Source organism: Panthera onca, chromosome B4 (genome assembly GCF_046562875.1).
Source record: "Panthera onca isolate mPanOnc1 chromosome B4, mPanOnc1 haplotype 2, whole genome shotgun sequence".
Classification (NCBI taxonomy): Eukaryota; Metazoa; Chordata; class Mammalia; order Carnivora; family Felidae; genus Panthera; species Panthera onca.
Window position 1 is genome coordinate 50,619,174 of NC_138345.1, and position 144,179 is coordinate 50,763,352.

Here is a 144,179-nt window from a genome sequence, read left to right on the forward strand (position 1 = left end):
ATTTTTCAGTTTGAAACACCCTTCAAACATGACTTGACTAATAGGAAAGTATGTTTTGTAGCACAGTATTAAGAGTATAGCAATATTTTTATTACAAATTGATTGGAAGCTAGAAATATATTTAAGAAGGATGTACCTAGAGTACCTTCCCATATTGAATTTAGTAGACCAGGAGTCACATAATGAATTGGGTACAAAAAATTATTTGTGTGATCTTTACATTTATATGTAAAGTTAACACTAAAATACTGCTATGTGTGAAATATTCTTTAAAAATAATGTGCTTCATTAAAAATCACATCTTTACTTACCCTGAATTCAAGTAAGTAGATTTATGATAGAATATCATTACCCAAAATATAAAATTATTTCATAAGAATTAAAGAGAAAAGTGCAATAGAAACTCAACTGAGTTAAAGCCTTTTACTTTGAGAAAACAAAATTTGTTTAGATTTATAGGACATGAATATGAAATGTATTACTTTTAACTATCAATAGTAGCAGCTATATTTTTTAAATTAATATTTAGAAATTTTTCATGAGACATCATAGGGTCTGCTGTTGAGAACATTTCATTGCATTAGCATCCTAAACACATTGAGAAGGAGGGGAGAAGATAAATATATTTCATTAAAATTTTTTGACAATGAAAATGTTTTTAATCAGAAAATCCAGTTAATCATAATGCTTGAATTCCTTGAATTCCTTGAATGCTTGAATTCTAATAACATGAGAAAATAATATACTGCAGAAAGTAGTTCTGTCTTTCATTACAGATATTTTTCTCTTTTTCTCAAACCACCCTCAATTTCCACAAAAGTTTCTGCCACGTGGTACATATTTAAGTAATGGTAGTTATGACTGTTTAACAATATAATAATATGATTTTAATATCCAGGGCTCAATAAGTATTTGTTGAGAATGAGTAAATTAAAACTAAGATTTTATATTGTTTATAAAATTATGTTCAATTTTGTTTTATACTTACCAAAATAAAAGCCCCCAAGTGTCCCAGATTTGATATTCTCTGCTTTATATCTCTAGTTTTAACGATTAACTTTCCAATAAGTTTATGATTGTAACTATTGCTAGTTCTACTGTAAGAAGACACATCCTCAAATAGTTACTCATACAAATTTTGAAATGCTCTCACCTTTATGTAGATTATAATCTTCATCATTCTTTTTAAACACCAAGTGTCTTTTGGTTATTCTTCTAAAACATAATTATTCTGGCAGAGAATGAAATAATATGTAATATTGGGCTTAGGATCCATTTTATATATATAAATTGGATTTCTAGGAGATATAACTATATATATATATATTATATATATATATATATATTATATATGTATATATAATAATGCTATTTTATATCACTGTGTCTTGAAAGGAAAGGCAATTTTTTTAATCTAAAAGATAAATTAATAAACAGCACATGCTATGTAAAGCAGTCAATTAACAGATTGAGCAAATGTGTGCATATTAGTAGAGCCATTTTATACTGTTATAAATACTGGTCATTGATATACAAGAAATCATGGTCTTTTAATGACTTAGCTGCAGGTAGAGTGCAAATTAGAAGCTTTTGAAAGATTCATTAACCATTTGACCTATTAAGTAACTTTTAGTTCACTAAAGAAATTACTAGAAGTTGAGAAGGTTTTTGATTATATAAAGAACACATTTTATGTGTTATATATATGTCATGCAAGAAACAGATCTACAGCACTTATGTCTTCATTATTTTAAGTAACTGGAATGGTATTTTTAAAAGATTCAACTTCAGCTGCATTAAGTCCACAGAAATCCTTGAATAGTTACTTAAATAGATTCATGCAGTCTCACAATAGAGTCAGAGCCTGAACCTGACTAAGAATGTCCAATATTCTGAGAATTCCCTTCTCCTCTTTTCTTATTCCTAAATCCCAAGCCCTTTGATCTCTTTTGAACTTATCCTCAATCATTCCAAGCAAAAAATCCAATTGACATAATAAAATCAGAAAGAGTTGGATTTGGGCCACCTGGGTGGCACAGTTGGTTAAGTGTCTAGCTCTTGGTTTCAGCTCAGGTCATGATCTCATGGTTTGTGAGTTCAAGCCCTGCATCAGGCTCTGCACTGCCTGCTTGGGATTCTCTCTTTTCCTCTCTCGCTCTGCCTCTCCCCTGCTATCTCTCTCTCTCTCTCTCACTCCCTCTCTCTCAAAATAAATAAACTTAAAAAAAAGAGAAAGAGTTGGATCCTATTTCTTATTCTCCAATAACTTGCCATGTGACTTTTTACAGTTATTAAACTTCTCTCATCTTAATTTCTTCATAAATAAAGACTAATGTTTATTCCTAGTATAGTTATGAATATTAAACTCTATAATGTATATGGCATATAACAGGCACTGAAAAATATTGTGGACCTTTCCATTGTGCCACATTTCATATCCACTTCCTTTGTGATATTTACTATACTGTACTGTAATTGTATTTTTTGTTTTAATGTTATTTTGCAACCTAATAGGTTCTCTTAAAAATCTTTGAATCCTCAATGTTTAGGAATAGCATAAATAGCTAGTATATCTTTCTTTCTACTTTCTGTCTTTCTTTATTTCTTTTCTCTGTCTCTTTCTCTCTCTCTGTCTCTTTCACTACACATGCACACACACACAGACCTTTGTTCTTGTTGAATAGATAAATGATAACAATTAATTGGCAACTATAGAAGTTAAAGTTTCTCTTGGAGCAATTAAACCATTAAATGAAATAGTATATTAGGAACATGCATGACATAGTAAGTACTCTAAAAAGTCTTAGCTATATTTTTATATAAAATATATAAAAATATATTTACATATATATAATATATATTATATATAATATATATGTAAATATATATTACATATGTATGTATGTAAATATATATTACATAAATATATATTACATATGTATGTATGTAAATATATATTACATAAATATATATTACATATGTACATATGTAAATATATATTACATAAATATATATGTAAATATATATTATATATATTATATATTATATATATTTATATAAAAATATAGCTAAGACTTTTTTACAGCTAAGACTTTTTGGACTTATTAAATAAGACAAAATATATTTTTTGCCTTAAGACAACATATTTTTATATAGCTAGGACTATATAAATAGTCTATATAGCTAGTCTATATAGTCTATATAGCTAAGACTATCCTTGGGGTACCTGGGTGGATCAGTTGGTTAAGCAACAGACTCTTGATTTTGGCTCAGGTTACACCATTTATGAATTTAAGCCCTGCATCAGGTTCCATGCTGACAGTGTGGAGCCTGCTTGGGATTCTGTCTCCCTCACTCTTTGTCACTCCCTGCACTTGTGCGCAAGCTCGCTCTCTCTCTCTCTCTTTCAAAATAAATGAATAAACTTAAAAAAGTAAACTAAAAAATTGATCTCTCCTCAACCTCAAAAAGGCCATATACAAAATACCCACAGCTAGGATTATCCTCCATGGGGAAGACCTGAGCTTTCCTCAACAGTGAAGAACAAGACAGGATGTCCACTCTCACCATTGCTATTTAACATAGTACTGGAAGTCTTAGCCTTAGCAACCAGACAAAAAAAAAAAAAAAAAGAGAGAGAGAGAGAGAGAGAGAGAGAGAGAGAGAGAAAGAAAGAAAGAAAGAAAGAAAGAAAGAAAGAAAGAAAATGCATCCAAATCAGCATGAAAGAATTCAATAGATGACATGATACTCTATGTAGAAAACCTAAAAGGCCACCAAAAGATTGCCAGAACTAACGTATGAATTTAGCAAAGCTGTAGGATATAAAATCAGTGTGCAGAAATCTGTTGCATTTCTTTACATCGATAATAAAGTAGCAGAAAAAAAATCAAGGAATTGGTCCCATTTAAATTGCACTAAAAACAATAAGCTACCTAGGAATAAAACTAACCAAAGAGGTAAAAGATCTCTATTCTGAAAACTCTAAAACATTTATGAAAGAAATTGAAGATGACACAAATAAATGGAAAAACATTCCATGCTCATGGATTGGAAGAACAAATATTGTTAAAATATCTATACTACCCAAAGCAATCTGCATATTTAATGCAAAGTTTATGAAAATACAACCAACATTTTTCACAGAGCTAGAACAAACAATCCTAAAATTTGTATGGAACCACAAAAGACCCCAAATAGCCAAAGTAATCCTGAAAAAGAAAAGCAAAGCTGAAGGCATCACAATTCTAGACTTCAGGCTGTATTACAAAGCTGTAGTCATCAAGATAGTATAGTCCTGGCACAAAAACTGACACATGGGTTATGGAACAGAATAGAAAACCCAGAAATGGATCCACCACTTTATGGTCAACTAATCTTCAATAAAGTAGAAAAGAATATCCAATGGAAAAAAGATAGTCTCTTTAGCAGATGGTGCTGGGAGAATTGGATGGCAACATGCAGAAGAATGAAACTGGGTCACTTTCTTACACCATACACAAAAATAATTTCAAAATGGTTGAAAAGACCTAAACATGAGACAGGAAACCATCAAAATCCTAGAGGAGCACCCAGGCTGCAACTTGTTTAAACTTGGCTGGAGCAACTTCTTACTAGACACACCTCCTGAAGCAAGGGAAACAAAAGCAACAAAACTAAAAGACAATCTATGGGAGAAGATATTTGCAAATGACATATCTGTTAAAGGGTTAGTTCCACAGTCTATAAAGAACCTATCAAACTCAACTCCCAAAACAGAAATAATTCAGTTAAAAAATGGGCAGATGACATGAATAGATTTTTTTTTCCAAAAAAGCCATCCAGATGGCTAACAGACACATGAAAAAAATGCTCAGCATCACTCGTCATCAGGAAAATATAAATCAAACCACATTGGGAAACCACCTCACACCTGTCAGTATGGCTAAAATTAATAACACAAGAAACAACAGGTGTTGGCGAGGATGTGAAGAAAGGGGAACCCTCTTGCACTGTTGGTGGGAACGCAAACTGGTGCAGCCACTCTGGAAATCAGTATGGGGGTTCCTTAAAAATTAAAAATAGAACCACCCTATGACCCAGAAATTGCAGTACTAGGTATTTACCCGAAAGATAAAAAATACAGATTTGAAGGGGTACATGTATCCCATAATTTATAGCAGCATTATCAACAGTAGCCAAACTATGGAGAGGGCCAAATGTCAACTGATGAATGGTTACAGAAGATATATGTGTGTGTGTGTGTGTGTGTGTGTGTATGTATACACATACACATACATATACACATATGTATATACACATACACATACACACATATACACATATATGACATATATAAACACACATGTTTACATATATGAATATATATGAATGTATATATGAATACAATGGAATGTGTGGAATATATTCCATCAAAAAGAATGAAATCTTGCCATTTGCAATGACGTGGATGGAACTAGAGCGTATTATGCTAAGCAAAATAAGTTAGAAAGATGCATGCCATATGATTTCACTCATAGGTGGAATTTAATAAAATAAATGAGCATAAGATAAAAACAGAGAGGAAGGCAAACCATAAGAGACTTAAATATAGAGAATAAACAGGTTTGCTGGACAGGAGGTGGGTGGAAGGATGGGCTAAATGAATGATGGGCATTAAGGAGGGCACTTGTCAGGATAAGTACTGGGTGTTATATGTAAGTCATGAATCACTAAATTCTACTCCTAAAACCAATACTGCACTATATGTTAGCTAACTTGAATTTAAATAAAATCTTGGAAGAAAATAAAAAAGAAATGAGAAATACTTGGTTCAAAAAAAAGAATGAAATCTTGCCATTTGCAAGGATGTGTAATTTTCATTTTCATTTTCTTATACAAGTCATTCATTAATTCTAGTAGCCTTTCAAAAATCATATCAAGTCACCATTCAAAACCAGTATCACTAATTTCCTTCAACATGCAAACAAATTCTCAAAACTGATAAGACAAATTGTTACTGTAGCAAAGCACAGATGTATATTCTGTGGGATGTGAAACAAAGCTGTCTTTATTATATCCTAAAACAGATTGGAAAGGATTTACCCTACCTCCAATTAATGAGAAATGGTAAAGGTTATTAAAATGTGTGGATAAGTTTTAAAAAAAGTGCTGCACTCATTGCTGTGAAATTGTGATACAAGAGAAAATCATCCACAGAGTAACTCTATCAAATGGTCTGTGATTTAATCCTCAGTCATAAAAAAAAAAAAATTTAAAAAGAAGTAATGACCACTAATACAACAACAAAACAAACAGCAAGTGAAACAGTTTCTGATCTATTCATCAGAAAATATTTTAGTGGAAAATTTTATTCGGAATTTAATAAGAACTCAGAAACACTGTTGCCTATCAACAATACCCTGATCCCAAGGGGAGATTTTTTCAAAGACCTCAAAAGTTCTAGGTTTGGGAAAGAAAGGCACTTTGTGAGACTCTGATATTCACTTGTAAATTTTATACTCAAAAATGATATCTCTGGTTCCTTTAAATTAAAAAAATCTATGATATTAAGGGAAAAAAGAAAAATGAAATGGCAGTTGGCCATGCCTTAATGATTTAACTTGGCATCTGGTCAAATGACCTGGGCAAATGTTCTTTTGAAAAATGTCATAGAATTTTTATTAATGATGAATATTTAAGGTCTCAAACCATACTCATCTTAAAGAAGACTACTTTAGCAATCTAGGTTCTGTCAAAACTGGATTTTGAATGACTTGACCCTCATAATAATTGAACTAGTTCTGCATGCAAATGTAGTCTAAATCACCTTTCTGTCAAGCATCCAAATTCTTTTGTTGAATATGAACAAAACATGCACCAAAAATTAAAGAAGTCTGTAAACATTGATTTCTTCAGGAAACTGGGAGTTGCCATTCAGTTTCATATTACAGTGCTGAATTTTGTGGACTTAAAATTTGTAAAACTAGTTTCATGACGATGTAACTTTTAAGAAGTTTTCATTTATAGCACCACCTGATTGTCCTAATACCAGGGAAATATAAACTAATATAAAATGTTGAGAGTGAGAAAACTGATTTTTTTTTGTCTTCAGGTAAATAACCAAACTTGAACAATGACCATAATGGTAACGTATTTTTAAATGTTTTTATTTGACTTATAGCAAGCATATACCATATGACAGGCATTTCTTTAGTGTCTTTTGTGAATTTTCTCATCTATAGTTGCCATGTGAAACTATGTAAGACAGTAGCACAAGATACTCGAGCTAGTAAATGTTGGAGCCAGAACTGAGTAGAGCAATTTTTGAACTGACATTTTCAAATTCATCATAGGAGTGTAAGTTCTGGAATGTGAAAGAACAGTGTTCAAATCCCAGTGCCACTACTTACCAGCAGCAAAACTTCCTGCATCTTATTTGACTCCATTGTCAATAGAATATGGATAATAACATCTATAAAATATGGACAATAACAATATCTGTCCCATAAAGTCTTGTAAGAATTAGATGAGAGGATGCATATGATGCTCTTAGAAGACTGTGGCACATATGAGTCAATGCTTTATTATTGTTATTATTTTATCATTTATTGCTTTATTTCCTTTTAGTACCTATTTATGTTTGCTTGCTTTTATTAATTTGTTTTTGGTTACTTTCAGTTTCTTATTCTGTTTATTTATTTCCTCTTCTTTAAAATTTTAATTCCAGTATCATTAACATACAGTATTGTATTATTGTTAGGTGCACAATATAGTGATTCAACAATTCTATACATTAGTGCTGATCCAGATAAGTATACTATTTAATCCCCATCACCTGTATCACCCAATATCCCACCCACCTCCCCTCTGGTAACCATCAGTTTGTTCTCTATAGTTAAGAGTCTTTTTTGGTTTCTCTCTCTTTTTTTTTCCTTTGTTCTTTTGTTTCTTCAATTCCACATATGAGTGAAATCATATGGTATTGTCTTTCTCTGATTGACTTATTTCACTTAGCATTACACTCTCTAGATCCATCCACGTTGTTGCAAATGGCAAGATTTTATTCTTTTTTTATGGCTAATAGTCAGCCATACATACATACAAACATATGCCACACTTTCTTTATCCATTCATCTATTGAGGGATATTTGGGCTGCTTTTGTAATTTGGCCGTTGCAGATAATGTTACAATAAATATAGGGGTGCATATATCTTTTCAAATTAATGTTTTTGGTGTTCTTTGGGTAAATACTCGGTAGTAGAATTATTAGATCATATGGTAATTCTATTTTTATTTCTGTTTAGGAACCTCCATACTGTCTTCCACAGTGGCTATACTGGTTTGCATGTGCACCAACAGTGCTTTAGGGTTCCTAGTAACTATTTTCAATTATAGCTGTTACATTTTATATATTATAGGGATATAATAAATAACTTGGGATTTATCATAGGTTAGTATAATTTCAAAAGGTAAAATTCTAGTATGCCAGAAATTAGGACATTCCTGCCTTAATAATGTGTAATTAGGAAATAAATAGAAATATATTTCTGACTATAATGCTACATGCTTAGTCTAAATAATAGTAATAATAATAATGAAATATACAAGATTAAAATGTAAAAATGAAGCAAGTATATGTATCCAAAATTTGGGCTGATTCTACATATATCATACAAAAGATGGGATAGAGGAGAAAAAGAGGAAAGAAAAATGCAAACAATTGAATGCCTACATGTGTCAGATTCTGTGTTACTCATACTTTGCCTGCCACTCCATTCTCATCTAAAGTAACTCTCACCTGTGTTCTTTCTCCTTCACTCATTTTCCCATACTATCTGTTGCTCCCCTTACACAGGTTTTGTACATAATTCTCTCCTTTTCAAATGTTCTCCTTGAACTTCTTTACTTGGTTAATGCTGACTCATCCTTTAGATCTCAACTGAATCATCAATCACTTGTCCTTGACAAAGCAAGATCCATACTGTAGACTCTGAAATCAAGTGCCTCTCCTTCAAAATGATCATAATAATTGCAGCTTTATTTTTATTTGTCCTTTTTGATTATTGTCTATCTCTCCTCTAGATTGACTCTATAATAGCTAATTTGTATTAAGTATTCCATAGGTAATATACATTGTTTCATGTACTTCATGTGCATTAACTAATTAAACTTCTTATAGCAACCTAAAGAGTAGGTTCTATTGTTAATACCACTATACAGACAATATCAAGCACATTTTCCAAGGTCACAAAATAGTCAGGATTCAAATACAGGCATTGCATTCAGAGTACATTCTCTTAATCATTTCATTTGTTGCCTCTTAGGAACTGCAAAAGGATTGATGTTACCACTATTGTATCCTTGAGAATGAGTACAGTGATTGAATGCAAATTGGTAGAACCTCATTAAAAGATATTTTGGCATTATCTATCAAAATGTAAAATGTACTTATATTTTGAACCAGCAATTCTATTTCTAGGGTTATCCTGCATGCCAATGTTCCATGTACTCAAAATACAGGTAGAAGGCCATACCTTGCTTTACTGTATGTAGTAGCAACATGCTGAGACAATGGCAAAGTCAGTCAGAAGACTGAATAAATACATCACAATATATCCATATGAGTGAATACTTTATGGCCATATGAAAGTTAGAGCTATGTTGCATTTATGAAATATACCCAATATATAAAGCTAAGCAAACAACAACAACAATAAAAAAGTGAGGAGCTCAACAGTAGGTAAAAGCTTATTGCCATTTTTTAAGATGCATATATGCATGTATATAGTCATAATATCTAGAAAGATACAAGAAATTGTTGATAGTGAATGCCTTCCTTAGGAAGGAGAATAGAGGCACTAGACATCAGTATTAAAATCATTATTCCTCAATACCCATTATATTGTATTGTTTTCTCCTTCTAATCACATAGAATGTTTTTTTTAATTAAAAAAAGTAGCTTATCAGTTGGGGAATGCAATAGCTCAGTGAGAACATTTCAAAGAAAATTTCTAAAGCAAGTATGCAGTCACTTTAAAATATGCATATCATTTCTCCTGAAAGATTATCTAACTAGAAGAAAAATACCTTAAAATTTTAAATTAAGGGTATCTGCATTTACAATGGGAAAGGGGAGAAACCAACTTTTTAGGGTACATATAAGAAAAATTGGGGGTGGCCATTTTCATATATTGGTGGATCATGAGTCATCTTCAGGCAGATGGTTGTTTCTTTAGCAAAGCACATTCAAGGGCCTTTGGGGGAAATGACAAGGAGCAACTCCCACACTTTTAGCCTCAAGGCAAAGTCACAAAAAAGAATGAAGTTAGAGCTCAATTTTATGCAGAATAAATTAAAGAAATCTTGGATTTTCTTGGATAGCTTTGTAGTAAGGGACCTTAAGGAAATGAAGAGTGTCCAGGGCAAAAGAGCCAGAATAACAAATCAGATTGTGCAATGATTATTACTAGGTACAGTGATAGTCAACATTTAATTTTTAGTTGTTTCCTTTTCTCCAAATCTTTAGGGGAAAATGGCCACACAAGCTAACCTATGCAAAAGGTACTTTGGAATATTAAAAATAAAAGGACCTGATGGTCATGATAGGATGGCAAATATCAATTATAGGACCAACAAGGATGGTTAAGAACGTCAAGCTTCAGGTTAAAAAAAGCAGGCTGCAGAGTAGACTAACAACAAAAATATAACCTCTTTTTTTTTCTCATACAACCAAAATTCCTTAAACATATTGAAAAGCTTCTAGAATTTCCATAGTGCAAGAAGAAGTCATTGAGGCATCTAAAAATATTTTAAAATATGAGATATCTTATAACGCTGAAGAATTGGGACTTAAAGAACTTAGGTTTATATACATTAAGGAAAAAGTGCTACTGAAGTTTTTACCTTACTGAACACTTACTGAAGTGTTTACCTTAAATTTTACCATAAGTTTTAAAATTAAATGTCAAATTTTATCTTCTAAAATCTGAATCTACCATAAATTTGCTAAACCATGTGCAAAGACTTTGGTCATGAGATATGCTTAAATTGAAATAAAATTTTATTATTTTTTCTTGATATTGTAAAATATAAATTATAGATACACTATGTTTATATTAAAACATTTTTTTCCAGCATCTTACTCACTTGACAGTCCTCACAATAATGCATCTGGTGATTTCAACACCATTCTTAAGTACAGGGCAAGGCTATACATCCATTCAACCTTCCAGTTTAATTAAAATAATTTTTGTATTATCTGATATTTTAGTTCAGCCTAAGTTTTTATTTGCTTAATCTTGGACTTTAATGATGAAGTGATATAAGATGGTAAATTTGATTATATTTAGGCAAAGACAAATTATTAAATATAAACACCTTTAGTTGTTTACAATGAGTACTTTTCAGCATAGGTAACTCTAGAATGCTATTTCCTAGACATTATATGTGAGAACATTAATATGGCAAGTCACCACATACACATAAGCATAATAGCAATAGCAACAAAACCACATTACTAAACCATATTAAATAATACTAATAGCTTTTTCTCATTTATTTGGTTTGTGACTTATCTGCTTCCCTGAGTTATTTCTCTTTTTATTCTTTAACATAGTATTTTTCTGTCTGTATATCCTAAAAGCTTTTTTTTCAACTTTCTCTTTTTCTACTCCTGTCAAGTCAGTTCTTTATTTGCTTATTTGTTAAGCTTCTATTATTTTTTTTTCAATTTTTTACATTTGATCAGGGGATGTGATTTCTTTGGAGAAAATTTTTATAATATTAATTTAAAAACTTTTATAATATTAAAGAATTTGTTTAAATTAGTTACTTAACACACAGTATAATATTAGTCAGGTGTACAATATGGTAATTCAATATTTCCATCCAACACCTCATCACAATTGCACTCCTTAATCCCCATCACCTTTTTAACCCATCCTCTCATCCATCTCCCCTCTTGTAACCATCAGTTTGTTCTTTATAGTTAAGTGTCTGTTTCTTGGTTTGCCTCTTTTTTCCCCTTTGTTTGTTTTGTTTCTTAAGTTCCACATATGAGTGAAATCATATGGCATTTGTCTTTCTCTGATTAACTGATTGATTCACTTAGCATTTGTATTCTCTGGATAAATACCTAGTAGTGGGATTGCTGGATCATAGAGTATTTCTATTTTTAAATTTCTGAGGAACCTCCATACTGTTCTCCAGAGTAGCTGCACCAGTTTGCATTCCTACCAACAATTCAAGAGGGTTCTCCTTCCTCCACATCCACACCAACACCTGTTGTTTCTTGTGGTGTTGTTTTAGCCATTTTAAATTTTTTTTTTTTTCAACGTTTTTTATTTATTTTTGGGACAGAGAGAGACAGAGCATGAACGGGGGAGGGGCAGAGAGAGAGGGAGACACAGAATCGGAAACAGGCTCCAGGCTCCGAGCCATCAGCCCAGAGCCTGACGCGGGGCTCGAACTCACAGACCGCGAGATCGTGACCTGGCTGAAGTCGGACGCTTAACCGACTGCGCCACCCAGGCGCCCCTGTTTTAGCCATTTTAACACGTGAGGTGACATCTCACTGTAGTTTTGACTTGTGTTTCCCTGATAATAAGTAATGTTGAACATCTTTTCATGTATCTGTTGTCCATCTGTATGTCTTCTTTGGAAAAATGTCTATTCATGTCTTCTTCCCATTTCTAATTGGATTGTTTGATTTTGGGGTGTTGAGTTTGACAAGTTCTTTATAGATTTTGGATATTAGCCCTTTATCAGATATGTCATTTGCAAATATCTTCTCCCATTTAGTAAGTTGCCTTTTGGTTTTGTTGATTATTTCCTTCACTGAGCAGAATCTTTATTTTGTTGTAATCCCAATAGTTTATTTTTTGTTTTGTTTCCCTTGCCTCAGGAGACATATCTAGAAAGAAGTTGATATGGATCATATGAAAGAAGTTACTGCCTGTGTTCTCTTTATAGGATTTTTATGGTTTTATATGTTTTATGCTTTTTATCTCACATTTATATCTTTCATCCATTTTGAATTTATTTTTGTGTATGGTGTAAGAAAGTGGTCCATTTTAATTCTTTTGCAATATTACTTTCCAGTTTTCCCAACACCATTTGTTGAAGAAACATTCTTTTTCCCATTGGATATTATTTCCTGCTTTGTCAAAGATTAATTGACCATAAAATTGTGGGTTCGTTTCTCTGTTTTGTATTCTGTCCTATTGATCTTTGTGTCTATTTTTGTGCCAGTACCATACTGTTTTGATTACTACAGCTTTGAAATATAACTTGAAGTCTGGAATTGTGATTCTTCCAGCTTTGTTTTTTCCTTTTCAAGGTTGCTTGGCTCTTCAGGATCTTTTGTAATTCTATAAAAAATTTAGGATTCTTTGTTCTAACTCTGTGAAAAATGCTGTTGGTATTTTGATAAGCATTGTAGTGTGTAGATTGCTTTGGGTCATAAAAACATTTTAACAGTATGTGTTCTTCCAATCCATGAGCATGGATTTCCATTTATTTGTGTCATCTTCAATTACTTTCATCAATGTTCTATAGTTTTCAGAGTATAGATCTTTCACCACTTTAGTAAGGTTTATACCTAAGTAACATTGTTTTTGATGCAAATGGAAATGAGATTGATTCCTTAATTTCTCTTTCTGCTGCTTTATTATTATTGTATAGACATGTGACAGATTTCTGTATGTTGATTTTGTACCTTGTGACCTTACTGAATTCATTTATCAGTTCTAGAAGTTTTTTGGTGGAGTCTTTTGGGTTTTTTATATAATCATGTAATTTGAAAACAGTGAAAGTTGTATTTCTACCTTGCTTATTTGGATACCTTTTCTTTCTTTATGTTGCCTGATTTCTGTGGCTAGGACTTTCAGTACTATGTTGAATATAAGTCAAGAGATTGGACATCCCTGTCTTGTCCCTGACTATAGAGGGAAAGAAAGTTTTCAGTTTTTCCCCATTTAGGATAATATTATCTGTAAATTTATCATAGATGGCCTTTATTATGTTGAAGTATATTCCCTCTAAACCAACTTTGTTGAGGATTTTTATGATGAATGGATATCATGCTTTGTCAGATTTTTTTCTGCATCTATTGAAATGATGAGAAGGTTCTTATACTATCTTTTATTAATGTGGTGTATCACAATGATTGTTTTGTGAACACTGAACCACCCGTGCAACCCAGGAATAAGTCCCACCTGATTGTAGTGAATGATTTTTTTTAAATGCATTGTTGGATTTGGTTTGCCAGTATTTTGTGAGAATTTTAAATCTAATTTCATCAGGGATATTGGCCTGTAATTCTCCCTTTTATTGATGTCTTTATCTGGTTTTGGTGTCAGGGTAATCTGGCCTCATAAAATTAATTTTGAAGTTTTCCTCCCTTTCCTATTTTTTGGAATAGAGAAAAATAGTCATTAACTCTTCTTTAAATATTTGATAGAATTTGCCTGTGAGGACATCTTATCCTACATTTTGTTTCTTGAGATTTTTTGGTTACTGATTCAGTTTCTTTGTTGGTTATTGTATGTTCAAGTTTTCTATTTCTTCCTGTGTCAGTTTTGGTAATTTACATATTTCTAGAAATATCCCTTTTTTCTAGGTTGTCCAGTTGGCTAGCCTATAGTTTTTCATAATCTCTTGTAATTGTATATCTGTGGCATTTGTTGTTATTCCTTCTCTCCCATTTGTGATTATATATACTTGGGTCTTTTCTATTCTCTTTGATAAGTCTGTCTAGGGGGTTATCTATTTTATTAATTATTTCAAAGAACCAGCTCCTACTTTCATTGATCTGTTGTAGTGTGTGTGTGTGTGTGTGTGTATGTGTGTGTGTCTGTATGTGTGTATGTGTGTGTGTGTTTGCTTGTTTCTAAATCATTTATTTCTGCTCTGATCTTTATTATTTCCTTCCTTCTGCTGGCTTTATGCTTTATTTATTGTTCTTCCTCTAGCTCCTTTAGGTGTAAGGGTAGGTTGTTTATTTGAGATTTTTCTTGCTTCTTGAAGTAGGCTTGTATTATGATAAATATCCCACTTAAGGCCACTTTTGCTGCATCCCAAAGATTTGGACAGTTATGTTTACATTTTCATTTGTTTCCATGTATTTTTAAATTTCTTCTTTGATTTCCTGGTTAACCCATCCATTGTTTAGTTGCATGTTGTTTAACTTCTGTGTATTTGTGGTCTTTCCAAGTTTTTTTCTTGTGGTTGACTTCTAGTTTCATAGCACTGTGGTCAGAAAAGATATATGGTATGACTTCCTTCTTTTCATATTTGTTGAGACCTGTTTTGTGACCTAATATGTGATCTATTCTGGAGAATGTTCTATGTGCACTTGAAAACAATGTATATTCTGCTGTTTTATGTGGAAATATTTTTAATATATCTGTTAAGTCCATCTGGCCCGGTGTATCATTCAAACCATTGTTTATTTATTTTCTCTCTTGATGCTCTGTCCATTGATGTGAGTCAGGTGTTAAAGTCCTCTATTATTATTGTACTATTATCAATTAGTTCCTATTAATCTACAGATGTCTTTAGATATAAAATGAGTCTCTTGTTGGCAATATATAGATGGGTCATGTATTTTTATTCATTCTGACACCCTAAGTCTTTTGATTGGAGTATTCAGTCCATATACATTCAAAGTAATTATTGATAGATATACACATATTGTCATTATATTACTTGTTTTGTCATTTCTGGAGATTTTCTCTGATTCTTTCTTGATTTTTTTCTCTTCTATGTTTCGCTGATTTTCTCTAGTGTTATTGGATTTCTTTTTCTTTATTCTTTGCATGTTTATTAGTGGTTTTTGATATATAGTTACCATTAGGTTTGTATATAAATTTTTCTGCAAATAGTCTATATTGTTGATGGTCATTCAAGTTTGTATCCATTCTTTTCTCCTCTTGCCTCCATGTTTGAGGTATACGTTATTATATTTTATATCCTGTTTTTTTAATTCCTTGATGTATTTTTTACAGAAATATTTATTTTTACTGCTTTGTGTTTCCTGCTTTTATACTCACTTTTAGTCTTTTTTTTCCACTGAAAGAAATTCCTTCAATATTTCTTGCAAGGCTGGTTTACTGGTCACAAACTCCTTTAGTTTTTGTTTTTCTGGAAAACTCTTTCTCTCTCCTTCTATTCGGAATGATAACCTTTTTGGATAGAGTATTCTTGGCTGCAGATTTTTCCCATTCAGCACATTGAATACATTATGACATTGCCTTCTGGCTTGTCAAGTTTCTGTTGAAACATCTCCTGATAACTTTATGGGGATTCCTTTGTAAGTTAATGACTTATTTTATCTTATGCTTTTAGGGGTATCTTTTTCACTATGTTTTGCAAATTTAATTACAATATGTCTTGGTTTGGTCTGCTTTTGTTGATCTTGATGGGAGCTGTGCCTCTTGGATCTGGATGTCTATTTCCTTCTCCAAATTAGGGAAGTTTTCAGCTTCAAATAAATTTTCTACTCCATTTCCTCTCTCTTTTTCTGGGATTCCTATAATAAAACTGTTATTACATTCCATGCAGTCAGTGAGTTCCCTAAGTCTGTTGTCATGTTGCATAATTCTTCCTTCTCTCTTTTGTTCAGCTTCATTGCTTTCCATTACTTTATCTTCTAGGTCATTACTTTGTTTCTCTGTTTCTTCCAGCCTGCTTCTCATTGCATCACGTATGTTTCCAATCTTGTTTATCACACTCTTCAACTCTGATTGGTTCTTTTTTAACTCTTTTATATCTGTTGTAAAGGTCTCTCTGATGTCTTCCATTCTTTTCTCAAGCTCAGTGAACGTACATATGATTGTTGCTTTAAATTCTCTATCAGTAATGTTACTTGTATCTGTTTCACTTAGATCTCTGCTGTGCCCTTATCTTTTTCTTTCATTTGGGGTAAATTCCTCTTATTTTTGTCTAACTTTCTGCCTTCTTCTGTGTGTTAGAAAAGCCTGTTATGTCTCCTGCTACTGAAGTCAATGACCTTATAAAGAAGAGGTCATGTAGTTCCCAGGACCTGGTGCTTCAGGGAGTGTCATGAATCTGTACTGCATGCACTCTGCTGGTATCTTCTGGCTACTCTATCCTTCAGTCCAGTCATCTGCAGAGGCTGTCCTTGTCTGCTTTGTGTAGTGTTTGACCCCTGGCCTAAATGTGGTTAGTTTTAAGTAGGTACTCTTGTCTGCTTGTGAAATGAGACTTTTACCACCTCCACCAGAACTGAGGCTCTGCACAACTCTCTGTTTGAGAGACATGATGTGGGCAGGGGTTTGTATTGATCTTCTGGTGTTAGAGCCCACTGCTCTGGGACTTAGGCAAGCATGACTGAGAAGGGTTGTTCTCACCAGAATGGGCCTGGTATAAGCAAGAAAGGCAGCCAGTGTTGGTACTGAGCTGCTTCTCACAGGTGGCTCTATGTTTACACTGGGGTGTTGGGGAGGGAAATGGTGCCAGCCAGCTTCTTAGTTCCTGGAGTGGTGTCTCCATCAATGCTTCCTCTCGGGGACACATTCTGAGAAGACCAAATAATCTCCCCATTGTGTGCCCCAGGAACTCTTCAGATAAGTTTCCACACTGTCTCTCCCCAAGTCTTTTGCCCTGTCTTATCTCCAGGAGAAGGGCAGTGCCTCTGGGCTGTATCCCAGCCAAGCCCTCTGACCCTTAAAACTTCAGAGTTTAAGCCCCTCTAGTTGCAAAAACTCACAGAATTCTGCCTCTCTAGCTTTCCAAACCAATGCTTTCAGGGAAACATTCTCCCTTTACATTCCCCTGAGTGCTCTTCTCTCTTGCCTCCTCCATGACCATAGCTGCCTATACATCACTTGGTGCAACTGTTATCCTTTGTCATGTATGGCTGCACCTAATATGTTTTTTCTTAAGTTCTTTTGACAGATGTCACCTGAGAAGCCACATATCCATAGTAAAATCCAAAGTGGGTAAAGAAAAGGCAAGACCTTGAGCCAGTCACCTAGGGAGCTACCAGACAAGTCAAAACACTCTACTCCAATTCTTTGAGAATTAGGTCTGTCTTGCTGCAAACTTCATGAGGAATGCGTCTATCCTCATAGCCCCTATTATGTTGGAGTATGATTAGATTCCATAAAAAGTTGACTCATGTTTTTTATCAACTTAATTATTGCTTATGGGAAAGATAGTTTTAGAGTTCTCTACTCTTCTATTTTCAGTGACATCACCTCCCAACACTTTTTTTTCTGATAACTTCTAGAAATTCTACTTTATTTTTACTTCATACTGTTCAATAAAAATAATTGAAATATTCAAAATATTTTGATTACTATGTTGAAAATAATTCTATAAATTATCCATAGACTCTTAAAAGAGAGCACAACAGTATATTTATCAATATTCATCAATATTCAAAATTTTAAAAATATTTGTAAGTATTGTTGTTGGCCTTGGTTGTTAATACTGAGCAAAAATGTAAAATGCTTTCATACATTTGTGTTTCTTGTAGTGCTATTATGTATTTTTTAAATAACTTTTCTTTATTTAGAAGTAATTTATCAGATATGTAAAAGTTAATTACTTTTATAAAATTATTATTTCATTTAAATTGAAGGTTTTCTGTTTATAAATAGTAAATTCCCTTTTCTGTTTTATGTAATGTGTTATTTCCTTTGATTTCTATTTTGTATGCTGTCAATGTTGTCTCATTGCTTTCTTTCTATTGTTTGCTTTTGCCTAATACATTTCAACCTATCCTCTATATTTTATAATTCAAGAATCACTATTTGAGGGGCCTCTGGGAGGCTCAGTCGATTAAGCATCTGACTTTAGTTCAGGTCATGATCTCACGGTTTGTGAGTTCGAGCCCCACATCAGGCTCTGTGCTGACAGCTCAGAGCCTGGACCCTGCTTCAGATTCTATGTCTCCTCCTCTCTCTGACCCTCCCATGCTCATACTCTGTCTCTCTGGGATTCTCAATAAGAAATAAATGTTAAAAAAAAAGAATCACTATTTAAGAGGTGTCACTAATAAACAAGATAATGTAATAATTTTGAATTACATTAACAATTTTTCCTTGATGTGTTTGAAGTTAATTTCACATTAATGTATGTTTTTTGCTCATAAAGTTTCTAGGTTCTTTCCATTTTTAAAATGGATTTGTAACATATTGATCTTATTTTGGCTGGCATTGTAGGATAGTGTTTCCCAAACTTATTTTTTTTTTTTTACATGAGGGATCATAGAACATAACATGTAATTATCACACTGTATTGAATGCACAAAACCATTCCCATCTAGGGTAACCTTGCCAGTCTTTACTGAACCCTCTAAGGATAGAGGAGATCTATATATTGGTCCATCTGTAACCTATTAAGAAGAAAGTAATGTATCACAGTGCATTCTTACAGTTTGAAAGTTTTGTTGAATTGACTATTTACTGACCAGAACCATTTCTTATGGTAAGAGCATATAAGTCTTATTTTGGAGAATATGATTTTTTCCTCATTCTCAGTACGTAATGTTTAGGTGGGATTAGCATAACTTTCCCTAGGTCATAGATATGTGACTTAGGCTGAACTAATTAGGATATTCTATTACTTCCAACACAGTGGCTGGATGAAACTAGTGATCATCGTAAGGCAATGAAACATCATGATTAATAACTTTTACAAAAACCAACAAAATATCTCTCTTCTCTAGATTTGATGTGACAAGATTCGGATTTAGGCCATGTACAGTGATCTTTAGGCATTTTGCTGCATGGCTTGCTTGCTGACATACAGAAGAATAAGAGTCAGTTGGTGGATCCTAAGGATGTTGTTTTAGTCCTGAATTAAGCTATTCCTCAGCCACTCGATTATATGAGCCAATTAATTCCTTAACTGATGAAGTAAGTGATTTATAGCATAGACAAACACTTTATTGTCTTAATAGTGGTTTTATTTTTTTCTTAACATTTTCAACATGTGTTTATTACCAATATCAAGAATTAAGTAATAACATATATCTTGTGTGAGACATATCATATGATTACATAAAAAATAAGGCATCTGAAATTCAAAATCAGTATGTTGATTGGTCATTTCTGGGTTGTAGGATTATAGCTGTTAAATTTTCATGTTACTTTGTAGTATCTGTTATTTCTCTATTAAAAATATGTTGCCAAAATTTTTTTAGAAAATAATGGTCCATATTCTTCTGAGAGTCAAATAGGAAAGTACACTTATAACAATCTATATCTGATCCCTCCCAGAACTCTTGCCTTTGTCATCTACATAATTTAGAACTTTCAATAATCACATAATATGCAACCTTAATATTTTCACCTTGTGTGTATCAGCCTTGTTCCTGCTTCTAAGGAAAAGTCTCTTCCAACCAAACTACCTGTCTTCTTTTTCCTCTCACAGTAACTTTTTCTTATCTCCCTGGTTGAAGTGCTTAAGGATCAGATTAAACATCCTACTCTTCGTTACCCAACCATAGTGCTCCAGTTAACTGTGCAATTCCAAAATATTCTGATTTAATCCATTTCTTTCCTTCTTCATTATGACAATTCTAATTTTTAAAAACAATGTCACATTTATCCTGGACTATTAAGGTAGCCATACAACTGGGATGCCTTGTCTGTCTATTACTCCATGTACCCCACATATGCAAAAGGAATTCTATAAAGTGTCTGCTTAAAATTCTCCAGTATCTTTCCGTAGCACTTAGAATAAGCTCCGGATTCTTGTTTTATGAAGCCCTATGTGATCTGGCCTTGTCCTACTCTTTGTGTCACTTTGGTTTATGCCCCCATCCCCACCCCCAACCCTGTCATTTGGCTCTACTCAAACTGGCCTCTTCCATTTCTTCCTTAAGCCTTTGGACAAGTTACATATTTTGCCCAGAAGAGTCTTTCCTTTATTATTGTCAGTCAGAACACAGCTTAAATGGTAATGTCCACGGAGAACCTTTCTCTAGCCATTCAATCGTGTGTATCTCTGAAACTGAAATTTGCTCTCCAAATTAGCATGGTTTAGCATTGGATGGTTTCTTATTTAATTGCTTATTTAGCTGTTTATTCCATTATTTCCAAGACTATAATGTAACTTTCATCGTTTATGTTTTGGCCTTCACTACCTAGAACAGTACCTAGCTTACAGTTTATTATATAAATTATTAAATGAATGACTAAATAAATAAACAGATGACTCTTCCATGAGAACATTTTCATAATCTCCATGCTACAATTAATTTTTCCTTCTTTATTGTCACATAGCCTCTAAATATTACTGTGTTATAATGAGATTTACATATCTTTCTCCTCCATTATATACCAAGTAATTTGATATAAATGAGTGGTTTTTTTTCCAATCTTTGTACTTTTCAAGTAAGTGCCTTGCACAGTGCCTTAGTATCTTAGACATAATGGCCATTCATAAATGCTTTTCTGATTGAATTATTTTGCCTTTACAAACTCTTAAGAGTCTCTCATGAGCATTCCTAAGGGACAGGTTTTCCTCTTAGAACCTCTCATGAGTCCTTAGACCAAAATTAATTGCTACTTCTTCTCTGTTTCCTTTGTGGTCAGCATAGACAAAGTGTTTTTAACAGTATGATGTATATTGTAGACATTTTATCAACATGTCTATGTCCAAAGCTAGAATGAAAGGGTGTTAGCATTGCATCTTAAATATTCAGGACTTTTAAAAAATATCATTGATAATGAATTGACGTACTATTGAGTTATTTGCCAATTCTCATAAAAAGGTGGGGAGTCACCAGAGCATAACATGACACCTCAAGATTTAGCAGTCTTTCCAGTTAGGTAATCATGTATAGTTCCCTAGAGTCCTTGGCTGACTACCACAGATCCATTACTCAGTCAATCTTAAGCAACTGGCTTTGGAAAATAAGGTGGAAGTTATTTAGATACATTTTATCTAGAAAAGTCATGAAATCCTATGACAATCAAAGATAGCCCATAGTTTACTTTTTGGGGTCAGGATATGATACAGCTTTTATTTCCTCTTCACTTTCCTATTTTGTAAAAGTAATCTATTTTAAAAAGATAATATCCACGGGGTGCCTGTGTAGCTCAGTCAGTGGAGTGTCCGACTTGCGCTCAAGTCATGATCTTGTGGTTTGTGAGTTTGGGCCCTGCACTGGGCTCTGTGCTCAGAGCCTGGAGCCTGGAGCCTGCTTCAGATTCTGTCTCCCTCTCTCTGCCCCTCCCTGCTTGCTGTCTCTCTCTCTGTCTGTCTCTCAAAAATAAACAAACATTATTTTTTTTTAAGTTTTAAAAAAATAAAAAAATAAAAAGATCATATCCATGTTTAGATGTGGGCATCAATAATAAATAACATAACAAACAATAATAACAATCTTTTCAGGGAAAGGGAGATACTCCAGATTTATAGGAATTATAAATTAATTAATTTATAATAGGATTTTGTCTTACTCTGACAAAATTTGAACATATATCATTAAAAAAATCCAACACAAAAGAATATTTATCAAAAATAAAGGAACTTCCTAAGCAGTTAGTATTCACATGTTGTATGATTTTTTGAAGAAACATGTTAGCTGAAACTACCTATAATATATTTGAGAGAACAGGAATTGTGCTTAAGATATGGAGTTGCACTTTGAGAAAAACAAATGCTCTTTGATGCCCCTGTGTAAACGTGCATGCAATTTGTTTTAAATAGACTCCTTTTGCCAGACACTGCAGTCTCTGAGATAGATAGTAGTAAACCAGACGAGATATGCCTTAGCTTTCAGAAATGTTTCATTATAGCAGAAAAATTTGGAATTTCAGCATGTGTGACATAAGGTAACCATTCTTCTTCAAGCACTTTGTGTTTTATTTTCTTTCCAAGCTGGAACAGCCAAAGTTGCAGAACAGTAAACTTATCATTGCAACAAGAATAGCAGAGGAGAGCAAAGGCCATCCTTCCCCTGCAGATCTTCAACCTGAGAATTTTGTAGCCATCTAGCCATGACCTCATTGCTCAGAGCAATCCAGAAAAGGAAGATCTAGAGTCTCCAAGAGACAGATGGATGAACAGTAGAATCTAGAAGATAGGAGGTCCTCCAGAATCCCAACAATACACCCTGATTTAGGGGGTTGGAGGTCATGGGGGGACCACATTCAAATTTTTCTACCATGATGCCATCTCTTGGGGATACTAGATTATTGAAAATATTGACTGACCTACAGTCAAAGCATCTGGAAAAATGTCCACAAATATTGGAACAAAACAGATACTTGTTGAGACTAAACCATTCCTGAGAGTTTTAAAATAGTATTCTATACATGTTTGATTCTGAAGTTTCTTTGGGCCATAATTATGATGATTTTTATCTTAAATCTTTCTCTTTCTATGGATGTGGTACCGCTTAGTGGTAGTGAGACCTTTTGCCAAGAAGCCGCACATAATCCCCTGTGTTATCCATTTTAGACATCATTAGTCAGTTCATGCAAAGTCTCCATTTTAGCAGACATTCAGAAATTCAATGATCTTTATTCTTCTTCATGTTATTTCATTTTCTGACATGAAGTGGAGTATTCAAACTCTTGTCAATTTAACAAGAAAAAAAGTGGAGGGGATAGAGATTTATCAACTAGGTCCTAGAAGAGTGCTTTGATCACTCCAACAAGTTGGAACAGTTCTCCGATCTTGGTATTATAGAATTTGCCTATAACAATTTACTGTTTTACTCATGACCCTCAGATCCATAGTTTGCTACAACCACTTATTTCCCCAGCAGTATATTAATGCCTGGGAAGGCTACACAGTTTTCTATAAGATACATCATATTGGGCTCGGGAGCAGGACGGTATTTTCTCTGACCAAAGTGCAGATATTGGTATTGGTAGGGCTTCGGGGATGCTGTTACTTTTAAGGTGTATCTCAGAGAGAAAGAGAGATTGTGTAGCTTTCTTTCCAGTACATACACGATCTGCCATTGCCAAAATTGGGGAAAATATCACAAGGGAGTTATAGTAGCAAAAAGTGGATTGGTTGTGGCAAGGTCACTTTCCTTTAGGGCATGGGAAGAGTCTATCAGGCAAATTACCTCCCTAGTCCCTACTAGGTGATTCCTGACTGACTGGTTTAGGATTTGATTTCTGGGAGAGGCCAAATCTGTAATTAAGCCTTGGTTTGGTAATATGAAGATTAGCAATAAGGAATTTATTTTGACCCTGTTGCCTTGTTTTTAACAAGTCTTTTAATGGAGCAAAAACCACTAATATTATGACCTTACAAATTTTTCTTCATCCATGAGGATCCTCTTCATCTCCTCTGTTCCTGGTATGCCTGGCCTACACAAATACATTATATTTCAACTCTCTCCCAGAAATAAACTTTAGACAGGAATGTGTTTATATGATGACTCAAGATTGAACTTCTACTGACATTGTGGTTACTGTCAAAAGACATCTATAATCATATTTATTTATGCCCCTTTTCTGTGGAGTTTCAGCTCTGTTTATTCTGAGTTTGTTTGTTTTTCATTCCTGCATTGCTGTGGGTAAGAATTCCTCATTTTAATCTATACTTTCAGCCAGGTGAGAAGAAATTCAAGAAGACTTAGGAAATTATCACTGAATAGTGTCTGTCCTGTGATAAGTATTACTGAGAAAAATAGCAGTATAGATGCCATCAAAATAATTCCAAATGAGGAAATGAGACAAACTCAGAACATACCTCATTTGAGAAGTCAGTGCTACTCTGCTAGGAAAGTAGGCTATGTACCGACTTCCTTAAGAAATACTTAAGATAACAGTCCTTAAAACTTTAATATGAATTAGTATTTCAGGCTATTTATAAACAGTGGGTCATCTTTTTCCTCCTATAGCAAGATTATACTAATGATTATTTTACTACATTGCTAGATGTGGGATGAGAGGCAGCCAAGGTAATAACTCTGGAAGTTTATATTCTTACTTAGATAAGAAAAATAGGCATTTGTCAAACTTTAGAAACTGCTATATAAGGTTGTTTTTCACTGAAGTGTATTATCTTACTGCATTATGTGCTGGAACTTCTTAAGCATCTAGGTAGGGATACTCTGCCAATTTAGGGGTAGCAGGCAATAATGATGCAAAAAATGATATGGGCATTATAGAATTATACCATCTGTAAGTAACCACTATGTTGAATTTTCTATAGAAAAGGAACATGATATCACTAGTGCCTTAACCTTAAACTTCTTGGTGTATTTATAAACTGGAAATCAGAGTGATCTGAATGCTTATGAAACACTAGAAAGCAGAGAATATGAAAACCTGCAGGTGGAAACTTTATATATTGCATATTTCATTGGATGGTTCTTTCTCCATGTTGCAAATATCAATTATTAAATACTACCAACATTACTTAAGTAGTCAGTTTTAATCATAATATTTTACATGTATACTTATACCACCATAATGAAAGCTCCCAATGTGTTTTACAGACTATACACAGCTTTATTAATGAAATGTAGCTCTCTCCACTAAAAGCACATTTTTATTCAAGATAATTGTAAAATGCAATAGTCATAGATTATGCTAATAGACAAGAAAAAGCATATGAATAAATAAAAGCCATAGATAATCCCCCAAACCTAATTTTAATGACTATTTTAAATTTTCCTCTTCTACCAAACCTTTATAAGGGCTGCTAACAAGTAATAAAATTGACTGATTGTCATTTCATTCTCCCATCCTTCTGTTACTCATCTACTGGTGGAAATGCTAACAAGCATGTGAATAGCCAATGAGCAGGTATAGAGGAAAAAGGAAGAGAAGGAGGAACAGAGGTAATCCACCACCTGTATAATCAGCTCATGAATAACAGAGTTGACTGAAAGACAACACTTCAGTAAGTAGTGTAATAAACTCGGTGATCAGTATTCTCTGTGGCTTACTGGCAGGAAAGAGAACTACCATCTTTACAACTGCAGGGGAAGTCCATGATTTTTATAGAATTTATACTACAAAAAGGATATCAAATCTTCAATGCAAAAAAAAAAAAAATCTGTGTTGTTTGTGCTGGAGGGTTCAGATCATCTCTAAAATGCCTTTTCTTATGTTACATAAAGGCTCCAAGTTTATAAGACAGCTTAAGGGGCACCCATATATCATCATGATGTTTTCGCTGCTTACAAAATCCACCAATCACAGAATTCAAGAGGCACAATATGTGACAATGCGGATTGTTCTGATCTTCTCCAAATTATGTTTTCCTTAACTGCCTGAAGTTACAGATTATTTCCTCAGAGACACAGGAAGCCTTGTAAGAAGATGGATAGTTGGGTTCAATGACGGCACTGTGGCCTGATAAAGCAGCACATCTATCTATAATAATTTTGCTTGGGTACATAGTTTATCACAGTTATTTTTAACATCACTCCTAATGGAGGATTGTGTCTTTAGTTGTTTTTCTTCCTCTGTTGCAAAATTCCATAAGGAGTTTTGGAAATAATCCAAGTGAGGAAGGAAGGAAGCAAGGAAGCAAGGAAGCAAGGAAGCAAGGAAATAAGGAAGGAAGGGAGGGAGGAATAGTTGATTGTTCATCCAAGTAAGGAAGTGTTGGTTGTTCAAGGGCAGGAAATAGAAGCAATGACTATGTCTTCCTCATAGGTCTCTTTCAATCTACTTGTTTTCTATAATTATTTTATGTATATCTGCCAGAAACCCTCCAATAACAACAATCAAGTAAAATTCTTCCTTGTTTCAAAATTTTGCCTTCCTAGGCCACTAAATATTTATTATATTTCTTCAATGTTTTCAAAGAGATTGTCTCCATGTTTTGTTTTTATCTTTGTTTTTTTCTTTGTAGGAGTCAATTATTCTCTCACAACCTTTAGGCAGTTCCACGTTCCAAGAACCCTTTGCACTTTGCAAAACAAGATTTTGACTTCTAGATCTAGAGTCTTACCAGAGCCACAGCATTAATTCTCCTGTTTCAGAATGTTGAGCATTGGCAAATAAGTTAGTGACCTCACCTCTAGATATGTACTCAATATCACATATTTGTATTGGGGATATTAAAACTCGTGCATTTGTCACTCCTAATTGGGTCCTAAGCAAGGAAAAAAAAAAAGAAAAGAAAAGTTCACAGCATGCCCTCGGTGAGCTGTCATAAACAGAAATATGAGGCAGTGCCAAGTTCTCCAAGGCTTGACAGCTGATGATTAGGATGTTTTAATTTGGTGGACATATAGAACTTCTCCTGACATCTAAATGGGTGAGTGCCATAAGTAATCTATTTTTTGCACACATTCAAATTTAGACTGAACTAAATGTAGCTTAAAGTCGCATTTTAAAGAAACAGAGTCAGCAGAGAAATTGGGTTTAGCATAGCACTGAATTTAGATGTATGTTGACAGTATAAAATAATTAAATCACAACTGAAATAAGTAAAATAGACTTTACAAATTTTCTTTCTCAAACATTCATAATATTAAAGGAATATATTCACAGGAGCGTGCTCTTTTAGAAAGATTTCTGGATTTGCTTCTTTTTTTTTTCTTTCTCATTCTTCTGTGATCTACCTTTTAGCTCAGGAACTTGCATCTCTACAGAATGAATCCAGCATACTAGGAAACATCAGAAGGGAAGAATACATGTAACCTCTTTTGACTTGGATGGAGGGAGTGTGTAATAGATTGTGGAAAAACCTACTGACACATGTTCCAGGTGTCACGGCTAAATAGTTATGATACTTTAGTTGTTATATTTTATTTTTACTTTTTTTGCTTTCCTTCCTACAAATGTTGAAGCTATTTGGAACTATTAGAAAAATGAGAATATGTAGATCCACTCTATGATTTCAGGTTTCTGTGAAAATTTTATTTACCCTGAGTTTCTTCAATCCACCCATTTGTTGCTTTCTGTGATCCAAGACAAAACTTTGATTTTTCAGCTTCAAATTTTCATTGTTCATAAAATGTTAATGATGAATGATGAAGAACAGTAATTCTCCAAATTACTTTGAGTATAAACTCAAAACATTTTGGTCCTACTCTCCAGAGCATGTTTTGATAGTGGGGAAAGGAAGAATCCTAATGTAAGGGTGAGGGGATTTAAGGTCGACTTACCTTTAAGCAGGAAATAAGAAAAACACCAGAACAGAAGACTTTAAAAACCATCTTGCTTGCTTAACATTTTTTTTCTGGGATAACCCTGGATACAGCACCCTGGAATATTCAGCTTTATTCCTCTGCCATGATTCTTAAGAATATATTGACTATTAGTGAATGATGAAATAATTCTCACCAGCATTTGAATTTATAAACTTGAATTTATAAATCACCATTTTCTTAGTAAAATTTATGTTAGGAAGAAACAAATGTTAAAGAATAAGAGGTCTCATGGTTCCATCACTGTTAGAGGACTGCATGATTGGATAATTGGGACAGAATCAGAAAACTGGCATCTTACTTTAATGTGCATTATTTCACTAGCACTATTTCATACGTATAATCTTTCCACTTTAAACTGCATTGGCTAGAATAAGGATAACAGCCCTTTTAATTATTTTTAGGAGGATGGGTTACTAATATAAGTTTTTATAACTATATTTGCAATAACATGGGTAGAGCAAAGTGGCACAGTTGACCTGACCATAGTGATTTGCATATGGAATACTGTGTATCATCTAATGACATTAGCACTGAATCTAATAAGCACTACTTCTTCCCAAAACTTTTCTGACTTTTCTGGTCTTTCCTTCTCCAACCACACAGATTTGTTTTGTTGCTGTTGTGTTTTTTCTGTTTTTTTTTTTTGTTTGTTTTATTTTGTTAAAAGTAGAGAGGAATAAGCTTGACTGAGAGGAAACAGAATAGTAGCAAAAAGATGAAGAGTACATGGCAATAGCAATGAATAGCTATCTTCTGTTGGACTGTAGTTAGTACTGAATTGTACCTACATAGTATTGAAGGATATGAGAAGTATAAGCTGCTGATTATACAAAACCTGGCATACCCTATTTATTTCTAGTCAAGATGATTTAAAGGATATAAAGAGGGGTTATCAGAATTTTTTAATGAAATGTTAGTCTTGTCATATATTAAAATAGTTATTTCTCAGCCTGCCTCTTGATTTCTTCAGAGTGACTTCTGCCAAATTATATGGGTATGTGTTATTTATTATTAAATGTCTTTACATTCACAAATGCCAAGATGTTTATAAAATAGCATATGTATAAAACTTCACTAGCAACAGTACATTTTCACCTTGATTATTTAACTCTTACAGTTATCCTATGTACCAGTGAGACTAGCTAGATTATGCTACAAGAACAATATCTAAAATTACAAGTCTTATTTCTTGCATAATAGCAAGACACGTAAGATACATGTCTATTGTGGATAAGTTAGAGGTTTTGCTCTGTATTATAGCACTCAGGAATATGGGTTGACTGAAGCTTCATCTCAATATGTTATTCTACAAACTCCACAGCCAAAAATAATAATTTAAAAATTAGTGCATTGGGGTGCCTGTGTGGCTCAGTCAGTTAAGCATCCAATTCTTGATTTCAGCTCAGGTCATGATCTCACGGTTCGTGGGTTTGAGCTCCACATTGGGCTTTGGGTTGACAGTGCAGAGTCTGCTTGGGATTCTCTCTCTCTCCTTCTCTCTGCCCTTCCCCACTTCCTTTCTCTCAAAATAAATAAATAAACTTAAAAAATAAAATCAAAAATAGTGCATTGTGCACTGACTTTGAAAGTTTCCATCCAGAAGTGACCATCATTTAACATTTCACATTTAATTGGCCAAAGCAAGTCACATGGTCACATCTAACCTCAAAGGGAGTGGGGAAATAAAACTCTGCCAATTGCCGAGGAAGGAGCATGTTAGAACTATGTCTTGAATGCACTGATGACTATTATACCCAAGGAGGTAATTATTTCTCTTCCTACTTCACAGATTATTTATTTATTCATGCATGTGTTCTACATATTGTATTGGGTACATTCACTTATAAGGTTCCTTTGTCTTGAAAGGCATCAAGAGATGTGCCAAGGCACACAGATGTGTATGTAACAGAGACTTTTTAAAATGAGTTAAATGGGAGCTAACAGCCTATAAATTAAATTCAGTACTTTTGTGTTCACTTGCCTTTCCATACCACACCTATTGATCTATTGAAGTGTCCTCAGTTTACTGTGACAGTTTACTGTGACTCAGTTTATTGTAAACAGTATTTAATGGCCATTATTATCATTTTCCAACATTCACCATTAGAAAATTGCCATTGAGTGCCACTACTGGGCTGGTGGTATGCTGTAAAATTAAAAGTTTCTTATGAAATGAGATTAACTATAACTGAATGAATATTTTAGAAAGAGGGTCTCTTTATTTATCCAGTCATAATAAGTAAGTAATAGTTGGGGCGCCTGGGTGGCTCAGTCGGTTGAGTGTCCAACTTCGGCTTAGGTCATGATCTCGCTGTTTGTGGGTTTGAGCCTTGTGTCAGGCTCTGTGCTGACAGCTCAGAGCCTGGAGCCTACTTTGGATTCTTTGTCTCCCTGCCTCTCTGCCCCTACCCTGCTCACACTCTGTCTCTCTCTCCTTCAAAAATAAATAAACATTCAAAAGTAAAAAAAAAAAAAATTAGAGTAAATAATAGCTTTGCTATTTTAATTAACTCTCAGCTAATTCTTAGATGCACTATCTGACCCTTATGAATATGTTAAATATATGGGAGCATATTAGCTGGAGCTGAAATGTTTGTTTCAACTATGTGCATTTAGATTTCAGTTTTCCTCTCTCTAAAGCTCTTAATACGTGACAGATGATATTTAAAAAACTATTATGTACATATGGACATGTCTATCAATTTCATTTGAGACATGCCTTCACTCTTCTCAATTCTTGTTTCACATGCCTAAGACCTTTTTCTTAATGCCCTCTTAAAGTTTGGTTTCAGAAAGTCATTCTCAAGTCTGATTCACTAACATATCTGCACAATTGAGCTCCAGGTAATTTTAAGGTTCTCGTTTTGCTTCATTTTTAACAACTTTTTAAAAGTATGATAAAGCAGAAACTCTTTTCAAACAAAATCAGTGGAGGATGTCTCCCTGGTATAGCTGTATGTTCTGAAATTCATATTGAATTATTTTTATATGTTCCTGACTTCTTCCTTTCCAATTTCCTGTGTAATGGTGATTTTAATTCCTAATGCCTTTACAGCATATCGTTGATGATGTGATCGTGAATAATCCCTGAATTGCACACAAATCTATCTGTGTTCATTACCAGACATGCCTTGTTAATGAAAAAAAAAATCAATAAAACAAAGTGTTTTATTCAGGATTCTTGATTATAACCAACAGGGGGAAACCATATTTTTAAACAGTAAGAGATTCCTCATAAGCAAATTTGGACTCAGAAAGTCAGTAGAAAGCTGACAAACTAAGGTTGGAAAATTGGCAGAAGTCAAAGGAGCTCAGGACAGTGAACAGCAGGAACCACATAAAGGGCATGCATCAGAAACCATATGGTTTGCATACTTTCTAGGCTGCTGCTGGAAATCTGACCTCCAAGCCTTCCCTCTGCCACTAGCACTAGGATCCAACTTTTAAGGGTTTCTGATTGACTGAGATTAAGTCACATGTCCAACTCCTGGCCCTATATCTGTAAGTGCAAAAGGTTAGACTATGCCTTGCTTACACCAACAAAATTAACACCTTATGGAAGTTTGCTGTGGGGGGTGGAGGTGAACCTCAGCAATTTCCATTCAAATAAGAATACACAAATTATGAAATTACTACAAAGGAAATATCCATATAGCAGGTAGAATAGGAAGGAATGGGGTAGGATTCAGAACCAGAAATTAAAGAAAAAATTTAAAAAGCAACGTGTACACTACTCAGAAGTACTCTTGAACATGTGATTTTAAAAATGTTATCTACTAGCATTTTTTCTAATTTTTAAAAACCTACTAAAGAAAATAGAATGGTTTCATTTTTCAGGTAAGTCTGTTTTTTGTTTTAAATTTATTTTGTATAAAACTATACATTTATTGGGGCACCTGGGTGGTTCAGTCGGTTGAGCATCCGACTTTGGGTCATGTCATGATCTCGCAGTCTGCGTTGAAGCCCCGCGTCGGATTCTGTAGTGACTCCTTGGAGCCTAGAACCTGCTTCGGATTCTGTGTCTCCCCCTCTCTCTGTCCCTTCCCTGCTTGTGCTCTGTCTCTCTCTGTCTCAAAAATAAATAAACGTTAAATTAAATTTTTTTTTAAAAAAACTAGATATTTCTTGTTATTTTTTATTCTTCAAGCACCCATGGACAGGTCTCAGTTGCCCCAATAGACTATCCAGGAGACTAGTAGAACTACCTAATTTGTACCACAATGACTTACAAGAAATTTGCCAAAAATAAAATAAAAGAATACTGATGACTAAATGTCATTACCCTGAGGGATTTACAAAAGACTAATAAAGAGTATTGTTTCAAACTGATGCATTTTCTGGGATCTTATGGTTTTATACATCCTTTCTCTAATTGTCTAGGAAATGTCTGCATCAAAATTACCTGGAGGATAACAGGCTTGTATAAATGCAGAGTTGAGGGCCCTTCTGGAAGCAGTGAGTCTGCATTTGGGATGGTGAGACTGATGAGGGAGCCAAAGGCAAGCTGAGGGCAAAGCACAAACTAACCACCTCCCCCACCCCCACCCCAGGTGGGATATGTGTGACATTCCTCAGGCATTCCTGGCTGCCCAAGAACAAAGGAAAGGGAGAAACCAATGGTTTACTGACAGAGATCAATCACAGTCATGCAGGACATGAGTCTCCATCAGTTTTTAAATGTCTTAGTAAATTACAAGAAAAAGGCACTTATCAATATCCTGATCTCCAGAAACCTATGGACTCAGGTTCTTGGAGCCCCAACATCACTCTTCCCTCCATAGTGATGTGGGGAACAAAGGCAAGAAGGAAATGGTAGGTAAAATTAAATTTCTCTTAACCTGCAGCCCATTGACAAATTCTTGAGATAGGCAGAGTAACACATTCCTCCAGGAACTCCCTACTGCCTTAATGACTTACTGCAGGAAAAAAAAAAACCACCTTTGCTTGAGGATAGCTAAGACTTCCGTATCTTTTGAGTCCTCTTTAGTATACGAAAGCCCTTTTAGAGGCCTTCCTTTACCCCCACAACTCTACAGTATATAGCCAGTCACTCTTCACAACCCCAGTGCAGCTCTTTCTGCCCATAGGTCCTGTCCCCGTGCTTTAATACGATCACATTTATATACCAAAAAGTCTCATGAATTCTTCTGGGTTGTCAGTTCCAGACCCCCCACCACTCCAAAAACCCATCAAGACTAGACATACACGTACTCAAGAAACACCCCAAATATATTTGAACATTTAGGAACAGGTGTATTAGAAATTGTTCTCAGTAGTGCAAACAGGTTAAGTTGCATCAAGTTTGATAAATAAGAAAAAATAAAAAACAAAACAGGAGACTCAAGATGAATTTGAAAAAGGAAAAACATCAGGTAATTACCCATGTTTTTGAAATCTTAATCTCTAATATGTGGTCATTGTTATATTCCAGAAGTCAAGATATTTGTGCTGCTGCACCAAAAGGTTTTAGGTGCTTACGAATGTGTTTACAATAAAAGTGGATTTTTCACTGTGGGCCAAAGTCATCTCCTGTTTCTCTCAATAAATAATACAGAATTTACTAGAGATTTATTTAAAAATCCCTAGTTTTTAAAATAAGTTTTTAAAATAAGATTTCCTTGCATGTGATTTTTTTTAAGCATTGCTAAAGGAAAAGTTATTTTGAATGAAAGAGATACTGCAAAGGAAAGAGAAGTTACCAGTATGCCTTTAGACAGCTTCTGGCTTTAGAGTGTTCTAGCAAACTGTATTGAAATGAATGGAAGCAATTATAAAAGGAAGCTGCTGACCTTTCTGAAAAGGCTGCCAATCCATAATACCTCCTGCAATGCTCATCCCCTTTATTCGTGCTTAACAAACCTTGTCACCCTTGTCGCAGTGCCTCAGAACCCCTTGTTAACTTTTCCCCTTTTGTTGTCTTTAGGGTATCTGCAGCACGTCTGTCTGCTGAAATACTTCTCAATTGCCAATTAAAGGAAGTTTAAGAATGAGTACCTAGGGATGAATTAACCTAGCAAGTTAACCTGGGGGAAGAATGTGTTAGGGATACAAACTCTCATCATCATAGTCTTACATATTTGCCTTCTCATCGGACATACTGGAGAAGGGTATTTATTATATATTTGCACAAAAATCAGGAAACATTGTGATTCCATTTTTCAGGGTGTAAACAATTTGAAAAATAAATACCAGTATCTTCAAAAGGCTTCTCTCCCCCCATTGTGTTCATTTTCCCTTAAGTGAAAAAATGCTAATATTTAAGCACTGCTTTGCAGAAACACTTAAACAGGTACCTGTAGGTAGTACAGAGCAATTCCTCAAGGAGGGTCTTATCCAGAATATCTTCTTGCTTTATAATGCCGACTTAACACATAAGCCCCTGGATCATCCCTGTTTGGATTAACAATCATTTGAATGATTATTAAGCAGAATTCTCTAGAATTGAGTAGTTCTGGCTCTCAGATAACTTAAAAAAATCCACACTTAAAATTAAATTTTTTTTCAAATGTTTATTTTTGAGAGAGAGAGCACATGAGTGGGGGAAGGGGCAGAGAGAGAGAGAGGGAGACACAGAAACCAAAGCAGGCTCCAGGCTCCAAGCAGTCAGCCCAGAGCCCTACGTGGGGCTCGAACTCACAAGCTCACGCACGACCCGAGCCATGAGATCATGACCTGAGCCGAAGTCAGTTGCTTAACCGACTGAGCCACCCAGGCACCCCCCCACTGCCCCCCAAATCCACATTTAAATTATCCAATTATTGAACATCTAATCAGGTTTCTATTTATTCACTTTTTAAAATATCTCTTGGCTTGTGTGTCTGATTTCCTGTACTCATACCAATTAGTTTTCTTGAAGGAACATTTTAGACAATGAGCCTTTAGTACCTATCATTGAATGATTAGTTAACCTGTTTGCAGTAGAAGAGTAGAGAGAAATAAGATGGGAAAATTGAAATTATGCAGTGAATTTGATCCTGAGGTACTCTTATTTTCCATAAATATCATGGATTGCTGCTAATATTGTTGACAACATATGTAACCTTATTTATGTTTATTAATAATGGGGCAAAGAAAAAAATAAAATAAAATGAGCCTTAACTATTTTGTACTAAGGCATTTCTATGTATGTAATTTAACATCTCAGTAACTCTGTGATACCATTATTAATTCTAATTTTTAGATGAGGAACTGAGATAGATACAGATGATTTGTCTAAAGCCATTTGGCTAGTGAGAGGCAGCAGAAAAATTCAAATTCAGAAAGAATTTTCTTATTCAAATAGAATTATCTCTGAATTCAGAGTCAAAGTTTGGTTCTCTCCCCATATTTTACCCTATTATCTATAAATAAATAGATAGATTATGAGATCAATAGGTACCAAATACCAAGTAAAGTAAACAGAAACACAAAATCAGAGATCACTCATTGTATTACCCTAACTAAAATATTCAAAGGAATGTTCGAGTCTATAAAAAGTTGTTGGATTCTATAAAATGTTAATTAGTAAAAATATGTCTTTCCACATATTTTATCAACATCATCTGAAGAGTTTTGTTTCTTTGGGTTCACCCAATTTCACAATTAGATTGGAAAGATTGTATCATCCAGGTAAAGAAAAGTAGAGATGTAAGAAATGAATAGAGTGTCTATAGCTATCACATAATTCAGATTCCCAATTCTGTTTTTTTTAAGTTTATTTATTTATATTGAGAGCCAGCAAGCAAGTGGGGGAGGAGCGGAGAGAGAGAATCCTAAACAGGCTGAGAGTGAGCCTTATGTGGAGCTTGAACTCACGACGTGTGAGATCATGACCTGCACCCAAATCAAGAGTCAGATGCTTAACTGACTGAGGCACCCAGGTGCCCCTTGAATTCCGTATTCTAAAGATGATGCCACTGAAACATAATGCAACTTGCCCAAGTAATATAGGAATTATGGCAAACATACTACAGTGCATACCTCTACACTTTTATATGGATGGATATGTTAACTCAAATTATTTTTGTTTCTTCATATTAACACTTATTAGTGCATTTATATAAGAATTAGAGGGGCGTCTGGGTGGCTCAGTTGGTTAAGCGGCCGACTTCGGCTCAGGCCACAATCTGGCAGTCCGTGAGTTCGAGCCCCGCGTCGGGCTCTGTGCTGACAGCTCAGAGCCTGGAGCCTGTTTCAGATTCTGTGTCTCCCTCTCTCTGACCCCTCCCCCCCCCCCCCCCCCGTTCATGCTCTGTCTCTCTCTGTCTCAAAAATAAATAAAAACGTTAAAAAAAAAACTTAAAAAAAAAAGAATTAGAATTTCCCTTTTTTCCATGTTTTCTGTGAAAATTTAAAAACAGAGCTATGTTAGTACTTACAATAAACTTTAAAAGTATAGTGTCACTTCCCCCTCTCCATATCTCCAAATCCTGTTTCCTTCATATTGGACCTATTGTAAGATGACTGAATTACTAGGGATTTCACAGTAATACAGCACACTTTCCTCACAGGTAAGCACTTTTCACAGGTAAGCACTCCAAGTGCTAGGACTTATAGATACATCAGAAGTTATTGATTGCTAGTTTGGTTGTGCCGGGCAACAATGGTACCTTGTTTTAAAGAAAAAATTGAGGCTTTTTTTTTTCTCCACCCCATTTCTTACCCTCTGTATAATGTCACTTCCAGCCTCTTGCACCAACATTTCAGTAGGATTCCTCTCAAAACACTATCAGCATACTAGAGATTTGTATTGTGAATGCTTTCATTAGTATGTTTTCATATTGGAATATTCCATTGTATTTTTTTCTTTCTTTAAGTTAGATCCACTGTCAAGGTTATTCATAAAGGAGAAAAAGTACTACCATCTATTGATTGAAAATGTAATGTTTTAAAATATGGCTTATTTAACTTGAAGTAAGATCTTACTTATTAATGTGTTTATTATTAAGAATGCAATCATTTAGAAAAGTGTTTGACATTGAGTCAGGTGGAATAAGAAATATGTGTACAGGGGTGTCTGAGTGGTTCAGTCAGTTAAGCATCAGACTTCAGTTCACATCATGATCTCGCGGTTCATGAGTTCAAGCCTGGTATCAGGCTCTGTGCTGGTGGCTCAGAGCCTGGAGCCTATGTCATAGTCTGTGTCTCCCTCTTTTTTCTGCCCCTCCCCTGCTCATGCTCTGTCTCTGTCTCTTTCTCTCAAAAATAAACAAACATTAAAAAAATGTGTATATATATATTTTTTTCCAGTTTCTTTGTGAACATGAAGCTGTTGCAAACATGTGAAGCATCAAAGAATTAGCCCTCTTTATATGAATGAACAATGGTTAGCAACCCCATTCTGGTTGTTGGAAAAGTAATGACTCGAAGCTACTTTATCTTAGAACAAAGAAATACTTCCTCATGTTTGCCCTAAGTTGCTTCTTATGAGGTCCCTTAGGATTGTAGAGGGAAACATTGGAGCTGAGTATCATAATGAAATCAACCAGGTTAAGAAGAGTAAGAGGCAGTGCCTATGCCAAACACTAGAGAAGTAAGATGGAGTCTTCTCCCCATTTCTTTCTTCTCTCCCATGCTTAATGGGTCCTGGTAGTCAGAGGAGAATTGAGCTCATATTACATCCTTTTCCTTTACAGTTTTGTAACAGTTTTTTGTAAGAAAAGATATGTTTGAGCAAATGGTGTCCCCAACCTTATTCTAATTGCTCGGCATGCTGTCAACAATCTGACTTTATATAATGAAAAAATGTCTGGTGTAAGTTCATTCCTGACTTCTTTGTGGAACTTTAATATATTTCATATTTATGGACTAGGTCATAATTTCTTTTCCCACATCTTGTACTTTGATCTCATCCTCAGCTAAACAAGCGCCTTATGAAGAGGGAAAAAGGTTTACATACTATAGTAATTAACAACTAAAAAGATGCTTTCCCAGCTGTTGCTTTTGAAGTCAAGTTTAGTTAGTGGCAAGGTGCCAATTTTCAATTAGAAATAAGATTTCTATTTAAAAAGTATAATATGTTATCTTATGTCAATAATTAATTTTTTAAACATTAAAAAAAATTATTTCTACTAAGAGGGGCCCAAACCATCAATTATTAAAAGCTGAGTCTTTTGACTATGGTATAGCATTCTGTGTTCAGCTTTTGTTAGGCTGAAATAAAACTCTTTTTCTTTATTTCTCCTAAATCCTTCAAGGAAGTTTTAGCTAAGAAAAATTGTCCTATTTTTGTATCATCTCTAAAAAAATTATTCTAAATACACATTTTTCTAAATACACATATTCATTTTTCTAAATACACATATTCATACACACAGAACAAAAATTATTCTAAATACACATTTTTCTAAATACACATATTCTAAATACACATTTTAATTTATATTAAAATAAAATTCTAAATATTCTAAATTCTAAATAGATTTCTAAATCTAAAAATTATTCTAAATACTAGAATTTTTTTATTCTAAAAAGTATTCTAAATACTTAACCTGGTTGATATTCTATATACTCTGTGCTTAAGTTTTAAAATTGAAGCTGAAGGAAATAGGTAGTAGTGTTAATTCAAGTCACCTTGATAGTAATTTAACTTCTTTCATCTCCTGTCTCTTCTTGTAATAATAAGGATGTGTTTACCTGACCTGGACATATAAGCCACTTCTCTTAGTTACCAGAAGATGGTATTGGAGAAAGCCTAGGAGTAACTTAACAGCCTGTTGGGAATTGGTCTTGACTTTGACTCATAGCAGAGCTAATGTACTAGAAAGATCCGCCAGTACCTGAGTACCATGCCCAAGAAGTACTTGTTTTCTACAAGAACTAAAAAACATTGTTTTTGTTTTTGTTTTCATCTTAGGGTAATGGGCCAAATTCAGTAGAATTAATATTTACATGATTTTCCATGAAAAAAAAGAAGAAAAAAATGTTTCATTTCTTTCCTTTTGTCATCTCTCCTTCATGGTTTTTGGCTTCTTTCTGGGTCAGTAATGGTCAATGCTAACAAAGTTGGTCCAACTTCAGGTTCTCATTATAAGGTAATTAATTTGGCATCACAGCAGTTCTTGGCAGCTATGGCTTTTGACTTAGCGATAGCTAAAAAACGGGGAAGAGCTTTAGTTCACTGCCAATTTAATTCCAAAATTTAACAATATGTTTTTCCCCTCCTCAGAAATGTTTGGCTACTGATAATTACAATGATAGATGTTTGAATTTTGGGTCCAGGTTGGGAGTTAGGAAGAGGCTTAGTATCTAAGCATTAAGTCTCATAAGCAAAGGCTATTTAACATTTCTTGTTATTATGTTTTAAGTTGGATATATTAACATCTCTTCAAGGAAAAAAAATTGTTTTTCCCCTGCTGTTGCTTTACATATGTTGTATAATCCAAATTCACATATTAGGAAATTGATCACTTTCTTCCAAGCCAAGTTATTGGAAAGACATTAAATTTTCAATTCTCTAAAGAATTTTAGGAATGAGGGAGAAATAAGAGGAAAGTAGGTGAGGGGAGCAGATCACCAAAAATATCATTCTTATTTTGTCATACTGATGTAGAAAAACTTTAGTCCTATTTAAATGCAACTCTTGGCTTATTCCTTATCTGTAGCCGTCCAGCTGATCACAACTAAAGAAAAAGCACAACCATTTTGGCTTATTTCACTTAACATCAATTACTGTTAAATTTTGGCAGGCCCTTAGTGTTAACTGGCATTTCTATTACATTTTATTTGTCCAACTGATAGTCAGAATTGACTTCTGCAGATGTCCTTTTCTTTTCTCAAACTTTCAATGCCTTCTCTTCTGTATTCACTTGCACTGATAACTTTACTTTCTGTGTCACTTGGAAAATGGTGGCAATCAGCAGTCAGATGATTTCCACAAGTCTGACCATCACCCACGTGCATCTCTACCTTCATATTTGACTTATCTCCTATCAGTTTGGATGACCAATACGTGCTTCAGTCTAGGGACGACCCCTTCACTTGTGTTCTAGATCCATCTCCTTCACCTGTTCAAGAACATTGCTCTCAGAAATCTACCTTCATGTTTTGAATTATCAATTTTTTATTATCTAATTAATCATCCTCATTGGCATAAAAATGGACTGTAATTTCTCCCAGTACAAGAATTTTTTTACAAAGATAAGAGACCCATCCCTTTGTATTCTTCACCCCTTTTCATTTCTTTATATTAACAGGAAAGTTCCTTGAGTAACTGGTCTAGTTCCTTTCTTCCAATGCACTAATGAGTATATACTCCAATAAAACTTTCCTCCTAACACCAGCTGCTCTTGCCAGGGGCATTTAATACTGACTGACCTCTCAACATCAGTTGACACAACTGATCTCCTTCATTTCTTTGAAATGCTGTCTTCATGGCATTTAAGACACCACACAACCCTTCTGAAATTCTTCCTTCCCTGCTTACCATTCTGTTCCTTATCAGTCTCCTTTGGTTATGACTGCTTATCTCCAGGATCCCTTCACATTGGTGTGCCCTAGGGTTGAATCTTTGGACCTGTTCATCACACACTCCATTATCTCATTCATTGTGTTGCATCGAATCCTAATTATATGCTAAAAACTCCTAAATTTGGGTCTTTGGCCTGAATCATTTTCTTGCATTCCAGGATCTCTTATAGTCATGAAGTCATTAACTGACATGATAATTAGTGGGATATCAGTAGATATCAAAAATCCAATTCAAATCTCCACCCCTTGAACCCACCCTCAACCACACGTACATTTACCTGCTTTCTAGTAATCTTTCTTATTTCTGTAAATAGATATTTCCATTTTCCTAGTTGCTCAATAAAAAATCTTGGCACAGGTCTTGACACCTTTCTGTTTCTCAATGCCTACATCCAATCCATCAGCAAATTCTCCAGTTCTATCTTTTTAATATATTAATATATTAAGAATTCCATCACTTTTGCTACCTAGTCCACAGCACCATCATGTATTTTCCTGAGTCATTTCATTAGCTTTTTTAACGGTATCTTTGCTTGTGCCCTTCTGTCCTAAACTTAGAAGTCATTAAGTCTTTAAAAAAAAAAAAGTATGAGTTTGATCATGGCATTCCTTTTATCCAAATAATCCAATCATTCCCTGTGCCCCTCACAGTAAAAGCCAGCATTCTCTCCGGAATTTCTAAGGCTAGATCCAAGTTGACAGTTTTCTGACTATCATTTGACCTCCTCCCACAACAGCTCACTTATAAACAGCTTTTCTTACCTCTTCACTGTTTTTATTTAAAACATTTTTTTATTCTTTATTTATTTATGAGAGAGAGTGAGACAGAGTGCGAGTGGTGGAGCGAGTGGAGAGAGAGGGAGACACAGAATCCAAAGCGGGATCAGGTTCTGAGCTCTCAGCACAGAGCCTGTCGTGGGTCCAACCTCATGAACTGCAAGATCGTGACCTGAGCCAAAGTCAGATGTTTAACCGACTGAGCCACCCAGGCACCCCTCTGGACTGTTTTTCTAATAGTCCAGCTTTACTTCCCTCTCAGGGATTTCTCATCTGCTGTTTCCTCACTTTCTAATGTCCCTCCCTCCTACTTAGGAGTTGGGTTCCTGCCAAAAAACCTGTATGTGATTTTTCGGGCCTGGCCACAGCAATTGCAAAGTCTTTCTGCTGGTGGGCCTCATGGAGAGAGCTGCCCACCCCACACCAGCCTTGGTGCTTAGCCAGTGCATTACAGACTGTGGAGGGAGGTGCAGTCAGAGACCAGGCCCCTTTGGCCAGCCATGCTCTTAGACATATTTGCAGTCCTAGCCCAGGCACCTTCATTCCCAGATCTCTTTATCTTGGGTGTTCTGGTCAAAAGCTTCAGTTCAGTCCTTACCAGAGATAGGGAAACCTTGAAGGCGCTTTAAAACTTTGAATCAGTACTCAGTACTCAGTACTTTTTTACTTCTATCCACCATGTCTCTTGCCCCAACTCTCAGGTCCATAAATTGCAGGGGCCTTTTTGGGGTGCTCCATCAACAGTAAAAGGATTCCTACATCCATACCACCCTACCTGGCGCTCTGCCAGTGTGCCATCCCATGGGAAAAATGAAACGGGGGAGTTGGAGCTTTCTCTGGTTTTAAACTCTTGCTTATACTAGTGTAGTAAATGACTACAGCCTTGAGTGTTCCTTTAATCCATTATCCCAACTCCTGGCAGTTTAGTTCTCTCCAGCTCAACTGAGATTCTGAACACATATTTACTGAATGGTTGAATTTCTTGTTCAAATCTCTTTCTAATACAGCTTCCACTGACCAATGCATTTAAAATAATCCTTCCCTCCCAAAATGTCCTGTATTTCTCTCTTGCTTTCTTTTTCTCCATCATACTTATCCTCATCTGATATACCATATGTTTTATTCACTTTTTTAAATTCTCAATTTCCTCCTACTTAAGTATAAGATTTATGAGGTCAGAGTTTTAGTTTTTGCCTCTGTGTATATTCAATTTCTAGAACAGTACATGGCATATAGCGAGTGCTCAACAACAACAACAGAAACAAATTGTTGAATAAGCTGTGTGCTGAGGTAAGACTATGCTTCATTCTCTGCCTACCAATGGCTTGAAAAATCTAACTTGCTTACCCTTTCCTCACCCTTAAGCCCACTTAGGGGTCATTAACAATACTTGGAATATAAGATAAGTGAGTCCCTAAGGCCTTTTAGCCACTGTCCTGGAAGGCCCACTAAGATTTGAATTTACTGAAAACCTATGGAGATTTACTAAGACAATCTCAGAGTCTGTACTATATGATGTACAGTTTATTGTTTCAGTTTCCTAAAATAATGGGTTGAGATGAACTGAAAATATCATGTTTGCTTTAAGGCAATTGTCCTATCATAAAATCATAATGGTACATCTTGAGAAAAGGTGATATTGATATTTTTTGTATTGCTAAACTAATTTAGCAGCAGATACTTTCTCAAATGATAAATTGCTTTAAAAACAGACATTTCCAGTAGGCATAGAACTTTTAACACCTTAAATATATTTATAAGTTATATTAAAAATAGTTATTGAATGACACTAAAATTTAAGATAGATCAATCATAGATCTTTATCTTTTTAAGTACATATGTGCATCTCTTTGTAAAATACATTTATTTTATTTGATTTTTTTCCATACCCTATAGCTTTTGTGTTCAAGAATTTTCAACAATTTCTAAATTGTACTTTTGAACAAATGATAATAGTCATTCTAATTGGAGAAAACACTTTTTTTTTTCCTTTGGATACCTACAGAGTTTGAAAATTTTTCTATTTGTTCAAGTTATAAAATCATTATGTTCTCTCTAGGTTAGAAGCAATGCACTACTATTTCTGTGGTAGGAACTATCTACATTATTTATACTCAAAATTAATTTAGTCAACCATTTATTGAAAAATATTTATTGAGTATTAATTATCTTCTGAGTGATTTCATAGGCACCAGTGGTGAAAAATACAAAACCCAAAGGGAGAGACAGATAAACAGCCAAATAACTAATTTAATTTCAGGCGCTGTGATTTTAAAACATAACAATAGATAATAAGAACATATGGTGTTGTGAAGAAAGTGAAACAGTGATGAGTTCCTAGAGTTAACAAAGTGTTAACAGGAAGATAAATACTTAATATCTAAATATGATTCTATAAATGTATATGTGTATATATATATATATATATATATATGTGTGTGTGTGTGTGTGTGTATATGAGAGAGAGAGAGAGAGAGAGAGAGAGAGACAAAGACAGAGAAACAGAGAAAGAACAAGATGTTACAGAAAAATGATCAGCAAGAGTTCTCCTTATATGTGATATTGCCACAGGTCCGTGGGAGAAACAGGAGTGAATCACATGAAAGAATGAGACATGACAAGATTTCCCTTGGAGAAAAGTATTCCATATAGGAATAAAATTAAAAAAAAAAGAAAAGGAAAAGAAAAAAAGGAAGAAAATGTGAAGCCCAAGGTGGAGAGGGAAGAACATAATATATTTAGAAAAATTAAAATTCACCATGACTGATGATTGGTGAACAACAAAAGGAATAGTAGGAGTTGAAGGATGTCTTATCTGGGCAGAGATCAAGTAGAAAAAAAGGTTAAAGAGACAGCCAGGACAAATCATATAGAAGCTCATAATTTGGGGGAAAAACTTGAAATTGATTCATTCATTCATTTACCTATCTATCCATTCATTTATTCTAAATGTAATAGGAAACCATTGAAAAATGTTAAGGAAGAGAGTAATGCAATTTTATTTATTCTGATTGGTATATGGAGATATAATTTAGCAGGATGAAAATGGAAGAAGGAAGACCAGTTAATATTTCTATATTCTAGAAAAGAAATGATGGCACTTGACAAAGGGTACACGTATAGATCATCAGAAATGCTTAGAGTCAGAATATATAATACAGCTACAGTTAATAGGAATTATTGAGACATTTTTGGTGAGGTCTAAGGATAAAAAAGGAAAATAGAATGACTTCTAAGTTTTTGCTCTATAGGAGATCTGTAAGTTCTGCTTTAGTCCTGTTAAGCTTGAGATGGATATCACACACCTATCTCCTGGTGAAGGAGAGTAAGGGGCTGAATATGCAAATGTGGATCTCAGGGAAGGAATTGGAATTGGATAAAATTATGAGTTATCATTCTTTCATGTGACATTTAGGAGGTTATAACTGGGTGAAATCACTGGGCAGAGACTATGGAATGAATTCCAGCCCTAACCCCTGGGGTCACTCAGATAGAGGGAGGGAAAGAGGAAAATCCAGTGAAGGAGGCTAAAAGAAGAACACAACATAAAAAGACATCTAGAAGTGTGCTATCCTCAGGGCCATGTGAAGACAGTACTCTGAGGAAGGAATAGTCCTGTGTACCAAATGTAATTGAGAAATAGGATTAGGCAGAATTGAATGTATGTTTTAAAACTAGCATGTAGGGGCAGCTGGGTGGCTCAGTTGGTTAACCAGCCTACTTCGGCTCAGGTCATGATCTCGTGGTCTGTGAGTTCGAGCCCCGCGTCGGGCTCTGTGCTGACAGCTCAGAGCCTGGAGCCTGTTGCAGATTCTGTGTCTCCCTCTCTCTGACCCTCCCCTGTTCATGCTCTGTCTCTCTCTGTCTCAAAAATAAATAAAATGTTAAAAAAAAAGTTAAAAAAAAATTTAAAACTAGCATGCAGTGATTTAATCAGCCTGGGAAGGAAGCTACCTATATTTCATTTCTGTATGTATCATTTGGTAGTGATTTAGAATAAAAATCTATTATGTTGTCTGGCAACATAAAACCAGTTGTTGCCATACTGTGTACTGATTTCCATCAGTCATTATCTGTCTTAGATCCATATTCTGAAGGAAATTGGGATTTTCATGTATAAGGTAAATAATAAGAAAATACCCCCAAAGAAAATCATCCATTCTGTCATCTGTTTCTCAAATGTTTTAGAAACCCAGGGCTTCCCAAATCTAGAGAAGCTTGACTATTTAGATAAACAAAGAACCACCATAAGACAATTACACAAAAGACTGTCATCTCTGTAAAGAAATATGGAGAAGAAAGCAATGCAGACAAACTAGTAAATTAGTTTTGCATACAAAGGAAATTTTTGTATCTACAGGGCTTATTGTTTCACAACAAGGTGAAGCTCAGGCCACCGTTTAGCATGAGATTCAGTTGCTATTATGTTGAAAGTGGTGATGTATGGTGCCAGTCTTGAAATGGTAATGTTAAAATACATAGCATGAGCAAATGAATGTCACTAAGTAACAACAGGAAAATAATTGGACATTTTAGAGTTATGACCCTTTGGGTTTTTTCAATGCACTGTAATGAGGTAACCAGCTAAATTTTTGGTCTGGTTCTAAATAAGCCCTCCGGATATTTTAACATTGCTTACACTTATAGCAGACACTTACCTCTCAACATAATGCTCCTCCCACTTTCAGTAGACTGCAGTATGAAAGTATTCAGCTTTGTACCACTGCTTTCTGCACTTAACAAGTTCTGGCAGAATGAGTCTAGAAAATGTCAGACTACATATTCTGCTCTGGGCTCACTCTCTGTACTCTTTTAGAGTGTGTACCATCAACTCTCAGAAGTACTTACTCTGTCATGCTAAGAATTTCCTAATGTTGAAATTTACAGATAACCACATTTGGGTCCCCTTGCCATTCAGTTGTGTATTAGAAAGGACTAAGGAATATCTCAGAATTTGCGTTTGTGTTGTCATTTGCTCTTTGCATTTGACCTTTACATTATGTGAATACATTGTTTATGCATTTCATTTTCCATTTTCAAAGAATCTTCCTGTGAAATAATCAATTCAATAATTATTTTCTTATGGCAATAAAACTGAATAAACATGCAGTATATTTGCTAACTGTAAGCATGGTTTTCTTTTCTTTTTTTTTTTTCTTTTAGTCCGATATCTATGTTTGGGAAGAAATATTTGCAGTTTAGGGTAGGGGAGTGGCTTAGGTTAATTTCATGCAGACCATTTTCTTCTCTTTTACCCATATATCAATCCTAAATTAATACACTAGGTGCTCTGCAGCCAGCATGGTTGCACATTGATCTTGGCCAGCTTGTTTACAGTGTTTTGGCAAGTTGCTGATGTACTTCTCCCTGGGGATAGAGCAGGGGTTAATTGCTGTTAAACTCTCAGTGCCAAGTAATGGTTCAGCCTCTCTGCTACATTAAAGATGACACTAATAAGGAAAGAGTGCAGTGGATTGCTCTATGTTGAAAATTGGACTTGTGGTGACAGAAACTTGGAGCAGAGCTGATGTAATAGGAAGACCATAATGTAATTATAACTGCTGAACATGTGTCATACCAAGTTAAATGATACATTAATGAATCAAAACAGGTGATGAAGTGTTGCTCTTTCAGCGGATAGAGGTGCTTTCAAGGTTAGATTGCCATTAATTTAATAATCTCTAATATGGATATTCTTCAAATCACAAATGAAATCAACCTTAATGCTTTCATACAGCATTGCTTCTGGAGTTTCAAATAGCTAAGATAAAAGAAACAAGGCAAAAGTGAGCAGAGTTCAATGCAACTCATTCTGTTTAATTTTATAAGAAAGGGTTTTATGGTGTAAGGTGAGTGGTTGCCCAAGGCCTTCTTCTTGTCCCCGTAGACCACTTGATCAATTCTAATCCACAGCTAGCAAGCCAGTAACTCATAAGGGAGTGTAGACCTTTAGAAGCCAACAACTACTTTTCAAACAGGCCATTATGTGTTATCTGTGCAAATCATTTTAAAGTGGCTTATCTTAAATTCACAATAGGTGGGGTAGAATAATGTCCCTTAAATCTTCCAATCTATTTTGGTAAATTTATTTCTTTATTTTTCTATGTAAAAGTTGTAAAGCATTCAAATGCATTTTCCTTATGTTTTTTAAAAATTAATTTAAAATTTTATAAGCACTGGTGGCTCACTCAGTTCAGCATGGGACTCTTGATTTCACTTCAGGTCTGATCTCACAGTTCATGAATTCCAGCCTCGTGTCAGCACAGAGCCTGCTTGGGATTCTCTCTCCCTCTCTCTCTGCCCTCCCTCTCTTTATCTCTCCCTCTCAAAAATAAATAAACTTAAAAAAAATCTTTAAAATTATATAAGCACTAATAGATTACTTATTGTCAATGATTTTAAAATTTGCTATCTTAATTCTTTTTTCAGTAATACCACTGTCATTATTCCTAATTTGTTTAGAGCTTGTAAGAGTCTAATACCACAAAATTTTTATTTGCACATGACATTTCAGGGTCTCAAATATGGTTACATTTTGAAAAAAATAAATAATTTCATCTTTCTTTTTAAAGATCCTGGAAATACAGTATATTATTCTTTTGGCCCCTATGTTATATATGAAGAAATTTATCAACAGGATACTTTTAGTATCCTACAGGTTAAATCTACCTTATGTTGATTTCCATTTGAATGCACAATTTAATTTTAATTTTACCATATATTATATTCTTTAAGTGACAGCATTGTTTGATGGCATTTTACTAATGATTGAAATCAATTACAGAAACATGTGGTTGATTCTTTCCCACAAAGCACTACTGTAGTAAGCAGCTAGAAAATAAATGGATGAATTTAAAAATAATCATGTCATATCTGTCTTTTAAAAGATATTAACCATAAAATTTGTTCTTACACTAGAGTGCCACTGTTAATTTAATATTTTTGTATATTCTCAAGAGAATTAAGCAAAGTTGGATATTGAAGAAGAGCAGAATATGCCAATCCCAAATATGCCACTTTATCATATTGGTTATTTTGAGCTGTAGGCAGTTGAAAAACAATAGATGAAAGGAGAAGCTGTGAACTCCCCTCATCTGCCTATAAATAGATTCTCCAAAAGTAATTTGATTGTTATAAATCCGCCCCCCTCCACCCCGCCCCGAGTTATCCAGGAAAGACTGACTCTCATCACAGGAGCAGAGATGAGAGGTAGACACCACATCCAGACAAACTTTGTCATAAACTATCATACCTCCAATCTATTCTTCCTCGGGCCTATTCATCTTTCCTAAAAATTATTTACTCTCCCCCAAAAGGTCTTCCACCCCTTTTCCTATTAATACCTATAGTGGTATTTAAATCTGAATTTTAAGCTACCTCAGAGAGTTACTCATTTTTTCCCTGAGTATCTGTCATGTATACATGAGGTATACATGTTAGTAGACTTCCCTTTATTTTTCTCTTGTTAATCTGTCTTTTATTATAGGAGTCTCAGCTAAGAATTCAGAAGGGTAGAGGAAAAATTTTTCTTCCCCTACAATATCATCAGTTTTATTACATTTGTTGATATTAACAAAAACATAAATAAATTTGTAACAAAGCCCAGTACTAAAACAAGTGTGGTTTTTATTTTTGTTTGCTTTTTTTGATCATTTTAATCACTTAGGTACAAAACTAGATAGACTTTAACTGTCATGGGAAAATAGAATTTAAAAAGCAAAGAAAAACAAAAAACTACTTTCTTTCATGTAGGCGTTGCATATTATCTGCTCAACCTCTCCTACTCAGGGCAGAGAGGACCTTTCTCTAAGATCGGGAAATATAAGAATAGGAAGGGATCAGTTGGGAAGAGAGAGTAGAGATGACATTAGACATCCAAAATGAACTTTTTATATATCTAGAACTCAGAAGTATAGTTTGTCTAGTGTCATCAAATAGAGTTTGAGTGATCCAGTTACCCATGAGTATGAGAGAATAAGACCAAAGCCTGGGGGCACCATGTTCAACAGATAGGTACCTGTAAAAGTCTCAGTACAGGGGGAGAGAGTTACTTTCTAGGAATCAGAACAAGGTCAATGATCTCCAATGCTAAAGAGACAAAGTAATATATTTGCTACAAATTACCACTGATTTTAACCACGACAAGTTTATTAGTGGCTGGCAAGAAAGAGATAGTGGCAAAAGCTACTTTACAGTAAATAGAGAAAAGAAAGAGAGTTAAAAAAAAGTATGTAGAACATGAGTACATCACTAGGAACTATATTTTATCCATGAGGAAGAAAGGAAGAATTTCACTAGTTAGAAAAACAGAGTTGAGAGGACATTATAACGTTAAATGGAAGAAACACTAAATAGAAGAAATGTCAAGAAGAAATTTGACATTGTTAATATATGGATGGGAAAGAACCTTAACAGTTAAAGAGTAATGGATGGAAATATGGGACAGGAGTAAGATAATGGAGCCACGTAATGGTGAATAAGATGATAATCCCAAGAAAATGGCACAAGTGTTATCTTTTATAACTATGAAAGCTAATCTGTCTGTGAAAATTCAAAAGAATGGTGGATGTTGATGGTTTGCAGTGAGATGTTCTATCTGCTGATCTTTATTATTTTCTTATTTTTTGTTTTTCTTTGAAGTAGGAGATGCACACTGCTGTGAGATGTTGAAAAATATGGAACAGGGGACTGAGGAAACTAGTAAAATAATTGAAATAGCTGCTGGGGTTATGTGAGAAGTGCTGAACTGGGGACTTGAGAGAGTTTTCCACAGCATCCAGGGAGTGACTGGATTTTAGTTTCAGAGGAGAGGTAAAAGCTCTTTCTCAGAACAGGCATGCCACATATCTCCAAGAAAATCGATGCAAATTTGATTGGTTTCACCTTTTTCATTTTTTGAAACTCAATTTCACATTTTTCCCCTATTTATTTAGTATTTGGTCTGGGAAAAAAATGATTCCTTGCTACTCATGCATTTCAAGAACAACGGATGAAGCTACACATGAAGATAGCAGGAACTAAAACAAATCAAAGGAGAGTATTCTTAGGCTGTTTAAGGTCTAGCTGAAGCCAACATGGAGGTTTATACAAGTGGGGCCTTAACTTATAAAGATCACTCCAAAATAAATTGAGTAGGTACAATAATTCACTGAAAATTGTTCCTGAGTTATTGCATGCTCCTGCTGACCACAAAGAAAAACAAAAAACCCCAAAACCTCAAGTCAGCAACTCGTGGTTAACGTCCCCTTGCTTTATGTTCCTCTAACTTTTTTTTTTTCTGGATGGCACTCAGAGTGACATTAAGCTTTTGTGATTTTTTCCAGATGATTCATGTCTTCTGTTTATTAAACAATTTGTTGTTTTTTGATATTATTGTTGAAGTAGGAATAATTTAGAAGATGCTTGAGAAAGGGCATGTGTGTATTATTGATGAGGACAACAACACAATCTAACTGAACAGTTACTATAATTTTTATTTATGTAACACCTTTCCTCAAGTGTTTTGATTATCACCTCTCTTAAGGTCCTCGCTGTTACTGTCTGTTTTTACTTCACATTGCATAATCGGGCTTTGTTTTTTGATGATACTTTTGAGGAGAAACATTATATGAAATCTATTAGCCAAGAGAATGCTTTAAAATGGTTGGAACTATATACTAAAAATTCACAATGACTGTCTTTGATGAGCGCCGACATAATGATAGAGATTCTACTAATAAAGTATTTCATAATTAAGGAAGTTATAATTTGCTAACAGGGCTCACAACAGCTGCCTGTGGAATAAGACAATATGCTTTTCCTCTCCCTACTGGGCCTAATTCCCCAGTAACCTTATTGAAAATGTGCATGGGCTACAAAACTAAAGATTAACTGTCCAGGGACCTGCTTCCTGGAGCTTATTTGAAGATTAAATCAAATGGCAGGCAATATATATTTGGTAATACGGCTTTGTTGCAGCCTTTTCCCATGTAGTGGTAAGTGTAATAGAAGGAGATGACACTTTATAGCTGTTTAAAAAAAAAAAAAAAACTAAAAGATTTTTCTAAATGTGAAATAGTTTTGTTCTCGTGCTGACATTGAAATGAATAATTTATTTCTTCATAACCAAAAGCATCTTCTGCTTTTTGAGCACATAATAAAGACTCTCTAATTACAAATCATACATAATTACAATTGTTCAGCCTTTTAAAAGGTGATTATTATCCATTATCTATTTATTTCGTAACAAATGCTACTAAAGGTGTGAAAGATGAGTTTAAAATGCCAACTGAGATATTGCAACATTTTAATTAATGGAAAGCAGTTCAAATATATATTTAAAAACATAGCTTTTAGACTACGCATTAGTAAATGGATTTCTACTTAACAAATCAGAGAAAGATGGATGAAGATGTTCTGCTTTTAAAAATACTATATTTAGCATGCCTGTGCAGAGACACTTGAAGTGTGATTTGTCCTCATAGCAGACATCTGAAGAACAAGTGACATTCTTACAAAAATCCATATTGGTGATGTATTTAATTACAGAGCTGATTGAAATTGACAGCTTTAGTGACCTGCGTTTGCACTTGTGGTGATTGATGTATGCTTCAACTCTGGTTACTTTTAAACCAATTCACATATTGCTCAATACTATAATATCATCCTGTCAAATTGCAAACTCCATTTTTACAAGTGTGGGGACTGAAGAAAGTGCATGTTTAATTAAAGTGAGATAGAGATGAATTGTTTAAAAACACCTATACAGCTGTTAAACTGAGACCGCTGTTATTTGAAAGCAGACTGAAAGAAAATTCAATATACTTACCCAGGCATTTATGTTCCTAGAGTCATCTTTACTCTTAGAAAATATATTCCTGGCTGCTATTGGTGATCGAGAAAGAGGTCTCACAAACTTAGGCTGCTATCTCAAAGGCTTTGCCTTCTTAAATATGATGTCAGCCTTTATAAATAATAAGTAAAATAGGAATGAATGAATGAATGAATGAATGAATGAGTCTTAGAGCAAGGAGGGACCTTAATGATCTTGTAATTCAAATGGTGTCTGTTTTTCCTGCTGCTGTTTCTTTGTAACTCAGGCTAGATAGCTGCTACCCAGGGAGGTGATTTGTTTGCAGAGGAGCACAATTTTCTTTCAGTGTGTAAAACTGAGAGTAGAATGCTCATCTTTTCATTCCTACTTCAGTGTGCTTTTATAATACACAGAATTCCCTCCTGCAGACATCTTTTACTGCTTGATCACTTTTTGGGTGCAAACAAATTAAGATTACAACATTTATCACCAAATGATCTACTTAGTTTGAGCACTTTCAACCACATCTTTAGTGATAACCAAAAACATTGATCAATTCTTGCTATATACCACACTCTGAACTATCTTTAACATAAATCATTTCTAACAACATATATGCAAGATATGTGATATTATTGCCAATTTATTCACCTGTAGTGAGACTGAGATGTAGCAAATTTTTCAGATGACCTTGGGCACTAAGTAGATGAAATTTAGAACCAGACATGTAGAGTTCAAAGCCCACAGTCTTTTCACTCTTTGCCAAACAGCACTGCTTTAAGATTTTATGTACACACACACACACACACACACACACACACACACAAAGTTTATATATTTAAAATAAACTTCTTGACTATCAGAGTAATAAGGAACTGATCTCTGAAGGGAGTTTGTTGTATGTCCACTTGTTAAGAATCGACATGTAGAAAATTTGGATTGTTTATACATATGTGTTCCTAAAAAAAAGCTGGGTAGAATGATCTTCCAGTCTGCTTCCCAGATATAGACATTTATGCCAGAATTAAATTTATCATTTCAGTGACAGTTTTTGACACTGTAATGTTCACTGGAAAATTTTAAAATATACTAATAAAATGGCTTAACTCATCAACTCAACTACCCAAGGAAATACAGTTCCATCCCTAATATTTGTCAGATTCCTTAAGATACGATGAATTAGAGAGGGGCAAGTATAAAAACCTCTCTTGTTCCTACCACCTCAGAATTTCTGTTCCCTATTTAATTCTTCATGTAGCAACTCATTTTCTTTTTTTTATATGAGATTTATTGTCAAATTGGTTTCAATACAACACCCAGTGCTCATCCCAACAGGTGCCCTCCTCAATACCCATCATCCACCCTCCCCTTCCACCCCCCATCAACCCTCAGTTTGTTCTCAGTTTTTAAGAGTCTCTTATGTTTTGGCTCTCTCTCTCTCTAAATTTTTTTTTCCTTCCCCTCCCCCATGGTCTTCTGTTAAGTTTCTCAGGATCCACATAAGAGTGAAAACATATGGTATCTGTCTTTCTCTGTATGATTTGTTTCACTTAGCATCACACTCTCCAGTTCTATCCACATTGCTACCAAAGGCCATATTTCATTCTTTCTCATTGCCAAATAGTATTCCATTGTGTATATAAACCACAATTTCTTTATCCATTCATCAGTTGATGGACATTTAGGCTCTTTCCATAGTTTGGCTATTGTTGAAAGTGCTGCTATAAACATTGGGGTAAAAGCGCCCCCCTATGCATTAGCACTCCTGTATCCCTTGGGTAAATTCCTAACAGTGCTATTCCTGGGTCATAGGGTAGATCTATTTTTAATTTTTTGAGGAACCTCCACACTGTTTTCCAGAGTGGCTGAACCAGTTTGCATTCCCACCAACAGTGCAAGAGGGTTCCCATTTCTTCACATCCTCTCCAGCATCTATAATCTCCTGATTTGTTCATTTTAGCCACTCTGACTGGGGTGATATCTCAGTGTGGTTTTTATTTGTATTTCCCAGATGAGGAGTGACATTGAGCATCTTTTCATGTGCCTTTGGCCATCTGGATGTCTTCTTTGCAGAAGTGTCTATTCATGTTTTCTGCCCATTTCTTCACTGGATTATTTGTTTTTCGGGTGTGGAGTTTGGTGAGTTCTTTATAGATTTTGGATACTAGCCCTTTGTCTGATATGTCATTCGCAGATATCTTTTCCCATTCCATCAGTTGCCTTTTAGTTTTGTTGTTTGTTTCCTTTGCAGTGCAGAAGGTTTTTATCTTCATGAGGTCCCAATAGTTCATTTTTGCTTTTTTAAAAATTTTTATTAATTTTTTTTACATTTATTTATTTTTGAGAGACAGAGTGAGACAAAGTGAGAGTGGGGGAGGGGCAGAGAGAGAGGGAGACACAGGATCAGAAGCAGGCTCCAGGCTCTGAGCTGTCAGCACAGAGCCCGACACAGTGCTCAAACCAACAGACCGTGAGATCATGACCTGAGCCGAAGTCGGACACTCAACCGACTGAGCCACCCAGGCGCCCCTCGTTTTTGCTTTTAATTCCCTTACCTTTGGAGATTTGTCAAGTAAGAAACTGCTGTGGCTGAGGTCAGAGAGGTTTTTTCCTGCTTTCTCCTCTAGGGTTTTGATGGTTTCCTGTCTCACATTCAGGTTCTTTAACCATTTTGAGTTGATTTTTGTGAATGGTGTAAGAAAGTGGTCTAGTTTCATTCTTCTGCATGTTGCTGTCCAGTTCTACCAGCACCATTTGTTAAAGAGACTTTTTCCTTTGGATGTTCTTTCCTGCTTTGCCAAAGATGAATTGGCCATATTTTGTGGGTCCAATTCTGGAGTCTCTATTCTATTGCATTGGTCTATGTGTCTGTTTTTGTGCCAACACCATGCTGTCTTGATGATTACAGCTTTGTAGTAGAGGCTAAAGTCTGGGATTGTGATGCCTCCCGCTTTGGTCTTCTTCTTCAATATTACTTTGGCTATTCAGGGTCTTTTGTGGTTCCATACAAAATTTAGGATTGCTTGTTCTAGCTTTGAGAAGAATGCTAGTGCAGTTTTGATTGGGATTGCATTGAATGTGTAGGTTGCTTTGGGTAGTATTGACATTTTAACAATATTTGTTCTTCCAACCCATGAGCATGGAATGTTTTTCCATTTCTTTGTATCTTCTTCAATTTTCTTCATAAGCTTTCTATAGTTTTCAGCATACAGATCTTCTACATCTTTGGTTAGGTTGATTCCTAGGTATTTTATGCTTCTTGGTGCAATTGTGAATGGGATCAGTTTCTTTATTTGTCTTTCTGTTGTTTCATTATTAGTGTATAAGAATGCAACTGATTTCTGTACATTAATTTTGTATCCTGAGACTTTGCTGAATTCATGTATCAGTTCTAGCAGACTTTTGGTGGAGTCTATCGGGTTTTCCATGTATAATATCATTTCATCTGCAAAAAGTAAAGAATGAATGGGTCAACCAGGTAATTAGAGAAGAAATTAAAAAATATATGGAAACAAATGAAAAAGAAAATACAACAATCCAAACACTATGGGATGCAGTGAAGGCAGTCCTGAGAGAAAAATACATTGCAATCCAGAAATGAGAAAAATCCCAAATACAAAATCTAACAACATACCTAAAGGAAATAAAAGCAGAACAGCAAAGACACCCCAAAGCCAGCAGAAGAAGCAAAGTAATAAAGATCAGAGCAGAAATAAACATTATAGAATCTAAAAAAAAACTGTAGAGAAGATCAATGAAACCAAGAGTTGGTTTTTTGAAAAAACAAAAAAAACTGATAAACCTCTAGCCAGACTTCTCCAAAAGAAAAGGGAGATGACTCAAATAGATAAAATCATGAATGAAAATGGAATTATTACAACCAATCCCTCAGAAATACAAGCAATTATCAGGGAATACTATGAAAAATTATATGCCAACAAACTGGACAACCTGGAAGAAATGGACAAATTCCTAAGCACCCACTCACTTCCAACACTCAAACAGGAGAAATAGAAAATTTGAACAGACCCATAACCAGCAAAGAAATTGAATCAGTTATCAAAAATCTCCCAACAAATAAGAGTCCAGGACCAGATGACTTCCCTGGGGAATTCTACCAGACATTTAAAGCAGAGATAATACCTATCCTTCTCAAGCTCTTCCAAAAAATAGAAAGGGAGGGAAAACTTCCAGACTCACTCTATGAAGCTAGCAACTCATTTTCAACAACAGTATTCCAGTTTATTCTACTTATAGACCTGTTTTCTTTTTCATTAGCTAACATATTATGGAATGATATCACTGCATGACATGGAAAATGGCAGAAAGAGATAACTAAAAATTAAATATTAGGTGTTGTGTATATCTTAACCATTTATACCAGATTTGACCATGTTTCTACTTTGACTCTATTTGTCAACTTATTTTGATGGTCTACTCCCTATTTCTGTTAAGAACTCTTTTTTTTTTTTTTTTAATTTTTTTTTCAACGTTTTTTATTTATTTTTGGGACAGAGAGAGACAGAGCATGAACGGGGGAGGGGCAGAGAGAGAGGGAGACACAGAATCGGAAACAGGCTCCAGGCTCCGAGCCATCAGCCCAGAGCCTGACACGGGGCTCGAACTCACAGACTGCGAGATCGTGACCTGGCTGAAGTCGGACGCTTAACCGACTGCGCCACCCAGGTGCCCCTAAGAACTCTTTTTATATTCCCCTCTTCTCTATTGACTCTCCTATTTTTTCTCTAAAATATAATGCCATAAAAATTAAGAATGGAGACAATTTATATAAGGCAAACATTCTTTTTTTCTTCCAGTTCTCTCCCATTAATTGAGTACATGTAATAAAGTAATTCAAAGATAAATCATATTTAAAATGATAAACTGGACAAAAATGTCCATTTCATATTTTTCCCTCAAATTTCCCCACTAGTCTCAGAAAATATTTAAGTGTTGTATATGTAAATCCAAAGGACAGAAAAAAAAAACTGGTAAAATGGTCAGAAGTTGACAGATACCAGCAAATTTTTAGAAGATTAAAAAAAAAAGTTGAAACAATCGAAACTAAAGAACATACAAGTGATAGACACCAACACGAGCCTTAAAGATTTAATTCATGGGTTTCTAAAGGAGTTTAAGAATTGAGGGCACCAGGTTCTGTGGAAATGGATAGATAGGTCAAGGAGGGTCTCATTTATAGAATAAAGCATTTTAAGCAGGAAAGGACTTAACTACAGTTTCTTACACAGTTATTGGAAGGACTAGTGAAACACATTCTAGACATGGTCCTCCAGGAAGATTGTCAGAGTAATAAAGGACATAAACTCCAAGGGCATTGTCTGAGAAGTGGCTGTGAAGTTATGAGTTCAAGAACATACCCATAATACTTATTTCAATCTTGCCACAACTATTCCTTTGCATCTAGCAAGCTGGAGAACAGGCAAATGGATGTGGCTGCACAGAATTCCCCTTTTCCATACATTTGCATATCAAAAGAAACTGCCTGAAGTATCAGAAGAATGGCCACTGCCTCACTTCTACCTTCCAAACCACACACCTTTGATTTGTGTATCTTGATTCATATAAAGAACCTAAAAGGAGGGTGTGATGAAATTAATAGTCAATCCACATTGTCTCCTTCAGTAGGGATGAGGCACAGAATGAAAGACAGATTGCAAAAATGGTAGATTTTTGAGGACCATTAAAATCATAAAATTGCCCTCCTCACTGTATGCACCCAGGTGATTACCCTTGTACACTCAAACAAGAGAAGTTACATTTGTTTTTCTGGAGTGATTGAAGGAGATTTGAGGTCAAAGGGCACCATGAATAGCAGCAGTCAGACCCTGTACTGAAAACAGAGGAATCCAGTATAATGAATGGTGAGACTCCCAATCTCCTCTTACCCAAAAAAATAAAGGAAAAATATAAGCCATGCATAAGATTAAAAAGGATAAGAATCTGGGTTGCATCAGATTTTTTAAATTAACTCTGCAGGATAGATGACAATGGTCCATTGACAGAAAAAATTTTTTTTTCAACATAAATTTCTATAAATGATCACCCATATGTGAGGTTGACATAAAGATATTTTCAGACATGATGAATTTTAAGAGTATACCTCTCAGAGCTTTTTTTCAGCAAACTACTGAAGAATAAGCTCCAACAAAATAAAGGCACAATCCAAGGAATAAGAAGTTATGGAATTCAGAAAAGAGGAGGGATATAAATAGAATGTTCAAAAAGTACCCTCAGAACTTTCCAAGAATTCTAGCTAGTCTGGAGAGCAATGAGATCAGATTAGAACAGAAGGATTGGACACCCCTGGTGTGAAAGAGAAAGAAAGAAGGAAAGAAAGAAAGAAAGAAAGAAAGAAAGAAAGAAAGAAAGAAGAAAGAGAAAGAAAGAAGAAAAGAAAGAAAGGGAAGGAAGGAAGATAGAAAGAAGAGAGAAGAAGGGAGGGAAGGAGAGAGAAGGGAAGGAAGGGAGGGGGAGGGAGGGGGAGGTGGGAGGGAGAAAGGAGGGAAGAAGGAAGAGAGGAAATAAAAGGAAAGTGATAAATTATCTGATGTGATGGAGAATATTAAGATTCATTCTGCTGTTCTATCACAATATTAGGATAAATTAGTCAGAGGTATATAGGAAATTCATGGAAAAATATGAATAGATTTTTAATTTCAGGGAAAATTAAATTAAATTTTAACTTCAGGGAAAAGTAAATGTGATATATATACATATTGTATTACATATACATATAATTATGGCTAATATATATATGTATGTATATTATGTATATATAGAATTATGGCTGACCAATATTAATTTTTTAATTGTATACAGTATAAATATTGATTGAACAAAAGTAGTGATTTTGTTTTAAATTGAGAAGATTTTGGGAAGAGAACTATGCACATACTCGCAGATATAAAATTGTTAATGTTAGTTTAAAATATTGGAAATTAAAATTTATAAGAAAAAGATTGCTGTGTTATTTAGATATATGAAACAATGCAAACAGTAAAGACTAAATTAAAAGGTATTACCTCCTGGGAGTAGGCTTTGGTAAGGAAATGTGGTGAAGGAAGTGGTGTTTTGTTACAACAGTAAAGACTAAATTAAAAGGTATTACCTCCTGGGAGTAGGCTTTGGTAAGGAAATGTGGTGAAGGAAGTGGTGTTTTGTTACAACTTTTTAAAGTAGTTGAATTTACAAAATAAAATAAAATAGGGGTGCCTGGATGGCTCAGTCGGTTAAGCTTCAACTCTTGATTTTGGCTCAGGTAATGATCTCATGGTTCATGAGTTTGAGCCCCTTGTCAGGCTCTGCACGGACAGCATAGAGTCTGCTTGGAATTTTCTCTCTCCCTTTCCCTTTGTCCCCGTCCCCCATCTCTCTCTCAAAATAAATAAGAAACTTTAAAAAATTGAATATTAAAATAAATAAATAAACCAAGAAAGAAAGGAAAGGAAGGAAGGAAGGAAGGAAGGAAGGAAGGAAAGAAGGAAGGAAGAAGTTGAATTTTAAAACATACAAGCATTACTTAGGTTACATTTTAATTATGTAATACAAATTCATGAAAGAACACCTGACCAATAAAGAAATGATTAAAGGAGGTAATGAAACATATATAAACACTCAGTGATAATCACTAAAAACAAGCTGGCAAATATTTTAAAACTGTTTGTATACAGATATATGACATCTACACATATATTTCTACATTTTGTTTATAAGATGTCCACTTATTTAAAAAATAAGTTTCAAAAATGTATTTTAGGTATTCCAAAGTATTATATGAAAATATTTCATAGACTTCCTTTGTATATTTAGGCTGTTTCCACTTTTAATCCTTATAAGGGAGAAATCATAATTTATTAAAATGATATTTTCAAAATAATATGTAATTAAATTTTCTTCATAACAGCTTTTTTTGAAAGAGAGACAGAGAGTGTGAGTGGGGGAGGGGCAGAGGAAGAGGGAGAGAGAGAGAATCTTAAGCAGGCTCCACACTCAGCCCAGCCCAGCACTCAGCAGGGCCGATCTCACCTTTGTGAAATCATGACCTGAGCTGAAATCAGGAGTCAGACACTTAACCAACTGAGCCACTCATGCTCCCCAGATAGCTGATTTCTTTTTTAGCACTAAATAATATTCCATTGTCTAGATTTACCACAGTTTATTTATCCCTTCATCCACTGTATGATGTCTTGGTTACTTCCAAGTTTTGACAATTATGAATAAAGCTACCATAAACAGCTTGTCTGTAGGTTTCTGTGCAGACAAAAGTTTTCAAATCTCTTGGGTATATAGCAAAGAGCCTGGTTGTTGAGGTATACACTGAATTAATGTTTAGTGTTATAAGAAACCATCAAACTGTCCTCCAAAGTGGCAGTGTCATTTTGCATTCCCATCAGGAATGAATGCAAGTTCCTGATGCTACACATGCTCATCGACATTTGGTGTTGTTAGTGTTCTGAATTTTAACCATTCAAATAATAATGATATCTAATTGTTTAAATTTGCTTTTCTCCTATGATATATGATGTGTAGCATCTTTTCATATGCTTATTTTCCCTCTCTATATCTTCTTTGGTGAGGTGTCTGTTAAATTCTTTGGTCCATTTTTTTTTCCATTGGGTTGTTTGTTTTCTTATTATTGAACTTCAAGAATTCTTTGTATATTTTGGATAACAGTCCTTTTCCGATGTATGTTTTGAAAATAGTTTCTCCTAGTCTGTGGCTCCTTTTCTCATTCTCTTGACACTGCTTTTTGTTAAACAGAAGTCTTTAATTTTCATGAAGTCCACCTTACTTATCATGTCTTTCATGGATCATGCCATTGTTGTTGTATCTAAAAAGTCATTGTGATACCAAGATTATTTAGGTTTTCTTGTCTGTCTTCTTGTAGGAATTTTGTACTTCTGTCCTTTAAATTTAAGTCTTGGTTGATTTTGAGTTAATTTCTATAAAAGATGAAAAGTGTGTGTCTAGATTAATTTTTTCACAAGTTGTTGCAGCACCATTGTTAAAATGTCCATTTTTGCTCCATTGTAGTACATTTGCTCTTTTGTAAAATACCAAGTGAATATGTTTATGTGGGTTTATTTCTCGATTTCATTTGCTCCATTGATCTATTTGTTCATTCTTTCACCAATACCACAGTATTGTTTACTTGTAGTTTTATAGTATTTCTTGAAGTAGGGTAGTGCCAGTCCCCCAACTTTGTCCTTTTTCTTAAATATTGTGTTAGTTATTCTGGGTATTTTGCCTCTCCCTGCAAACTTTATAACTAATTTTCCAATATCCGCAAAATAACTTGTTGATAGTTTAAATGGGATTGCATTAAATCTATAGACCAGTTTGGGAAGAATAGACATCCTGATAGTATTGAGTCTTCCTATTCACAGGGATGGAATGTCTCCATTTATTTAGTTTTTTTTTTTCACCAGAGTTTTGTAGTTTTACTCATATAGATATTATACATAATCTATTAGCTGTATAACTGAGTATTTCATTTTTGGGGCATGATAATATAAATGGTATTAGTTTAAATTTCAAATGACACTTGTTCACTATTGCTATATAAGAAAGCAGTTGGCTTTTGTATATTACCCTTGTATGGTGCAGCCTTGCTATAATTGCTTATTAGTTCCAGGATTTTCCTCTCACCTCCCAATTCTTTTGGATTTGCCAAATAGACCATCATGTCATTTGCAAACAAACTAAAGAAGGTTTTATTTCTTTCTTCCCAATTTGTGTACCTTTTATTTCCTGTTATTGTCTTATTACATATAACTAGAACTTCTTATATGATTTTGAAAATGAGTTGTAGAAGGGGACAACTTAGTCTTATACCTGATGTTAATAGGAAAGTTTTGAGTTCATCACCACTTTTTATATTATTGAGAAATTTTTACCATGAATGGATGTTGAATTTTATCAAATGATTTTTCTGTCTACATCTATACATATGATCATGTAATTTTTCTTTTTTGCTTTCTGATTTGATGGATTATATTAATTGAATTTCACATATTAACCTAGGCTTGTAAACCTAAGATAAATTCTTCTTTGCTGTGGCATACAATTCTTTTTGTATATTGATTTGCTACTATTTTGTTGAGGATTTTTATATTGATGTTCATGAGACATATTTCTCTGTAGTTTTCTCTATCTCTTATTTTTTTTTTAATACATCTGTGCCTGGTTTTAGTACTAGCATAATGCTGGCCTCATAGAATGAGTCAGGAAGTGTTCCCTCTACTTCTATTCTGTAAAAGAGATTATAGAACATTGTTGTGATTTCCTCCTTAAATACTTGGTAGAATTCACAAGTGGACCCAACTGGGCCTGATGCTTTTTTTTTTGGAAAGATTATTAATCACTGATATATCTACTAGGCCTATTAACACAGGCCTATTCAGATTGCCTATTTTTGTTTTATGAGTTTTATAAGGTTTAAAAATTCTCTATTATTTATTTTTTAATTTAATTTAATTTAATTTAATTTAATTTTTTAAAATTTACATCCAAATTAGTTAGCATACAGTGCAACAATGATTTCAGGAGTAGATTCTTTAGTGCCCCTTACCCATTTAGCCCATCCCCCCTCCCACAACCCCTCCAGTAACCCTCAGTTTGTTCTCCATACTTATGAGTCTCTTCTGTTTTGTCCCCCTCCTTGTTTTTATATTATTTTTGTTTCCCTTCCCTTATGTTCATCTGTTTTGTCTCTTAAAGTCCTCATATGAGTGAAGTCATATGATTTTTGTCTTTCTCTATTTTCACTTAGTATAATACCCTCCAGTTCCATCCACTTAGTTTCAAATGGCAAGATTACATTCTTTTTGATTGCTGAGTAATATCCCATTGTATATATATGCCACTTCTTCTTTATCCATTTCATCCATCGATGGACATTTGGGCTCTTTCCATACTTTGGCTGTGGTTGATAGTGCTGCTATAAACATGGGGGGTGCATGTGTCCCTTTGAAACAGCACCCTGTATCCCTTGGATAAATGCCTAGTAGTGCAATTGCTGGGTCGTAGGGTAGTTCTATTTTTAGTTTTTTGAGGAACCTCCATACTCTTTTCCAGAGTGCACCAGTTGCATTCCCACCAACAATGCAAAACAGATCCTCTTTCTCCACATCCTCATCAACATCTGTTGTTGCCTGAGTTGTTAATGTCAGCCATTCTGACAGGTGTAAGGTGGTATCTCATTGTGGTTTTGATTTGTATTTCCCTGATGATGAGTGATGAGCATTTTTTCATGTGTCAGTTGGCCATCTGGATGTCTTCTTTGGAGAAGTGTCTATTCATATCTTTTGCCCATTTCTTCACTGGATTATTTGTTTTTTGGGGTTTGAGTTTGAGAAGTTCTTGATAGATTTTGGATACTAACCCTTTATCTGATATGTGATTTGCAAATATCTTCTCCCATTCTGTTGGTGGCCTTTTAGTTTTGCCGATGGTTTCCTTCGCTGCACCAGAAGCTTTTTTATTTTGATGAGGTCCCAATAGTTCATTTTTGCTTTGGTTTCCCTTGCCTCCAGAGATGCGTTGAGTAAGAAGTTGCTGCAGCCGAGGTCAAAGAGGTTTTTGCCTGCTTTCTCCTCAAGGATTTTGATGGCTTCCTGTCTTACATTTAGGTCTTTCATCCATTTTGAATTTATTTTTGTGTATGGTGTAAGAAAGTGGTCCAGGTTGATTCTTCTGAATGTCACTGTCCAGTTTTCCCAGCACCACTTGCTCAAGAGACTGTCTTTATTCCATTGGCTATTCTTTCCTGCTTTGTCAAAGATTAGTTTGCCATACATTTCTGGGTCCATTTCTGGGTTCTTTATTCTGTTTCATTGATTTGAGTGTCAGTTCTTGTGCCATACTGTCTTGATGATTACAGCTTTGTAGTATAGCTTGAAGTCTGGGATTGTGATGCCTCCTGCTTTGGTTTTCTTTTTCAAGATCGCTTGGGCTATTCAGGGTCTTTTCTGGTTCCATACGAATTTTAGGATTACTTATTCTAGCTCTGTGAAGAATGCTGGTGTTGTTTTGATAGGGATTGCATTTAATATGTAGATTGCTTTGGGTAGTATCTACATTTTCACAATATTTGGTCTTTCTCTCCAGGAGCATGCAATCTTTTTCCATTTTTTTTTGTGTCTTTTTCAATTTCTTTCATAAGATTTCTGTAGTTTTCGGTGTATATATTTTTCACCTCTTTGGTTAGATTTATTCCTAGGTATTTTATGGTTTTTGTGCAACTGTAAATGGGATCAATTCCTTGATTCCACTTTCTGTTGCTTCATTATTGGTGTATAGGATTGCAACTGATTTCTGTGCATTGATTTTATATTCTGCAACTTTGCTGAATTCATGAATCAATTCTAGCAGTTTTTTGGTGGCATCTTTCGGGTTTTCCATATAGACTATCATGTCATCTGTGAAGAGTGAAAATTTGACCTCCTCCTGGACGATTTGGATGCCTTTTATTTCTAATTGTGTTGTCTGGTTGCAGAGGCTAAGACTTCCAATACTATGTTGAATAATATTGGTGAGAGTGGACATCCATGTCTTGTTCCTGACCTTAGGGGGAAAGCTCTCAGTTTTTCCCCATTGAGGATATTAGCGTTGGGTCATTCATATATGACTTTTATGATATCGAGGTATGCTCCTTCTATCCCTACTTTCTTGACGGTTTTTATCAAGAATGGATGCTGTATTTTGTCAAATGCTTTCTCTCTGCATCTATTGAGAGGATCATATGGTTCTTGTCCTTTCTTTTATTAATGTGATGAATCACGTTAATTATTTTGCAGATATTGAACCAACCCTGCATCGCAGGTGTAAATACCACTTGGTCCTGGTGAATAATTTTTTTAATGTATTGTTGGATCTGGTTGCCTAATATCTTGTTGAGGGTTTTTGCATCCATTTTCAGCAGGGAAATTAGTCTATAGTTCTCCTTTTTACTGGGGTCTCTGTCTGGTTTTGGAATCAAGGTAATGCTGGCTTCATAGAAAGAGTTTGGAAGTTTTCCTTCCATTTCTATTTTTTGGTACACCTTCAAGAGAATAGGTGTTAACTCTTCCTTAAATGTTTGGTAGAATTCCCCTGGCAAGCCATCTGGCCTTGGACTCTTGTTTTTTTTGGCAGATTTTTGATTACTAATTTGATTTCTTTACTCGTTATGGTCTCTTCAAGTTTTCTATTTCTTCCTGTTTCAGTTTTGGTAGTGTATATGTTTCTAGGAGTTTGTCCATTTCTTCCAGATTGCCCATTTTATTGGCATATAATTGCTTATAATATTCTCTTATTGTCCTTTTAATTTCTGCTGTGTTGGTTGTGATGTCTCCTCTTTCATTCTTAATATTATTTATTTGGGTTGTTTCCTTTTTCTTTTTGATCAGACTGGCTATTGCTTTAATAATTTCGTTAATTCTTTCAAGGAACCAGGTTCTGGTTTCACTGATCTGTTCTACTGTTTTTTTTTTTTGGTTTCAATAACATTAATTTCTGCTCTAATCTTTATTATTTCCTATCTTATGTTGGTTTTGTGTTTTATTTGCTGTTCTTTTTCCATCTTCTTAAGGTGTAAAGTTAGGTTGTATATCTGAGATTTTTCTTCCTTCTTTAGGAAGGCCTGGATTGGTATATACTTTCCCCTTATGACCACCTTTGCTGTGTCCCAAAGGTTTGGGGTTGTGGTGTTATCATTTTCATTGACTTCCATATACTTTTTAATTTCCTCTTTAACTTCTTATTTAGCCCATTCATTCTTTAGTAGGATGTTCTTCAGTCTCCAAGTATTTGTTACTTTCCAAATTTTTTTCCTGTGGTTGATTTTGAGTTTCATAGCATTTTGGTCTGAAAATATGCACTGTATGATCTAAATCTTTTTGTAGTTACTTAGGGCTGATTTGTGTCCCAGTATATGGTCTATTCTGGAGAAAATTCCATATGCACTGGAAAGAATGTATATTCTGCTGCTTTAGGATGAAATGTTCTGAATATATCCATGCCCTTACTTTCAATCTGAAGGTGTCTTTAGGTGTTAAGTGGGTCTCTTGTAAGATCATCATATAGATGGATCTTGTTTTCTTATCCATTCTATTACCCTTTGTCTTTTGATTGGAGCATTGAGTCCATTGACGTTTAGAGTGAGTACTGAAAGATATGAATTTATTGCCATTATGATGCTTGTAGAGTTGGAGTTTCTGGTAGTGTTCTCTGGTCCTTTCTAATTTTTGTTGCTTTTGATATGTATGTATGTATGTATTTATATTTTCATCTTTTCTCCCCTCAGAGAGTCCCTCTTAATATTTCTTGCAGGGCTGGTTTAGTGGTCACAAACTCCTTTAATTTTTGTTTCTCTGGGAAACTTTTAGTCTCTCCTTCTATTTTGAATGACAGCCTTGCTGGGTAAAGAATTCTTGGCTGCATTTTTTTCTGATTCAGCACATTGAATATACCCTGCCACTCCTTTGTGGCCTGCCAAGTTTCTGTGGATAGGTCTGCTGCAAACCTGATCTGTCTTCCCTTGTAGGTTAGGGACTTTTTTTTTCCCCCTGCTGCTTTCATGATTCTCTCCTTGCCTGAATATTTTGTGAATTTGACTATGCTATGCCTTGTTGATGGTTGGTTTTTGTTGAATCTAATGGGGGGTCCTCTGTGCTTCCTGGATTTTGATGTCTGTGTCTTTCCCCAAGTTAGGAAAGTTTTCTGCCATGATTTGCTCACATAACCCTTCTACCCCTATTTCTCTCTCTTCCTCTTCTGAGACCCCTATGATTCTGATGTTGTTCCTTTTTAATGAGTCACTGATTTCTGTAATTCTTAAATTGTGTTATTTTCCTTAATCCCTCTCTTTTTTTTTCTGCTTCTTTATTCTCTACAAGTTTGTCCTCTATATTGCTGATTCTCTGTTCTGCCTCATGAATCCTTTCCGCCCCGGCATCCATCCATGATTGTAGCTCACTTATAGCATTTTTTATTTCATTCTATTTTTCACTTCTTTTATCTCTGCAGAAAGGGATTCTAATCTAATTTCAACTCCAGCTAGTATTCTTATTATATTGTTTCTAAGTTCTGGTTCAGACATCTTGCTTGTATTTGTGTTGGTTAAATCCCTGGCTGTCATTTCTTCTAGCTCTTTCTTTTGGGGTGAATTCCTTCATTTTGTCATTTTGAAGGGAGAAAAGGAATTGAGGTAGAAAAATTAAAATCAAAAGAATTAAAATTAAAAAATGCTAAAATTAAAAAATTAAACACACACACACACACACACACACACACAAAATCGAATAAATGGTGCTAGATCCTAGGTGTGTTTTGGTCTAGGTGTTGAAAGTGGTTTGACAGATTAGAGAATAAAAGGGGGGAAAAAAAGGAAATAATTTGAGAATTTTAGGAAATGAATACACTGAAGTAGACTAAATGAGATGAGGGAGGTAAAATGGAATTTGAAAAAAATTACACAAAAGTAAAGAATATAGTAGAAAAAAATTAAAGAAAAATATTTTTAATAAAAATTAAAATTACTAATGAATTTTTTTCTCTTTCTGTAGTCAAGAAAAAAATGAAAAAGAGAAAAAAGGGAAAAAAGAAGGAAATTGTTTGCAAATTTGAAAGAGTGAATACATTATAGTAGACTAAAATAAAATTATGGAAGTAAAATACAGTTTGAAAAAATTTACACAAAAGCAAAAAACAGTAAAAAATTAAAGAAAAATATTTTTATAGAATTTGAAAGTAAAAATGAAGTTTTTCTCTTTGTGCATTCAAGAAAAAAAAAGATATGGAAAAGAGAAAAAAGAAAAAGGAAAAAAAAGGAAATCGTTTGAAAATTTGAAAAAGTGAAAACCTGAAGTAGACTAAAATAAAATTATGGAAGTAAAATAGAATTTGAAAAAATTTACACAAAAATTAAAAAAGTAAAAAAATTAAAGAAAAATATTTTTAATAAAAATTGAAATTAAAAATGATTTTTTCCTTTCAAGAAAAAGAAAAGAAGTGAAAAAGAGAAAAAAAGAAAATTGAATAGATGGACCTGCTAACAGATTGAAATAGGACTGAAATTACATCGTTTTCCCCTAGGATTCAGACTATGAAGCGCTTTATAGTCCATAAACTAAGCAGGAGGTGAGACTTGTGTTCTTGAGGAGCAAGGTTGGCCCAGTTGGGCGGGGCACAGTGTAATGGCTCTGCTCTCCACTAGATGGCGCTGCTAGCCTACTGGGGTGCTGTGTTGTGGCGCTGGTAGGTGTGTATGCGCATGCGTGGGAGCGGTGAAAATGGCCTCACCCAGGTACTCAGTCTCTAGTATCTGAACTCTGTTCTCCCAGATCAACAATCGTGCACCCATCCTCTGTCTTCAGCTTTCATCCACTCTCCACTTTTCACTGTCTGTGACCAAGCCCCAGGCTGTACCTCTCTCCGGAGTTTTGTCTCAGGCTGTTTTCCCCAGCCCTTTACTTCTGAAGGACTGTGGCTTTGACCCGTTCCACCCCTCTACAGGAGGGTCTCACTGAGCAATGGCCAAATGAGCAATGGTCGAATATTGGCTGCACCCAGGTATGCCTGCTGGACCCTTCTGCTGCTGGTGCCCCGAGACTGCAGCCAGGTGCCAGCCCGCCCCAGAAAAAGTTCTCGAGATAGTGTAGAAGCAGTGTTTCAGGGATTATGGGAAATCACATCACACATCTGGCACCAGGCTTCACCGTTAATGGCCTTGTTCCAGCACCAGCGAATGTGGCTGTTCTCTGGGGTCTGCTGGGACCAGGTGGCTTCAACAGTCTCTACCAAATGTCCTTCCAGCAGTGGAACCGCTTTCCCCGTGTGGCCCGAGGACCTCCTGGACCCCACTCTGTTCCTGGGGATTCGCCCTTCCCACCAGAGCACTGCCAGGTATCGAGCTGAGGAGTTGCAGACTTTGCACTCCCCTTGTTTACAATCTTAATGTAATTTAAGCCCTCTCCTTTCTCCTTTCTCCCTTTTTAGTTTAGTTCATGCAGCTGTTTCCAATTTTCAACTTTCTCTCCAGCTGCTTTTGGGGAAGGGTTCTTTTCCCATATTCTTTCCCCCTCCCCATCTCCGTCCTCTCTCCACCCGTGAAAACACCTCCCTGCCTGCCACGGCTTCTCGCTCCCCAAGTTCACTTTTCCATGCCACATACCTGCTGAATTCTGTGTTTCAGGTTGTGCAGATTGTTGTGTTAATCCTCCAGTCAGTTTTCTAGGTGTGCAGGATGGTTTAGTGTTGGTCTGGCTGTATTTCATGGATGCGAGACATACAAAAAACTTCCATGCTGTTCCGCCACCTTGGCTTCTCCCCTCAAAAATTCTCTTTTAGAGAATTGGTATATTTCATCTAGGTTATTGAATATGCTTGTTTTGTTTTTTGTTTATTTGTTTTTGTTTTTGTTTTCCTCTCAACACTTTAAATTTTTCACTTCATTCTCTTCTTGGCTTGCACAGTTTCTGAGGGAAATCAGATGTAAACATTATCTTTGCTCCTGTATGGGTAAGGTTTCTACTCACCACCCCCCCGACCCCCGGCTTATTTCAGAATATTTTCTTTATCTTTTATTTTCTTTAAATAATGTGATATGAAAATGATATATCTAGATTTTTTTTTTTTTTTTTTTGCCATTTATCCTGCTTCATGTTCTCTGAGCTTTCTGCGTTTATGGTCTGACTTTAATTTGGGAAAATTCTCAGTCATTATTGTTTCAAATATTTCTTCTGTTCTTTTCTTTCTTTCTTCTTCTCTAATATGCCCATAAATGTGCATTACACCTTTTGTAGTCATTCCGTAGTCTTTGGATATTTCCTCCCCCTCCTCCCCCTCCTCCTCCTCCTCCTCCTCCTCCTCCTCCTCCTCCTCCTCCTCTTCTCCCACTTCCCTTGCCCCTTCCCCTCCTTCTATTCTTCAGTCTTTGTTCTCTCTACTTTTTGGTTTTCAAAGATTCTGTTGATATATCCTCTAGCTCAGAAATTCTTTCCTCAGCCATGTCCAGCCCATTAAAGGCATTCTTCATTTCTATTACAGTGTTTTTTCCCTGTAACATTTCTCTTTTTTTCCTTTCTTAGGATATCCACATCTCTGTTTACCTGGCCCATCCATTCTTGCACGCTGTCTACTTTGTCCTTTAGAGTCCTTAGGACATTAATCATAGCTGTTTTAAATCCCCAATGTGATAATTCTAATATCCCTGCCATGTCTGCTTCAGATGCTTGCTCTGCTTCTTCAAATTGTGCTTTTTGACTTTTGGTATGCCTTCTAATTTTTTTTCTTGCTTGTTCAACACCATGTACTGAATGCAAAGAACTGCTGTAAATAGGATTTTAGCAATGTGCTATGAAGTGTGGGGTTAGGAAAAGCATTCTATAATCCTAACATTAGGTCTCAGCCTTTTGTGAGCCTGTTGCTCTGGACTGAGAGCTTTAGAAGTGTTTTTGTCAGTTTTTCTCCCCAATTAAGTGAGGCATGATGAATAAAGGGGGCTTGGAATTTGGTATTTGCCCTTCCTGTAGACCATTTAGGCTCTGATGATACCACAATTTAGGGTCTGGTTAACCAGTGTCTCCTGATGGCAGGTCTTGTTAAGGGCGGAGTGCTGTCATTTATTTGGAAATGTTTCCTTTTCTCTTTTCCCTGCTAGAAAGAAGCATGAGGTGCATTTTTTTCAGGTATTTAATGTTGTGATCCTAGAGGTAAATCTTATAATATTTTAAGGACATCCACTTGACTGGGACCTCTTGAACTTTTTAAGTCTTAGATTTGTCCACACTGAGTCTTGTATAATTAAGTTCAATTACAGTTCAAATTTTCCTACCCGATATTGCTTCCTATGGTAGTTTCTGCTTGTGTATCTCTACTCTGGTAAGCTGTGACTCCCTATATTCTCCTATCTCTCCAATCATGGGGGTAGTGGTTTGCTGTGTCCTCTTCTATATTCTGTATTGAAGAAAAGTTGTTGATTTTTCAGTTTATTCAGCTTTTTACTAGTTAGTATGTAGTGGTCGTGTCTAAGTTCCTTACTTGTGGAACCAGAAACTAGACTAGCATGATAGTTATTTAACATTTTAAATATCCAATCCATCTGGAATTTATTTCCTCAAATGTGAGGTGCAGCACTAACTTCATTCATTTACAAATTATAAGTAATAGTCCATAAAGATTGTTGAATACTTCATACCTCCCTGCTCTTTTATAATTATTTCCTTATAAAGTAAATATTTGTGTATCTTCAGGTATGTTTCTGCCTACAATGAGAATTTTATTTTTGCTTTCTTCTTCAAAGTCTGTATTATGTATCTATCTCTACATATCTAATATATCTGTTGATTTATTCATTTAATTTTGCCTTATAATCTAACAACTCTAGTAAAATGTTGAAATAGTAACTGTAAGCATACATGAATTTTTCTCAACTTCAGAGTATAAATTTACAAGATTCTACTATTGAGATATTTGTCATGTAATTCGTGTAGAAATAATATATCAAATTAATATATATGGTTAAGGTTTCCAATTTTATTTAATCCCTGTCTTGCTATGAATATTTGTATGGATAGATGTGAATTTTTAATTGGCTTTTTAGCATAAACTAAGATGATCATAATGTGTTCTCTTTTATTGTTAACATAGCACATTTTACTATTTTTCAATTGTTAAGCCAACCTTACATTCCTAGGCTAAACTCAGTCACATTATGTTTAAGCTTTTTTTTATATATCACTAGATTAATGTAGTAATATTATAGTCATTAGCTTGAATTTTTTCTTTTTCTTAATGTCCTTGTGAGTATCAAAATTGTTCTGGATTCATAAAATGATTTTGAGAGTATTTTTTTCTTTTTCCATTCTCAGGAAAAGTTTATGTTACTTTGATGTGATTTCTTCGCTAAATCTTTGGAAGAATTCACTGGTAGATAAACTGTATTTGGAGGCTACATCAATGGAAATTTTTAAATTATTCATTTAGTTTCTTTACTCTTCTATTACCATTCAAATGTCTTCTTTTTTCAGAAGTCTTAATTGGTTTTGTCTAGAAATTTGTGTATTTTATCTAAAATTTCAAATTTATTAAATAACTTATACAACCATCTTATTATCCATTTTATATCTATAAGACTTGTATTGATATCCCCTTTTCCATTTGTGATACTGTATATATATATATTTGTTCCTCATGGTCTCTTTGTCTCTCATTTTCTTTTTGGTTGGTCTTGAGACGAAGGTGCTATGTTAGGTTCATTAGTATTTAAAAAATCATCTTTTTATTGATTTTCTCTATTATGTTTGTCTGATTTTGTTCATATATTACCTTAAATTTATTATTTCTATTCACCTAATTTTCTTTAGCTTAGATTGCAATTCTAACTTTTTGAAAGATTCTTATTTTAATTTAAACTTATTGAAATATTTTCTAATGTTTTTATTAAAGGCTATTAGTTTCTTTAGATGCACTACTATAATCGCAGCTCATATTTTTATATACCCTATTGTTATTAAATTTAGTTGAAAAAATTTTTAATTCTCTATTCATCTCTTTTTGACCCATGCATTATTAGTTCATATTCTTAATTTCCAAACATACAGGATCTTCCTATTTTTCATTTAATTTCTAGGTTAAATTTAGTATGGCTAGTAAACATTATCTATATCATTTCACTCTTTGTCACATATTGTATGTTTCAGTATATGATATATTTTGTAACTGTACTTATATTTGGAAAGATGAACATTTTCTTTTTTCTTTCTTTCTTTCTTTCTTTCTTATTCTTCTTTCTTTCTTTTTGGTGATGTTCTCCAATACCAACTTGTTTTTAAATTTTTTTTTAATGTTTATTTATTTTTGAGACAGAGAGAGACAGAGCATGAACAGGGGAGGGTCAGAGAGAGGGAGACACAGAATCTGAAACAGGCTCCAGGCTCTGAGCTGTCAGCACAGAGCCCGATGCGGGGCTCAAAGTCACGGACCACGAAATCATGACCTGAGCCAAAGTTGGCTGCTTAACCAACTGAGCCACCCAGGTGCACCTCCAATACCAACTTTTTAAAGTTTTGCTCAAATCTTCAGTATTTTTGTCTGCTTTAAAAAAAAAAAGTTTATTGATTTTTAGACAGAGCAAGAGAGAGTGAGCTGGGGAGGGACAGAGGGAAGGGAAAGAGAGAATTCCAAGCAGGCTCTGCACTGCCAGCACAGAGCCCAACCCAAGGCTCAAACCGTTTCATATGAACTATGAAATCATAACCTGAGTCAAAATCAAGAGTTGCACACTTAACTGACTGAGCTACCCAAGAACCTTAGTTTGCTTTTTCTTTTTTTTTTATCAGTTGTCAAGAAAGATATGTTAAAATCTTCATTATATGTAATTATGGGCTTGTGTGTTTTTCCTTTTTATACCTTTTTTTTTTTTACTTTACAAATGGAGACTATACTATTAGATACTCTACATTTTTAGAATTTTTCATACATTTTCGTGGTTTAATATTTTTCGTATAATAAAATTTCCTTCTTAATTTGTAGCAATGCTCCCAGATTAAAGTCTACTTTGTGAAGCAGAAGTTCTGTTACTGAGCTTCTTTTGCTTAGTATGTGTATTGTATACAATATTCCTATTGTTTCATTTTCACGTTCTTTATTTTTTATTTATGAAGTCTCTATTATAAAAAACACAATTGCTTTTAATTTTTTATTTAATATCATAAACTTTGCCTTTATTTGGATTGCTTTATTTGTTTTATTTTTTCTTTTAATTTATTATCTTGGGGAGCCTAGGTGGCTCTCAGTTAAGCATCTGACTTTGGCTCAGGTCATGATCTCACAGTTCGTGAGTTTGAACCCTACATCAGGCTCTGTGCTGACAGCTCAGAGCCTGGAGCCTGCTTCAGAATCTGTCTCCATCACTCTCTGCTCCTCCCCTGTTCCCCCCCTCTCTCTCTCTCTTTCCCTCTCAAAAATAAATATTTAAAAAACTATATATATGTATATATATATATATATATATATATATATATATATATATGATTTTATTATTGGCTTTCTATTTTTCCCAGCTCTCCTGAATTTCTTATTGTCTCTTTTCTTATTTCTGTATAATTAAGTATTTTGTTATGTTATTTATTTTTTCTATTGCCTTGCTAGTTGAATTCTCTTACAGTATTTTCAGCTCAGCTAGATAATATAACATGTAACCTTGGCCTTTTGATGGTTAATACAATTATGTTTTCACTAATTTAATAAAATTCGTAGATCTTAGAGTACTATAACTTTGTTTATTCCTACTGTTAAATTATTTTCTAGTGCTATTGTGCATTTTAATGTGCATAGGTGTTTTACTTTTCTGTAATGCCAGTATTCTTTGAAACTTACTCATGCAATTACCCTTTCTGTTGCTCTTCATTCTTCATTGCATCTACTGAATCTTTAATAGAATCATTTTAAGATTAAAAAAAATTAATGTTTATTTATTTTTGAGAAAGAGAGTGATACAGAGGTGAGTGGGGGAGGAAGACACAGAGAGAGGGAGGCACAGAATCAGAAGCAGGGTCCTGGCCCTGAGCTGTCAGCACAGAGCCCAACGCTGGGCTGGAACTCACCGACTGCGAGATCATGACCTGAGCTGAAGTCGGACACCCAACCGACTGAGCCACACAGGCACCCCTAATCCTTTTAAGATTTTTATACTTGCCCTTGGTTTTCAAAAAATATACTTTATGGTTGGGTATACATGAGGTATGGTTTTGTTATTTTACTTACAGACTGTGGATATTTTTGAATTTGTAGCTTGGTATCTTTCATCAAACAGCAGTGCATAGACGTTGGAAGTCAAATAACATTGAGTTTGATCCTTTAGAGAAAGAATTATTTGAGATAAACCCTATAACTGTCCTGTCTATAGTCTAGAGACATATTACAAGCTGTGGCACATAGAGAAAAAAACCCAAGAAAAATCTAGTCATCTCCCTCAGTTGAGAAGCCAGAATTTGGAGTTTAGAGTGAGTGTCTTTCCTGCTTTATTTTATAAGCCTTAGTACCATAGAAGTAAAGGCTGCATAGAGAGGGTACTACAGGGATAGGAAGTTTTTCCTTTGAACTTTAAACTGACTAGTTATCAGCACAGGCATGTAAAGAAACTGTTGAAGTTCTCAAACAGGAATAAATGGAACTGTCTCCACACATGACCAGGAATTATTTGTGTTCTCATAGCCATTGTGAAAACCTGCTGATTCTCAAAGCATCCAGTAAAGACCTCAGAAGTATCTAGTCTCAATAATAGGGAGTGGTGAAGATTAGCCTTAGAATAAAGTTGTCCTGAATCCTCTTAATAATATTTAAAAGTATGCTTTAAAGATCAAGTAATTCAAATAAATTAACTCTGTGCCAAAGTGTTAACTATTTAAAGAATTGTTTTAATGTAAGTTGGTTATAAAGAAACCCATGACTCAAAAATGTAATAACACAGTGCCTGCCATTGAATCAGAAATTACAAAAAAAAAAAAAAATGAAAATAACAGTCACAGTGTAGAAAGTATCAATCCCTAGAAACATATCTGAAACACACATATGATAGAATTACTATATAATTATGTTAGAAAACTATTTTTCATCTATATTATATATGTTACACATATATTAAATATAGTTTATTAGATATATAGTATGTGGACATACTTCATAATACTATACTAATAGCATACTATGTATACAGTATATTAAGATATTTTCTAATTTTATTCCATATGCTCAGAAAAATAGAGGAAATCATGAGCATAATGAGAAACTTAAGATGTAAAAAATACAGACTTCAACCAAAAATACATTTTAAAATTCAAAATATTGGATGTTATTATAGACCGATAATTCATAAATTTAATTTATTAATTAAATTTAATGACTTTCTATATAGACCAGGAGCCTGATCATACCTTTCAGTTTATACTGATGTCTAATATTGGTCTTCAATATTCTTTCCCAATTCAACCACTTATTTAATAGCTATTTAACACTATTATGATGCCTTCTCTTAATATATTAACAGGCATATGGTGGAGGTAGATGGAAAATTGCCATGCAAAGTGAAAATTGTTATGAGCTATGAACAATATACTTTTGCAGTATGTACGAGGGCAATCTTGGGTAAGTCACAGAAAGTTTCATTGAAAGTACCGTATTTAGCAGAACACTGAAGAAATTAGAGTTCCCCAAATAAAATTGTGGAAAGAGAGATTAAAGATAGATAAATCTATGCAAATGTGCAAGGGAGGCAGAAGGGAATAAGAAAAGTTTTAGAAACTATTAGTACTTCATTGTGCCTAAACATGAAATCCTACAAATCTGTAGTAAGAGATGGGGATTCAGGGAATTGGAAAATAAAATTGATTTTTTCCTATTGTAGAGAGCTTAAAGTTTTCAGTGTCACAATGGAGATAAAAGATTTTAGGAAAAGACATGACATGGTTAGACGTATATTTAAAAAAAAATCATTCTGGGAGGTGCCTAGGTGACTCAGTCAGTTAAACATCCAACTTCACCTTAGGTCACTATTCCGCAGTTTGTGAGTTTGAGCCCCGCATCGGGCTCTGTGCTGACAGCTCAGAGCCTGGGGCCTGCTTCAGATTCTGTGTCTTCCTATGTCTGCCCCTCCCCTGCTCTCACTCATGCTCTCTCTCTCTCTCTCTCTGTCTCAAAAATAAATACATTTAAAATGAAGTAATAAAATCATTCTAGAATAAATGTGAAGAATGTATTATTTATCTAGCAGTGAACATGGAGAAAATGATAATTCTAAAAAAATTTAAGTTCAATGGGTGTAAATATTACAATGTCTTAAGTTCCCACTGGTTCAATTTCTAGAAAAGTACCTGTTGTATATCATTCAATGGGTATTTATGAGAGTTTTCCAGGAGTTTTTAATATACTTCGTTCAGGTTTTATTCTGAATCAACTCCTACCAGTTAGTATATCTTTGCTTACCATGTGTTGAGATGCTTTTTCATGGTAGGAAAGAAGTATATAATACCTTCTTTATAATGACTGTTTAGTCAGCAGCATTTGGTAACAAAATAAATTTGGCTATGCTTGGTATTTGAATTTATTGGTAAAACTTCTAGTATTGTAAAACATTATTATTTTCCTAAGATTCCCAATTGGCACTTAGGTAGCTGAGTCATCATAAATGAGTCATGATAGATTTTAGCATTAACAAATTTCTAGTTTGAGAACAACCCCTTCTTTAGAAGCCCTCAGGTTGATTCTGATCCCAGTTATAATTCCAGCCTTAAGCCATTAGAAAACATAAAAATTACATATATGTATATATTATATACATATATTTTTATTATAAAATAAAATATATGTATAAAGTTATATAAAATATAATCATAAAAACATAATATTTATGTGTATATAAATAAATATGAATAAATATATAAATGAATTTGTATAAAATATGTATTTATATAAATAAAATTATAAACAATTATATATAAAATACAATTATGTAGTGCAACATGTTTTACCAATTCATTAAAATATGCAAATATATATTCTATATAGAATATGTACAAATGTATTTAAAATATTTTATTTCTTACTTCATCTATGAGTTTTCCACTAAGATCATTTTCTTTCTGCCTAAATAACATTCTTTTGTATTTCCTTTAGTATTAGTGTGCTGACAGTAAGTTCTTTCAGTTATTATTTGTATGAAAAGTGCATACTTTCATTCTTTAAGGATAATTTTGCCCATTAAAATGTTCTAGATTGGCAGCTATTTTCTTTCAGTACTTTTAACTCTTTCCCCTTCTGGATGCCTTTTATATATCTTTTACTGGTTTTGGAGGGTGTTGTATAATTTTACTATGTTGATATATTTTTTTAAGTCATATAATTTCTTGAGCTTTTTAACACTGTGGATTGGTGTACATTTATCAGTTTTGGAAAACTATCCATAATCATCTCTTCAGATATGGTCTCTCTCCTTTTCTCTCTTTACTCTTCTTTGGAAGTTTTGCCTAAATATACCTTCTGTCTCTGTTCTCTAGCACATAGTCTCTCTCCTAGTAGGTTCCATTTCTTTCTCTTCAAACTTAATTACAAACATTTGAATTCTCTCTTTAACCTTACCCAACCTTTGTTTAATGCTTCAATTAATTCTTAATTTCAACTCTTGCAGTCATTATAATTATTTTAATTGCTTATGTCAGATTTACACTTTGCTACTTCACGCTAACTTTCTCAGGCTTGACTCTTGTTTCTTTGAATATAGTAAACAGTCTGGTACCCTTCCACTATTATGTTTATTTTTTCTGGTGTGGTCACTTACTAATTTGCCTCTTCAAATGTCTGGTTATACAATCGCTTATTTTACACCTTGTCTGAACATCTGGGGGGATAAAAAAGGCAAAACAAACTGAATCTTAACTCTTCTCTCTGATACCTTTGTGAAACCTAATCCTCCATATCTATAAATAGATAATCTGTCCTTCCAACTGTGTCAGTAAGCATCTTAGATGTCATTCTTTTTTTTCATCTTGCACATCTATTAAAGTCAGGAAATACAGTGAATTTTTACATCTAATAAAACTATAAAATACACTGACAGTTCTTTCTGGTCTGCCATTAACATCTGAATTAGCCAGTGTTCAATCTGGGAAATAATTCAATATCAAAAATTAGGACAAAAAGTTTTAAAAGCTATAAGAACACAAGTAAAGCTCACATGGGTACTCAGGTTGAATGTCCAACCCTGTTGCTAAAACCGTAGATGCCCACAGCCCACACTGGAAACAAATGACTATAGATTCTATGGAAGCTTCAAAAAAATCAGTCACCCTATGGAGGCTACATTAGTTTTACCATTGCCACTGATGAATTCTGTCCTAGCCTGCCATCATTGCTTTTGTAAAAAGAATTAACATTCTTACCTTTGTCTTCTAAATTTTGTATAAGTATTTCTCATTAAACAATCAATGTTAGAACTCTGATGGTAAGGATCCAAGAAAATGTAGTTCCTCCAAAGGCTCATCTATGTAAAGGAAGCCATGAAAGGGGTCAGAGATGAAGATGGGTGTTAACCTACAATAGTTGCCTCACCACTCTAGTCCAGGCTGCCATTATTTCTATAAACCATTGCTTAGATTCCAGTTTTACTCTTTCCCTTCTCCAAATCCATTCTCCACCCAGCAACAGAAATGACATTCTTAATATATTTAATGGATCATTTCAGATCCCCTTTTAAAACCATTCAGTGACTGCCTTGCATTTAGCATTGATTTTCTTTGAACTTAGATATAATTGGCATACAATGTTGTGTAAGTTTAAGGTGTACATGTTGATTTGATGGATTTATATATTGCAATATCATTAATGACTGTAGCATTAGCTAACACCTCCATCATGGTACATAAGTAGCATAGACTTTTAATTTCTACTATGTTCTGACAAATTGCCATTGACCACTAAACTGTGCAGAATTTGGCTCTATTTCCAACATTACCTATTTTAACTATGCTTCAGACATGTCATTCTCTCATTTCCTCTAATATCAAATGCAAGGACATTTGTAATGGCAGAGTTTGTATATGTTTGCTTCACATGGAAGATTCTTTCTCTCAAAAGCTCACATGGCATGCTGTGTTTCACTTTTTAGGCTCTATACTATTTATCACTCGTTCAGAGTGATTCCCTGATCACCTTCTTTAATGTATCATTTTCCATATTGCTACCAACATTACTATCACTTTTTTTTTCTTCATAGATCTTACACAAATTTATAATCATTTTACTTAATTTGGGTACACGAATTTCCTGTCTCTCCCAGTAGAATGTTAAGCTCCAAGAAAATGTTTGTCTTTTTATCATTGAAATCTCAGTGCTAGTCACAAGACCCAACACCAAGTAAGTGCTACATAAACTTTTTTAAATGCATGAATAAATGTAGAACCTTGGGGGAAATTAATTATCTTCTTTAACATCTTTAAAATGTAAACACACACATTCAACTTCATAGGATTGTGCTGAAATTAAATAAATGCCAGGCATAAAATACAAGGCAATAGAATGTAGCTAATGAAACAATTATTGATAAAAATAATCTAAATGCAGAATCTAATGTGAAGTCATTGGATGCTTATGAGCAGAAGTATGATTTAATATGTTCTTAGGATCTTGAATCTGGTCTCAATTTAAGAAGTAATAGTTAATATTAGGAAATAAGTAGACTCGGGAAGAAGTTATTTTAGTAATATGTGTAAGGAATAATCAGGATCTCAATTACAATGGGGATTAGTATGAAGTGTAGGAAGATGTTATAGATTATGGTGGTAGGATTTATTTTGCCTGACAATGAATTAGATTATGGAGAATGAGAAATGAAGATACCTGATGTTTTAGACGTGAGAAACTTAAAGAATGCCAGTGTTGTTAAAACCAACAGGAAAATTATATTGTAATGTGGATGTTTTCTTGTTGAGGGGTGGTGGGAAGACGATATCAGAAGAGATAATTCTGAGTTCAGTTTTAAACAGTAAATTTTACTGATATGAAATCAGGAAAGACAATTTGGAACTTAGAAATTAGTTTGCCTAGAGATAAAGATGTTGGAGTCTACAGAATTGAAAATAAATAAATCTATGGATTTTCAGCAAACTATTTGGTTATATTTCAAGATTTAGAAGAAAAAAAATTCCCCCATGAGGTCTAAGCAAAAGAAATAAAAGAGGAATGAGAGGAATGATGTGATTATCTTGTAAGTGGGAAAAATAGGGTTTCAAAAAGTGGAATGTCAACTGGCACAGTAAAGTTGAGTATGGTGAAAATTGAAAATAGCCTTTGCATCAGGAATTCTTGATGTGAGAACAGTTAAGTCGTATTTTGATTAAATTTTCATATCTCAAGTGATTAAAAGTAACATAAAGACAATTTTTTTTTTTTACTTTAGACAAAGTAAATGCTTTTCTCATAGTTGCTATCACAACACACCGTGGTTAGGTTCTGTTACTGAATTGTGTCTCCTCAAATTCATGTTAAAGCCCTGACCAAAGCCCTCTAGGGTCACTGCAGATGTAATTAAGTAATTAGGGAATGAGATGGGCCCCTAATCTGACTGTTATTCCTATAAAAAGGGAAATTTGGACACAGACATGTACACAGGAACAACACCATGAGACAATAAAGCCAGATATCAGGGTGCAGTTAGGGGAGAGGCATAGAACTGATCCTTCCTCACAGTCCTTAGAAGCAACCAACTCAACCAACACCTTGATCTTGGACTTAGAGCCTCCAAAACTGTGAGATAATAAATTTCTGTTGCTTAAATCACTCAGTTTGTGTTACTTTGTTATGACAACCCTAGCAATGAGAAACAGATTTTGATGCAGTAGAAATTGTGCTGAGAATTGAAAACTAAAAATTTAGTAGTGACTATATTTCTTTCTTGTTCATCAAATCTATTTTGGTTTCTTTAATCCCCCATAATTTGCTTCAATCTCCTATGACACACCACCTTACTTAGCATATTTTGTTACTGAAAGAGAAAAGAGAAAAAAATTGAAACTACCTTTCACAATGCCCCAACCATTCTATTTCCAAGCATAGAGTATGAAGACTTGTGTCTATCTACTTCCTCCTAGATTATAATGGAATAAAAAACAAGAGCTTCTTGTGTCCAAGTCTTGTTCTAGTTATCTCTGGGTGTTCTGTTTGTTTGTTTTTAATACATACCTTCCCATTCCCTTTGTACCATCCAGCTACTCCAATTTTTTCTTTCATTTTGAAAATATATCCATGATTTCCTACTTTAAGCTATTGCTCTTTCATTCATGTATCTGTGTATAGTTACCACACTATCTAAAGTTTCCCATATGTGTTCAAATCCTTAGAGAAATTTGGATAATTTTCAATACTGTTTTTCATTTCTCATTGCAACTTCAACTACTATAGGTGTATTCCTAACTCTTTTACTGTTCTTGTTTTTTTACTAACTTGTCTCTTATCATTTATTTATAAATGTTCCTATCTCCCAGAGTTGTTTTTAGGCAATGGCATCTACTTTTAAATTTTCAACTACTTGCTTATACACAGATAAATGGCTTCCTTTGGTGAACTTAATGTCTATATAACCTATTAATCAGTATATCTCAGTAAAAAGTATATCCCAAATTAAAAACATTATCTAACTCAAAGAAACTTTCCACTTTCCTATTTTTTTCTGTCTTGGTTAATTGTACTCTTAACTTGGTTGTTCGATCTTTGCTTCTTCTAATTTTCTCACTTCTCACATCTTATTGATCACCAACTTTTACATATATCTCTTTTAATACTGACTACATTTCTTGCCTGGTTTCATTAATATTCAAAAGTTTCAATTATAGCACATTCTGTCTCCAATTTGAACTTTTGTAATATCATTCTCTCCATTTTAACTGCCTCCTTTCTGCCCTCAGCCTCTATACATGTCTGCCTTTTTCTGTATTCTCAAATTTTTCTACATATTCCTAACTCTTACTGAAATAGGCATTTTCATCCCTCTGCATTAATTCAAAATGTTTAGAGTCCTTATTATGGGCCAGTCATAGAGCAGGGGGCTATGAAACAAAGATGATTTAATCACAACTACTGTCAAAAAACGTATGGTCTAGGAAGGAAGCGAGGCAACAGAGATTCATAAACGATAACACAAGAATATGAACTATTGAGTCATAGTACTTGTATTAAAAGCTCAAAAATGCAGTTGCTAAGTATGACCTCTAGCAAGTGACCTGAGCCTCTTAAGCCATCACTTTCTTGTTGTTAAAATAAAGCTAATGGAATGCCTACTCTATAAAATGAAAGTGAGGAATGATTAAGCTTGATATAATTTCTGTCCTGTAATAAGTGATCAAAAATTTTTAGCTATTAACATATTAATATTAATGAGACAATTATCATATAGTTAATAATATAACATAATATAAATAATAAAATACTTAGAGTTAATAACACAATTATTAATTGCTGAATGTCATAGGAATGACGAGAGAGGAAGGTATTATTACACTGGTGTGGTGGAGACCACATGAATGCTCATGTTCTCCTTCCATAGTGTGGAGTTGTCACTGGAAGATGGATGTCCAAACAGGAGCTGCGTCTTCCAGTTTTGTTTTCACACACGTGTAGTTCTATGACTAGTTATGATTAATGGAATGAGATAGAAACTGAGAGTGTCACTTATGAATCAGGGATTTTAAGAAATGGGTGAAAATCTCCACTCTATTTTTCCTCATTCCCTGGTTGCAAAGAACTACAAGACCATATGGGATAATGAAGCTACACAAAAGAAGGAGCTACATAATGGAAGGCAAACTGCCAGCTGTTCAAGAACATCTGCATTTGACAGATGACATAAGAAAGAACATTTACTATATTATGCCACTGAAATCTTAGGATTTGTTTCCTACAATAGCAAGCAGCACCCTAAATATACATGCTGGTATCTTTATAAGGGAGAGGAAGATTTTCTTTAGGAAGAGAAAATGTGTTAAAAGCTTCCTATGTGGTATAATACATTATCTTCAGTGTGAAGAAAATGAATGGACAAAAATGTCATGAGAGGATATATCTGGCAGAAAACTACTGTTTATAAAATATTAAATAATATTTGAGTTCAGAGAATCATAAGTTTGGTAAGGTTATAGTGAGTATTTACAGTAAAAAGAGGAGGCAGGCTGGACAGAAAATTTGAAGCCAAATTATACAGGGCCTAGTATTGACAGCTAAGAAGTTGATATGGATAGAGAGGAATATAGAAAAAATTTAGAAAAAGAGTATCTTATAAAAAATAACAACTTTAAGCAAAGAATATTTCAGAAAAAAATAGCTGGATAGTAAACATAAGGCTGTTTATTAGGCCATTTGCATACAGGTTACAGATTTGGGGAACCATAATTTCTTGTTAAATAGGCACCTATTTATACCAAATCTTGAGCATTAAGACTTACGCTGGTCGGGACGCCTGGGTGGCTCAGTCGGTTAAGCGGCCGACTTCGGCTCAGGTCATAATCTCGCGGTCCGTGAGTTTGAGCCCCGCGTCGGGCTTTGTGCTGACAGCTCAGAGCCTGGAGCCTGTTTCAGATTCTGTGTCTCCCTCTCTCTGACCCTCCCCTGCTCATGCTCTGTCTCTCCCTGTCTCAAAAATAAATAAACATTAAAAAAAAAATTTAAGACTTACGCTGGTCAACAACCTTACAGAAAACTGTTTGCATCAAATCTTCCATTAATTAATGTACTATTCAACCAAATACCTTCCCTAACATTGACCAGTGGGACTAACCAACCATGCTTGTCTTCCCTATATTCATCAGTCAGCTTTTATTCCACCAGCATTTCTATAATGATCTCTGTATCCTTCCAGCTCAGACTGAAATTTCCTTGAGCATTCTATCTAGTTTTTTGCCTTTGGGGGAAATCTTATCTTTCTTAAGTTTCTTGATTCAAGTTTATTGTGGTAAAGGAGGCATGGGGTAGGAAAAAAATGGTTATAAAACCTAATTAACACACATGTTTTCCTAATAAATAGTTTTGTAATCTATGTAGGTATGTCACTGTTAGAGATACTTAAGTAGATCAGCTCAGAGAGAGATGTCCTCTCCATATAGACCAAAAACATAATGACAATTGAGTCTATTTTTAGGCTACAGAAGAAATAGCTCTTATCAGCTATATGGGTTGTAGATGAGTGAGTTCTCAAGTGAATTTATCTCAGCTGATGTTTCTATATGCAGTTTTTTGATTCTCCATTAACCAGTTGGATGACTGGGGTCCTGAATACTCTTAGAGGTAATAGATATGAAAAATATCCTTTTTTTGAAATAATGGCTCTAATTGTGACCTACTGTCACTTAGTTGTAATGACTTAAATCTGTGCTTATCTTTCTCAGTAGTTCATAAGCAGAATTGTGTTTCATTCCTCTTTATATCTCTAATGCCTTACTCTGTGTCATGGTAAGCAGTCTATAATTGGTTATTAAGTAAAGGAATGGTTAAATGAGTTAATACTGGGTATTTTATTGGTGGTTGTAATCAATAAGTTCCATTCATGATATAGGTATTATTGTTTAAATAATCCTGACCCAAACTGTAGGCTACAATGATAAGATCATAGCTCTTCATAATAAAAAGGATTGCAGTGGTCAGCATTCCAAATCTCTCCACTCTACTTTTTTTTTTTTTTTTTAAGTTTAGAAATCTGAGTTTAGCATGAACACTAACCATTCCAGAATCCCTTAGGGCCTTTTTTCTGTGTGTTTAAAATTTCCCTGACACCAGAAAAACAACAGTTGAATGATGACCAGATGGCAAGAGAGCTGTGGTAATTTGGCTGGAAGTAAGATGAGCATTGAAGCATAATGAGCAAATTAGAGATTTAAATCTTTTCTATGAGCAGATCAACCTAATGGGGTGAACAAGATCACCCAATGGGTTTTTATTAAGTTTATTTATTTCCTTTTAAAAACAGTTACTGATTCATTGGTATTATGATTTTGGGGAGATGTGACTGATGGATTAAATGGAAATATTTTTCAGGTATTATGTTCTTAGAGCTACCCAGGATGAATCCTTCCTAATCTTAGTGTATGAGGGCAGGAATGATATCATTGAGGTGCATAGCTAAAACCTTGGAAACAATCTTGTACTCTCTATTCAGGAGAGCAAAAGGGATGAAAATCCCCCAATTGTTCCTTACCTTGTCATCTTTTTAAGGATTATGGGATCAAGGGAGTTTTCATGTTCTGAGACATAATTCTGGTCTTAAAAAATTCTGAAAAGACTCTCTGATGTTAGAGATAATTGCCACAATCAGGTTTTATAAGAATTGATGGGAAATCTGTCAGCACCTGAGGCTTTTCCTAGGTTTGTGGCTTAGATTTGGGGTCTCTCACTTTTAATGATATTGTGTTGTCCAACTGATTGACTTAATGGAGGGAGTGAATTGAAAGTCAAGCCTATCCATTTTCTGTGTGCTATAGCATAGAAAAAATCATGTTGACTAGATTCGAAAACATTTAAAAAATATTAAACACCTTTAGTTTGTCTTTCTGAATTATTGGGATAGTTTAATTTGGCTTGTAATTTACTTGCCTCTTTTGCAGTTTGCTACTCTGTATATCTATAAATTAATCAATAGCTGAGGTGTTAGAAATGGGAATTCTATATAGGCAGTGATATTAATATAGAAAGGAGACTGTGTATTTCCAATTCCATGTGCAATCCCAGAGATGACAATATTCCTTTTAATTAAATGAACAATGGAATAAATTTGGATGATAGGTCTATTTATTTAATTTACATTCTAAATATATGACATAATTGAGCATCTTAAAAGCTAGAGCCTAATTTTGCTTTATTATGTCCCATCAATAATTGTTATTACTAATGTACTAAGCTCAGGTTAGTAACAATACGCTATTTAAAGATAATGAATTGTTTGGATTGAATTGGATATGCATGCAACTCTCAAAATTTTCTTTAATGTCAGTCTTTATGTGGATCTGCTCAAATGTGTTTCAGCTGATGATTTTTTTAAATTAAGGGCTTAGACATATATACTGATTTAAGAAGTGGACACTGATTTAGTGTCTCATAGGCAGAATGTGTCTAAAAACAAAGTTAAATAGAGAAAGGCAGTTTAAGAAGTGGAAGTGAACTTGTGCAAGCAATCTCAAGAGAGAAACAGAGAGACACAGAGAGAATGACCAATGTCATTATTTGGATCTCTGAATCACCAGTTCATAAAAGTAATACCATCCTTTGACCTTCCATCCATGTTAAACAAATTTCATTTTTGCCTAAGCTTTTTGAATAGAATTTCCCTAGATAACATACCCTGATTTATACACCAACTTAATGATAGAATGTGTAAATAAAGATTGATCAGTTAAAGACAACTGCAAACTCTATACTCTACTATTTACCTGGATGACCATTAAGCAGAAAAATTATGAATTCCTGACAGATAGAAGTATTTTATTGAAACTAGTCAACAGTGGAGCTCAATTTTCCTAAACTCCTTTAAAAGGAATAGATTCAAGGGAGGTGCACTCAAAATGTCAAAATGACTTTGACTTTTATTACCAAAGATCTTTTATTTTGAAAGAAACACAAAAGATAAGCAGAGTGAAGTAGTACAGTGTCTGTAAAATTTATTTTCCACTTCTGCTGCTACTTCGGTAAAGTTAAGAAAGGGCAATACAGTAATCTAGAAATAGTTTAGAGTGTAATTTGGTGGTAGATGTTGAAAATATATTGTACTGTTATTGATGGCTCTGGATCATTTATGCATATCCTCTGCAGTATTTGAAATGATGGTCGTAATGAAGATTGAGCAAGATTTGGGGTTTATTTGCTGAAGGTTGGGACTAGTAGGCAACCACAAATATCTATTTGCAATTCTTTGATATGCGTAAGGAGCAGGCACCTTCATTCACCTATTCATTCAACAAATATTTACTGAGTACTACTGTGTGAAGCACTGGGGATAAAAGAACAAGGCAGAGATGTTCCTTCCTCAAAGATCTTACAGCACAGTAAAGGCATGTAAACTATATAATTATTTATTATTTCATAATATAAATTATAATGGGAGTAATAATGGAGGATGTAAATCACATGTAAGTAGCATCTAATCCTGATTTAGAGATTTAGAGATTTAGAGATTCATAGAAGGCTTTCTGGAGAAATGGTTGCAAAACTGATTCTGGAAAGACAAGTAGACATTAGACAGGAATAAAGTCAAGGGAATGATATGGATAGATGAAACAAGATGTGCAAAAGTCTAGAAGATAGTAAACCTTATGCTTTATAAAAAAATTAATTCAAAGTGAATCAGAGGCTTAAATGTAAATTGTAAAGCTACAAACTTTTATTCATTTTTATTTTATTTTTTATTTATTTTTATTTTTTTCAAAATATGAAATTTATTGTTAAATTGGTTTCCATACCACACCCAGTGCTCATCCCAAAAGGTGCCCTCCTCAATACCCATCACCCACCCACCCCTCCCTCCCATCCCCATCAACTCTCAGTTTGTTCTCAGTTTTTAAGAGTCTCTTATGCTTTGGCTCTCTCCCACTCTAACCTCTTTTCTTTTCTTCCCCTCCCCCATGGGTTTCTGTTAAGTTTCTCAGGATCCACATAAGAGTGAAAACATCTGTGTTTCTCTCTATGGCTTATTTCACTTAGCATCGCACTCTCCAGTTCCATCCATGTTGCTGCAAAGGGCCATATTTCATTCTTTCTCATTGCCACGTAGTACTCCATTGTGTATATAAACCGCAATTTCTTTATCCATTCATCAGTTGATGGACATTTAGGCTCTTTCCATAATTTGGCTATTGTTGAGAGTGCTGCTATAAACATTGGGGTACAAGTGCCCCTATGCATCAGCACTCCTGTATCCCTTGGGTAAATTCCTAGCAGTGCTATTGCTGGGTCATAAGGTAGGTCTATTTTTAATTTTCTGAGGAACCTCCATACTGTTTTCCAGAGTGGCTGCACCAATTTGCATTCCCACCAACAGTGCAAGAGGGTTCCCATTTCTCCACATCCTCTCCAGCATCTATAGTCTCCTGATTTGTTCATTTTGGCCACTCTGACTGGCGAGAGGTGATATCTGAGTGTGGTTTTGATTTATATTTCCCTGATGAGGAGTGACGTTGAGCATCTTTTCATGTGCCTGTTGGCCATCCGGATGTCGTCTTTAGAGAAGTGTCTATTCATGTTTTCTGCCCATTTCTTCACTGGGTTATTTGTTTTTCGGGTGTGGAGTTTGGTGAGCTCTTTATAGATTTTGGATACTAGCCCTTTGTCCCATATGTCATTTGCAAATATCTTTTCCCATTCCGTTGGTTGCCTTTTAGTTTTGTTGGTTGTTTCCTTTGCTGTGCAGAAACTTTTTATCTTCATAAGGTCCCAGTAGTTCATTTTTGCGTTTAATTTCCTTGCCTTTGGGGATGTGTCAAGTAAGAAATTGCTATGGCTGAGGTCAGAGAGGTCTTTTCCTGCTTTCTCCTCTGGGGTTTTGATGGTTTCCTGTCTCACATTCAGGTCCTTTATCCATTTTGAGTTTATTTTTGTGAATGGTGTGAGAAAGTGGTCTAGTTTCAGTCTTCTTCATGTTGCTGTCCAGTTCTTCCAGCACCATTTGTTAAAGAGACTGTCTTTTTTCCATTGGATGTTCTTTCCTGCTGTGTCAAAGATTAGTCGGCCATACGTTTGTGGGTCTAGTTCTGGGGTTTCTTTTCTATTCCATTGGATGATGTATCTGTTTTTGTGCCAATACCATGCTGTCTTGATGATTACAGCTTTGTAGTAGAGGCTAAAGTCTGGGATTGTGATACCTCCTGCTTTGGTCTTCTTCAAAATTACTTTGGCTATTCGGGGCCTTTTGTGGTTCCATATGAATTTTAGGATTGCTTGTTCTACTTTCGAGAAGAATGCTGGTGCAATTTTCTTTGGGATTGCATTGAATGTGTAGGTTGCTTTGGGTAGTATTGACATTTTGACAATATTTATTCTTCCAATCCATGAGCACGGAATGTCTTTCCATTTCTTTATATTTTCTTCAATTTTCTTCATAAGCTTTCTATAGTTTTCAGCATACAGATCTTGTACATCTTTGGCTAGATTTATTCCTAGGTATTTTATGCTTCTTGGTGCAATTGTGAATGGGATCAGTTTCTTTATTTGTCTTTCTGTTGCTTCATTGTTAGTGTATAAGAATGCAACTGATTTCTGTACATTGAATTTGTATCCTGCCACTTTGCTGAATTCATGTATCAGTTCTAGCAGACTTTTGGTGGAGTCTTTCGGATTTTCCATGTATAAAATCATGTCATCTGCAAAAAGTGAAAGCTTGACTTCATCTTTGCCAATTTTGATGCCTTTGATTTCCTTTTGTTGTCTTATTGCTGATGCTAGAACTTCCAACACTATGTTAAACAACAGCGGTGAGTTGGGTATCCCTGTTGTGTTCCTGATCTCAGGGAAAAAGCTCTCAGTTTTTCCCCGTTGAGGATGATGTTAGCTGTGGGCTTTTCATAAATGGCTTTTATGATCTTTAAGTATGTTCCTTCTATCCCGACTTTCTCGAGGGTTTTTATTAAGAAACGTTGCTGAATTTTGTCAAATGCCTTTTCTGCATTGGTTGACAGGATCATATGGTTCTTATCTTTTCTTTTATTAATGTGATGTATCACGTTGATTGATTTGCGAATGTTGAACCAGCCCTGCATCCCAGGAATGAATCCCACTTGATCATGGTGAATAATTCTTTTTATAAGCTGTTGAATTCGATTTGCTAGTATTTTATTGAGAATTTATGCATCCATACTCATCAGGGATATTGGCCTGTAGTTCTCTTTTTTTACTGGGTCTCTGTCTGGTTTAGGAATCAAAGTAATACTGGCTTCATAGAATGAGTCTGGAAGTTTTCCTTCCCTTTCTATTTTTTGGAATAGCTTGAGAAGGATAGGTATTATCTCTGCTTTAATCGTCTGGTAGATTTCCCCTGGGAAGCCATCTGGTCCTGGACTCTTATTTGTTGTGAGAATTTTGATAACTGATTCAATTTCTTCGCTGGTTATGGGTCTGTTCAAGCTTTCTATTTCCTCCTGATTGAGTTTTGGAAGTGTGTGGGTGTTTAGGAATTTGTCCATTTCTTCCAGGTTGTCCAGTTTGTTGGCATATAATTTTTCATAGTATTCCCTGATAATTGCTTGTATCTCTGGGGGATTGGTTGTAATAATTCCATTTTCACTCATGATTTTATCTATTTGGGTCATCTCCCTTTTCTTTTTGAGAAGCCTGGCTAGAGGTTTGTCAATTTTGTTTATTTTTTCAAAAAACCAACTCTTGGTTTTGTTGATCTGCTCTACAGTTTTTTTAGATTCTATATTGTTTATTTCTGCCCTGATCTTTATTATTTCTCTTCATCAGTTGGGTTTAGGCTGCCTTTGCTGTTCTGCTTCTATTTCCATTAGGTGTGCTGTTAGATTTTGTATTTGGGATTTTTCTTGTTTCTTGAGATAGGCCTGGATTGCAATGTATTTTCCTCTCAAGACTGCCTTTGCTGCCTTCCAAAGTGTTTGGATTGTTGCATTTTCATTTTCGTTCGTTTCCATATATTTTTTAATTTCTTCTCTAATTGCCTGGTTGACCCACTCATTCATTAGTAGGGTGTTATTTAACCTCCATGCTTTTGGAGGTTTTCCAGACTTTTTCCTGTGGTTGATTTCAAGCTTCATAGCATTGTGGTCTGAAAGTATGCATGGTATGATGTCAATTCTTGTATACTTATGAAGGGCTGTTTTGTGACCCAGTATGTGATCTATCTTGGAGAATGTTCCATGTGCACTCGAGAAGAAAGTATATTCTGTTGCTTTGGGATGCAGAGTTCTAAATATATCTGTCAAGTCCATCTGATCCAATGTATCATTCAGGGCCCTTGTTTCTTTATTGACTGTGTGTCTAGATGATCTATCCATTTCTGTAAGTGGAGTGTTAAAGTCCCCTGCAATGACCACATTCTTATCAATAAGGTTGCTTATGTTTGTGAGTAATTGTTTTATATATTTGGGGGCTCCTGTATTCGGTGCATAGACATCTGTAATTGTTAGCTCTTCATGATGGATAGACCCTGTGATTATTATACAATGCCCTTCTTCATCTCTTGTTACAGCCTTTAATTTAAAGTCTAGTTTGTCTGATGTAAGTATGGCTACTCCAGCTTTCTTTTGACTTCCAGTGGCATGATAAATAGTTCTCCATCCCCTCACTCTCAATCTGAAGGTGTCCTCATGTCTAAAATGAGTCTCTTGTAGACAGCAAATAGATGGGTCTTGTTTTTGTATCCATTGTGATACCCTATGTCTTTTGGTTGGCCCATTTAGTCCATCGACATTCAGTGTTATTATAGAAAGATATGGGTTTAGAGTCATTGTGATGTCCGTAGGTTTCATGCTTGTAGCGATGTCTCTGGTACTTTGTCTCACAGGATCCCCCTTAGGATCTCTTGTAGGGCTGGTTTAGTGGTGACGAATTCCTTCAGTTTTTGTTTGGGAAGACCTTTATCTCTCCTTCTATTCTAAATGACAGACTTGCTGGATAAAGGATTCTCGGCTGCATATTTTTTTCTGTTCATTACATTGAAGATCTCCTGCCATTCCTTTCTGGCCTGCCAAGTTTCAGTAGAGAGATTGGTCACGAGTCTTATAGGTCTCCCTTTATATGTTAGAGCACGTTTATCCCTAGCTGCTTTCAGAATTTTCTCTTTATCCTTGTATTTTGCCAGTTTCACTATGATATGTCGTGCAGAAGATCGATTCAAGTTACGTCTGAAGGGAGTTCTCTGTGCCTCTTGGATTTCAATGCCTTTTTCCTTCCCCAGTTCAGGGAAGTTCTCAGCTATAATTTCTTCAAGTACCCCTTGAGCACCTTTCCCTCTCTCTTCCTCCTCTGGAATACCAATTATGCATAGATTATTTCTCTTTAGTGCATGACTTAGTTCTCTAATTTTCCCCTCATACTCCTGGATTTTTTTATCTATCTTTTTCTCAGCTTCTTCTTTTTCATAATTTTATCTTCTAGTTCACCTATTCTCTCCTCTGCCTCTTCAATCCGAGCCGTGGTCATCTCCATTTTATTTTGGAGCTCATTAATAGCATTTTTTAGCTCCTCCTGGCTGTTCCTTAGTCCCTTGATCTCTGTAGCAATGGATTCTCTGCTGTACTTTATACTGTTTTCAAGCCCAGCGATTAATTTTATGACTATTATTCTAAATTCACTTTCTGTTATATTGTTTAAATCCTTTTGGATCAGTTCGTTGGCTGTTGTTATTTCCTGGATGTTTTTCTGAGGGGAATTCTTCCGTTTCGTCATTTTGGATAGTCCCTGGAGTGGTGCGGGACTGCGGGGCACTTCCCCTGTGCTGTCTTGAATAACTTGCGTTGGTGGGCGGGGTGCAGTCAGACCTGATGTCTGCCCCCAGCCCACTGCTGGGGCCACAGTCAGACTGGTGTGTGCCTTCTCTTCCCCTCTCCTAGGGGCGGGATTCACTGTGGGGTGGCATGGCCTGTCTGGGCTACTTGCACAGTGCCAGGCTTGTGGCGCTGGGGATCTGGCGTATTGGCTGGGGTGAATCGGCAAGGTGCACAGGGGCGGGAGGGGCAGGCTCAGCTCGCTTTTCCTTCAGAGATCCGCTTTGGGAGGGGCCCTGCGGCACCGGGAGGGAGTCAGACCGGCCAGAGGGATGGATCCGCAGAAGCACAGTGTTGGGTGTTTGCGCGTAGCAAGCAAGTTCCCTGGCAGGAATGGTTCCCTTTGGGATTTCGTCTAGGGGATGGGCGAGGGAGATGGTGCTGGCGAGCGCCTTAGTTCCCCGCCAAGCTGAACTCTGTCGTCTGGGGCTCAATAACTCCTCCTCCCGTTGTCCTCCAGCCCTCCCGGTCTCCGAGCAGAGCTGTTAGCTTATAACCTTCCAGATGTCAAGTCCCGCTTGCTGTCGGAACACACTCCGTCCGGCCCTTCCGCTTTTGCCAGTCAGACTCAGGGGCTCTGCTTGGCTGGCGGGCCGCCTCTCCGCCCCAGCTCCCTCCTGCCAGTCAGTGTAGCGCGCACCACCTCTCCAGCCTTCCTGCCCTCTTCAGTGGGCCTCTAGTTGGCGCTTGGCTCCGGAGACTCCATTCTGCTAGTCTTCTGGTGGTTTTCTGGGTTATTTAAGCAGGTATAGGTGGAATCTAAGTGATCAGCAGGACACGGTGAGCCCAGCGTCCTCCTACTCCGCCATCTTCCCCAGGTCTCCAAGCTACAAACTTTTAGAGAAAAAAAACATCAGATATTCAGACAAAGAAATTTTAGACTTAACACCAAAGCATGATTCACAGAAAGGAAAACAGGTAAGGTGGACTTCATCAAAATTAAAAACTTTCATCCTGCAAAAGTTTCTATTAAGGGTAAGAAAATGCAAGTTACAGACTGGGAGAAAACATAGCAAACCATATGTTTGCCAAAGACTAGTATGTAGAATATATAAAGAGCTTTCAAAACTGAACAGTTATCCCCAAAATGTAATAGTTAAATTGAGAAAAGATATGAAGAAACATATCACTAAAGAGGGTATAAGAATAGCAAATGAACATGTGCAAAAAATTCAGCACATTAGCTTTTAGGTAAATGCAAATTAAAATCACAATGAGATATCACTGCATACCTTTTAGAGTGGCTAAAATTTAAAAAATAGTGAAGATTCCAGATGCTGTGAGGAGAGAGAGAAACTGGATCACTTATATTTTGCTGATTGGAATGTAAAATGGTACAGGATACTCTGCAAAAAACAGTTTGGTAGTTTCTTAATAAACTACATATATAATTATGACACAATCCAGCAATTGCACTTCTAAGACTTATCATGAAGACATATCCACACAGACATCTGAACATGGAATTTTATAACATCTTTATTCATACTAGCTCCAAACCGAAAATAATTCAAATGTCTTTAACAGATGAATAGTTAAATAAATTGTGATACATTTATACCACAGGGAATATTATTCATCAAAAAGGAAAAGATACATAAAAATCTGGATAAATTGCCAGAGTCTAATGTTGAGTAAAAAAAAAAAAAATCTCAAAAGTTGAATATTGTTTGATTTCATTTATATTACATTTTTGAAATGATAGAAGTATACTAATTGAGAACAAGATGATAGTTATCAGAGATTAGGGAGGGGTCGAGGGTGTGAGAGAAGTGAGTATGTCTATAAAAGGGCAACATAACGGAATCTTGTAACGATGGAAATGTTCTGTATCTTGCTTGTATCAATGTCAGTGTACCAGTTGTGATTTTGTACTGTAGGTATGCAAGATATTACCATTAGGGGAAATTGGGAAAAGGGTTACATGGCATTTCTCTGTATTATATCTTACAAATGTTTGTAGATCCACAATTATCTTAAAATAACAAAATAAAATAAGTCAGAAATTTCATCAAGACATGATATATAACATTATCAACATGGGGTGAAGCGTATATATATTTGAACTGGAGTGACTTCATCTCTCTGTGGATCCGTTGTCTGTTTCATGGGGAGGCTCTCTTTCCCATATTCCTATCACAGATGGGAAAAGATGGATCTGTGAGATACTTATGAACACTTGTGACTAGTTTTGGTTTATTAGATTGTAGAATTTTTATAATAAAATTTAATAAAATGCAAACATTTGGATGGAAAGTTAAATGTGTTAAAATGACCACATTTTACAAGATGCCATAAAAATCAGGCTGTTTCGTTTTGTTTTGTTTTGACTGATCAGTTACTTTTAAATGAAAAAAAATCTAAAAGAATGTTATATGGTTACAAGGCATGGCATTTAGTGCAATTTGTGTCAAAAAGTACAAGTAGGAGTCAAAAACTTCAAATTTAAATAATGAAACACAAAACGCATGTTCTAAGTTGACAACTGACAATGCTTCAGGTAGATGACATGTGCACTGTAGGTATAAAATCATATTTTATTTTTAGACAATTGCAGTCTGCTTACTGATTGAGAAGTTGAAAATCATTTATCTTTTATTATTTTATACAACTTTTTGTTTGTGGGCCAGGCCAAGGCAACTTAGATAAAAATAGAATAAAGCTAACAGCTAGAAAGGGGCCAAAAATAATAATAACTATTCACTGTGCACTAAAAATTTAATTCTAGTGGTTATTAGGTTTTCAAAATGTGTGGGACTTCTTTTGGACAGTTGTCAGGATCAGTACTTTTTATTGTTCTCATCATTATTTTTATGTTTGAGGGTTTTGTGATAGTAGACAAGGTAGGTGGTTTAACAAGAATTGTCCTGGAGAATAGAATCAACAAGGTGAGGAAGCAAGAGAAAAATGTGATGTTCTTCGGTTTTTTATTTCTCTGACGTTTCTATAATAAGTAACTTTGACGAGTTCTGAGGCAGAAAGTAACCTAACTTTCTTATGTCCTTCTTTCCCAAATACACCTTAACACACATATTTTAGAGTATCTTTAACTGTTGCATTGATAAATTCAGCAAACAAAAATTAGTTCTAAAGAGTTATATATTAAATAATGTTGTACAATGCAACATAAAATGCAAAAGCTTATTTTTGCTAGCTAAAAGGATATTTTTTTCTGTGCAAACACTGATGATACTGAAAACCTTAGTGTCTTTTATGAAAACTTTCAAAATACTATGAAATGCCATAAGAATTTTTTTTTTTTTTTCATGTACCAAAATAGCAGGTTATTTATATGGAGTTTAGGGGCTGCAGAAAAAAAAAATCTCAAAAAAAAAAAAAAAAAAAAGTCCTGAGATATATAAAATGTAAATGTATCATTGCTGCTAACTAAATAGTAAGAGATTATTTAAAAGAAAAATGATATATCAGAGAGAAAGTCATGAAAATGATCAACTATATAAAATTCTCAGTGAATTCTAGTCAGAAAATAAAGAATTTTTTTAAATGAACATGAAATGATAAAAGCAAAGTGAAGACTTAAAAGGGAAAAAAGTTTTGCTCCATCTAAGGAACCACTATATGAATTTTATAGCAGCCCTTAATGGAATACTAAAGGATTTCTATTTGGAGGTTCACAAGCATGCCACATGAATCCCCTAGTGACTGAATTTACAGCCCTGTGGTTTTTGAATTTGGCTTGAATTGTGCTTTATGCTTGCTGGGTTAGTGCTGCATTAAATTCTAGCTAAAAGTATCTTTTCTACTTCACATTGTTTGTATAAAACACATTTCCTTCTTTCTGATGGTTAATATGTATTTTTAAGATAAATATTTATAATATTTGGGAATAGTTATCACTTTAATAAAGATATGTTTAGGTAAATTTACACATACCAAATTGTGTTTGTGATGTTTTGTCTGTCTGTAAGGCTGCTCTTTGGGTCTGGATGAGACTTTACTTCAAAATGATGTTTAATGTTGTTGCTTCATTGTCATTACTATTATTTTGTCACTCATCTTTCTCACCTTTGTTCCTTTTTTACTGTCATCTATTGTTATTTCTATATTCTATATTTCCTATTACATTCATAACTGACCTCCACAGATTGGATCGTTAGGATTAGACACTATTTCAAAGAACATTGCCCAAGTCAAGCTCTTTATATATTTTAAAGGGAAAAAATTTGAACTATTCCTTTAAAAAAGTAGAAACTGTTGGTTGCCTTGTGTCTTGGCTGATAATGAAAATCAACTCTTTAACATTTTAGAAATGTTTCGCATACATTAACCTTATAAATACACACTTCCTATTTACCTTTACCCATCTCATAAACTAATGTCTTCAGAAATAAAACAATATTACATCCATAAGCCAAAAATCACTTCTGAGGTCTAGAGGCTTGAAGCCCTAAGTATTATCCTGTGATTGTCTTCCTTCAATCAATCAATGAATCAATCAATCAAACATGTACTATTATTATAAAAACCTATATATAGAAGTGGATATATGAATCAGGAAGCTCTTGGTAATGACAGATGGCAGGTAAAGGAGTGACAGTGAAAGTCGACAAAATGGATTTGTTTCAGAAATAGTGAAGAAAGAGTGGGAATTGATGTTTAATTAGACTTGGTTTGCAAGTCGAGAAGACTTAATTTCTGACTTGAGATTTGTGGGGACGATTTGCTATTTATTGCAATTAAGCCAAAACAACAAGAACAACAACAACAAAACTATGAGGACAAATGGGAGAATGATTTTTATCATCTTATAAGTTGGATGCCAAACTTTTGTTTGTGGTATACTAGATTCACTTCATGGACAACAAAATAGAAGCATACTTGTCTTGGTCTCTGACCAGAACAGGCTTAGCTGTTACAGAGAAAGTAACTGCTGCTAATGCTGTCACTGCAAAGACAACTGCTCTTGTGCCTTTGTGGTGCTTATGGGTTGAACTGACAGTACCTTATCTCACCCCTGACCAACATGAACTTTTGCCTCCTTTCCTGGGCCTTTCCTGTTGCCACGGAGGAACAAGACACTCTAGGAGCCATTTGACACACACAAATACAGCTAAGAAATGCAGGATGTGGATTCTTCAGAGACAAACTTTGGCCATTTGAAAACAAAAACAAGTAGCTAAATTGTTCTCCCCTCCAAGTTTATTTCATTTAGAATTGCAGTTGTAGTCTATTTAAATATGTCCTGTGAGTCTCTTTAAATGTATCCTGTGAGACAAGCCAATCAGCTTGTCAGAAAGCTGTAGAAGATGCCATAACTGACTCCCATGTGCTGGCCAACTTTCCTTTTCAGATTATTCCCTGTTACACATATTCCTGATTCTTTGGGATTGACCCTTGATATTCAAGCAATGGTGAAGCAAATTTATTATTTAAAATTTTCATCAATTGGGATGATAAAACACATTACACTTTTACATGACAAAGACAATAGTACACAAAGTAGTACCTTTGGTCATGTATTTCATTTGGAGGGAGATGTAACCATAAGTATGGATATATACCTGGACTGTGGTGAATGGCTTGATTGGTTAAAAATGTCCTGAAAGAAAAGTGGTCAAAGAATATGGCACATGGAAGGACCTATTAGGTTCAGAAAATTGGGATGACAACCTAAAAGTGGATTCTGATGAAGCTGGGAACCTTGAGCACAGAAGTAGTCATCTCACACCTGCATAAAGAGTTTATCTGCTACTTCTCTAAAGAAACTGTAATGATTTCTCATGAACTAATTGCCTCAAAAAGCACTGCTGATCTTCCTTAGGACCTAGCCTCACCTCCTCTTTTTGCTTCCCTTGTATTTTTCTCATGACTAGATTAGGGTTAAGAGATTTTGTTAGGAAGGCCAACAAGAGGTAAAGAGTCATTCCCATCAAATCTTATTAACACAACATCTTGCTTATCAATTTATTATTTATTTATTTAATAAATTTATTCATTAAAATTTAATTTTGGTTAAATCTCATATTTAGATTTTGTTCAAATCAGTCTGATTTTGGCCATTAGGAACACTTAACACTTGGCTCCTCTGTCCCTTTAACATAACTAATCATCATGGATTAATTTTCGTCTGTGTTTTTTTTTTCTAGAAGTTCTGTAGAATTTTTTTTTTTTTTTTTAGTTTTCCAGTATTTTTTTTTTGGTATTTTTATTTAATTTATTATTTTTTTTAATTTACATCCAAGTTAGCATATAGCGCAACAGTGATCTCAGGAGTAGATTCCTTAATGCCCCTTACCCATTTAGCCCATCCTCCCTCCCACAATCCCTCCAATAACCCTCTGTTTGTTCTCCATATTTAAGAGTCTCATGTTTTGACCCCTCCCTGTTTTTATATTTTTACTTCCCTTCCCTTGTGTTCATCAGTTTTGTATCTTAAAGTCCTCATATGAGTGCAGTCATATGATTTTTGTCTTTCTCTGACTAATTTCGCATAAAATAATGCCCTCTAGTTCCATCCACGTAGTTGCAAATGGCAAGATTTCATTCTTTTTGATTGCCGAGTAATACTCCATCGTATATATACACCACATCTTTATCTGTTCGTCCATCGATGAACATTTGGGCTCTTTCCATACTTTGGCTATTACTGATAGTGCTGCTATAAACATTGGGGTGTATGTGCCCCTTCAAAACAGGATATCTGTATCTATTGAAAAAATAGGTAGTAGTGCAATTGCTGGGTAGGGTAACACAAAAACAGATACTGTGTTTTGCTGGCACAACACAGTGCCAGGGTAGTTCTATTTTTAATTTTTGAGGAACTTCCATACTGTTTTCCAGAGTGGCTGCACCTGTTTGCATTCCCACCAGCAGTTCAAAAGAGAGCCGCTTTCTCTGCATCCTCACCAGCATCTGTTGTTGCCTGAGTTGTTAATGTTAGCCATTCTTACAGGTGTGAGGGGTATGGTGGTTTTGATTTGTATTTCCCTGATGATGAGTGATATTGAGCATTTTTTCATGTGTCAGTTGGCCATCTGGATGTCTTCTTTGGAGAAGTGTCTATTCATGTCTTTTGCCAATTTCTTCACTGGATTATTTGTTGTTTGGGGGTTGAGTTTGATAAATCCTTTATAGATATTTGGCACTAGCCCTTTAACTGATATGTCATTTGCAAATATCTTCTCCCATTCTGTCTGTTGCCTTTTATTTTGGCTGATTATTTCCTTCCTTGTGCAGAAGCTTTTTATTTTATGAGGTCCCAATAATTCATTTTTGCTTTTGTTTCCCTTGCCTCCAGAGACGTGTTGGGTAAGAATTTGCTGCAGGCAAGGTCAAAGAGGTTTTTGCCTGCTTTCTCCTCGAGGATTTTGATGGCTTCCTATCTTACACTGAGGTCTTTCATCCATTTTGAGTTTATTTCTGTGTATGGTGTAAGAAAGTGGTCCAGGTTCATTCTTCTGCATGTCACTGTCCAGTTTTCCCAGCACCACTTGCTGAAGAGGCTGTCTTTATTCCATTGGATATTCTTTCCTGATTTGTCAAAGATAGTTGGCCATATGTTTGTGGGTCCATTTCTGGATTCTCTATTTTGTTCCATTGATCTGAGTGTCTGTTCTTGTGCCAGCACCATGCTGTCTTGATGATTACAGCTTTGTAGTATAGCTTGAAGTCTGGGATTGTGATGCCTCCTGCTTTTGTTTTCTTTTTCAAGATTGTTTTGGCTATTCAGGGTCTTTTCTGGTTCCATACAAATTTTAGGATTGTTTGTTCTAGCTCTGTGAAGAATTATGGTGTTACTTTGATAGGGATTGCACTGAATATTTAGATTCCTTTGGGTAGCATTGAAATTTTAACAATATTTGTTCTTCCTATCCAGGAGCATGGAATATTTTTCCTTTTTTTGTGTGTATCTTATTCAATTTCTTTCATAAGCTTTCTATAGTTTTCAGTGTACAGATTTTTTCATCTCTTTGATTAGATTTATTTCTAGGTATTTTATGGTTTTTGGTGCGATTGTAAATGGGATTGATTCCTTGATTTCTCTTTCTGTTGCTTCATTATTGGTGTATAGGAATGCAGCCGATTTCTGTGCATTGATTTTATGTTCTGTAACTTTGCTGAATTCATGGATTGGTTCTAGTGGTTTTTAGGTGGGAACTTTTGGGTTTCCCATGTAGGGTATCATGTTATTTGCGAAGACTGAAAGTTTGACCTCCTCCTGGCCGACTTGGATGCCTTTTATTTCTTTGTGTTGTCTGATTGCAGAGGCTAAGACTTCCAATACTATGTTGAATAACAGTGGCAAGAGTGGACATCCATGTCTTGTTTCTGACAGGGGAAAGTTCTCAGTTTTTCCCCATTGAGGATGATATTAGCATTGGGTTGTTCATATGTGGCTTTATGATCTCGAGGTATGATCCTTCTATCCCTACTTTCTTGAGGATTTTTGTCAAGAAAGGATGCTGTATTTTGTCAAATGAGTTCTCTGCATCTATTGAGAGGATCATATGGTTCTTGTCATTTCCTTTATTGATGTAATGAATCATATTGATTGTTTTGTGGATATTGAACCAGCCCTGAATCCCAGGTATAACTCCCAGTTGGTCATGGTGAATAATTTTTTTAATGTATTGTTGGATCCTGTTGGTTAATATCTTGTCGAGGATTTTTGCATCCATGTTTACCAGGGAAATTGGTCTATAGTTCTCTTTTAGGGGGTTTCTATCTGGTTTTGGAATCAAGGTAATGCTGGCTTCATAGAAAGAGTTTGGAAGTTTTCCTTCCATTTCTATTTTTTGGAACACCTTCAAGAGAAGAAGTGTTAACTCTTCCTTAAATGTTTTGTAGAATTCCCCTGGCAAGCCACCTGACCCTGGACTCTTGTTTTTTGGGAGATTTTTGATTAGTAATTCGATTTCTTTACTGGTTATGGGTCTGTTTAAATTTTCTATTTCTTCCTGTTTCAGTTTTGGTAGTGTATATGTTTCTAGGAATTTGCCCATTTCTTCCAGATTTCCCATTTTATTAGCATATTATATTAGCTCATAATATTCTCATTATTGTTTTTATTTCTGCTGTGTTGTGATCTCTCCTTTTCATTCTCGATTTTATTTATTTGGGTCCTTTCCTTTTTCTTTTTGATCAAACTGGCTAGTGGTTTATCAATTTTGTTAATTCTTTCAAAGATCCAACTTCTGGTTTCATTGATCTGTTCTACTGTTTTTTAGTTTTGATAGCATTAATTTCTGCTCTAATCTTTATTATTTCCCGTCTTCTGCTGGTTTTGGGTTTTATTTGCTGTTCTTTTTCCAGCTCCTTAAGGCATAAGGTTAGGTTGTGTATCTGAGATATTTCTTCCTTCTTTAGGAAGGCCTGGATTGCTATATACTTTCCTCTTACGACCGCCTTTGCTGCATCCCAGAGGTTTGGGGCTGTGGTGTTATCATTTTCATTTGCTTCCTTGCACTTTTAAGTTTTCTCTTTAACTTCTTGGTTAGCCCATTCATTCTTTAGTAGGATGTTCTTTAGTCTGCATGTACTTGTTACCTTTCAAATTTTTTTTGTTTATTTTGAGTTTCATTGCATTGTGGTCTGAAAATATGCATGGTATGATCTCAATCTCATTGTACTTGTTGAGGGCTGATTTGTGTCCCAGTATATGATTGATTCTGGAGAAGGTTCCATGTACACTGGAGAAGAATGTATATTCCACTGCTTTAGGGTGAAATATTCTGAATATATCTGTTAAGTCCCTCTGGTCCACTGTGTCATTCAAAGCCACTGTTTCCTTATTGATTTTCTGTTTAGATGATCTGTCCATTGTTGTAAGTGGGGTGTTGAAGTCCCCTACTTTTATGGTATATTATCAATGAGTTTCTTTATGTTTGTGATTACTTGATTTATATATTTGAGTGCCACCACATTTGGAGCATAAAAGTTTACAATTGTTAGGTATTCTTGGTGGATAGACCCCTTAATTATGATATAATGCCCTTCTTCATCTCTAGTTACAGTCTTTATTTTAAAGTCTAGATTGTCTGATGTAAGTGTGGCTACTTCGGCTTTCTTTTGTTGACCATTAGCATAATAGATGGTTCTCCATCCCCTTACGTTCAATCTGAAGATGTCTTTAGGTCTAAAGTGGGTCTCTTGTAAGATCATCATATATAGATGGATCTTGTTTTCTTATCCATCTGTTACCCTTTGTCTTTTGATTGGAGCCTTTAGGCCATTGATGTTTAGAGTGAACACTGAAAGATGTGAATTTATTGCCACTATGTTGCTTGTAGAGTTGGAGTTTCTGGTGGTGTTCTGTAGTCCTTTCTAGTCTTTGTTGCTTTAGGTCTTTTTTTTTTTTTCATCTTTTTTCGCCTCAGAGAGTCCCCCTTAAAATTTCTTACAGGGCTGGTTAATGGTCATGAATTCCTTTAATTTTGATTGTCTGCGCAACTTTTAATCTCTCCTTCTGTTTTGAATGACTTTGCTGCCTTGCTGGCAGCACCTCACTCCTGAGTTTTATCTGAGATGTGGCTGTGTTTTCTGACACCTCACTTCTGAGGGACTGCAGCTTTGACATGCTCAGACCCTCTGGGGGAAGGTCTCACCAAGCAATATGACTGTATATGTGTGAGTGTCTATGTGGAGTCTTTATTTTAGTCTACTGATCTGTGCATCTATTTCATAGTTGTCATACTGTCCCTACTGTACGGTAGCTTTTATAGTAAGTCCTGAAGTTGTGTAGTGTCAGTTCTTCAACTTTATTTTTTTCTTATTCAGTATTGTGTTGTCTATTTCGTATCTATTGCCTTTCCATATCACGTTTAGAATCAGTTTGTCAGTATGTACTAAGTTGCTTGCTATGATGTTGATTGGGATTGCATTGAAGTTATAAATTAACTTGGAAAGAATCGACACCTTAACAATATTGAGTGTTTTGATTCATGAACATAAAATATATATATTTAGAGTTTTTTTGGTTTTTACAAATGTTTTATAGTTGTCTGCATACATAATGTGTTTAGTTTTTCTCCTGGCTTCTTGTAAGTTATTTTTTCTGTGATTCTGGCCTTTTGCAGTTTAAATATGATATGCCTAGGTGTAGATTTCTTGGCATTTATTCTGCTTGGAGTGTTTCAAAGTTCTTTGATATGTAGTTTGATGTCTTTCATTCATTTTGCAAAATTCTTTGCCATTATTACTTAAAAAAATGTTTCACTTCCTTCCCTGTCTTCCCCTTCTTGTGTTCCACTTATGTAATATTGCACCATTTGAAATGGTCTCCAGAACCTTGGATTTTTCTGTTTTTGTTTTTGTGTAATTATTCTGTTTGCATTTCAATTAAGAGTGTTTCTACTGACATATCTTCAAACTCCATGATTCATTCCCTTTCCCTGTCAAGTGTACTAATGAATCTAGAAAAGACATTCTTAAATTCAGTTACAGTGTTTTGATTTCAGTGTTACTTTTGGGGTGCTTGGTTAGCTCAGTCAGTTGAGAGTCTGACTCTTGATATAAACTCAGGTCATGGTCTCTGATTTCATGAGATTGAGCCCTGTGTCAGGCTCCATGCTGAGCACAGAGCCTGTTTGGGATTTTCTCTCTCTCTCTCTGTCTGCCTCTTCTCCAGTCATGCTCTTTCCCTCAAAATAAATAAATAAACATTAAAGAAAAAGAAAATGTTACCTATCTGCTCTTGCAGGGTCTCTACTTTTTCCATTATAGCTCTTAACACTTAATTATATCTATTTTTAATATTCTACATGTTAGTTTTAACATTTGTGTCTTATCTGAGTCTAGTTGTAATGCTTGTGCTATTCTTTTGGACTGTGTTTTTTGTTGCCTTTGGACATGCTTTGTAATTTTTGTTGAAAGCCAGAAATTTTGGGGGGAAATATGAACTAAGGCATATGGGTTGTTATATGAGGATTTATGCTAAAATAGGCATTATTGTGTTTAATATATGTTGTAACTATATGTGCTAGAAACTTATACATCCTTTGTTTTCCCTGTTTTTGTCACCTTTGTTGGTTTGGGCTTCCATAAAGTCTCTTCAGAGTCTATCTAACAAGTCTTTCAATATTAATCTACTGTTATTATTACTCTGGAATCCTCTTTTTGTTTCACTAAGATATGGAGGGAGGGAGAGTAGTCCATAATCTTATAACTGAAACTTCTTGCTTAGGGGCACCTGGGTGGCTTAGTTAAGCATCCAACTCTTGACTTTGGCTCACATCATGATATCAGGGTCATGACATAGAGTTCTGCACTGAAGTCTGCACTGAGCATGTAGCCTGCTTAAGATACTCTCTCTCCCCCTCTTTCTGTCCCTACCCCACTCTCTCTCTCATAAACAAACAAGCAAGCAAGCAAACAAACCCTCATTTTTTATTGGGAGTATGACCTCATGTTTCTCTAGCTTTTGTCTGTTTTGCTTTCTTCTCTTTTCACTGGATGTTTTTCCCAAATTTATTTTCTTGAATCCCTAACCTCTGTTAACTATATGCCACCTGCTCCCCACCCCTTACCCTCCAATATACATTTTTGGTGAGACATAAAAGTTAAAAATGGCTGCTGTAGATGTGATGCCTTACTCCCACCTAGGATGAAGTTATGGCAATGTCTTGTTTCCTGGAGATTAAACCTCCATTATGAAAAATACTCTGGTCGTAGTTCACAATATTTGTTCTTCTGCCCATGGCAGAACTATGAATGATCTTCACCAGGAGAACCTGTTAAGGTTCCTGAAAGCAAAGTACTAGAAAGTGTGAGTCCCCCCAAAGACTGTGTCTCTCTCTTAAAGATTTTCTCACTCTCAAGATAGTTTACACTCAGCTTCCATAAATTATTCATAATTTCCCTTTATGTATTCCTATCAGCTTATGGCCTAGGAGTTTCTGCTCCATAAAAGCAAATCCTGTCTGTGTCTGTCAGAAGGTGGCTGTCTTTCCTGATTTTATGATGGTGTTTTACCTTGAAACCTCTGTTCTCTGGTATGTGCAATAAAACTATTGATTTTCATTTTGTACACATTTTAGTCGTTGTAGGGACTAGAGTGACAACTCTCAAGTACTTTGCATATTATTTTTTTTTAATTTTTTAATATTTATTTATTTTTGAGAGACAGAGTGAGACAAAGTGAGAGTGGGGAGGGGCAGAGAGAGAGGGAGACACAGGATCAGAAGCAGGCTCCAGGTTCTGAGCTGTCAGCACAGAGCCCAATATAGGGCTCGAATCCACAGACTATGAGATCATGACCTGAGCCTAGGCTGGACACTCAACCGACTGAGCCACCCAGTTGCCACGTAGTACTTTGCATGTTCTTAAATGGACAGGTAATATATATTTTATGCTTGTAGGTCATGTGATTTCTGTCATAACTATTCAACTCTGCTACTATAGTATAAAAGCAACCACAAATAATATATAAACAATTGAGTGTGAATATGAACAGATAGAACTTTACTTAAAAAAAAATAACAAGTTTTCTTCCATTTCTTCTTCACTCACCTCCATTTTAGAGCTAAATTCAGATTCAAGACACAGTGGACTCCAAAGAATGAAGTTCAAAGTGAAACCTGTGAGAAGGTGTGATAAACACCAAGATATCTGCACCAATTTATGCTGGCAGAATACTAGGGAACATGTGTGAAAATGAATTTTATGATTATGGAATCAAAGTAGAAGGATATATAAAATTGGATTAGGCAAGATTTATTGGTATCAACCTTTGAAAACAGAGATCGTGGATTCAGTGTTTTAGCTTGATGGGCTAAGAATGTCTCTAACAGTTTGCTTATCAGTTGACTGAAATATGGACCAGCAGTAGTCTATACTCTATGAAGTTGAAATGCCCAAAGTTCCTTTGTGTGTTATAAAGGAAGGTATCAATAGATTTAAGAAGTTTGGAATGCTGAAGAGGAATATTAAGTAAGATTTGATCACCCATTTTGAGAGGGGCAGACCATTTATCATTGTTGCCATAATGAATTTATGAGCTCCAGTTCACAGACCTTTAATATAAGAGAGGACAGGTACATTTGAGTAAGGTTCTTGCCACTCTTCCAAAAATGTATATTGTTAATCTTCTTCCCAGGCATTCCTAAAGGACCTGCAGCCTGACCGGGCTACAGAAGAGAAAATAATCGGAATTGTCAAGGATTATTGATCGTTGATTCTGTAGACCCAAAGCATCACTGTGGTCTATTAGTCAGAGTAGGAGTATATAGAAGTTATATGATTAATGGTTTGTTTTTATCAGTGAAGTTTTGCTTCAGGTCTGTGTCACAGCAGGCTCAGTCTTCCTAGTATATATCTGTGCATTTTCATACTCACTTCCCTTGGAAGATTGAATGGGCTGGAAGAATTTGCTACTCCCCAAAGAGAAGTGTTGCCCCACACATTGGGTCAGAACAGCATCATCAGGTCATTGTAGTTGAGCTATGCTGTCCTATCCTGTGAGCAGTGTATTCTTTTGGGGAAAGTTTGGACAGTGGCATGCTCACTAGAATGCCCCTTCATCTTCTCTGGCTATTAGGCTTCTATAATCAGCATATTTACTTTCATTTAGTGTGAAACTGTAAGTGGATCTACCCAATTTGTCATCAACAGCATATGGGAATAATAAATTTGGATTTATGAAATGCAGTTGTATTACACATATAAACCAAACAGATAGAAAATGTTAATAATTTTAATTTTAATCAATGATGTTTCATGGATTTAAAATGTAATAGCATTACTTTTCAACTAGTATAAATAGCTGAAAGCATAGCACAAGTACTTTCTTGATATTGTAAAGTTATCAAATTCATTTCACAATGATAATCTTTACATCAATCATAGCATAATCAGAAGTGTATGAATCTGTCTGTACTGATAGATATAAATATATTTGTCAATGCTAAAAAACATTTTTCACAGCTGAGTGTATTATTTAATTTGAAGTTAAAGGCCTTATACTACAGTTCAAATAATTTTAGTGGATCAGGTGTCATTATGTGAACATCTTTGTCAGCAATTACTTGCTATAAAAATATGAAAACAAGTACAATTTGTCTAAAATAGACATTTTTCCTTTGAAATATAATGTGAATGTTTCTTTAGTTGTCCTCTTTCATAAAGAACTAGAAATTAGAATCAGCCAGAAGAGTGTCAAAAACTTACCTTCACTTTTCCCAAACTGTAGTTTAATTGAGCTTTAACATCAAATAAACAGTCTTTACCTTTAACACTAATGTACCCAAAAGACAGTTTCTATTCATTTTGTATGATTAAAACTACATTAGGAATATAAATGTATTAATTTATAGATACAGATACTAATTGCTTAAATATTGAGTTCAAAACCAGGCACTAATATGTGTGGAATAATTGGTTCTTGCTGTAGAAGGAAACCATAATAAAGAACTTGAAAGTGCTGTCACATTTCACATAACTAGTAAAATCTCAGAATATTTTTCAAATATTCTGAAAGAAAATGTCTTGGGGCTTTCTTAATGAGAATGAATGTGGTTTGAAAAGATCAAATAATATTCACATATGTCAAATATAGGTTTTAATAACAGTTAGAGATAATGAATAAAATTAAAGTAGGTCAATTTAAGTCATTTATTTTCCAAAAGGAGTTACACATCATAATCACTACTTGTTAAGATATAATTAAAAGCAAAAAGTAGTATTTACCAAAGCTCAGTTACTCAACATAAAAAACCAACATGAATTATGATTTATCATCTTTTAATTTTTATGTTCATCTTTTTATTAACGTATCAACATTTTGTAGCTAATAGTCATATAAATATGATAATGTAATAATAATTTAGATAATAATGAAAATCATGAAAACAGTACCATTACTTTGGCCCTAGTATATTAGCAATCTGCTTTTATTGTGATTGAGAAAAAATTCAGAAGCCTTCTATCACACATAAAACTTTTTTGGAATTACGTATCTTTTCTTTGAGAACAAAAAACTCCAAAAAACTGAAAAGCATTCCTTTGATTCATCAAAAATAATACTAAATAGAAATCATAATCTTCACATATTCATATATGTGAATTATAAGACTATAATCCTTTCTGTGGCAAAACATATTCTTTGCAAATAAGACTCCATTACTGAACATATCAGATCATGATTTCAAATATATTGTTCTTTGTTAGAGAGTACAACTTGCTTAATAAAAGTCTACTATAAATTCAATGTAAATACCTAATTTTCTTTAAAAATCAGACTCCAAGAAACTTTCATCAGAAAATTTAATTTCTGAAATCCAGTGAGTATACTCTCTGGAATACTTTTCTATGGGGGTCATTATTTACAGGGACCCATTTTAAAGAAATTCTACATGATCAATCCACATTGCAAATTTTTTTTGTAATTTCTTAATTTTTGAAGGAAATGAAGAGAGTATGACAGTTTGAGTTAGGATGGCAGGTGTCATCATCATTACTCTCATAAACATTGAAGATGAGAATAATTTTCTTAAAGATCTTTAAAAAATAACATTGTTGGCAGAGTTCAAATCAGCACACTCAAGAAACTTCCCCCAGGTCAAGGAAATAAAACCAAAAACTACTGCTGGAATCTAAAATTTCTCTTCATTACCCTTCTGAATCAGCACCCTTCCCCTTCTACACAAAGGTAACTACTGGCTTAAATTTTTCACATATATTTTTCTTTCTTTCTTTCTTTCTTTCTTTCTTTCTTTCTTTCTTTCTTCTTATAAAAGGAATATAAAATAAGTATTATTTGTGCCTGGCCATTTTAATATTTTTTGTCAATAATGTGTATATGTGATACATTTTTATTATTGCATACCCTCATTTCCATTACTGTTTATCACTTCACTTCCTGAATATACCAAAACTTATATATCCATTATATTGCTACTAAATACTTGGATTATTTTAAATTTTGGGATATTTGATTAATGCTGCTAAAATTCTCTACATATCTGTTCCCATTCATGAACTCTATTAATGTACAGCTACAAGTGAATTTGCTGACTCCTAGGATATGCATAGGTTTAAATTTAGTAGACAATGCCAGAGTATTAAATTAGGTGTGTGAATTTACAATTATATAGACAATTTTATGAGAACTCCAGTTTCTCTACATCATGACAACACTTGCTAGTGGATATATAATGGTATTGAACAAATGTGGTTTTAATTTACAGACAACTGATTGCTAGGCAATTAAACACATTTTCCTATGCCTGGTCATTTAGATATACAATTTTGTAAAATATTTATCAGGTTTTTCCCTTTTTCCTATTTGTCTTTCTCTATTTTTCTTGTTAAGGCACAGAAATTCGTTTATAAATTCTTAATACAAAATTTTATGGCTGTGATGTGTTGCCAATATTTTTCTCCAACCCTGTAGGTTGTCTTTTTGTTCTCTTGTAGATGAATTTTGCTAGGAAAAGAAAAATATTTAAAATTTTGATATATTTTAAATAGTGTTTTCTTTCATAGTGTTTTGCCTAATTAAAGAAATCATCATCTGTTCCAATATCCTTAACATATTTATGTTATAGTCTATAAGATATATTGCTTTACTTTTTACTTATGTTTCTTTAATCCAGATGAAATTTATTGGCTATATATATGTAATGTGATTGAGGTCAACTTTATTTTTTTCCCATACTGATATGCAATTTACCTCACTCTTTTTTGGTGCTACTTTCTTATAAGTAAACTATGTACACATATGTCTTTTCCTGGACTATTTATTTCAATCTGCTAAATTATTTGTCTACCTTGAAACCGATACAAAAATGTTTTAATTGTTATGGTTTTAGAATAGGTATTACTAGTAATAGGTACTACCTACATTCTTCTTTGGAATTCTTTTAAATATGTTATCTAGTAAAGAATTCTTCTATTTTAAGAATCTTTTGTTTTATTTTTCTTATTTGCTGTCTTTTGCAGAGCAGAATTTTTTAATTTTAATAAAGTTCAGTTTATCAGTTCTTTCTTTCATGGGTTGTGCTTTCAGTGTTATATTTAAAAAGTTGTTGCCATACCCAAATCAGCTAAGTTTTCTCTTCTGTTGTCTTCTAAGAATTTTATAGTTTGGTGTTTTAAATTTTGGTCTGTGATCCATTTTGAGTTAATTTTTCTAAAGAGTATAAGGACTTTTTTCTTTAAGTTTATTTGTTTATTTTGAGAGAAAGAAGGAGAGCATCATCAGGGCAGGGGCAGAGAGGGAGGGAGAGTGAGAATCCCAAGCAGGCTCTGCAGTGTCAGTGAGGAGCCTGATGTGGGGCTCTATCTCATGAACTGTGAGATCGCAACTTGAGTCAAAATCAAGAGTCAGATGCTTAACTGACTGAGCCACCCAGGCACTGTGAGTATAAGGACTTAACCTAGATTAATATTTTTATGTGTGGATGTGTAGTTGGTCCAGCATAATTTGTTGAAAAATATATGTTTGTTTAATTTTTTACCTCTGCTTCTTTGTCAAAGATCAGTCAACTGTATTTGTGGAGATCTATTTCTGAGCACTTGAGCTAGTGATATTTTAATTAATAAATGAGCAGTGTAAGAAAGAAGGTACTGAGAAGTCTCAAACTTTTGGTAATGGGACAGTGCAGGCTCTTTGAGAACAGAAGTTGCATTGGTATGAGTTGCCTTATCCATGAATAGCAGTAATGTGTTTGCTAGCCCAGCTGGAGAGCCTAAATCTCTGACCATATCAGAGATTTGTGGAATATCCTTCAACAAATTTATTCTCAAACTAGCTGGAGTGTATTCTGTTACAAGTATAAAACCTGATGTAGTATTTGGTGTCAGATTGAGGCAACAAAAAATGTGAATCTGTCAATAAAATTGTAGCTTGTAATATAAAAAGAAGGATTCAAGCAGCCCAGGTGGTCAGAGGCAAAATCAGTAATAGAATTAGTGCCTTTGATCAACAGTAATAAAATGCCCATTGAAGGCAAAGCTTTAAAGTACCCAGTAGCTACTGGCACTAAACACTATGATGGGAATAAAGAAAGAGAATACTGTGGGATAGGGTTGTGACTTCTAGTTACATAGCAGACATAAATAAAAGTTCAAAATCCTTGTCTCAATATATGTTCAAAGATTTGGGAGAATATAATTTGTTATCTTTTACAGGGTCAGATAAAATAAAACTGAGAATTTGGTTTTGTGTTTTTCCAAATATGACATTTTTTATTCAGAAATAAAAGTCATTTATATATGACAATTATAGCATAGTTTTGAAAACATTAGGGCACTATATTGGAAAGGAAAACTATTGGATATTTAGATGGCTTAAGGAACCTAAAAAGACCTGATGTCTTATTAACCAGCTCCTGTGTAAATAGTGGGAAGAGATAAAGTTAGAAACTGCAAGTATTACATTAATTTCTATTAAGTAATGGAATATAAGATATTATAATAAGAAATGTCAACTTGAGATCCTTTATGAGGAGATTCTTTATGAGGAAATTAAGGAGAAATTTATGAGGAAATTATGAGGATCCTTTATGAAGAGATTCTTTATGAGGAAATTAAGGAGATTAATGAAATTATTCAGGTTTAGACAAATTTTTAGCACATATTCATGACAGAAGCATCATGTGGTGTTAAGAGTATAGTTGCTGTAGACAGATATTCTAGATCAAATCACAAGTCTGCTATGTACTATGTGCATTTTCTAAAACAGATTTTTTTCCATTGTTTATGACTTCATTTCCTTATCTGTAAATGCAAATGAAAATGCTATCTACCTGCTAAAACTATTGTAAAGATTAAATGAGATAATTATTACAGAGTCTTAGAACCTGAAATAATGTGTATGTTGAAATAAAATTTAAAAAAAAGAATATGTTTGTTCAGTCTAAGTCCAGATGGATCTGAAAAACTTCCAATGGCTTATTGCAAGTTAAATTAGTTGGTTGAATTCAATTTTTTGGTTGCTGTGCCAGATACGGCCATGTAACTAGAGGAAACAAAAAAATGAAAAAATAACAACGAACACCTCTGACACCTATATACAGCTCTTGAGCTGTCAAGAGCTTTTCCTCTATATAGCAAAAAAAGCGGGAAAGGTAAAAGAGCCATTGTCTTTCACCTGACAGGCACAGCAATACACTTTCATTATCATGAAAGGTCTGTATCCTTTTTGAGTTCTATATCAAAATCTCCCTTGCATGTGTCTTGTCATATGTTCATGTTACAGGATACAAACTGGTTCATTATATTGATGCTGAGATGATAATATTGCTAGGTGGTTGTGTAATAGAAGTTATCCCCTATTTCTTGCAAAAAAAAATGAATGCTTATGAGAGGGTGAGAGATAAAATGAATAAAAAATAATACATATACCTTCTTAATAAAATTAATTTCAAAGGAAAAGACAACATTTCACATACTTGTTTCCAGTCTATTTTAAACATTTATACCTAGATTTTCTTGTTTGTTATTTGTTTTGTTTAGTTTAACCAATCAGATGGTCTCTATCTTTCAATGTTATAAAGTAACTCATTTATATTATTGGGAAAATTGAAACAATATGTTTTATTCTTGAAATCATTTCTATATATTTTATAGTATATAATAATTTCTTCTATTTTGTATTACCCTGTAATTTTATATTATAATTATAATTTCCTATATGTATAATCTTTCTTCTCTTTAGTTAGGTTGATTAACTTTTCTTTGTTCATTAATTGTTTTAGCTTGTGCTTTGAAAGGCACTGAACATACTGTCCAAGAAACGCATTAGCACTGTTGTTACAAAGAACAGACCCTATAGTTTCACTTCTGAAGTGTAACCATGTAACCGACACTACTGAATGCAGTGTTCATTGAACACTGCTGTTACATCTGCAACCACTCTTTGTTTTCTCTGAAAATAAATGCTACTTCTTCAATATCTCTGACCCTCAATGGGATGATTTTTTTTTATGATCCCTATTGCTTCACATAAAAATCTAGAGCAACTTTGTATAATTGATAGATTTCAGAACTATACTTTAGTTTCAAAGGATGTAATTTTAGCTTCTGTGATGGATTATGAGCTCTGCCTCTATAGATGGGAATTGCCCCAAAAGTGGGAGAGAGGTTGAGAGGTTCTGTTGCTGGGTGGCAAAAATCAACCAAAACATATTGTAAAGAAAGGGAAAAAAAAAGATTTTATGACATATTTAAAAAAATATTTTTAACGTTTATTTATTTTTGAGACAGAAAGAGACAGAGCATGAACGGGAGAGGGTCAGAGAGAGAGGGAGACACAGAATCTGAAACAGGCTCCAGGCTCTGAGCGGTGAGCACAGAGCACTATGCAGGGCTCCAAATCACAGACCGCGAGATCATGACCTGAGCCGAAGTCGGACGCTTAACTGACTGAGCCACCCAGGCGCCCCAAACATATTTTTAAAAATAACTTTTATTTCCAATAGAACTTCATGTTTCTTAAATATCTGCAGATCAGATTCTGAGCTCTTTAACTGATATTATTTCCTTTCATTTTATCTTTCATGATTTCATATAGATATTCTGTAATTCATGGAATAAATATTAGAGTGAACTACAAACAATACACTCCCATACACAATGTTGGAAGAGGGAGGATAATTGAGAAATAGTTTTAAAAACACATTCACCTAGCAAGTTAGGACATTTGGTTAATGCTACATAACTATTGCCACAATTAATCCCAAGTCCATTGTTATTTACAAGGGATAAAAAAGAATTCGTGTCAATTTCCTCAGTGGTCACCAAAAGAGATTCTAGATTTTGAAAATTAGAAAAAAATGTGAATTTTAATATGTCTTACGAAATTCTTAGGTACTATAAAAATGCTTTTTATTTTTTAAATGTTTTTATTTTATTTTTGAGAGAGATAGACAGAATGCAAGTAGGTTAGGGGCAGAGAGAGAGGGAGACACAGAATCTGAAGCAGGCTCCAAGCCATCAGCACAGAGCCCGATGCGGGGCTCAAACTCAGAGCTGTGAGATCATGACCTGAGCCAAAGTCAGACGCTCAACTGACTGAGCCACCCAGGCACCCCTAAAAATGCTTTTTAAGTTTTTCTCTCTCTATTACATGAAGAAGAAAAAACAAAAAGCTCTACAGAGAAGACAAGAAAAGGTAGAGAAGTAGACCAGAAGTAAGAATAAATATATTTTCTTAATAATATAAAAGGTCTAAATTCCCAAATTATGATGAAAATCAAGGATATTCACAAGTTGTTGGTAAAAGTACATAGTACCTATTCATAAGATAATAGTGAATAAAGTATTTTGATCAACATGTATCGAGGTGAAAGAAACATCTGTGTGTTTGTATTACAAATTTTTAAATTATAATTTAACATAAAACATTAAATGGAGCATGGACATCTATCCCATATTGATAAATTGTAACTCCACAAAAATACATAGCAGTTAGAGACCTCAAAGTTTTAATTTTGGATAGGAATATGTCTTCATATTCTTATTGAAACTCTTTATTGTCAGGTAACTCTAACCTCATTCCACACTGCCTCTGACCTTGACTCTACATCAACTTCCTTATTTGGAACAACTCTGAGTATCCTTCAGGACCTCAGCTGACTGAAGACCAGTACTGATTTAACATTTCATCAAAATTTATAATCATTATTTATTTCTCATCATTAATCTTTATTGATGTTTCCATTATTATATAGTCAGTTTCTTCCAAATCCACATCTCAGTTTTTCCCCTCATGTTCTTTGGAAGTTTACATTTACCTCCAGGGCATTCATCATTGTATTAAGTTTCAGACATTAAATAAGAATAATATTATACTAATGATAATGATAATGTTAATCATAATGATATAGAAAAATTGATGCAGGTTATAATAGAGGCAGTATAAAAGGATGGGATCAAATAGTAATGATAAAGGCTTAGCTTTAAAAGGAAAGAAAATTTCTTTGCTTCTGTGATAATATATCACAGAAAATTTTGCTTATTTTTTTCATAGCATCTGCCCTATATTTTGTCTCCCTTAATATATATATATTATATATAATATAATATATATATAATTTTTTACTGTTTATTTGTTTTATTTTTATTTTTTATTTAACTTTATTTTTTATTTTTTAAAATTTACATCCAAGTTAGTTAGTATATAGTGAAGAAATGATTTCAGTAGATTCCTTAATACCCCTTACCCATTTAGCCCATCCCCCCTCCTACAACCCCTCCAGCAATCCTCTGTTTGTTCTCCATATTTATGAGTCTCTTTTGTTTTGTCCCCCTCCCTGTTTTTACATTGGTTTTATATTATTTTTGTTTCCCTTCCCCTATGTTCATCTGTTTTGTCTCTTAAAGTCCTCATATGAGTGAAATCATATGATTTTTGTCTTTCTCTGACTAATTTCACTTAGCATAATACCCTCCAGTTCCATCCATGTAGTTGCCAATGGCAAGATTTCATTCTTTTTGATTGCCGAGTAATACTCCATTGTATATATGTACCACATTTCTTTATCCATTCATCCATCGATGGACATTTGGGCTCTTTCCATACTTTGGCTATTGTTGATAGTGCTGCTATAAACATGGGGGTGCTCTCCCTTATTATATATTTTTATTGTTTTTAATGTTTATTTATTTATTTTGAGAGAGAGAGAGAGAGAGAGAGAGAGAGCGAGAGCAAGCAAGCAGGGAGGTGCAGGGAGAGAGGGAGAGAGAGACAGAATCCCAAGCAGGCTCCTTACTGCCAGCACAGAACCTGACACAGGGCTTGAACTCACCAACTGTGAGGTTATAAACTGAGCCAAATCCAGAGTTGGATGCTTAACAGACTGAGCCACCCAGGCACCCCTGTTTCTGAGATAATATATCACGGAAAATTTTGCTTATGTTTTTGATAGCCTCTGCCCTATTTTTTCTCTCTCCCCTATTATCTTCTTCATTCACTTGCTGTATAGTTGGTTAACTTAATCATATAGTACCTTATTTTCTACTTGTCTCTACTACCAAATTTGGAACTTAAAAGACTAATTTTTAAGTGAATTTTTTTCCTCATTCTAGATTGCAAACAACTTATAGTATAGCTCCAGCTTCTTTTGTGCCCTAAAGGTCTTAAAAATTGGTTCAATTCACAAGGGATGCACAATAATAAACTTTAACTCATTGGTTGTAAAATCAATTATTGATATTAATTGCATTATAATTTCAAGTTCTCTGGTGCTTCAGAGCAAGAATTGTCTTGGTTCATTGATTATAGAGGCTTGTAAAACTATCTTAGTCAGATTTGGTTTCCTGATTCTCACATAAACAGTACAGTCTTTTTGTACAGTGGATTCCTTCTGCATGTCACTAAAGTTTTCGATTATATATTGAAACGTGTTGCTTATATCCTCAGAGTTTAATTCTATTGCCAAGGCCTGGAAGATTGTTTCTCTAGTTTTCTATAGGAAGATTACTGAGGCCTACAATTGTTCTTCTCTGAGATTAAGTAAATACCTAAAACATTTTTGGTGTCTGTAATGTGTATGCTTTCTTCCCCTTATGATACCCCAGATTTTATTTAATTGCATAGCCATAGGCATAATGAGAAAGAAACTCTCTTTGAAAAGCACATCTGATTTTAAATAAGGAAAATGTCTTATTCTTGTTTTTTTTTTCTCTAGCATTTTCAATCTCTAGGGTGGAATATCACCAATTTTAGAAGAGAACCCTAAAGAGAGAGACTGCTTATGCATATGGTATTCAGTGTGAGGTTAACAGGTGCAACATTACTTTAAAGAGTGCAGTTAGGCATTTTTTAAAGGAATGTGAAAATGCTTAGGGAATTTGAATCCATTTAGTTTAAACTAAAGGATGGTTTCAACTTGGGTTAGTCTTCCACATTCAAAACATTTTGTACCTATACCTTCTTCCTTCCACTAGTATCATAGTCTATATGAAGACACAACATCAGTTTATATAATTTTTGAATAACATAAGACTGGAAAATGTAAAAGATTTCTGGAAGCCTGCTTACCACTTACCTGTTATGGATGAAATTCAAATCTCCTAAATTGTGTTCATAAAAATGTTGGCCTAAGAGGTCTAAAAAAAAAAAAAAAAAAAAAAAAAAAGCAGAAAAGTCTTTTGTTTTCTTTCTGTCTTGCTAAAGTTATAAAACATCACTTAAAGCCCCAATCTTGGTTTTCCATATTTTTTTTTAACTTCTAGTACTTTATTTATACCAAACTGGAATTTATTTTATTTTAACTTTCCTGGATTTAAGGAACCTAACTTATCGATAATATTTAAATATAACCTTTTTAGGTTATCACGTTTTCAACTGATATTATTACTATGTTTGACACTTTCCCACGACCTAGTGATGAACACACTTTTTTAATTACATTTTATCCTTGAACACCACATTAAACTGTGCCAGTCTAGTTATAGTACAGTACTGTACTGTAAATGTATTTCTCTTCCTTATGATGTTCTTAATAATGTTATTTTCTCTAGCATACTTTATTGTAAAAATACACTATATGATTCATATGGCATATAAAATGCACATTAATTAACAGTTTATGTTATCAGTAAGGCTCTGGTCCATAGTAGGCCAACAGTAGTTAAGTTTTGGGGTATTTTCTTTCTTTTTTAAATTTATTCTCAGGTTACCTAATATACAGTGTAGTCTTGGCTTCAGGAATAGATTCCAGTGATTCATCATTATGTATAACACCTGGTGCTCATTCCAACAAGTGCCCTCCTTAATGTCCATTACCCATTCCTCCCCACACATCCCCACATCAACCCTCAGTTTGTTCTCTGTGTTTAAGAGTCTCATGTTTTGCCTCCCTCTCTGTTTTTGTCTTATTTTTCCTTTTTTTTTTTTTTTTTTTCAAATGACTTAGATTTAATCATCGGAAGCAAACTAAGTGGAAAGCTTACAATAGAGAGGAATTACGTGTCAGCGCCTTTTGCGAACCGAGCTGGGACAGAAAGGGGCCGGGGCCGCCCCTCAACCTGATCCCCTCCAAACAAAGACATCCAGTGTCCCTGGCAGTCTGGCTCAGGGAAGAGGGAGCCTGTGCTGGCTCTGTGCGTTGAGGCTGCCTTGCCCACCACTCACTCCTGGCCGCCATCGGGGGCCCCGCCCTGCCGGCTCTGGTCGTCACCCTTCTTCTTGTGCCCGGAGACGATGTCATCAATCCGTAGTAGCAGAACTGCCGTCTCCACTGCCGTCTTGTAGGTCTGCAGCTTGACAGCCAGGGGCTCCCAGATGCCCAGCTCCCTCATGTCCACCAGAGTGCCGGTCTCCCCGTTCACACCCCAGGTCTCACAGCCCTCCTGGGTGTGCTTGGCCCAAAGGGAGGTAAGCAGACGAATGGTGCTGGCCCCACAGTTCTGGATGAGGGTACAAGGAATGACCTCTAGGGCCTGGGCCACAGCCCTGTACGCCCACTACTCCACACTGGTCATGGCCTTGGACTTTTCTGTCAAAGCCTGGGCCACGGCCATCTCAGAGGCCCCGCCCCTGGGGACCAGCTGGGGATCCAGGAGGACGTTGCCGGCACACCTGCATGGCGTCCTGGAGGTTGCGCTCCACTTCCGAGAGAAGTGATTTTCTGTGATTATCTGTTAAGTTTCTCAAATTCCACATATGAGTGAAATCATGTGGTATCTGTCTTTCTCTGACTGACTTATTTCTCTTAGCATAATACTCTCCAGTTCCATCCATGTTGTTGCAAATGGCAAGATTTCATTCTTTTTTATCACCAAGTAGTATTCCGTTGTGTGTGTGTGTGTGTGTGTGTGTGTGTGTGTGTGTGTGTGTACACACCATATCTTCTTAATCCATTCATCACTTGATGGACATGTGGGCTCTTTCCATAATTTCGCTGTTGTTGAAAGAGCTGCTATAAACGTTGGGGTACATGTGCCCCTTAGAATCAGGACTCCTATATTCTTTGGATAAATTCCTAGTAGCACTATTGCTGGGTCATAGGGTAATTCTATTTTTAATTTTTTTGAGAAACCTCCACACTGTTTTCCAGAATGACTACACCAGTTTGCATTCCCACCAACAGTGCAAGAGGGTTCCCCTTTCTCCACATCCTTGCTAGCATCTGTTGTTCCCTGAGTAGTAAATTTTAGCCATCCTGACTGAACTGAGATGATAGCTCAATGAGGGTTTGATTTGTATTTCCCTGATGATGAGCAGTGTCGACCATCTTCATGTGTCTGTTAGCCATCTGAATGTCTTTTTGGAAAAGTGTCTATTCATGTCTTCTGCCCATTTCGTAACTGGATTATTGGTTTTTTGGGTGTTGAATTTGCTAAGTTCTTTATAGATTTTTGATACTAACCCTTTATCTGATATGTCATTTGCAAATATTTTCTCCAATTCCTTTGGTTGTGTTTTAGTTTTGCTGATTGTTTCCTTTGCTGTGCAGAAGATTTTTTTTATCTTGATGAGGTCCCAATAGTTCATTTTTGCTTTTATCTCCCTGGCCTTTGGAGACTTGTCAAGTAAGAAGTTGCTATGGCCAAGATCAAAGAGGTTGTTGCCTGTTTTCTACCATAGTATTTTGATAGTTTCCTGTCTCGCATTTAGGTCTTCCATCCATTTTGAATTTATTTTTTAGTATGGTGTAAGAAAGTGGTCCAGTTTCATTCTTCTGCATATTGCTGTCCATTTCTCCCAGCACTCTTTGCTAGAGAGACTTTTTTCAATTGGATATTCTTTCCTGCTTTGTCAAAGATAAGTTGGCCATATATTCGTGGGTCCATATCTGGGTTCTCTATTCTATTCCATTGGTCTATGTGTCTGATTTTGTGCCAGTACCATACTCTCTTGATGATGACAGCTTTGTAGTACAGGCTAAAGTCCAGGATTGTGATGCCTCCAGCTTTGGTTTTCTTTTTCAGGATTACTTTGGCTCCTCAGGGTCTTTTGTGGTTCCATACAAATTGTAGGATTGCTTGTTCTAACTCTGTAAAGAATGCTGCTCTTGTGATTGGGATTGCATTGAATGTGTAGATTGCTTTGGGTAGCATAAACATTTTAACAATATTTGTTCTTCCAATCCATGAGCATGGAACGTTTTTCCAATTCTTTATGTCTTCTTCAATTTCTTTCATAAGCTTTCTACAGTTTTCAGTGTAAAGATCTTTTACCTCTTTGGTTAGGTTTATTCCTAGGTATTTTATGGTTTTTCATGCAATTGTAAAAGGGACAGATTCCCTGCATTTTCCATGTAGAGTATCATGTCATCTGAGAAAAGTGAAATCTTGACTTCTTCTTTGCCAATTTGGATGCCATTCATATTATTTTGTTGTCTGAATGTTGAAGCTATGACTTCCAACACTATGTTAAACAACAGAGGTAAAAGTGAGATCCCTGTGGTGTTCCTGATCTCAGGGGGCAAGCTCTCGGTTTTCCTCACTGAGGACGTTACTAGCTGTGGGATTTTCGTATATGGCTTTTATGATATTAAAGTATGTTCCTTCTATCTCGACTTTCTTGAGGGTCTTCATTAAGAAAGGATGCTGTATTTTGTCAAATCCTTTTTCTGCATCTATTGGCAGGATCATATGGTTCTTATCCTTTCTTCTATTAATGTGATGTATCATATTGATTGATTTGTGATTATTGAACCAGCCCTGCAGCACAGAAATGAATCCTACTTGGTCATAGTGAATAATTCTTTTAATATACTGTTGAATTTGATTTGCTATATCTTGTTGAGAATTTTTGCATCCATATTTGTCAGGGATATTGTCCCATAATTCTCCTTTCTAGTGAGGTCTCTGTCTGGTTTTGGAATCAAGGTAATGCTGGCTTCATAGAATGAGTCTGGAAGCTTTCCTTCCATTTATATTTTTTGGAACAGCTTGAGAAGAATAGGTATTAACTCTGCTTTAAATCTGGTAGAATTCCCCTGGGAATCTATCTAGCCCAGGACTCTTATTTTTTGGGAGATTTTTGATAACCAATTCAATTTCTTTGCTGGTTATGTGTCTGTTCAAATAGTCTATTCCTTCCCTTTTGAGTTTTTGGCAGTGTGTGTGTCTAGGAATTTTTCCATTTCTTCTAGATTGTCCAGTTTTCTGGCATATTATTTTTCATAGTATTCTGTAGTAATTTTCTGTATTTCTGTGGTGTTGGTTGTGGTCTCTCCTCTTTTATTCATGATTTTATCTATTTGAGTTCTCTCTCCTTTCTTTTTGATGTATCTGGCTATGGGGTTTATCAATCTTGTGTATTCTTTCAAAAAACCAGCTTTTAGATTCATTGATCTGGTCTATTGTGTTTTTTTATTTGATATTGTTTATTTCCACTGTAATCTTTATTCATCTTCCTTGGCTGGCTTTGGGCTTTCTTTGCTGCTGCCTTCCTAGCTCCTTTAGGTGTAAGGTTAGGTTGTGTATTTGGGACCTTTCTTGCTTCTTGAATTGTGATATATTTTCCTCTTAGGACTGCATCTGCTGCATCCCAAAGGGTTTTGACTATCAAGTTTTCATTTTCATTTGCTTCCATATATATGTATATGTATATGTATATGTATATGTATATGTATATGTATATGTATATATATATTTTTTAAATTTCTTCTTCAGTTTTCTGGTTGACCCATTCATTTTTTAGTAGGATGATCTTTAACCCCATGTATTTGGGGGCTTTCAAAATTTTGTCCTGTAGTTGATTTCAAGTTTCATAATGATATAATCTGAAAATATGCATAGTATTATCTCAGTCCTTTTATACTATTGAGAGCTGTTTTGTGACCCAGTATGTGATCTATTTTGGACAATGTTCCATGTGTACTCTAGAAGAATGTGTATTCTACTGCTTTAGGAGGAAAGTTCTGAATACATCTGATAAGTCCATCTGGTCCAATGTGTCATTCAGAGCACTGTTTCCTCACTGATTTTCTACCTAGATGATCTGTCCATTGCTGTAAGTGGAGTCCCCTACAATCATATTATTATCTATACATTTGTTTACGTTTGTGATTAATTGATTTATATATTTGGGTTCTTTCACATTGGGAGCATAAACATTTATAATTGTTACCTCTTCTTGATAGATAAGAGTTATCTTGACAGATAGACCCCTTAATTATGATACAATGCCCTTCTTCATCTCTTGTTACACTGTTTGCTTTAAAATCTAGTTTGTCTGATATAAGAATGGCTACTCTGGGTTTCTTTTGACATCCAGTAGCATATAGGTGGCTTTCCACCCCTCACTTTCAATCTGCCGGTGTCCTCAGGTCTAAAATGAGACTCTTGTAGACAGCATATAGATAGATCTTGTTATTTTTATCCACTTTGATACCCTATGTCTTTTAATTGGGACATTTAGTCCATTTACATTCAGAGAGATTTTTGAAAGATATAGATTTAGTGTCATTGTGTTATCTGTAGGTTTCATGCTTGTGGTAATGTCTCTGGGCCTTTGTAGTCTTTGCTGCTTTCCACTCACAGAGTTCCCCTTAGGATGTCCTGCAGGGATGGTTTAGTGGTCATGAACTCCTTTAGATTTTGTTTATCTTGGAAAGCCTTTATCTCTCTTTCTGTTCTGAAATGACAGTCTTGCTGGACAAAGGATTCTTGGTTGCATATTTTTCCTATTCAGCACATTGAATATTTCCTGCCACTCCCTTCTGGCCTGCCAAGTTTTAGTGGACTGGTATGCTACTACCCCCATGTATCTACCCTTGTAGGTTAAGGCCAATTTTTCCCTAGATGCTTTCAGAATTCTCTCTGTATCTTTGTATTTTGCCAGTTTCACTATGACATGTCACAATCTTGACCTGTTTTTGTTTATTTTGACAGGAAATCTCTGTGTCTCTTGGACTTGGATGCCTATTTCCTTCCCCACATTAGGGAAATTCTCAGCTACAATTTGTTCAAGTAAACCTTCTCCCCTTTCTCTCACTCTTCTTCTGGAACTCCTATGATACAGATATTATTTAGTTTAATTGAATCACTTAACTCTTTAATTCTCCCCTTGTGGTCTAGTAAGTTTCTTTCCCTCTTTTTTCAGCTTCATTTTCCATAATTTTATCCTCTATTTCACCTATTCTCTCCTCTGCTTCCTCTATCTTATTGTTACTGTGTCTAGTTTATTTTGCATCTCATTTGTAGCATTTCTTAATTCATCGTTACTATTTCTTAAGTCTTTGATCTTTGCAGTGATAGATTTTCTGCTGTTTTCTATGTTTTTTTTTTCAAGTCCAGCTATTAGTCTTTTGAATGTTATTCTAAGTTCTTGTTCAGATATATTGTTTACATCTGTCTTGAGGAATTCTCTGGCTTGTCATTTCTTCCTGGATTTTCTTTTGAGGAGAATTCTTCTGTTTCATCATTTTGGCTAGTTTTATGTCTTTTATGTGTTTTAATAGCTTGTTATGAGTCCTGCACCTGCAGGTACTACTATATTTAAAAGGCATAATACACTGTCCAGGGCCTGGAACTTCAGGAAGTGTTTTTTTGGAATGTGTTGTGTTCTCTCTGTTGCATTTTGGCTGCTCTATCTGATTGGTCAGTCCATTGCAAAGCTCCTCCTTGCTTGTTGTGGTGGATTGTTTAGACCTTCCACCAGGTGTGCTTTGATTTGTTCGTTACTCTGGAAAAAAGGAAAGGGGTGGTGAAAAGACCAAACAGAGAATCAAAAAACTGTAAGGCTTAATCCAGAGAAAGAAAGAGGGAGATATAGAAATCCAGAGGGAGATATAGAAAAGGTATAAAAAGAATAGAGTAAAATTGCCTGATTAAACAAACAAAACAGAGAAAAATTATATATCTGCTAAGAATTGACCAAAAATCAAATCAGAAACTATAAGACTGATTCCAAAGGAAAAAAAGGAAAGAATATAAAGAAAATGAAAAGAAAAGAAAAGAAAAGAAAAGAAAAGAAAAGAGAGAGGAGAGGAGAGAAGAGACAGACTAACAGACAAAACCACAAGACAGTTGTCTACTCATGCCTGGGACCAGTGGCTGTGCTGGTCTGGAGGAGAGGCCATCTGGTTTTGTCATTGCCAGTCTCTCTCCAGTAAATAAAACGTTGCCAGGCTCAGAGGGTTTGGTGAATGCAGGTCCCTGGGGGCCTGTGCTGTTCTCTGAAGCCCCACCAGTTGGTGATGGGGAGGAAAATGGTGACACCCCGATATCTCCTCCCTCTCCTCCCTCTCCTCCCAGACCCCGTGGATGTCTCAAACCATGCCATTCAGGAAGCCCTCACAGAGTAGCAGGGACAGTTGGCTTGTCCTGCTCCACTGTCTCCCTCGCCTCTTAAGTGTTTGGTTGGGATTCAGCACCCGATGTCTTAAAGGGCTTTGCACTGCCTGGACGCTGTTCTGGGTTAGCACCACTTAGCCCTGCTGATATTGGGCCTTTGGCTGGCACCTGCAGTGTCTTTTGTTTTGGGGGGGGTGGGGCGGGGAAGGGCAATAAACCCTCTTGCCACAGCACTCGAGGAAAGAAAGTGTTCTCTTCCAAGGCACCTCTGAGATCGCTACCGTGCCCTGGGGCTGGCTTCTCTCCCCACAGGGCATGCACAAGGCTGGCTCTAGTCCCAAAAGACGCGTGCACTTTTGAAAACTCCAATCTTCAGCCTCTGAAGCTGCAAAATGGAAACTGGCACTCTCCCTATTTCTCATTACCTAGTCTGTGGTCCAGAGACGTTTTTCTCTTGTACTAACAATACCACAATTCCACAGCCTCTTTGTCTTTCCCTTTTGTCTTCTCACAGAAGGGGTTCCCTCTCCTCTGTGCCTCTGCCGTTTTATCTCCCCCAGTTCACGTACACACACTTTGGTCCCACCAAGCTGTCTCCCTCCACCTGTGGCGATTTTTCTGTTACTCCATAGCCTGATTTCTTGGGAGTTCCAAGTGATCTGACCTCAATACAGATGTGTTTGAGGAATGAGGAAAATCATGGTCCCCCTATTTATCCACCATCTTCAAAATATCCCTGGGATGGTTTTCTCAAAGTGCTAATCCTAGAAAGCAAGGAATGTCAAAGAAGCACTATAATATATTATATGAGCAGAATACAAAAATACACATACATTTATTTTAAAAGTTAAACACAACTGTTATGATCCTATGATTTTCAGCAATTTGAGCATAAAATGATACCTATTTCTATAATTATGTATCATGTATATATATTATATTAGGTATATTAACCTTAATTTCAACTGGAAGACAAATGTTGAGAATCAGGGAGCCAATAGGTTACAATAGATTGGGGCAATAATTCTTCTATCTCTACTGCTTACTTTTTTAGTGATTATGTTGGTTATAGAATGTGGTTATGCTTTACTAATATTATTTTATTTAAGCCTCTAAAATAATTCTAGAAATCAGTACTAATATCTCACATTTATTGATTAGGATGACAAGTTAGGTAATACAGTCCTAGATCTCTTATGTAGGATGAGTACATATCACATCTAAGCTTTACCACTTTCCTCTGTAAAGCATGGCAAATACTTAAATTATCTGTAACTCCTCTCATATTTGGGGAGAGGATTAACTAATATATTGAAAGTACCTTAAAAAAGCAGGTGCATGTCAAATAGTATATAAGGATTTGCTTTTACTTCAATTACTTTGTGAGAAACAAAATCCTTATTGAGATGTATAAAGTCTGGTTATAAAAGAAGCATCCATGTTCCACCAAAAAAATCAAGAAATATTTTGCCAAATGTTTTTTTTTTCTCTACACTTATTTAAATGTTTTTTATCCTTTGATTTGTTAATGGGATGATTTTCTTTGATTGGTTTGTAAGATTAAGTGCATCTTGAATTCCTGAGATCCTGATATTCAGCCTAATTTAATAAAAATATAGTATTATTTTTTCCATTGCTATAGTCAGTTTGTTAGTGTCCATCTGTTATTCCGAGTAAATTATTTTTTCCTATTCTCTGGCTGATATGTACATCTGTTTGTCATTGTTATCCTGCAGTTTCTCTGTGGTGTATCTGAGTGAGAAGTTTATTATTTTCTTCCTCCTTCTCATCCTTCTTCCCTCCCTCCCTCTCTCCCTCTCTATGTCTTTCACCTTGCTTGGGATTCAATCGAGTTCTTTAGTGTGTCAGTCAGTGTCTTTAATAAGCTCTGTAGGCCCATCACAGGAGTGAATACGAGTTTACCTCTAATTCATCCTAAAATGAGAATCCTTTGGAGTCCCAGTTTAATGGAGGAAGTGTTTCCTATTCCTTTCCCTTGATGTTTTCAGACTTTTGTACCTCTGGTCATCATTCAGTTTAATATCTTAGTATGCGTTGCAAATGTTTTCAAGGCAAAAGAGGTTGCAGTGTTCTGCTTATTCTTCTAAGTTTCTATCTTTAACTAGAGGTTGGTTTAGTAATTTCTTACTATTTCTTACTATTAGAGATGCCCCTAAATACTTTTGAGAATTCTTAAAATATTTCATCTACTATTGGTCATTTTTATTACCAGAACTCAGTGCTGCATCATTACCAGAAAAAGAAGCATTATTTAATCTAGTGTTCATCATTACTCAGCAATGTATCCTTAGAACATCTATTGTTCACCAAATATATATTACCTTCAACTGTTTTTTAAACAGCTATCATGTGCCAGACACTGTTTTGGATATGTGGGATATTTCAATGAACAGAAGAAACATACCTGTGCTCATGAGTTTACATTCTAACTTACCTTTGATATTTTAAAAAACTAAACTCTTTAAACTAATCTATCTAGGAAGGTAGATTAATCTTTGGGGAAACATGTTAACTATAAAGTGCTACTTTGAAAATTGCAAATGAAAAATAGATTTCCTACCTATTGTTATTTTTTTTTTACTTTCCACTTTGTGTGAATATTATTGGACAATCACATGAGAGCTCCAAGCTGCTCTCAATCGTAGTATAATTAAACTGGTTAATTTAGCTTGCAGAGTGATTTTTACTTTTAGGCTATTAAAAGAGCTTGATAAAGGGGTTTAGTTTTGCGGCCTTTTAAATTCTGATGTTTTCCTAAATTCAAGCTCTTCTGAACCTGCACAATATCTTTTTGTCCTGTCTCTCCCCTGGGGGTCTGCCAGGGTCTTTTGTATTGAGTTATAATAAATATTTTAATTACTTACTTCTTTTTGTTGTCTCCACATCTATTTATGCTTTTTTATTAGTCCTTTTTCTGTGTCTAGTTTGTGGTTTTTTTTTTTCTTTACTTGACAACAACATTTTAAAATTGGTATTTGTTGTTGCTATTTGACCAGTCCTGTGCTTTCTATTTGTCCTTGTTTCTTTTTCACTACAATTGATTTTTAACCACCCAAAGATAAACTGTGACTTCCAACTGCACTGTGGCTCTAGTTGTTGCAATTCCTTCTTCGAAATGGCTGAGTGAGCAGAAGATGACTCAAATCATGAGCAGGAAGCAAATGATTTCTTCCCTCATGAATCTTTGGCTCAGCATTTGGCAAATTCTAGAGATGTTGAGGTATTTCCAATGGTCTCATTCTTCTACTTTCCCTAGATTGTTCCAGCATTTATGATCAATCAGAACTTCATTGAAAGTCTCATCTTTTTTTGCTGCTCATCAATATGATCAAACTGGAAAAATCTGATAATATGTTTTAGGGGATAGTTGAGTTGCCAAGGAGGAAGAAAAATATGACCGAAGATAATTTTATTTTCAGACTTAAAGATCATCAGAGGACATACCATTTACAACAAACATTTTAAAAGAATTATTTAATAGAGATTTGACCACTGTTTTTTATTGCCTAAAGTAATATAGTTCAGGAAAAATATAATTTAATCCAGCATCAGGAAGCCTCATACTTCTTCTAGAATGTTAAAGGAAATCTCAGTTTTACATGATTGTATATTTTTTTATGCAGCTAATTTTTACTATCAGATCTTAATTTGGTCATATATGGAATGAAAGGTTTAAAATAGATGTCTTCTATGATCCCTTAGAAGGATCTTTGCATATATATTTTAATATAGTAAAATTTACTGTCCTTTTCTTACAAATTCAGTCCTGTGAACTTTATTACATGTATAAGTTTATATACCCCCTCCTCATAATCAGGACATAGAACAGTTTTAGCACCCCCAAAACTCTTCGTGCTACCTCTTAAAGATAGACCCTCTGCCACTCCCAGTTCGAGGAAATCACTAATCTCTCCATCCCTATATATTTGTCTTCTTGAAAATATCACATAAATTGAGTCATACAACATTTAACCATTTAAAGATTGGTTTCTCTCACTCAACATAATGACCTTGAAATTCAACTAAGTTGTGTGCATGCATAATATGGTCACTTTTTCTTTCTGAGTAGTATTCTGCTATCTGGATTTATGACAGTTTGTTTATTCACCCACTAAAGGGTATTTGGACTATTTAAGCTTGGGGCAATTATGAATGGAATTTTTTATAAGCACTTGTGTGCAGGATTTAAAAAAAATAAAGTTTCATTTCTCTAGGGTAGATTGAGAGGAGAGAGATGCTGAGTCATACCGTATGTGTATATTTAATCTCATAAGAAACTGCCAAATCAATTTCTAGAGTGGCTGTATCATTTTGCATTTACACCAGTAATGTAGGAATGATAACATCACTTTGAATTCTCACCAGCATTTGGTACTGTCAGAATTTCTAAAATTATCTATTCTAATGGACATTTAGTAGTATCATATCATGGTTTATATTTTCATGATGGCTCTATATTTGTCATCTGTATATCCTTTTTAGTGAAATGTTGGCTCATGTCTTTTGCCTATTTTCTAATTGGATTATTTGCCTTTTCACAGTTAAGTTTTTTTAGAGTTCTCTTTATACTAAGGGTATACATCGATTTTTAGACATGTGACTTGTAAATATTTTATTTCAGTTAATAGCTTTTTTTATTAAGACTATTTTTATAGTAGTCTGAGGTTCACAGAATAATGGAGAGAAAGTTACAGAGATTTCCCATATACCGTCTGTCTCCAATGTGCATGGCTTTGCTCATCATCAGTATTCCCACCAGTGAGATACATTTGGTACAATTGATGAACCTACACTGACACATAATGATTACCTAAAGTGAATATTGTACATTAGGATTAACTCTTGGTGTTGTACATTCTGTGGGTTTGCACATATATGCAATGACATGTATCTATCATTTTGGTATCATACAAAGTATTTTCATTACCCTAAAAATCCTTTGTACTAGCCTACTTATCTGGATTGCATGGAAAGAGCATATTTAGTTATAATAAACCACTAAATTATCCTCCAAAGTAACTGTCCCACTTGCATTTTCACTAACAATGAGGGAGAATTCCTTCTACTCCACATCCTTGCTAGCATTTAGTGTTGTCATGTCCCAAGTTTTGGCCATGACAATAGTTATGTTGTGGCATTTCATTGTTATTTTGTTTTCATTTGTATTTGCCTGATGAGACATGATGTAAAACATCTTTTCATATTCTTATTTGCTATCTGCATATCTTATTTGGCCAGGGAGTCTGTAAAAACCTTTGGCCCATTTTTCATTGGGTTGTTTGCTTCATTATTGCTGAGCTTAAAGTGTACTTTGCATATTTTGAATAACAGTACTCTATCAGATGTGCCTTTGGCAAATGTTTTCTTTCAGTCTTTGATTTGTTTGCTAATTCTCTTGACATTGTCTTTCACAGAGCAGACTTTTTTTTAATTTTAAGTCCTATTTTCATTCAAGGATCATGCCTTTGATGTTGTGTTTAAAAAATCATCACCATACATGAGTCAACCAGATAGTCTCCTATGTTATCTTCTAGAAGCTTTATAGTTTTGCATTTTACATTTAAGTTTGTGATTCATTTTTCAGTTAATTTTTATGAAAAACGTATGATATGTGTTTGGAATAATGTTTTTGGCATTTGGATTTCTGATTATTCCAGCACCATTTGTTAAAATGTCTCTCTTTGCTCCATTGTATTGCCTTCGCTAGTTTGTCAAAGGTCAAGTGACTATATTTATATCAATCTATTTATGAGATCCCTATTCTACTTTACTGATCTATTTATTTATTCTTTTAGTTACTGTAGCTTCATAATAAGCCTTGAACCTGGGTACTGTCAGTAATCCAACTTTGTTCTCTTTCAATATTATGTTGGCTATTCTGAGTTTTTGTTTCTTGATGTAAACTTTAGAGTCAGTTTATTAATATCCATAAAATAACTTGTTAATATTTGGATTGGGATTGTATTGAATCTATATGGCAGGTTGGGGAGAACTGACATCTTGACAATACTGAGTTTTTCTATCTGGGAACATGGATTATCTCTCTCCATTTATTTAGTTCTTTTTCTTTAATTTTTAAAATATTTATTATTTATTTTTTTAAATATTTAATTTATTTATTTTTAATTTACATCCAAGTAGGTTAGCATATAGTGCAAAAATAATTTCAGAGTAGATTCCAGTGATTGATCCCCTATGTATAATACCCAGTGCTCATCCCAGCAAGTGTCTTCCTTAATGCCCCTTAACACTTGGCCTATCACCCCACCCAAAGCCCCTTCAGCCTCAGTTTTTCTCTGTATTCAAAAGTCTCTTTTGTTTTGTCCCCCTCCCTGTTTTTATATTGTTTTTGCTTCCCTTACCTTATATTCATTTGTTTTGTATCTTAAATTTCTCATATGAGTGAAGTCATGTGATATTTGTCTTTCTCTGATTGACTTACTCACTTAGCATAATACCCTCTAGTTCCATCCATGTAGTTGCAAATGGCAAGGTATCATTCTTTTTGATTGCTGAGTAATACTCCATTTTATATATATATATATATATGTATATATATATATATATATATATATATATATATATATATATATACATATATATATATATATACACACACCACATCTTCTTTATCCATTAATCTGTGCATGGAAATTTGGGCTCTTTCCCTACTTTGGCTATTGTTGGTAGTGCTACTGTGAACATTGGGGTGCATGCGCCCCTTCAAAACAGCACACCTGAATCCCTTGGATATACACCTAGTAGTGCAATTGCTGGGTCGTAGGGTAGTTCTATTTTTAGTTTTTTGAGGAACCTCCATACTGTTTTCCAGAGTGACTGCACCAGCTTGCATTGCCACCAACAATGCAAAAGAGATCCTCTTTCTCCACATCCTTGCCAACATCTGTTGTTGCCTGAGTTGTTAATGTTATCATTCTGACAGGTGTGAGGTGGTATCTCATTGTGGTTTTTATTTGTATTTCCCTGATGATGAGTGATCTTGAGCATTTTTTCATGTGTCTATTAGCCATCTAGATGTCTTCTTTGGAAAAATGTCTATTTGTGTCTTTTGCCCATTTATTTACCAGATTATTGGTTTTATTGGGTGTTCAGTTTGGTAAGTCCTTTATAGATTTTTGATACTAACCCTTTATCTGATATGTCATTTACAAATATCTTGTCCCACTCCATTGGTTGCCTTTTAGTTTTGTTGATTTTTTTTCCTTCACTGCGCAGAAGCATTTTACTTTGATGAAGTCCCAATAGTTCATTTTTGCTTTTGTTTCCCTTGCCTCTGGAGATGTGTTGAGTAAGAAGTTGCTGCAGCCGAGGTCAAGAAGGTTTTTGCCTGCTTTCCCCTCTAAGATTTTGATGGCTTCCTGTCTTGCATTTAGGTCTTTCATCCATTTTGAGTTTATTTTTGTGTAAGGTGTAAAAGTGTGGTCCAAGTTCACTTTTCTGCATATCACTGTCCAGTTTTCCCAACACCATTTGCTGAAGAGACTGCCTTTATTCCATCAGATATTCTTTTCTGCTTTGTCAAAATTAGTTGACCACATGTTTGTGGGTCCAATTCTGGGTTCTCTATACTGTTTTATTGATCCAAGTGTCTGTTTTTATGCCAGCACCATACTGTCTTGATGATTACAGCTTTGAAACATAGTTTGAAGTCTGGGATTGTGATGCCTCCAAATTTGGTTTTCTTTTTCAAGATTACTTTGGCTACTTGGGGTCTTTTCTGGTTCCATACAAATTGTAGGATTGTTTGTTCTAGCTCTGTAAAGAATGCTGGTGCTCTTTTGATTGGGATTGCATTGAATGTGTAGATTGCTTTGGGTAGTATCCACATTTTAACAATATTTGTTCTTCCAATCCATGAGCATGGAATCTTTTTCCATTTCTTTGTGTCTTTTTCAATTTATTTCATAAGGCTTCTATAATTTTCAGTGTAAAGATCTTTTACCTCCTTGGTTAGGTTTATTCCTAGGTATTTTATGGTTTTTGATGCAATTATAAAAGGGATCAATTCCTTAATATTTCCTTCTGTCACTTCATTATTGGTGTATAGAAATGCAACAGATTTCTGTGCGTTGATTTTATATCCTGCAAATTTGTTGAATTCATAGATCATTCTAGCAATTTTTTGGTGGAATCTTTTGGGTTTTCCATATAGAGTGTCATGTTGTCTGTGAAGAGTGCAAGTTTCACTTCCTCCTTGCTGATTTAGATGGCTTTTATTCCTAATGTGTACTTATTTTTGAGAGAGAGAGAGAGAGAGAGAGAGAGAACGTATTGGGGGGCAGGGGACAGACAGAGAGAGAGGGAGACACAGAATCCGAAGCAGGCTCCAGGCTCTGAGCTGTCAGCATAGAACTTGGTGCAGGGCTTGAACCCATGAACCATAAGATCATAACCTGAGCCAGACACATGCTTAACTGACTAAGTCATGTAGGTGCCCCTATTTAGTTCTTTGACCTCATTCATCAGAGTTTTTTGGTTTCTTTTTTTGCTCTTGTAAATCTTGCATATATTTTGTTAAATTTTTAGCCGGCCTATAGGAAAGTAATTGACTTACTTCTACCAAAGTGAAAGATTAGATCATCTGGTAGAATCAAGTCAAGCTCAGTTATTCTGAGGGTTTTATATGTCTATGAATATTTTTTTAAAACTTTGACCTTGGCTATATTTTTATTCAAATGGAAATATTCGAAGGTATGCAGACACATTAACAACAGGTATTTCGAAGGTATTCCACATTAACAACAAAAGAATTTACTGTAGTTTTTCAACAAACCTTGCACATGAACTATTTTATTTTTTTTGTGTGTGTGTGTTAATATTTCTATATCTAAATGCTGTACTTTCTGAAACCAAAATATTTTTCTTGAATATTAAAATGCCTTTCAGAGTACATATACATAGAAAATGTGTAGAAACTTTGATGTTTGTGAGAGTTATATGGGCATGTGTGCATGCATGTGCATGTGTGTGTGATTTTCAAATTTCAAGCATTGTTGGTTTTCCTATTTATTTTAATTCAATTTCTAATTTAAAAAAATTCAATTCCATTGCTTCTATTGCTTTGAAAATGACTTTATTGGTTTTCGTGGGGGAGAATTTCTGTCTCTCAGATTGATTGATTTCAAAACCATACTTAAAACAGTAATGTTTTTAATCATTTTGTGCTTATTCATTAATACTCTAGAAATTTCTTTTGTTATTTATTAGGGGATCTTGTGTACCTGTTCCTTTGAACAGTGTACATGAAATGGACAGATCAAGAATCTACGCTGCCTGAACAGTGTGTTTACAGTGTGTATTCTTGGAATTCCACTATCTAATGCTTTTTGCCAGAATGTGACTGTAGCATCCAATTTGGAGAACCACTTCACGCCTGCCATTTCTCCCATTATTTCTGTTTAAGTTGGCAGATGAGAATATTCTCTTTGGATATTTTCATTCAGCAACTTTGGATGCATGCAGATCTCAAATTACCATCTGTTTTATCAACAATTACCACTGAGTGAATCTGAGCAGCAGTTTCTTGCACCTGACTCATAATGCCATTTTTCTATTACTAAGTTAAAGTTATACCTCAGTCTGGTCAAGTTCTCAAAAATATTGATGTTATTCAAATTAAATGTATTAGTTTTCCTATATATTCTATCAACTCTGAAGAATAATAAGTTGGAAATGATCCAATGTTTTCAACTCAGCAACAAATAATATAAATTGCATTGGGCATATACATTTAAGAGTATAAAGTATGGCACCATAGTAGTCATATCTCAAATGACAGACTAACCTTGTTAAAAAGATGAATTAATAATAAGTACTGAATAAACATGAATATAATAAACAGTAAAGAGTTAACTGATATGGATTAATAAATGATAATGCTAAACACAATTTTTATAGTACTATCTTCCAATAATTATATTGACACATAATTATTTGAATCTAAAAAGCCATAAAGTAATTATCAATCTAGTCAACATTATATACAAAAATAGATTTCAAGTGTCAGGATAGTTCACATTAAGAGATACTATTATTTGTAAGCCTACAAATACTAGATGACAGGTTTTCAAGGGAAGAGAAAACAAATACATGATCTCTAAGGTTTAGAGAGAAATTTCAAAAAATTATATAGAGTAGGGACACCTGGATGGCTTGGTCGGTTAAGACTCTGACTTTGGCTCAGGTCATGATCTCACAGTTTGTAAGTTCGAGCCCCATGTCGGGCTCTGTGCTGACAGCTCGGAGCCTGGAGCCTGCTTTGGGTTCTGTGTCTCCCTCTCTCTCTGCTCTTCCCTGGCTTCCACTCTGTGTGTCTCTCCCTTTCTCTCTCAAAAATAAATACATTAAAAATTTTTAAAAATTATATACAGTATAGGTTAGATCATTTTAAAAGCTGTTATATTCTATAGACTACAAGTACATAAAAGAATAGTCAGGTTTACAAGGTAATCTCTGAAAAAGCTCACATCACCACATTTGCCTTACAGTCAACATATGAAGTACATGTATTTTCTTCTTTCTTCCTACCACCCAAACTCACTACTTTTACTATTATTTTGAATGCTTAAAAAATAGAGTTGACATGGAAATAAATTTCAGTATATATGCATTGCTGTCAGAGGTCTCAATCTGCATGGAACTAATATATTGCAATTAACCTATGCAGTCAAAATCAAAGATATGAAGCTAAACATAAAGTTTCAACAAATTTCATTTGTCTATCGTAATTGTCATATGCATAATAAAAACACTCAGTAAGATATATAGAAATTTGAGAAAGTGAATAACCATTTGCTGTCTTATTCCCTCTTAAGAAAATTGAAAATAATATTCTTAAAAATGATGTATTTATATGAAGCACAATTATATATAACAATGGAAAAGATTTGAGTGATGAGTTAAAACAAAAGTTTGATATCTGGGAACATAACATTCAAATTCAATATAGAAAGATCAGTTAAAACTACATTGATATTTATCACAAGGTATTTAAATGATAGGTAAGGGGCACCCGGGTGGTTGAGTTGGTTGAGCGTCCGACTTCGGCTCAGGTCATGATCTCATGGCTCCTGAGTTTGAGCCCCACGTTGGGCTCTGTGCTGACAGCTCAGAGCCTGGACCCTGCTTCGGATTCTGTGTCTCCCTCTCTGTCTGCCCCTAACCCACTTGCATTCTGTCTCTGTCTCTCTCAAAACTAAATAAACATTACAAAAATTGATAGGTAAAGTGAAGCAAAGTGGATTGACTTTGAATGACTTGGGCTTCAATGACTGGGAGTATAGGAATATAACCACTTGAGACAAAATATTTATCAAATTATTAACATTTCTTGTGAATTTCAATATCCCTTAATGTTCCTAAATTGAGGATAAAGAAATTTATAAATGAGGAGAAACACTTCCAGAATAATGGAATAGGGACCTTAAAAAGTTCACACTACTATAAAAGCAAAGAGAACACTTGTGAAAATTGTCAAAATCAACTTTATCAGAACTCTGCAATTAACCAAAAGGCTTCAACAAATTTGAGGAGCTATTATTTATGAGGAAGTACTTGAATATTGGTAAGTATAGCAAGCTTGGTGGCATTTTAACTTGCCCCATTCCTATACCCTTTCTTCTGCAACATTATGACCTTCAAAACCAGCAGCATTGTAACCTTGGCGGTTGTGCAAACTAGCTTCTGAACAGCCACTAGAGAGGGCAGAAGGATTTGTAGTAAACCCAAGGCACTAGACACTAAAGATTAGCACTATGGGACCCATCAAGCAACTCCCTAGAAAAAGGACATTCATAGGATTTATCTTTATTTGGCCTGATTCAGTGTTCAAACAGTAATAATTCTATCACCAGGGTTTTGTCTAAAACAATCAATGGTAATTGTTTAACTTCACAGCTGCCTGAGACACTGAAAGAAGTTGGAGCAAACAAGGTAACAGTAAAAAACTTGAGAGAATATGGGAAATCATCTATCTATAGAGATCTTTAAAAAATTCCAACATACTTCTGGGAATCTAGAAGGCTAAAATTATGTGCAAGAGTGTGTATATGCCTAGAAAAGTCTTAAGAAGATTTTAAATGTTGCCTCTGTTTTGCTTTGAGACTCTGCACAGGGAAGTGAAAGCTAAGGCAGTGTTTGTAAACTTCTGAAAAATTGATATGCCCCAACACACCCATAAAGTTGAACAGTAAAGAATGGGAGATATAGTGATTCAAGGCATTTAAGAATATCTTGTCCACTCTTTGGCTGTCCATTAAGCTAACAAAAACAAGACTTCAGTGACTGCAACACAACACAGAATACAGACCCTAGAGAAATACTTTAGGAAAGTCACTAAATAGCAACAATGTCAACAACAATAAAAAACAGCAACAATAACCTTAGTAGCCTAAGGTGGGGGGGGGGGAATCTGATTCTCACAGTTGCCACATTATATATTTCTTAATGTTTGTTTGTTTGTTGCATGCACAATGTTTGTTTGTTTGTCCCAAGCAGGCTCTGTGCCGTCAGCAAAGAGCCTGGAGTGGGTCTCGAACCCACAAACTGTGAGATCATGACTTGAGTCAAAATCAAGAGTTAGACACTCAGCCAATTGAGCCACCTAGACGCCCCCACATTATGTAATTTAAAATGCCCACTTCTCAAAAATAGTTATGATATACACAAATAAGCAGAACATAATGACTTACACAAAGAAAGGAAGAAAAGCATATCTTTCCAGAGGAAGCACAGATGCTGCACTCACAAAACAGAGACCTTAATCCAGCTGTTATAAATATGTTCAAAGACCTAAAGAAACTATGTCCAAAGAATTAAAACAAAGTATAGGTTGATGCTTCACCCCAAAGAGAATATGAACAAAATATATAAAATTGTTGTTTTATACAGCTTCATATATAAAGTCAAAAGTAAAAAAGAACAATGACTGAATAGAAAAAAAAATAACTAGGGTGTGTAATAGCAGACTTAAGCTTAGAGAAAAAGAAGCAGTGAACTTGAAGATATATCAATTGGAATTATTCAGTATAAGGAACAGAAAGAAGAATGAAGAAAAATTAACCGGAACTCATAGGCCTATCAAACATACTAATTTCTGCATAATGAAAATCTCTAAAGAAATACAGAGTAGAAAGAAAATTTGAAGAAATAGCAGAAATTGTGTCAAAGTTGATTATAAACATTATTGTACAAATCTAAGAACTAGGTACATATTAACCAAACTGTTGAAATTAGGAGTGTCTGGGTGGCTCAGTCAGGTAAACATTTGACTTCAGCAGAGGCTTTCTGCTGTCAGCACAGGGCTTGCTTTAGATCCTCTGTCACCCCTCTCTATGCATCTCCCCTGTTCTTTCTCTCTTTTTGTCTCTTTCAAAAATAAATAAATGTTAACCTAAAAACTATTGAAATCAATTAAAAGGAGAGAATCTTGAAAGAAAAATTACTTATCACTTACAAAGGAACCCAACAAGATTAAGATCTGACTTCTCATTATAAACAACATGAGTCAGAGGCAGTAGGACAACAAAAACAAAGTGCTGGAATAAAATGATGCTCTACAAAAAATTCTTTATCCAGCAAGGTACTCCTTCAAAAATCAAGAAGAAATGAAGGCAGTCCCAGATAAACAAAAGCGAGTGAATTTAGTTTCCCACATCTGGAGATTGGAAGACCAAGATCAAGGTACTGGCAAAGTTGGTTACTAGTGAGGATCTCTCCTTAATTTTTAGTTAACTGCCTTCTCACTGTGTCCTCACATGGTCTTTTCATACACTTTTGATGTCTTTTGATCTTGATATAAGGACATCAGTTCTATAATGAATGAGAGACCCAACCTTAATACCTCATTTAACATTAATTAACCTCCTTAAGGACCTATCTCCACATACAGACACATTAGAGCTTAGGGCTTCAACATATGGATATTGGAATACAACTCAGTCCATAACAGGGAGTGTCAGATCATTGGAAGGATAATCTTGCTTAGATTGTTTGGAACCTTGGAAGATGTACATTGTCTGTCTGTCTATGTATAAATCAAGACATAGGTAAAGGTTTCATATCGGTAACACATAACTCTCTAAGCATTGACGCAGAGTCAAAAACAGATACAGGAGCCTGTAAATTTTCTGCTATCTTAGCCCTTTACAAGCTCTTATTATTAACATCCTAATGTGTCGAAGCACCAAAGTTGAGAATTGTTGTTCCACAATTCCAGCCTACTATTCATTCTGAATGTCTTTTTTAACACTCATTTATTTTTGAGAGAGAGCAAGAGAGAGAACAAGTGGGGGAAGGGCAGAGAGAGGGAGACAGAGGATCTGAAGCAGACTCCACGCTGTAAGTGCAGAGCCCTACTTGGGGCTTAAACTCACAAACTGTGAGATCATAACCTGAGCTGAAATCAAGAGTCAGCTGCTTAACCAGCTGAGCCACCAAGGCTCCCCATAGCCTACCAGTCATTCTCATCAAGAGACTTGAATCATGGAGATGCGCCTTGGTGGTTCAGTTGGTTAAGCGTCCCACTTCAGCTCAGGTCATGATCTGGCAATTGGTGAGTTTGAGCCCCACATCAGGCTCTGTGCTGACAGCTCTGAGCCTGGAGCCTGCCTTGTACTCTGTGTCTCCCTCTCTCTCTGCCCCTCTACCACTCATGCTCAGTCTGTATCTCTCTCTCAAAATTAATAAACATTAAAAAAAAGTAAAAGAAATAAACTTGAATCATGGAAGTGATGTCAGCACCATGGTGGCATGAAACATCCTTCCTTTTTGTCCTTATTTTTTAAGTTTTTTAATTTATTTTTGAGAGAGATGGAGGAGCAGGACTGGGGGAGGGGCAGAGAGAAGCAAGAAGAGAGGGAGAATCCCAAGCAGGCTCCTGCAGTCAGTGTGCACAACCTGATGTGGGGCTCGAACTCATGAAACTGTGGCATCACAGCATGAGCTGAAGTCACGAGTCAGATGCTCAACTGACTGAGCCACTCAGGCACCCCCTGTTTTTAATAACGAAAATTTGACATCCATTAAAGAACAAAAGTGCCTCTGTGTGAGTTGTGGAACCCCACGCCATATGCCAAAGGACCTGGGAGACACCTATCCACCTGTGCATCAGATAGTAGGCAGGCATACCTTGGTATGGGCTGTAGAAATGGCAGGAGACTATGAACTAGCTTAAGCCCCTCTTGCACATGGTTGAGGAGCACCTGGAAATTCTAGTTTAGGTACACACACAGATGAGAGCCGCATGATAACCATAAAGCAGAACCCTTAGTGTATTCACAAAAGATAACAGAATTAGATCAAACAATCACAGAAATCACCAATTCACAAAGGTACACAGCAAGAGATGAAAAAAGGAAACTGGATCTACAAAACAACCAGAAAGTGATTAATTAATCAATATTATATTGATTATATATATATATATATATATATATATATATATATATAACACATTCCACAATAGAGCAACTAATTTTTAAGCAAATCTTAACAGATTTGAAGGAAGAAATAGAAAGACAACAATATAATAGTCATAGGGGATTTAAAATTTTTGGTTTTGTTTGTTTGTTTGTTTGTTTGTTTGTTTTGACGGCAGGGGTAGGTGCAGAGAGAGAGAGGGAGAGAGAGAATCTCAAGAAGGCTCTGTGCTGTCAGCATGGAGCTCGACACAGGGCTTGAACTCATGAACTATGAGATCATGACCTGAGTCACGATCAAGAGTCAAATGCTTAACAGACTGAGCTACCCAAAGCACATCTTGGTAAATTTAAAAACACTGAGTTATACCAAATATCATTTTCTACCACAGTATTAAACAAAACTAGCAGTCAATAACAACGGGAAACATAAAAAAACTAATAACCATGTGGAAATTAAACAACACACTCTGAACATTAATGGATCAAAAAAGAAAGTAAAAGGGAAATGAATATATTTCAAAGGGAATCTAAAAATATCTCAAAACAAGTGAAAATGGAAACACGACCTACCAAAACCTACAGGATGCCATAAAAGCAATTCTAAGAGGGAAGTTTGAAGAGATAAACATATATATTAAGAAAACAAAGTCTCAAACAACCAACTTTACACCTCCGGAACTTGGAAAACAACAAACAAAACCCCAAATTAGCAGAAGAAAGGAAATAACAGAGATCAAAGTGGAAATAAGTGAAATGGAGAACAGAAAAACAATAGAAAACATGAGTGAAACTAAGAGATAGGCTTTTTTGAAAAGATAAACAAAACTGACAAAACTTTATGTAGGCTTAGTAAGAAAAAAGGAGAGAAGACTCAAATCAGAGATGAAAGAGGAGGCATTACAACAATTACCACAGAAATAAAAGAATCAAAAGAGATTTAATGATTATATGCAAAACATACATCTAGAATGAAGGGATAAATTTCTAGAAACATAAAATGTACCAAAATGGAATTATGAAGAAATAGAAAAATTTGAGTGGACCAATAATGAATAAGGAGGTTAAATCAGTAATCAAAACTTCCCAGCACATAGAGGTCTAGTACCAGATAGTTTCAGTATTGATCCACTAATCATTTAAAGAAGAATTAATGCCAGTCCTTCTCAAACTCTTCCGAAAAATTGAAGAGGAAACACTCTGAAACTCATTTTATGAGGCTGACATTACCTTGATATCAAAGCCAAATAAGGACACCACAAGAAAGAAAACTATAAACCAATATCCCTGATGAATATAAATGCAAACCTTCTTAATAAAATACAAGCAAACCAAATTCAACAACACATTAAAAGGTCTGACATCATATTCAAGTGGGATTTATTCCTGGTATGCAAGGATGGTTCAACCTATAAGAATCAATTATGTGATATAGCACACATAATTTCCCACATAATAGTGTGAAAAATAAAAATTATATGATTATCTCAGTAGATGCAGAAAAAGCATTTGACAAAATATAACACCCTTTCATGATAAAAACTCTCAACAAATTGGGTATAAAAGTTAAATACATAATAAGGCCACACATAATAAACCCACAGCTAACATCATACTCAAGGGAAAGGTGGAAAGCTTTCCCTCTAAGAACAAAAGCAAAACAAGAATGCTCACTCTCACCACTTATTCGACATAGCACTGAAAATCCTGCATAGAACAATTAGGCAAGATAATAAAAACGGGCATCTAAATTAGAAAGGAAGAAGAAAATTATTATCTTAAGCAAAGTCATTATTTTCAGATGACATGGGAAATATATCTTAAAGGCATATATATATATATATTATATATAATATATATATATAATCATAAAGCTCCATTAAAAAGTGTTAGAACTAACCAATGTATCAGAAAAGTTGAAGGATACAAATCAGCATATAGTAATAGGTTTTATTTCTATACACTAGTGACATATTTGAAAAATAAAAGTTTCATTTACAATAGCATCAAAAAAATATATATACTAATAAGGTAACCAAGAAAATGAAATATCTGTGTAATGAAAACTGCAAAATTTATGAAAGAAATGGAAGTAAGACACAAATAGAAAGATATTCCATGTTCATGGATTAGAAGAATTAATATTGTTAAACTGCCCATACTAACCAAAGTGATATGCAGATTCATTGCAATCACTATAAAAATTCCAATGGTATTTTTCACAGAAATAGAAGAAAAATCCTAAAACATGTAGTGCCACAAGGAACCCAAAGATCCAAAGCAACCTTGAGAAAGAAAAAACAAAGCAAGGGGCATTACACTTTATGATTTCAAACCACATTACAGTGATAGTAATCAAAATGGTATGGTACTGGCATAAAAACAGAAACATAGACCAATGCAATCGAATTGAGCCCAGAAGTAAACTAACATTCATGGTCATCTATGGTCAACTAACATTTAACAAGGGATCCAAGTGAAGAAGAATAGACTCTAATAAATGGTGTTGGAAAAACTGGATAAACACATGCAAAAAAATGAAATTAGACCCATATCTTATAGCACTCACAAAAATTAGCTTGAAATCAATTAAAAGACTTAAACATAAGACCTGTAACCATAAAATTCTAGAAGTAAAAGTAGAGACAAAACTCTGACATTGTCCCTAGCAACATTTTTTTTTTTTTTTGATATGACACCAAAGTCAGAAACAGCAAAAGCAAAAATCAATGCATGGGACTACATCAAACTTAAAAGTGTCTGTGCTGCAAAGGAAATAATCAACAAAATGAAAAGCTACATGTAGAATGGGAGAAAATATTTATGAACTATATATTGGATACAGGTTAATATCCAAAATATTTAAAGAACTCATGCAACTCAATAATAAAAAAAATCCAATTAAAAAAGAACACAGGAACAAATGAGACATTTTTCTGAAGAAGACATCCAAATGGCCCACAGGTGCATGAAAAGATGCTCAACATCCATAATTATTAGGGAAATGCAAATCAAAACTACAAGAATATATATCATCTCACACTTGTGATAATGGATATCATCAAAAAGACAAGAGATAACAAATATTGGTAAGAATGTGGATAAAAGGAAAACCTTTTGCACTGTTTGTGTGAATGCAAACTGGTGCAGCCACTATGGAAAACAGTATGGAGCTTCCTCAAAAAATTAAAAATAGAATCACCATATGTTTTATCAGTCCCACTTGTACCATATCTAAAGGAAATGACAATAGAATACTGAAAAGATACCTGCACCCTCATGTTTAGTGTAACATTATTTACTATAACCAACAAACAGAAACAGCCTATGCCCATTAATGGATTAATGAATAAAGAAGATATGGTATTTATATACAATGAAATAGTATTCAGCCATGAGAAAAAAGGAAGTCCTGCTATTTGCAACAACATAGATG